This window comes from Onychomys torridus, chromosome X (assembly GCF_903995425.1).
Source record: "Onychomys torridus chromosome X, mOncTor1.1, whole genome shotgun sequence".
Taxonomy (NCBI): domain Eukaryota; kingdom Metazoa; phylum Chordata; class Mammalia; order Rodentia; family Cricetidae; genus Onychomys; species Onychomys torridus.
In genome coordinates this window covers 125926024-126070202 of record NC_050466.1, presented here as the reverse complement: position 1 = coordinate 126070202, position 144179 = coordinate 125926024, and the positions used below count along the sequence as shown (strand labels likewise).

Genomic DNA, 144179 nt, shown 5'->3' with positions numbered 1-144179 from the left:
TTTCAATAGAAATAAATAAATACATTGAAGAATCCTATTACTCCTTTCTCAGGTTGTTAATAAGCTACTAAAGTCAGTAGAAGCCGGGCAGTGGTGGCACACGACTTTAATCCCAGCTCTTGGGAGGCAGAGGCAGGCAGAGAACCCTGTGAGTTCAAGGCCAGCTTGGTCTATAGAATGAGATCCAGGACAGGCACCAAAACAACACAGAGAAATCCTATCTGGAAAAACCAAAAGAAAAAAAAAGTCAGTAGAACCAGAGAGGGTCAGTGAGATGACTCAGCAGATAAATGCTCTTGCTGTCAAGCTTGACCAAGTGTGCGCACTTCCCAAGACCCACATGGCACAAGGAGAGATCTGACTCTTTCAGGCTGTCCTATGACTGCCACACAGATGTCATGGCATGTCCATAACCAAAAACTTAGAAATCAGTGCGCGCGCGCGCGCACACACACACACACACACACACACACACACACACACACACACAATGAGAACTAGCATGCAAAGTTGTCCTCTGACATCCATGTACATGGGCCCATACTCTCAAAGACAAATACATCATACACATATATTATATGGAAATATACTACATTAACAAGACAGTTGTGTAGTTTGAACTGTTTAAGGGGTGTCTGGCAGTGGGACCAGGATCCATACCTGGTGCATTTGCTGTCTTTTTGGAGCCCACTACCTATGGTGGGACACCTCATACAGTCTTGATGCATGGGGAGTATGCATGGCTTGGACCTGCCTCTAGTGAATGTACCAGGCTCTGCTGACTCCACATGGGAGGCCTTATCTTGTTGGAGGAGGGAGTGAGGGGGGGAGTAGGTGAGGGGGGAGGGTGGGAGGAGGAAAGAGAGGGTGGTCTGTGGTTGGTATGTAAAGTGTATAAAATTTCTTAATAAAAAACAAAACAAAGACAAAAACAAACAAAAAAGTAGAGGGGGTTTAAAGATGGCTCAGAGGTTAAGAGGACTTGTTATTTTTGTAGAGGATCTAGCACCCACACAACAGTCCCCAACACCCACGTGACAGCTCACATTTGTTTGTAACTCCAGTTCCAGGGGATCTAATGCTCTCTTCTGACCTTTGAGGGTACCAGGCACATATACATGGTGCTCATACATACCATCAGGCAAAATACTCACACACCTAAAATCAATAAATAAATCTAAAAATAATTTTAAAAAAGATACAGATGAAGAAGAACATAGCACAAGGCCTGAAAATGTCTGAAATGCAGTAACTTTAATCTTCATTGAGTTGATATGTGCTTGCCAACTGGGAAACTCTGAATTCTGCCTCTCTCTCTCTCTCTCTCTCTCTCTCTCTCTCTCTCTCTCTCTCTCTCTGTAGACTATTGCACAGACACAATTGATTACACCATTGTCATTGATCAACTCAGCCTTCAGTTCTTTCCTCTTGGGAGACTGAAAGATGAGCTTATGTTTTAATCCTCTCATCATGTGGTTGGTTTCCCTGGCAACCAGGCCCTTTAACCATCAGTCATCTTGCTAACATACAAAAAGATACTTATCTCTTTGGAGATTCCAAGCATTTTTGGAGTTATATGCTAGGAGCCTGATACATACTTTTATTATTTCATAATTTCACATCTTTAAATCTTAAAGAAACATCTGTAATACTTGCATGAGTCATAATTTCTACAAAATAAACCACTGCAATCTTGCACAACAGATTTTGAGGATCAGAAACTTATTCAGAGCTTTGGTGAGTACTTAGTGATGGATAGGATGGTATGGAAAATTCAAGATGGTGTCATTACGTTCCCATGTCTGATGTCTTTGTGGAGATGGCTATAAGACTGGATTTAGCTGAGACTGTATTCTTAGAACAATTCAGTTTCTTACATAGAACTTGGCTTCCCTCACATGGATTGGATTATCTTAGAAGATGCAGGGTAGCTTTTTATAACCTAAAAACTGCCATATTTTGTTGGTTGAGTTAGTTACAAACTCACCATGATAGAAAGGGAAGGAATATTGACCTTGTTTCTGATTGCAATGAATGGTAACGAATTTGAGGCTATTTAATAAAAACTCTACGGTGTCTAATAGCTATATAATACTGTGGCAACCCTAGATTGAAACAACTATACTGCCAAAGATCTCTTTTTCCAATCTAGTTGGGAGTCTACACAAAATTACAAGCCCTCATGTTGTTGTAACCTTGGCCTTCCTAATTGTGTGTATGTTTAGTGTTACAAACAGTTTTGGGGTGGAGGATATTCAAGGATGCTCAGGGAATATGACGGACTGCTTTTACTCATTGACTTAGTTAGATAAACAAATCCACAAAATTGATTACGTTATACCACCCATCTCATTTTAGACATTCACTGTAAATAATTTGACAACTGCATTGCTTGGCTTATAAAGGATATTGCTATTTTTGCTATTTTTGAAAACCAAGAAATGAGGCTACATAAACATAACACACACACACCAAGGATAGTCTTTGTTTTTTGGTTTTTTTTTAAATACCATTTGTGAGACAAAACCTTGTGATATAGCCTAAACTGACCTTGAATGTCCTATCCCTCAGCCTCAGGCTCTAAGAGCATTACAAATGTCGGACACCACTTCCACCTGCACTTCCTAGCTTCCTTTGCCTTAAAGTGAAAAGGTGAGTGAGGACACGGAAAAAGGTGTGCATAATCTCTCTCCCTCTCTCCTGTCTCCCATCCTCTTCCTTTTGTAGAACACACACATGGGATATCTCCTTTCCCCGGGTTCTACTCAGATTTCCAAGACATGTGGAATGTTTATTACTGTACTAGCCCCACTTGGGATCAGAGAGGAAGGAAAGAATATACCACGCAGAAAAAGGAGATCCAAGAGAGCCAAGAGAAAGAATCTGTTTATTGGGTTGTCTTAGGAGTATATTTTCTATGATTCACCCCAGCAGAACGGTCTAATTGTGTGGCTCCACAGTGTCAAGGAATACATGAATCCCAGTCTGGACCTGAACTCACTATGTATAGGAGGATGATCTTGAACTTCCAACTGCCTTTATCTTCTGAAGTGCTGACATTATAGGTGTGTGCCTCCATGTCCAGTTTATGCAATTGTGTGGATCAAACCTAGTGCTTAACAGGCAATCACTCTAGCATCTGAGCTACCCCTCAATCCATTTCATTATCTTTTAAAAATGAAACTTCTCAAATTTTTACAAAACAATTTATTACAGTTTTTGATTTATGTTTTGGAGGAGGTGTATTTGTGTGCATCACAACATACATGTGGAGGCCAGAGGACAACTTTTGGAGTCAATTCTTAGGTTCCATCATGAACTCAGGTTGATGTGCACAAGATCATGTACTCTCTGAGCAGGTTGAGGGACTCTGATACTCTCTCCTTTATTTTGTGGGTCACCTGCTCTCACTGATTACTCACTCTGTACCAGGCATTGTACCAAGGATATTCTATACATGTTATTCTACTTAAGACTTGTAAGACCCCAGGACACTTGCCTTGCTTGAATGGGCAGAGATCAATTGTGAGCCTACGGGTGCTATAGCTTCACCCCAGGACACTTACCCTGTGTAGGCAGAAATCAGCCATGAACTGCCGGCACCAGACATTTGGGCACCATTATAATGAATGGGTATATGGTGGGGAAATGGAAGAGAGAGAGGTAGAAAGGTTCATATGCTGGGGAGAGAGGAGGATATGAAGAGTCAAAGGCAGTGAGGAACCAGCTGATGTGGATGGCCTGCTTGCCACTCAGGGCCGTAGTGATGTCAAGGCCTGGGCTGTTGCCAAGGGCCATGTCTGGGTCCATGGTCCTGATACAGCAATGGTGGTCTGTGTTGATGTCTGTGGCTCCTGTTACCACTGAGGATCCTGAAGATGCCCAGAGGCTGGGCCACCACCTGTGACCATGTCTGTGTCCGAGGGATGTGCTCCCAGAGGGGCCATGCTGATTTAAGAGGCCTGCACTGCCACCTGGGTCCATGGTGACATCTGGGCCTGGACTACTTTTGAGGGCCATGTCTGGCTCCATGGCCCTGCTGCAGCGGAGCTCTGTGTTGATGTCAGTGGCTCCTGTTGCTCCTGAAGGCTGTATAGATGCCCATAGTCTGATCTGACACCTGAAGCCATTTTGATATTTAAGGGTCATACTGCCACTGGGGCCATAGAGATCTGGATGGCCTATTCTGCCACCTATGGCTATGGTGACATCTGGATCTAAACTGTGGCCAAGCAGATGCCTGGGGGAGGGTGTATGTCCCTTGGGGACATGTTAACATTTGAATGCCATGCTACTACTGGGGCTATGCCAATCTGAGTGACCTGTGATGATGACATCCGGACCCAGGCTACAACCAGGGATCATGTCTGGGCCCATGGTCTTACTGCAGCCTGGGTCTGTGTTGATGTCCATGGCCCATGTTACCACCAAAGGCCACACAGATGCTCAGGATCTGGGCTACCTCCTGTGGCAGGGTTGGTACCTGAGAGTCATGCCATTGCTGGGGCCATACAGACCAAAGTGACATGCACTGCCAACCAGGGCCATGGCATCACAAGGACTAAGCTTCAGCAAGAGCCATGTTTGGGTCTGTGGCCCTGCTGCAACTGCAGTCTGTGTTGAAATCCATGGCTCTTATTAACACCAAAGGCAATGAGGATAGGGCTGCGGAGTTGCCCCCACCCCTCATTGGCTGCAGTACTAAGAAGAACTGGCTCTGCCTGCCCCCCACCAACTGCAGCACTTGGGAGAGTGGGTCCTGCACCTTGCCTAGGAAAAACAGAAGAGCTGGTCCTGGTGATGTGGGTGTGGATGAGCCAGCACGGAGAGGGAGATAGCTGGATAACTGGTCCACCTCTTTGCTGCCTCTTATAGTGGATGAGTGAGCAGAGGGAATGCTGGAGCACTCACCCTGATGGTGACAATGAGGGAAATTGGACAGGCTGACCACCCAGACCCAGAACCAGGACTATAAGTTGACCCCACCCAAACATCCACCTCATGTATGAACTGCTGCAGCATGTGAAGGGGCTGGACCTATAGATCTAAAGCCTCAAGATCTGTACGATACAAGGCCACAACAGGATATCTAAGAGGAGTTCCAATGAGGGTCCAGTATGAAGGCTGTAGCAGAGGCCAGAGGCCTCGAACCAGACCGATGACTCATTGCATGAACACTTAGACAATAATCATTATAAAGTTGTAAGGACAATGTATTTATCATTAGTAATACTGTTACTTAGGGGCTATGTATAAGTAACTGCTATAAATGGCCAATATCTGGCCAAAACCAGATTGGAGACTTATATGTAGCACGTAATTATAAAAATATTAGTTAGTGGATAGATCTGCCAGACTGAAACTTAACAGAGAAATAAGGGACCTAATAGAAATTATAACTCAAATGGACTTAATAGATATCTACAGAACATTCCACCCTAACACAAAAGAATAAACTTTCTCAGCACCCCATGAAACCTTCTCTAAAACTGACCACATGCTCAATCACAAAAAAAAAAAAACCTCAACAGATACAAAAAATTTGAATAACCTCCTCTATTTTATCTGGCCACCATGGCTTAAAGTTAGATTTCAACAACAACAAAAGTTACAGAAAGCCTATAGTCTCATGGTCAAATTAATCACCAATGGGTCAAGGAAGAAATAAAGACAGAAATTAAAGATTTCATAGAATTCATTGAAAATGAAAGTACAACATACTCCAACTTATGGGACACTATGAAAGCAGTGCTAAGAGGAAAATTCATAGAACTAAATGCCCACAAAAAGAAGATGGAAAAATCTCACACTAACGACTGAACAGCACACCTGAAAGCTCTAGAACAAGAAGAAGCAAAGTCACGCAGGAGGAATAGATGACAGGAAATAATCAAATTGAGAGCAGAAATCAATGAAATAGAAACAAAGAGAACAATACAAAGAATCAATGAAACTAAGAGTTAGTTTTTAGAAAAAAATCAACAAGACAGATAAGCCCTTATCCAAATTAATCAAAAGGCAAGGAGAGAGAGAGAGCATCCAAATTAACAAAATCAGAAATGAAAAGAGAGACATAAAAACAGACAATCATCAGGTCATACTTCAAAAACTTGTACTCCACAAAATTGGAAAATCTAAAAGAAATAGACAATTCTCTGGATAGGTACCACATACCTAAGTTAAATCAAGACCAGATAAACAATTTAAAAAGACCTATAACCACTAAGGAAATAGAAACAATCAATAAAATTCTCCCAACCAAAAACAAACAAACAAACAAACAAAAAAACCCAGGACCAGAAGGTTTCAGCAGAAGAGCTAATATCAATACTCTTCAAGTTGTTCCACACAATAGAAACAGAAGAAACATTTCCAAACTCCTTTTATGAGGCGACAATTACTCTCATACCCAAATCACACAAAGATGCAACAAAGAAAGAAAATTACAAAAGAAGATCAAGAGGATAAAAATTGGAAAGGAAGAAGTCGAACTTTCACTATTTGCAGATGTTACGGTAGTATACATAAGTGACCCCAAAAATTCTACCAGGTAACTCCTACAGCTGATAAACTCCTTCAGTAATGTGGCAGGATACAAGAGTAACTAAAAAAAAAATCAGTAGCCCTCCTATATACAAATGATAAACAGGCTGAGAAAGGAATCAGAGAAACACCACCCTTTATAATGAATGCCACAAATAATATAAAATACCTTGGGGGTAACTCTAACTAAGCAAGTGAAAGACCTGATAACAAGAACTTTAAGTCTCTGAAGAAATAATTTGAAGAAGATATCAGAAAATGGAAAGATCTACTATGCTCATGGATAGGTAGGATTAACATAGTAAAAATGGTGGTCTTACCAAAAGCAATCTACAGATTCAATGAAATCCCCATCAAAATCCCAGCACAATTCTTCACCCTCCTGGAAAGAATAATACTCAACTGGCTACTACAAAAAATGCTGCTATGAACATAGTTAAGCATGTGTCCTTGTGGTATGATTGAGCATTTCTTCGGTTATATGCCCAAGGGTGTTGTAGCTGGGTCTTGAGGAAGATTGATTCCCAATTCTCTGAGAAACAGCCATACTGATTTCCAAAGTGGCTGTACAAGTTTGCACTCCTGCCAACAGTGGGCCTTGCCTTGGTGGAGGTGGGAATGGGGGGGGTGGGTTGCAGGGGAAGGCTGAGGGGTGGGAGGAGGGAGGGGAGGGGAATCTGTGGTTGGTATGTAAAATGAATAGAAAATCTCTCAATAATAATAAAAAAAGAAAAAAAATAGGCTAAATGAAATACATCTCTAAGTAAAACTGAGCCAGCCTATGTGCTATTTTTGAACTCTAATTTAGATAATTCAACCAAAAGTTAATACTAAGATGTAGGAATTTCTATAGTATTGTAACTTGCTACCTTATAGATTTAAGACAAAGCTGTCTTAAATGCTTCACATAAAAATGCCTTCTATGTTGTTTCCAATAAAAATAATAATTCCTTTAAGCCACAGGTACATAATAAATACTTGATTAAAAGAAAAAATAGTAGTTAGCATTTCTAGTTTATAGTGTACCAAGAATTAATGCATCATCTTACATATATAGATTTATTAATTACTCACAACAACCTAGATAACAGGTAGTATTATGATCACAGTTTACATCTGAGGAAAATGAGGCATGCAGAACATAATTAAGATAGTCACAGCCAAGTAAACAGAGGAAGCTTAACTAGGAAATCCAGGTTAATGATCATTACACAGTAATGCCTCTTTAGACTGTATCAGTACCTTGAAGCTAAAATTAAAGACACTGTTAATTTTTTGAAAAGGTGAAGATACATAGATTACACTAGATAAGCAAATTGTTTCCTTTCTGGTCATCTTTGTTAATGAGGAAGCTCTATGCTATGCTATGCATTTTGGAAAGATATGAATACAGCAATCCTCAGAAGATCACATCATCTTATTGATTTTCTTTTTTAATAAATATATTTATTTTATATTATTTCTTGTATATCTATAGCGTTTCCTTCTTGACTTTAAAGATGATCTTTCTTTTTTATTATTTATTTATTATGTATACAGTGCTCTGTTTGCGTGTACCACTGCAGGCCAGCAGAGGGCACCAGATCTCATGATAGATGGTTGTGAGCCACCATGTGGTTGCTGGGAATTGAACTCAGCATCCAGTGCTCTTAACCTCTGAGTCATCTCTCCAGCCTGATATGATGATCTTTCTGTACTTGCTCCCTTAATCCTAGAGCTCTTAGATTATCATAAGTTAATGGGGAGACACAAAACACACATCTACTCACCTAAGATAGGGAGCCCACACCAGACCAAAGTAGGGATACCACCAAAGTCCAACTTGGTGAACCAATGAGCTTTATTAGGGTTACAGGAATATGGGTGAGGGGTTACTTACAGAAGCAGAAAAGACTCAAAGACAGCTTCATTGTTAATTCAAAGCAGAATATCATGTAAGATAAGAACATATCATTCACCAGGCGGTGGTGGTGCACGCCTTTAATCTCAGCACTGAGGAGGCAGAGGCAGGCGGATCTCTGTGAGTTCGAGGCCAGGCTACCAAGTGAGTTCTAGGAAAGGCACAAAGCTACACAAAGAAACCCTGTCTCAAAAAACCAAAAAACCAAAACCAAAAACATATCATTAGAGAAAGAGCCACAATAATTCTATAAAAGAACTGCTTCACAGGAAGGTATAGCATTTCCTAAATGTATATTAACCAACCCATGGAGCTAAAAAACACATAATGTAAAACAGACAAGTCTACAGACACCATCAATAGTATTCCCCCAAGAATTCTTAGAACAGTGAAACAGAAACTCAGACACACATAGAACTCAGAAACATCTACCAATCAAGAGGATAAAGTTGATATTTTTAAAGAATATTCAAGAGAAAAAGAAAACTAACCAAACAAAAACACTTAGGTATTATTGAAAATGCAAAATCCTCACAGTACAATTCATGCTAAATTAATACACCACACAAAAGGGAAGATCTTGAACAGAGAGTTATGGTCATGGCTACAAATTCTAGTACTCACAATGCTGTGGTTAGTCTAGACTATGTGCACACATACACACACACACACACACACACACAGAGAGAGAGAGAGAGAGAGAGAGAGAGAGAGAGAGAGAGAGAGAGAGAGAGAAGGATAAATCTACACCAAGAACATAAAATGAACCTAAAGCAAGCAGAAAGAAATAAAAATCAATGAAAGAAACAGCAACATCAACAAAAAAAATCAAAGAAATATGAACAACATCAGCAAATATCTAGCAAAAGTGAGGAAACAAGTGATTAACATCAAGAATTAAAGAAAATATCACTGATTATGATGATTCAGGCTAAGGTAAGCGGATCTTTGAGTTTGAAGCTAACCTGGGCTACATACACAGTGAGACTGCTTCAGAAAACCAAGCAAGTAAACAAGCAAAAACTAACAGCAGCAAACGCAAACAACAAAACAAAACAGCATCACCATAGGCTTTGCAGACATCAGAGGATAGTAAGGGAATACTCTAAAACCTCCATACATAGCAACTGATCATTTAGAACAAATGGACCACGTTCTTGAAAAACATCTTGGGGGGCTATGGTCTCCAAGTCCATTATGCACCTATGTTTCATGTATAATGAATATATACTGATTAAATATATATTATAAATAAAATACCAAAATTGACCTCTAAGGACAGAATTTTACACTATGACCAATGGGAGTTATTCAAGAATAAAAGTAAGTACATTGAAAAACATAAAAGTCAATAGTTTTGATTTTTTATTTTTCCCTTTAATCTCCTACTTTTTCCCTGTGTAATTTAAAATGTAACAATGAAGCAATGACTATACATTTTATTACACCACTATATATGAAATGATGCAAAACTGTGTTAAAATGACAAGTTAAGACTGTAGAGATGGCTCAGTTATTGAGAGTGCTTGCTGCTCTTACAGAGAGACCCATGTTCATTTTGCAGCATCCATGTTGGTCAGCCACCTGTAACTCCAGCTCCAGGGGACCCAATGTCTCTTTCTGATCTCCACTGGAGCAAGATGACTGATAGGATCTCTCTATTATTTTTATGACTCTAGGTAACTCCATAATAATCTCAAAATAACAATATAATTAGAAATCAGAACACACAGAAAAAGATCATATTTCTGAATGGCAGGGTAATATGTCTAGAATCGGATTATAGCTGGCTTTTATTTTTTCATCTGGGCTTGACAAGACTTTTAATTGTTCTAATATGAACTATGGCGTTAGTGTATTCATTTGTGTTCTGTGTGCAGATTAGTGTGGAAGCACAGATCTCTTTTTTCTCTTTCTGTCTGCTTTCCCACAAGCTTCTGAAGTTATTTAAACAGTCTCCTCTCACAAAGCTTTGACCTCATACCACTTCACTCCTATCTGCATTTAGATCTTACACTTACTCTGTAGAGCCTACCACCTGCATAGCAAGGATCAAAGACATACCTTAAGGCTAGGATCCGGGAATGGATTGCAGGTTTTAATCTGAGGAAAACACAGAAAGAATTTGGAACATTAGTGGTGGGGGCCACAGGAGCCTTAACTCTTTCACAAAATACACAATAGCAGAACACGGTAAATGAGAGCAGGGCTGGTGGGATTTGGTGGTGTTTTTATTTTGCGTCCACACATTCAGCTTTAAAAGAGAATCAGAAATAGACATCTGCATTCTTTTTCCTTTCTACAAATGCTGGGGAATTAGTATTCGTCTCACTCCTAAATGACATGGCAAATCTCTGTAGAACATTTTAAAGACACCAAGGTTTACCTTTGATTATTAAAAAGCTTTCACCTTGTTCTTCTTATCCGCTTGTGTTTTTTTTCTTCTATTCAGATCTTGAACAGTTTTATTTGTTTCTGTCAACTTCTTGTTTTTTCTTGGTTTTCTTGATATTCTTTAAGAGATTTATTAATTTCCTCTGATTTTTTGGTTGTTTTTTCCTCCATTTCTTTAAGGGATTTTTCCATTTCCTCTTTAAGGACTTCTATCATCTTTATAAAGTTATTTTAAGGTCATTCTCTTGTGCTTCAGCTGTGTTGGAATGTTCAAGTCTTGCTTTCATAGGATATCTGGGTCCTGGTGGTGCCATATTGCCCTTTCTTTTATTAATTGTGTTCTTACACTGGCATTTAGGCATCTGGATTTGGGATGGCTATAGGTCTAGGTATTGATTCCTGCATTTGTCTTTGTTGGGTGGGTATTTTGTTCCTTGGTTTCTGTTTCTCTTCTGATCTTCTAGCCTAAGTGGCCAGGGGTTCTGGTGACTGATGAGTCTTCAGGTCCAGCAGGGTGTCTCCACTGGTGTCATGGGGGCCTTGGGTCTCTTGATCCAGTCTGGCCTCCAGTAAAGCCTAAGTGTTCTTCTGGGGCATCTAGAACCAGCCTGGCCTCTGGTAGAGCTGCTGGGGCTATTTTTCGAATAGTGTGGACTGTACTATGGGCCTTTGGCAGCTGGCCTTCCAGCTGGTGTGAACTGTGCCTGGGTCTATGGCATATGCTGCAGTTCTGGCGTAGGGATGCTTGTTGACTGGTGAGGGTGGTTGTGGCTGGTGTAGTCTGAGCCTCAGTGGCAGATGGCCGCTGGGGTTGGGAGCAGCACCCAGCAGCAGCAGCAGGGACAGGGACAGGTTGGGGTGGTGTTGGCTTGGTGATTCTTGCCAGATTCTGAAGGCATGTGGTGTGTGTCAGTTTTAAGCAAGAGCTATTAACTTGGATTCTTGAGGGAGCTCCTTCTTCACTCTTTTTTTAGGTTACATTTTCTAGCATTTCATTGTGAAGTTAAGAAAAGTTGAAAATTTTACAATGCCATACAGACTTATCACACAGATTTTACAATTTGCATTTGATTGAATTTCCTTTATCATACTCTTATGCATTTATCCATTCATTTGATTTCTTTGCAGACATCAGTACACTTCCTTCTAACCACATTGCTCTGCATGATTGATTGTGGCTCTTTTAAATTTTGCATAAACAAATTTGCATACACAAATGTACAAATCTTATATCATAGACAAAGTTTTTTTTTTTATTTTAATGTGTGTGTGTGTGTGTGTGTGTGTGTGTGTGTGTGTGTGTGAGAGAGAGAGAGAGAGAGAGAGAGAGAGAGAGAGAGAGAGAGAGAGAGCGCCCAAGTACATGTGTGGCGGTGGAGGTCAGAGAATGACATTCAGAAGTTGGTTCCTTCTTCTAGCATGTGTTCTAGGATTTAACTTAAGTTGTTAGGTTTTCATAGCAAACAGCATTACCAGCTGAGCTATATTGCCAGTTTCTAATAAATTCTGATTGGTATCTACTTGCCATAGTTTGTTTCCATTATCAACTTAACACACCTCAATTGAAGAACTGCCCACACTGTGTTGGCATGGGGCATTTTCTTAATTGCTAATTGTTAAAGGAGGCCCCAAGGTACTGTGAGTGGTGCCACATCTCGTCAGGTGGGCCTGGGCCATGTAAGAATAAGCTAAACATGAGCCTAGAAGAAAGCCAGGAAGCAGCATTTCTCTAAGCTCTCTCCTTCAGTTCCTGCCTCCAGGTTCCTACCTTGAGCTCCTGCCCTGAATTCCCTCAGAAGACATGTAAGATGAAATAAATCCTTTCTTCCCACATGTTTGCTTTTGGACATGGTATTCATCACAACAGCACAAAATAAACTGGGATAATATTCATTGTATATATCCATAGGCTTTACACATTTTCATACAAGTATGTTGAGTACTTTACCAGACTGAGTGAGTATTTTAGGCTGGAAAGAACTGAGAATCTACAAAAGTTGAGAATACCTGTCTCTCCTCCCACACCCCTACCCGCCCCCGCCCCCCCCCCCACACACACACTTGGAGCAGATACTACGAAATCAAATTACCTTGTTCTTTCTTTTCTGAGTCCGGCCATGAACTCTGGGAAAGTTATTCGGAGTTTCTTCCTCCCTTGAAGATTCTCCTATGACAGAAACTCTGGGAAGACAAGAATGTCAGTAAGCCAACTTTGCCAAAGTTCTAGCTAGCTTTTTACCCTGCAACATAAACCCTTTTCTGTTCTGCCAGAGTTCGCCACAGCTATTCACTTCAGCAAACTTTACATAGAATACGCACTTTTCTTTGGTTCTTTGGGCTTTCATTGCTGAAGACTCCTAGGTAATATTAAATGTGTAACTAGAGGAAGTTGTGTGTTTTTCTCCTGTTATTCTGTCAAGGACCCCTACAGGTGATAAAGAAGCCTCCCTTGCATATAGCAGCAACACCACTAATTCTGGAGTGTTGAAGCTGATCTTTTAACTAGCTCTTGATATGAATACAAGTTACTTCATTAATCAATAGTGAGATTTTTTTCTGTTGTAGAGCAATATTCTATCAGAGGTAGCATGTTTCTTTCATCTATCACATATTGAAGGATATTTATATTTTTTTCTCATTTTAGGAGATTATGAATAATGTTATAAACACTCACAGAAGGATACCATTTAAAAGATTATAATGCATTTTGGTCATTTTCACTTCCATTTCCCTCTCATTCCCATTCCACTGAATTCTCCTTTCCCAACAAATGCCCAACTATTTCCTGCCTCTTTTTTGCTTGTTCTTTTTTTTTTTTTCTTTCTTTGGTTTTTCGAGACAAGGTTTCTCTGTGTAGCTTAATGCCTTTCTGCCTTTAATCCCAGCACTTGGGAGGCAGAGGCAGGCAGATCTTTGTGAGTTCGAGGCCAGTCTGGTCTACAGAGCGAGATCCAGGAAAGGCGCAAAGCTATATAGAGGAACCCTGTCTTGAAAAACAAAACAAAACAAACAAACAAACAAAAAAACCCCACAAAAAAGAATGTTCTTTTTGTTGGTGACTTCTTAAGTTTAATTAAGGTTGCCTATATGAGCATGGTTTGAGGGTTATTTACTGAAGTATGGGAAATTTAACAATGATTAGATCACTGAAGAAAATGATTCCCCATTCCCTAGCAACCCATAACTGCCAATAACTGCTCATGAAGCCCTTCCCCTGTACATGATGGGATGCTGATGGGTTCAATTTTGTGCAGGTAGCCACAGATGCTTTTGAGTTCATAAGTTTGTACAAAGGCAATTTCATGTCCAGAAGATATCATTTCATAGCACATCACCTAAATATATTTTATGTGTTATTTTCTGTCACCATCTTATTTTTTTGGCATTTTTTAATTATTATATTTGTGTTTTAATTTTATACACCAGCCATGGGTTCCCTTGTCCTCCCCACTCCCTCGCCCCCCCCCACCTTTTCCCCAGCCCCTCCCCTCTATTCCCATCTCCTCCAGGCCCAAGACTCCCCTGGAGATTCATTTAAACCTGGTAGATTCAGTACAGGCAGGTCCAGTCCCCTCCTTCCAGGCTGAGCAAAGTGTCCCTGTGTAAGCCCAAGGTTCCAAACAGCCAGCTCATGCACTAAGGACAGGTCCTGGTCCCACAGCCTGGATGCTTCCCAAACAGTTCAAGCTATTCAATTGTCTCACTTACCCAGAGGGCCTGATCCAGCTGGGGGCTCCATAGCCTTTGGTTCATAATTCATGTGCTTCCATTCGTTTGGCTATTTGTCCCTGTGCTTTTTCTAATCTTGGGCTCAAGAATTCACGCTCTTTCAGTCCCTCCTCTTTCTCAACAATTGGACACTTGGAGCTCCACCTGGGGCCTGGTTGAGGATCTCTGCATCCACTTCCATCAGTTATTGGATAAGAGTTCCAGCTTGACTGTTAGGGTGTTTGGTCATCTGATCACCAGAGTAGGTCAGATCAGGCTTTCTCTAGACCATTGCCAGCAGTCTACAGAGGATGTATCATTGTGGATTTCAGGGGACCTCTTCAGCACTCTGCCTATTCCTGTTCTCATGTGGTCATCATTTATCATGGTCTGTTATTCCTTGTTCTCCCTTTCTGTTCTTGATCCAGCTGGGATCTCCTGCTCCCCTAAGATCTCTTTCCCTCAAATCTTGCCCTTCATTACTCCCACAGTCATCCAGGTTGTTAATGTAGATCTCATCCATTTCCCTGTCATTGGGTGATTCCTGTGTCTTTCCTAGGGTCCCATTTTCTAGGTAGCCTCCCTGGAGTTGTGTAGCAGTCCAGTCATCTTTGTTTTACATCTAGTATCCTCCTATGAGTGAGTACATACCATGTTTGTCCTTCTGAGTCTGGGTTACCTCACTCAGGATGATTTTTTCTAGATCCATCCATTTGCTTGCAAACCTCATGATGTCATTGTTTTTCTCTGCTGAGTAGTACTCCATATGTGTATATGTACCATATTTTCTTTATCCATTCTTCAGTTGAAGGTCATCTAGGTTGTTTCCAGGTTCTGGCTATTACAAACAATGCTGATACGAAAATAGCTGAGCAAATGCCCTTTTGGTATGATTGAGCATTCCTTGGGTATATGCCCAAGAGTGCTACAGCTGGGTCTTGGGGGAGATGGATTCCCAATTTTCTAAGGAAGCACCATATTGATTTCCAAAGTGGCTGTACATGCTTGCATTCCCACCAGCAGTGGAGGAGAGTTCCCCTTGCTCCACATCCTCTCCAGCATAAGCTGTTTTCTGTGTTTTTGATCTTAGCCCACTCTGACAGGTGTAAGGTGGTATCTCAGTGTCATTTTGATTTGCATTTCCTGGATAATTAGGGATGTTGAGCAATTCCTTAAATGTCTTTCAGCCATTTGAACTTCCACTGTGGAGAATTCTCTGTTTAGTTCTATAGCCCATTTCTTAATTGGACTGTTGGGCATTTTGATGTCTAATTTCTTGAGTTCTTTATATATTCTGGATATCAGCCCTCTGTCAGATGTGGGGTTGGTGAAGACCTTTTCCCATTCTTTAGGCTGTCGCTTTGTCTTGTCGACCATGTCCTTTGTTCTACAAAAGCTTCTCAGTTTCAACAGGTCCCATTGATTGATTGTTTCTCTCAGTGTCTGTGCTACTGGTGTTATGTTTAGAAAGTGATCTCTGGCGCCAATGCGTTCAAGAGTACTTCCTACTTTCTCTTCTATCAGGTTCAGAGTAACTGGATTTATGTTGAGGTCTTTGATCCATTTGGACTTAAGTTTTGTGCATGGTGACAGATATGGATCTATTTGCAGCCTTCTACACATTAACATCCAGTTATGCCAGCACCATTTGTTGAAGATGCTTTCTTTTATCCATTGTACATTTTTGGCTTCTTTGTCAAAAATTATGTGTTCATAGTTGTGCGGGTTAATGTCAGGGTCTTCAGTTCGATTCCATTGGTCCACATGTCGATTTTTATGCCAGTACCAAGCTGTTTTTATTATGGTAGCTCTATAGTAGAGGTTGAGGTCAGGGATTGTGATGCCTCCAGAGGTTGTTTTATTGTACAGGATTCTTTTGGCTATCCTGGGTTTTTTGTTTTTCCATATGAAGTTGAGTATTATTCTTTCCAGATCTGTGAAGAATTGTGTTGGTAATTTGATGGGGATTGCGTTGAATCTGTAGATTGCTTTTGGTAAGATCACCATTTTTACTATGTTAATCCCGCCTATCCTTGAGCATGGGAGCTCTTTCCATTTTCTGACATCTTCTTCAATTTCATTTTTCAGGGGCTTAAAGTTCTTGTCATATAGGTCCTTCACATGCTTAGTTAGATTATCCCCAAGGTATTTTATATCATTTGTGGCTATTGTAAAGAGTGATTTATCTCTGATTTCCTTCTCAGCCTGTTTGTCTATTGTATATAGGAGGGCTACTGAATTTGGTTATGGTGATGTCCATTTCTTGAAAACTGTTCCATTAGGTTCAGTTTGATATGCTGCATCTACCATGAGTGACTTTATTTTGATCTCTTTGAGCTAGTTTAGGAGTTCTATCTTCCTTAAATCTTCCTTAACAAGTGGAATTACACAGATATATCATAGATATGTGTTTATCAATTTATTGTTCATTTACTTTAAAAGTCCATTGTATATGCTTCTATGTTACATAAAGATATTTTCATGCAAGTGTATATTATATGGTGAGCATATTCCTCCTGTAATTATTTTGAGACAGGGTCTTTCTGTATATTTTTGGCTGTCTTTTTTTGTGACTTTTTTGAGCCATAATTTTTATGACTCTTCTGTCTCAGTCTCTTATGTGCTGAAATGGGTGTGAGCCTCCATGTCCAGCTTTTAACTTTACAAGAAATTTCAAAACTGTTTTCCAGAGATATGCAATATATAGCATTGTACTCCCACCAGTAACAGTATCCACCACAATACTCCCACCAGTGAGTAGTTCTTATCATTCTATTTTTGTTATTATTATTACTCAAACTACTGGGGATCCAACAGAGGGCCTCATGTACATTTCACAAGTGCAGTTCTCAGAGCTTCAATTGTTCTCAGTGTTCAGCAGCAATTGGGGTTTCCTTCCTTCCTTCCTTCCTTCCTTCCTCCCTCCTTCCCTCCCTCCCTCCCTCCCTTCCTCCCTTCCTTCCTTTCTCCCTCCTCCCTCACTCCCTTTCTCTCTCTCCTTCTTTTCTTATTATTTTAGTCATTCTGATAAGTGTGTAGTGATATTGTTATTGTAGTTTACATTTCCCTAATTGAAAATAAGAGTAGATACACTCCCATGTGACTAATTGCTCTCCATATACTCTATTTAACGTACTCATTAAAGTTTTTTCTCCTTACAACTATTTAGTGGGTGTGTGTTTGTGCCACCATGTGCCTGTGAAGGTCAGAGGACAACCTTCATGAGTTAGCTCTATTGAACTCAGGTCGTCAGGATGGCATAGTAAATACTTTTGCTTATTGAACTCTCTTGCTATGCATCCCTCATTTTTTCAATTTTTTAAAACAATTAAAATATAGTCACATTGTTTCCCCTGTATTTGAAGTTTTCTCTGGTTCTGCCCAGCTCCACGGACCCCACAGCTGCTTATAAAATAATCACTGAGAAGCTTATATTAATTAATACTGCTCGGCCATTAGCTCAGGCCTATCACTGACTAGCTCTTACATTTAAACTCAGCCCATTTCTGTTAATCTATATGTTGCCATGTGTTCTGTGGCTTTAACTGTGTGCCATTACGTGCTGCTCCATGGACGGTGGGCTGGCATCTCCTGACTCAGCCTTCTTCTTCCCAGAATTACCCTTGTTTCTTATCCCACCTATTCTTCCTGCCTGACTACTGGCCAATCAGCATTTTATTTGTTAACCAATCAGAGCAACATATATTCACAGCATATGGAACATCCCACAGCATTTCCCCCATTCTCTTTCCTTCCTCTAACTCCTCCCATGACATTCCCTCAATCCTGCTCAAACTCCTGACCATTTCTTCCTTAATAGTTATTGTTACATACATACATACATGCACACACACACACACACACACACACACACACACACACACACACAAGAGAAAAAAGAGGGAGGGAGAGAGAGAGAGAAAGACCTGCTGAGTCCTTTCAATGCTGTATGTACATGATTTTAGGTTGACCACTTGGTACAGGATACTAATTAGGGGACTCCTCTATGAAGGATGACTACTTCTCCTGCTCTCAGATTACCTTGGCTGCTTGTGGTTCTTTGGATAAGGGTTGGGTCCTATGAATTTTCACCATTCTACCTTTGTATGTCAATTTCTGTTGTCCTTGTTCAGGTATTGTTTAGGCAGCCATATTGTTGAGGTATCATGAGTAAAGCTTTTCTACAAATTATAGGATACATAATAGTCTCACAGGAGATACCCTAGTCATATGGCCCTTACAGTCTTTCCATCTCTCAGCCTTAGATGTAGGAGTTGTATTATAAATGTGTCCATTGGGCACTCCATGATCAGTTCTTTGCATTTGAATCAGTTGTGGTTTTTCTGTAATGGTCTTTGTGTAAAGAGAAGCTTCTTTGGTGAGAATTTGGAGTTATACTTATCTACTGGTATAAGGATGATTATTTAGAATGCAGTTAGAAATTATAATGGTTCAGGAAATTGGTAGCAGTAGGCTCTCTTCTGAAATCTATGGCCTCACTAGCCTTACGTAGTTGGCTAAGTTTATAGTACCAGCATGATTTCCCCTCATGTTAAGTGAGCCTTGAGCCAATTAGACAATCTTTGGTTACAGCTAAGATGTAAGTGCCTATTGCATCCTTGGGACTATCTTGCTATATTTGTCATTGTTGTGATTCATAGGTGTCATAGCTGTGTGTGAGTCTTGATTGCTTCCTTCCTTTGGCATCCTTCCATTGCATATCACCTTCCAATACTATGAAAAGCTAGTCCTCAGGGATGAGGCTTTTGGATCAGTCCAACTCAAATCCTCCAAGGCCTATGTCCAAAGTATGTGGTGTCTTCAGCAAGAGGGACGTACTTTCAACTACTGGAAGGCAACCAAGAGCAATAGCAATAGGCTATATTGTTTGAGGGGTCTCGTGGACTCCCCTTAGCAACAACTTGAAAAGAAATTTCTCATGCCTGTACTGGAGTTTTTGTTAGATAGTCTGCAGTTCTCAGGGATGGTATTATCACTTCGAGTGGTGTAATCTCTTTTCAGCTATAGAACAATATAGAAGGAACGGGGAGAGCTGAGGAATAAAAAACACCAAAGGTACTTGAAAAAGACATAGGGAATAACTATTTTATATTTACCTAAAATTACATATAATAGTTATGAATGTATTCATATATATGCATACACATATATTAGTTCATTGCTTTCATTCCTAAATAATATTTCATTCTGTAAGTAAAAAATTGTTTATTTATTCCTTTATTGATAGACATCTGGGATGTTTTGAGTTTGAATTACTGTGAATAAATTTCTACAAATAATCATATACAAGCCTTTTCTAAACATGTATTATCATTTATCTTGAATAAAAACCCAGTGTTTGAATTGCTGGGTCATAAGATAGTTACAGGTGCAATGTTGTAAGTAAGTGTCACACTTTTCCAAAGTGTCAGAAAATACTCCTGTTGTCCAAGGTGCTTGAGGAATCTCTAACTCATGATTTCCCCAGGATTAGAAGTGCTCTTTAAGCCAGGCAGTGGTGGCACACACCTTTAATCCCAGCACTCGGGAGGCAGAACCAGGTAGATCTCTATGAGTTTGAGGCCAGCCTGGTCTACCAAGTGAGTTCCAGGAAGGGCACAAAGCCACACAAAGAAACCCTGTCTCAAAAAACAAAATAAAACAAAACAAACAAAACAAACAAACAAACAAACAAGAAGTGCTCTTTAGTCTGGAGATTGTGGAGGTGGCATGCTTTCCACCCCTTCCTGGATCTGAACTCATTTAGGAATGTTTGTGGCTCTCCTAGCAGCTCTGCTCTCACAGCTGTCAGCCCTGCTCAGAAGGAGGTGGGAGGTTTAATTACAATGCTTCTGACAGTTCTGAGCAGAGAACCCAGTGCCTACTGCAGCAACAGCTGAGCTCAGCCTGAAGCTGCCATGTGGAAGAACCACCTCACTGTTATTTGACTCCTCTCTTAGAAGCTTGCTTAATGGACCAAGAGTTTCATGTTTCCACATGCTCAGCCCTGTTCAAATGCAGGTGGCAGGCACACTCCAGCTTAAGAGGTCTTACATCACTTTCCTCCACTTACCATAGTGTTAGCTGCCAGTGCAAGATATATGCAGTGAGGCCACTGCAACGGGAGTTCCCAGAACAATGTGTATTTCAGATTTCCTTTCTTTTGGATATACAACTTCTGATTGCCCTTTGCCAAGGTTACTCTGTGATCCATTACTTCAAGAGAACAGGGCCTCTTCCTTCTCTCCGTCCATAAATTCTCTATGCTTCTTCTTATACCAATTGAGCTGTGTTTTTTTCTCCTTTTTTAATTTATTATATTTGTGTTTTAATTTTACACACCAGCCATGGGTTTCCCTGTCCTCCCCCCTCCCGCCCCCACCCCCACCTTCCCCCACCCCCTCCCCTCCATTCCCATCACCTCCAGGGCCAAGACTCCCCCGGGGAATTAAATTCAACCTGGTGGATTCAGTACAGGCAGGTCCAGTCCCCTCCTTCCAGGCTGAGCAAAGTGTCCCTGTGTAAGCCCAAGGTTCCAAATAGCCAGCTCATGCACTAAGGACAGATCCTGGTCCCACAGACTGGGTGCCTCCCAAACAGTTCAAGCTATTCAACTGTCTCACTTATCTGGAGGGCCTGGAATAACAGACCATGATAAATGATGACCACATGAGAACAGGAAGAGGCAGAGTGCTGGAGAGGTCCCCAAAAATCCACAGTGATACGTCCTCTGTAGACTGCTGGCAATGGTCGAGAGAAAGCCTGATCTGACCTAGTCTGATGATCAGATGGCCAAACACCCTAACGGTCATGCTGGAACTCTCATCCAATAACTGATGGAAGTGGATGCAGAGATCCTCAGCCAGGCCCCAGGTGGAGCTCCAGGAGTCCAATTGTTGAGAAAGAGGAGGGACTGTAAGAGTGTGAATTGTTGAGACCAAGACTGGAAAAGCACAGGGACAAATAGCCAAATGAATGGAAGCACATGAATTATGAGCTGTGGTTTTTTTTTAATGCTTTCTTTTTCTTTTATTATTTTCGGATGAATTCTGTATCCCAGGTTGGCCTTCTAGCTCAGACTGGTCTTGAACTTGTAGAGACTGTCGTGCTTCCACCTCCATAGCATTAGGATTGCAGTTGTACCCCACCACACCCACCTTCTTAGCTGTACCTGTTTTGTGGAAGTGGATATTTTCTACTCTGTATTATTGGCATCTGAAGTGGTTTACCTCATAAAGCATTTAAAATTATTTATAAGGACGAATCAGATGCAAAAGAATCCTGTAAATATCAAGTGAAATGGAAAAAAGACAAGGATAGGGATATACAGTGGATGTAGCAATGCTATTTTTGAACACTTACTATTAGTCCTCCTAATAATTAGTGACAGCCATAAGGGCAGAGCTATGTTGGCTTCATTTCCCTATTTCACACAAGATCAAAACCACTCTTTAAAAATAGATCTAATTAACATACTACTAAATTCACCCACTTAAGTATAAAGTTCAACAACAGAGTTGTACAATTAGCACCATAGAATATTTTTATTATCTGCCAAAGAACCCCAGTATCAATTAGTAATTACTCTCCATTTCTCCATGCACCCAACCCCTGAACACTGTGAATCTATATCCTACCCCTGTGGATGTGCCTATTCAGGATATTTCATAAAAATGGACTCATACAATATATGGTCATTCATATCTGGCTTCTTTCACTTAATATGTTTTGATCATTTATGTTAGGGCATGTGTCAGTACTGGATTTTCTTTGATTTGTGCATAAATAGTCCATTATATGGTTTTTTAAATCACATTTTGGTTATTCATTCATTTACTGATGGACAATTAGATTATTTACTTTTTATTCTATTATGAATAATGCAGTATGCATAGATATATAACTGATTTTTATATTTCTTTGGTATATACCTAACAGCAGAATTGCTGGATCATGTGGTAACTCTTTTTAGTTTCTCTAGTCTTGTCAATAATTTCATGAATTTTTTCCCTCAAATTTATTGTTTGAGTGTTTCATACATGTATGAAAATTATTTTGATCAAATCTGCCCCCACTACCGCTGGGACCCCTCTAACCCTTTTCTGTTCCAAACTCATGTCTTCTTTTTTTTATTATTACTACCATTACCACCCCAAATCAAATTAAAGCTGGCAATTGTGGTGATATTTTGTTTGTGCTTTCACAAACAAAGCTTGCCTGGAGATCAGAGTGCAGAGCTAGCCACTAGAGGCCAGGCACATACTTTTAATACCAGCACTTGGGAGGAAGAAACAGGAAGTGATATGGCTGGGTGGAGAGAGGAATTGATAAGGCAGAGTGGAGACAGGAGCTCCCTCCTTTCAGGCTGAAGATTCGGTAGAGGTAAGAAGTCTCTCTAGTGGCTGGCTGCTCTGCTTCTCTGATCTTTCAGCTTTCGTCGTGATAATCTGACTCTGGGTTTCTATTTTTAAGAACAGTTAGGATTCATGCTATGGGCAATATATGCACTGTATGGGACTATCCATTGGGGGCATAGGCAACCTACCAGTTGCCATCTACACAAAGTGACCCTCACTTCCTCAACAACTATTAACTATGAATAGCCTCCACTCTCAACGGGTTCGGCCTCATATACCACTCCCCAAATCCATGCCAAAATTTTGACTGGCTTGATCCTGTACAGCAGCACTTCTTAACCTGTGGCAGGACTCACATATCAGATATCTTACCTATCAGATATTTACATTACAATTCATAAAAGTAACAAATCACAGTTATGAAACAGCAATGAAATAATTTTATGATTAGAGGTCACCACAACATGAGGGACTATATTAGAGGGTTGCAGCATTCGGAAGGTTGAGAACCACTGCTGTGTAGGTTTTATGCAGGTAACCACAACTGTGGTGAGTTGACATGTGTATAAGCCACACCATGTCCAGAAGACAGATCTCCTTCCCATCCTTGGATCTTCCTCCTCTTCAGTGATGTTCCCTGATCCTTGACTGGGAGGTAATTGATAGATACATCCCATTTAGGGTTGTACTGACAATCACTTATCAGCACTTTGACAAGCTATGAATCTCTGAATTAACCATTACCCACTGTAAAAAGAAACTCTGACCAAGGCCAAGAGTATCACTGATCTATAGGTATAAACATAAATGCTAGAAGGCAATTTGATAGCATGAACATCTAGTGAAACACCACCAGCAGCTTTTCACTAGGACCCATGATCTCTCCAGTTATGGGCTTTTGATCAGGATGACAGTACCATACACAAAATCTCTCAGATGGATCAGGCCTCAAATCCAAGGAAAAGGTGATTGATTATGTCATAACCATCATACCACTATTGCATCAGCGGGCACAGTTTGCCTGGCATGTTATTATTGCAGTATGCAGGGTCCAGCACTGGATGAGGCCACTGTCTTTTCTCCCCCAGTAACCTACATAGCATGTTCCAATACTGTGGATATTAGCCTGTTGGGAGAGTTTACTGGTCAGTTGAGATTGATTTCTATGTCTTGAAATCAAAGTGGTGGTATAATCAATAATTTGATCTTGCCATCTAGTTTTGATGTGCAAAAAGGATCAATGGTGATATTTTTTGGGTACCCCTGGAACCTCCCTGACCAAACTACTCATAGGGAGGCATCCCATGCCTGGAAGTGAGATTAACGACCCATGTCTTCTGGGAACAGTATTGTCCACACATGAAAGGTGAAGAAGCTTTGTGCAAATCCACTAGTTTGTGATCTAATTAAAAGTAGAAAATATAAAAAAGAGTTTGAACACAGGAACCCCAACAGTACCTTTTATTATGTCTTTTTTGCTCTGTCTTCCTAGTGAGTATTAAATAGAATCACACATTGGTTTGAATTTCTATAAAGACTAGTTATACATTAAGTATCTTGTCATGTACTTATTAGCCACTTGTCTATGTCTTTGGAGAAATTTCCACTCAGAGCCTTTACTTACTTTAAAATTTAAGTTGATTCGTGTGTGTGTGTGTGTGTGTGTTGTATATGTGTGACTGTGGGTCCTTATGTGGAGACCAAGGGTTGATGTCAGGATGTCTTTCTCTTTCATACTCCATGTCATATATTTCACTTAGTTACACATGTGTATGTATGTATGTTAGTACTCATACCACAGTGATATGCATGCAGAGATCAGATAACCATTTATGGGAGCAGGTTCTCTCCTTATACCATGTGGGTCCTGGATATCAAAGTCAGCTCATTAGGATTGGCAACAAATGCCATTATTCACTGAGCCATCTTGCTGCCTTCTACCTTTTTATTTAGTTTTGAGGTTGTATTTTAAGCACAATATTTATCCCTCACCTTTCCTCTTTTAAAATCCTCTAATATACCCATGTCCACTCACCTTCAAATTTATGATCACTCTTTTCATCACTTGTTATTGTGTGCACATGTGTATTGTATGTACACATATATATTCCTAAATAGAACTTATTGAGTCCATACACTATTACTTGCATGTTTTCAGGTCTGATGGTTAGTCACTAGAACACTAATTAGTGTGCTTTTCTCTGGGAGGATCACCTCTCCTGCTCCCAGCTTTATTCAGTTACCTATAGTTCTGTGTATAGAGCTGAGGCCTTGTGGACTTTTCTCCATGCAGTCTGGTGTCATTCTTACTTTACTCACATTTGTGAGATATAATGAGTGTAGCTTCACGTATAACTTGGTGATAACCAGTGGCTCTATAATTGGATGCTCTCAGCAAGAGGGAATCCATGACTGGTCCTGGAAACTTAGCTAGCTACTCAGTGCTAGTGAAGCCACGGTTTTTGGAGGAGAATCTACAACCTCTAATTTACTAAGCCAGCTGTCTTAGTTACTGTTCTATTAGTATGAAACGACACCATGACCTAGACAACTCTTATTTAAAAAATAGCATTTAATTGGGAGCTTGCTTACAGTTTCAGAGGGCTAGTCTATGATTATCATGGCAGGAAGCATGGTAGTAGGCAGATAGACATGGGGCTGAGAGTTCTATATCCTGCCATAAATCAAACAGTGAAGCGGAAGATGAATAGGAATATCACTTACACAACTTAAGTAAAACATAGCTCTCTGAACAGATGAAGATAGGTCTCTTCTGTATCCCAGAATATAATCAATATTTATATGTATAATTCAACTATCATTTGGCTTAAAAGAGCTTATTGGGAAACGTTATCATTTATACTATTTTCTACAGAGAAAATATTTTACTGATTAAAATAACCCTGGACTTTTAAATTATAACCTGTTTTATGTTCAGGCTATCTGAGTATTATTTCTCCTGCAGTTGTACATAAAATGTTTTTACATTCAAAAAAAGGACAAATACTATAGAATTGTATTACAAGAAATATATAGAATATACAAATTCATAGACAGAAAGATTAGACGTTACCTCAAGACAGAGAAGAAAGGAATATAGAGCAATGATTTCCTAAGTACAGAATCTCTGTTTTGTGTGATGGAAAAACCCCACAAATGGACAGTAGTATCAGGACATAATATCATGAATGTAATAAATCAATACAATTAATGTAATTAATGAATATTATAAATATAATTATTGAATGAATACTGCAAATGTAATCAATGAATACCACAAATGTAATTAATATCATGAGTGTAATTAACAAATATCATGAGTGTAATTAAAAAATAAAAATAAAATATATAAAAAAATCACATAATATATACTTATTACGCTTCCCCTCTTCCTCTACTCCTCTCAGTTCCTCCCCATATCTCTTCCCATCTGGATCCACCTTGCTGCGGGCCGCAGGAATATATCATAAGAACTCAGCTGGTTATGGCAAAGTCACTACCTGGAGGGATCAAGAAATTCCTCCAGAGGAAGCCAAATTCCAAGGAGCTTTTCTTGTTACTTGGCTTGTTATATATCAGCTATCTTCTGTTATGAAAATCATGTGTGCCTTCATAGTTTTCCCAATTGATTTTTCCCTAAGAAGGGCTAACAGTGTGGACTGATCACTCTTTGGACATACACATTCAAGGTATTTGGAAAACAGCCTCAGGAAAAGCTTCCTCTGGAATCAGATATCTCCCTTAGCCACTTTCAAGGACTAACAGTAATAACAGTCCACATGCAAGTCTCCTGATTAAAGGTGAATTCCACAAGGAGACATTGCCTAGGTCAGGTGGATGTTAAGTAATAGCTTTACACAATTTAGCTTGGAGCCTCCTTTCTTACAGCCTTACTAACTTTATAGACCTCTAACTCCTTACCTAACCACTTGTAAGAATGTTTAGATAACCTTCTGCGCTGGCAGCTATGCTCAGCCAGAACCCCAGTTCAAGCCTCCCTATAATTATCGTCATTAGCAGCATCTGGCCAGGTCCATCCCCAGAGGAAAGTACCTTATCAGAGATACCTCTGTACTCTCTAATAACAGACCTAAGCGTCCAGATTACCCATTTGAGAAGGCCTGGTGGATGTGGCAATTAAGCTTAATGTCCTCCTATCCCAAATCTTACCTCTAGTTCCAGATCTCTCTTTAACTATCACCAGAGGCATCCACCTGTACACAGGTTGCCTAGCGACCGAGCACACCTTCCCCCACCCTGCAGAAAAACGGCAGATAGCTTGGACAGATAGGAGCCACAGGAAAAGAGAAGGCAGTTTTATTTTCTCCCAATTGACCTAGCAACTTATAGATTCTTAACATTTTCTACCAATCATGTTTAAGACTATAGTTGAGCACATAAGATCCCTCTTTTTAGATATTACCCAAATTTAGCCTTTAGTTAATTCATTTCCCCATCGGTCACTTCCCTTTGCGGTTGCAAATGATAATTAACTGTTATTGCCCCTCTGTGTGATTCTTATCACCCCTCCATTTGACCTTGGAAGCCTGGCTTTGCACTGCCAAGGGTTTACTGCTTGTAAGTGTACATGTACCGGGACTCTCAGGGCACGGGAGGACAGAGAGACAGAGAACTGGGAGGGATAAGGAGGATTTGAACCAGAGAGTATATGTGGACGAGATGGAAGATGAGGAAGAGTCAGATGGGAAGTCCTAGCTTGGTAAGAGCAAGGTGAAAAGGACGTAGATGAGGCAGAATTAAGATGAGAGAATTAAGATAGAACTTAGAGGGAGCAATAGATAAATATAGAGAGAAATCAGGCAAGAAAGGAGCTAGGCACGAGAACAGAACTGAAGCTGTGTAGATAGGGTGTTATGCCAGAGGAATTAAAGCAAGTGGACTATAGAGCTCAGTGTGCTGCGATTCTATTTCCCGAAAATAGTCCTCACCGTTAGTAGTTCTCTCTCCTGAGCCCCTGGGAAGTGTAATATTAAGGCTGGTCCCTCTAATATTATACAAGACCACTTTCTTTCTATCTCTCACTAGATAACAAAAAAGCTTCTAAGGTATAATAATATAATATAATATAATATAATATAATATAATATAATATAATATAATATAATATAAAGATAGAATAAAAGTTAATATATTGGAATAGAACAAAACAAACAGAAGGAAAAGAACATAAGAAAAGGCACATGCAGACCCACTTGTTTGCACACTCAGGAATCTCATAAAAACACAAAGACACTCTTTTTACCTCCTCTTCAGCAGGGTTCTCTGAGCCCTGAGGTGATGGATTTGATGGAGACATTCCACTTAGGGCTAAGTGTTCCAAGTCTCTCATTCTGTGCACAATGTCTGGCTGTGAATCTCTGTATTTGTTCCCATATATTGCTTCTCTGATAATGGCAAGGCACTGATCTATAAGTATAGCATAATGTCATTGGGAGCCATTTTATCGCTACATTTGTTAGTTCATTAATTAATTAATAGAGAGGTAGTATTTGGTTTTACCCTAGGCCCCTGGGCTATGTAGTCTCAGGTATTTGGTCACACAAGCAGTGTTGGTATGAGTTCTATCTCATTGAGCAGGCCTTAAGTTAAATCAGATATTAGTTGGTTGTTCCACAAGCTTTGTGGCACCATTGCCATCAGCATATGTTGCATGCAGGATACCATTGTAGATCAAAAGTCTATGCCTGGGTTGGTGTTTAAGTTTTTACTTTGGTAGCCTGTAGAGTACTTTCCTATACCAAAGACGCTAGCATGTAGGCTTGACGGGTCTATGTAGGCACCAGCTAGACTTCTCCATGTTCAATGAGTTGTGTAGGTGTTGTTTTTACCAACAGGGCCTTATCCTCTGTTTGTGGAGAGCAAACTAGTCTTGGCAACAGCCTGCGTTGTTTGGGGATTCCCATGCGACCCCTTTGGTCAGAAAGAAGACACAAGATTAAGTAATAAGTGGTCCAGTAAGGAGAACTGTGAAGGAATGTACTAGGACAATGGCTGTGTATCAGGTCTATAGACTATACAGTTAGAGTCTTTGGGAAGAATGCTCTTAGGTTTGGGAAATATGCCGAACTACTGCATATTTCCCAGAATATGACAAACAATGGTTTAACAAACAAAGGTTTTTTTTTTTCAAACACATACATACAAGAGTGATTCTTAAAATACCAGACTCTTGCTAACTGCAATAAAAGCTACTTGATAAATTAAAAAATATTTATATACTATATTAATGCTAAATATATACTAGAATAGTTGGATATGATGATCTGAAGAGTAATACTGTGAGCAAATAGAGACAGTGTGCTATTTATTTAAACAAAATTGATATTTTAAAAACTATAGATTAAAGCATGAACATAATTAGTCTTATCAATAAAAACCAGGGGTCAAATATCAGGGTAATAACCTGAAAGATCAGAGAAGCAGCCACCACTGACTTCTTACTTCTCTGGATACTCCATGGCTACTGCTCTGCTTCTCTGATCTTTCAGATTAATAAACCCCCCACCCTCAAAAGGTGGCTTCTTACCTCTCCAGATCCTCCAACCATAAAGGCAGAGATCCTGTCTCCTCCCTGCCTTATCACTTCCTGTCTCCACCTCCCAAGTGCTGGGATTAAAGGTGTGTGCCACCACTACCCAGCCTCTGTGGTTAACTAGTGGCTAGCTCCATCCTCTGGTCTCCAGGCAAGCTTTATTTGTCAGAACATAAACAAAATATCATATAATAATAGATGTTTATAGCTCTCTCTCTCTCTCTCTCTCTCTCTCTCTCTCTCTCTATATATATATATATATATATATATATATATATACATACATACATACATAGTTTGATTTTAAAATATTTAAGTGAAATTAGGAATACAGTGGCAATATTCTATTAAGTGCTGAAAATATATTTAAAAAACTTTTGGTAAAACTACTATCAATTCACTGTAAAGTTTATATAATTTTATTATTATATATTAATTACACATAATGTGTTCATTATGATATTTATAATGTACTTTGGTCATACTTACCCCCACTACCATCTCTGCTCTTTTTCCCACTCTTGTTGATCTACTTCCTCTGCACAATTAGTCCTTTTTCTTCTTTTGGGTTTCCATTTTGTGTGTGTGACTCACAAGTTTAATTAGAGTTGCTTTATAGGAGCATGGCCAAGGGGTACTTTACAGGCATATGGACAATCTACTAATGGCTATGCTACTGCAGAAAATGTTTCTCTCTTCCTTAACAAACATTAACTGTCTGTAGATTTTTCAAGGAAGAATAGAATCTCATGAGCTCCTCCTCCTTAGCATCTATAAGAAGCAGTTGAGCACCATAGGCCCCTCTCCCTCAACACTTGGTTAACTGTCTATAAGTCCTCAAGCAGCAGTGGAGCCTCACCTCCTAATATCTGTTAACAACTTATAGCTCTCCAGGGAGGGCCTCCTGAGTGCCATCCTCCAGTATCTATTAACCTCCTACAAACTGTCAGTAAGGGGTGGGGCCAAATAAGTCCCTCCCTTGATTTAAGTTTCTTAATTCTTATTTTAAATATTGTCTTTGTTTGGAACCCACAGAGCTCTTTTAATATGAAGACTGATGATTTTAATTTTGTTTTTTTTTCTATTCACTTTAAAAAATATTGTTTCCCAATAATTGTCTCTAGTTTGCATCAATGAAACTCATAAGCCATTTCAGGAGGGATGGGCTTGCTATATATCACAGGATGGCTTGCATTTGCCATCCTCCTGCTCCTGCCTCAGCTTTCCGAGTGCAGGCATTAAAAGCATGCATGGTATATCAGGGATATTTATTCATTTTTCTATTTAATGAATATTTATTCATTTATTCATTTTTGTGGGTTTTTCACAATTTATAGCAAGTATGAAATAAGTCATTTTCTTTATTTAGTCAAAATAATTCTTAAATTACTCAGATGAGTTTTTAAAAAGCAAGATGTGCCGGGCAATGGTGGCTCCTGTCTTTAATCCCAGCACTCGGGAGGCAGAGGCAGGCAGATCTCTGTGAGTTTGAGATCAGTCTGGTCTACAGAGTGAGTTCCAGGATAGCCAGGACTGTTTCACAGAGAAACTCTGTCTTGGGAAAAAAAACCCAGCAAGATGCAAGCAATCAGCTCTCCAGGAAAATAAAACAAGAAAATGTAGCAAACTTTAATAATTGTGTAAATTAAAAAATTGATCTATCAAGAAAGACTGGTATGATGGCTCAAAGTGTAAATAAAGCACTTGTCAATGCCTGAAACCCATGTAAAGGTAGAAGGAGAGAACTATCTGAAAAACTGTCCAAAGACTGCATGTCCTCCACACATGCACTGTGGCACAGCTGCCTCCCCATCTCAATCTCTCTCTCTCTCTCTCTCTCTCTCTCTCTCTCTCTCTCTCTCTCTCACACACACACACACACACACACACACATGCACAAGCCAATAACAAATGAATTAATTAAAAAAGTTTATTAGCTAATTAACAACAGTAGTAAACCAAAGAAGAAAATTAAATGATTACATCAATTGATACAAAAAAAGCATTTGGTAAAATTCATGACACATTCATTCATCTTAAAAGAAAACCATTGAAATAAAGGAGAGCTTACTCAACTTCATAGACAAACTGTATAATAAAATATTCTTAGAGCTAACATTATATCTAAGTGGTAAGGACTGAATATTTTCCAGTTAACATTGGAAACGAGTTAAGGATGATTCCAACCTGTGCTACTCAGTATTGTACTGGAGGTTTCAGCCAGTGAAATGATATAAGTAAGAGAAATAAAGGTGACTAAGATTGAAAATGAAGAAATAAAGGCATTTAAACATGCTATAATGATATATGTAGAAATGTCCATGGAAGTACAAAGCCTTCTGGAACTACTAAGTTAATTTATTAAGTTCTAATGTTTAGTTCAACATATACAAATCAAACACAATTTTAGATGTTAGCAATAGAAATGTGGAAAGTAACATTCAAAATACAATACTATTTACAATAATTAACATGACATATTGATGTGTAAATATAATAAAACTTGTACAAAGAATTATATGATAAAAATTACAAAACACTAAGGAAAGACATTAAAGATAATCTACATAAATGAAGGGACATACTGTCTTAATTCCTTTTCTTGTTGCTGTGATAAAGCACCTTACCAAAAGCAATTTCAAGAGAAAATATTTATTTAGCTTACAGTTCAGGGTGTAGTCCATCATCATGGGGAAGACAAGGCAGCAAGAGCATGCAACAGCTGGTCACATTGCATCTATAGCCAAAAAGCAAAGAGCAATGAATGAATTCTGCTGCTTAATTCTCTTTCTCCATTAAATCAATCCAGGACCCTAACCAGAGAATGGTGCCACCCCTAGTGGGACGTTCCTCCCATTACAATTAATGTGTGAAGATAATCCTCTCAGGCATAGCCATAGGCCCATCTCCCAGGTGATTCTCAGTTCTGTCAAGTTGACGACACTGACTACTGCATGTATGAGTAGGCATGGAAGACTCAGTAAATCTGTCATATAGGCTTAGTACAAGTCCTATAAAATGCAAGAATGTTTTATATAGACCAGAGCATTATAACATTTATATGCAAAATCAGAAGACCTATAACAGTGAAAATAATTTTGAAAATTAAAATGATTTCAAGATAGTAAATAAACATTATAATCAAAACCATTTGATAGTGGTGGAAGCATATATGCATAGATCAACAGAATATAGAGACCAGAAATAAACCTATACCAATACTCATGAATTGATACATAGTAATTGCATTTATTTATGAGATATATTATGAATGTTTAATCCATATGTAGTGCACATTGACCAAATCTGGATATTAGCAGACATTCATCAATTTTAGGGGGAGTTGGTTATCATAAAATTCTCTCTTCTAGTTATTTAGAGGTATATATGAACTTGTTGGGCCTGTGCAATGACTTGGTAGGTAAAACAGTAAATACTTTTGCTGCCAAACCAGAAGACCTGATGTTGATTCCTGGAATTCACTTGGTAGAAGGAATGAACCACTTCTTCTGACCTCTACATGCGTGACATGACACATTTATGAGCATTTACACACACACACACACACACACACACACACACACACACACACACACATCCCCCAAATAAATGAAAGCAATTTTTAAAGAAATAGGAGAAAAATTAAGAAAAAAACTTGGCTTATATGGATACATTTTAGAGATTGGAATAGCAGGTTTCTCTATAGAATTCTTACAAGTTAGGAGAGAATGGGATAATGCATTCAGAGTACTGAAGGGAAAGACTTGTTAGCCAAGAATACTGTACAAAGCAAAGCTATCCTTCAAAAATGAATCACAAGGTCTTGCTAAGACAAGGGAAAATTGACAGAATTTATTACTACTAGATAAGGCATACAATAAATGCTTAAGTGAGTCTTAAATTTGGAAACAAAGAAAAATAACTCATCATGAAATTGTATAGAAGTATAAAACTCACTGGTAGAGTACATGCACACACACAGAATATATATGCATGTGAGAAAAAGAAAACTTATTAATGCATAAAAGGAGCAAAGTACAAAAATTAACAATGAAGAGGAAGAAAGGAGTAAGAATATACAAAAATGTCAAGAAAACAAATGAAAAGACAGGAACAAGTTCTTATCTATTTATTAATAATAACCTTGAAAGAAAATAGATTAACTTTCCAAATTAAAAGACAGATACTGGTGGAATCTATTTGTTAAAATAATCATATGTATGCTGCTTATGAAAAACACATTTCACTGGTAAAGACACACAGGGCAAACGTTAAGAGATGGGAAAGACATTTCATACAGATGGACAACAAAAGTAAGAAGGAAGCACTTGCCAAAGTAAGTATCAAGTACTCACATCAGATAAAATAGACTAAGTCATGTACTGGAAAAAGAAAGAAAATACGTTATATGACAAAAGCAACAATTCAGCAAGAGGACATTACAAGCATACAGATATCATGTCCAAACCAGACCACCCAAGCACATAACACAAATATTGTAAGAGCCAAGGGAGAGATAGATTCCAGTGCAATAACAGCTCAGGACTTCCACACCACAATTCAATAACTAGGCTGCTTATCTAGCTAAAAATAATAGAAAACATATTATAGGCCAAATGGATTGAACAGACACTACTGAAGCCTACTAATAAGCATGAGAAATATTAGTTTGCATTATCTCTTGGGTAAACCATAAGTTGGGCCACAAGACAACTCTCAATAACTTCAAAACTTTCTAATTGCCTTATTCATTGTTCTATTGCTGTGAAGAGACACTTTGAAGCAGTAGCTGAAAGCTTTACATCCTCATACACAGGCAGCAGTCAGAGAAAGAGAGAGAGAGAGAGAGACAGACAGACACACAGAGAGAGACACACAGAGAGAGACAGAGGCAGAAACAGAGAGAGACAGAGAGAGACTGGGCCTGGTTTAAGCTTTTAAACTCCAAATCCCACCCCCAGTGACACACTTCTATAGTAGGAATCTTAACAAGTCTTATTAATAAGATCAAACCTGAGGCCAGTTATTGGGATGAATGCTGGAAGATCAGAGAAGCAGAACAAGCCACAGCCAGTTCCTCAGCTGGTCTTGTGTCCTCAGACTGGAAGCTTCTGAGTCCTCATCCTAATGTATCTCAGCTGAACTGTGCTGCACCAAAGCCTGAATGCTTAACCAGCCAAATGCTTAACTAGTTTCTGGTATTCACGCCTTATATACCTTTCTACTTTCTACCATCACTCCCTGGGATTAAAGGCTGGATTTCTGGGATTAATGGCGTGTGTCACCATGCCTGGCTGTTTCTAATGTGGCCTTGAACTCAGAGATTCAAAGGTATTTCTGTCTCTGAAATGCTAAGATTAAAGGCGTGTGCTACCACTGCCTATCCTCATGTTTAATATTGTGGCTGTCTTGTTTTCTGACCCCAGATAAGTTTATTAGCCTGCACAATATTTTTGGGAACACAATACCCCACACACTTCCTCGAAAAAGACCACACCCACTCCAGTAAGGCCACACCTCCTAATCCTTCCCAAACAGTTCCACTAATTGGGGACCAAGTGTTCAAACATGGACCTATGGGGGCTATCCTCCTTCAAACTGCTACACTAATCATGTTATGTTTCTTCTCTGAAAATCAATTATAACAGGGACTTTAGAAATAGAACAAACATAAGGAAATAACATGTAGAATGATCCATTGAGGCAGTAAGAAATAAAAAGGCAGATAAGAGAAATTTTGACAAATGAAAGTGTTAATGCAACATACTAAAACTTAGATATTATTTGGGTCTGTTCTCCAGGGATTCCTGTGGAAGTTTGTTCCACATGTGGGAAAAATGGGAAGAGGCAGAACTCTAAAGATGTGAAGGCAATTACAGGGTGGTTAGGTCACTGGTTATGCTACCTTAGAAAAGATTAACATTGGTCCTGGAATGAGTTAGTTCCCATGAGAGTGACTTATAAAAAGAGCAAGTCAGGCTCCTGAATCCCTCTCAGACTTCCTGTATTGTCATGTAATCCCCTTTCCTTCTACATACTTACTCCATGATGCCATGTACCAGGCTGTGCTTTAGCCAGATGTTTCACTAAGGCCAGATGCTCTTCTCTTATCAGAACTATGATCTGAATAAACTTCTTTCTTTGTAAGTACCAAGGGCCAGGTATTTTAATAATAGTAAAGTGACTGAATCTACCAGGTTGAGCTGAATCCCCAGGGAAGTCTTTGCCTGGGAGGAGATGGGAATGGGGGGTGGATTGGGGGAAATGTGGGGGCGGGAGGGGGCAGGACAGGGGAACCCATGACTGATATGTAAAATTAAATTAAATTATATAAAAAATAATAGCAAAGTGGACTAATGTAGTATGAGACAGAGCAGAAGCAGCACCAAGAAAGGAAATTAATTGCGATAAATTTCTCCATAAAATAGATTGCAAAAACAACCTAGCAACAATGTAAGGCCACAAAGTTAGCTGAAGGAAAGAAATAACAAAAACCAGAGCAAAAAGAAATGAAATTGAACCTAAAAGTACAAAATACCAGCAAAATAGTGAATTGGTTGTTTGCAATGATATAAAAAATTAAATCCTTAGACTAAGAAAACAAGAGAAAGATTCAAGTAAATAAAACAGGAGCTGAACAAAAAGATGGAGGACACTGTAAAATATAAAAGATTATTTTGAACAACTATCTGCCAGCAAATGGAAAACATAGAAGAAAGAATAACTCCTGGACCCATTCATCCCACAAAGATTGAATCATGAAGAAATAGAAAACTCAAACCCATAACAAATAATAAAACTGAGTCACTAAATAAAAGGTTTCCCAACAAAGGACAGCCCAAAATTGGATGTCTTCATGGCTGTGAAAGAATCATTACCAGTTCTCTATTTTGAACAAATAAAAGGAAGTAAATTCTTCCAAGTTTATTATTATAGATAGCCACCACTATTCAATTGCTAAAACTGGAAAAGAAGACACACACACACACACACACACACACACACACACACACACACACATGACAAGGTGGGGATTATAAATCTTTTTTTTTCTTTTTGCAAACACAGTCATATATTTCATTAATATACAGACTTGTTTTATTTAATAAATGGTAATAATATTTTAAAATTAATTCCTGTATGATGGATAATAAGTCCTTTTTTTGTTAATGAACACAGATACAAAAATTCTCAACAAATTATTAGCATATCAAAATCCATTGTATATGCGAAAGGTTTTATAGCACAAGAATGGAACTTATCTTGAGAGTGGAAAGGTATTACAGCACATCCAAATCAACAAGCATGGTACATCACATCAGCACAGTGAAGGACATAAACCACAAGAACACCTCAATAGTTATAGAAAAGCATTTTGTAAGATCAATACTTCTTTATGACAAAAACCTCACAAATTAAGTATAGAATGGGCATACCCACAGCCAGTAGGAGACTGAAGGAGAAAAAACAATTTCATCTAAGATCTAGAAAGAGAAAAGGTGTCACCTTCCATGACTTGTATTCAACATCAAGTGGGAAGCCCTGGCCATCCTAGCCATAGCAATTGGGTAGGAGAAAGAAATGGAAAAGGAGGAAGTTAAACTTGCCCTTTGTTTTCAGATGCCATAGCTTTTCTATAGAAAAACTTGAGTGCCACAAACATTAGAAATGTTAGACAAACAGTGAAGCTTCAGAATATAAAATCAGTACAACGACTTCATATTAGACTCTGTCGAAGAATAAGTGAGAAACAGTCCCATTTATCACAGCTTCAAAAATACGTGGGGAAAAATTTAACTAAGGCAGTGAAAGATCATCACAATTTGAAAAGTATAAATTTTTTGAGAAAAAAGTATAAAGGGTTAAGAAGTATACATGTACCTTGTTATACTCTGCTTAATGTTACAGTGTTTACAAAGTAAAGTTTTGTGACTACTCTGAAGTGAAAATTCTATTAGTGTCATTTGTCCAACAGCATGTGCTTCCTTTGTGTCTTTGAGTCACATTTAGGTGATTCTCCTAAGTTTTCAAACAATTTATTGTTATTATCACTTTATGGTGATCTGTGATGGGAATGTTGCTGTTTATATTCCAATTGTTCTGGAGAAATCACAAACTGTGCCTGTATAAGACAGTGACCTTAACTGTGTTGACTATGTTCTAATTGTCCGACCTGTTCACACATTTCTCTGACTTTATCAGGTCTTCCTATTCTCAAAGGCATAAGAACATGGACACTAGGCCAACTAATACTATACAATGGCCTCTAAGAAGTTCTTTTCTTTACCACAGTTTTAATCTGGTAAATTAGAACTACTAAGTACTAAAAAGTTTATTTTATTGCATGTATAGTCCTTTTTTATAATTGGGTAAGGCTGCAGGTGCATTTCATCTAGTTTCTCTGTACCACAGCCTGTATTGCTATGGTAACTTTGACCACCACTCTCTGTTGAGTCACAAAGCCTAAGTGGCAAGCTGGTTTGAAGGAGGTGGACCTGGTCAGTACTGCGCTTTCTCCCATGGGGTGTGAACTGAGGACCTTGGCAGAAAAGTGATGATAGCTTCCTAAGTAAGAAGGTAAGAATTTATTAAGGGATAAAGAAATATGATGTACTCATCTGTACAAATAATGACATCTTGTCATTTGTGGTAAAATTAGTGAGATGGGGCCAGAGGGTATTAGGTTAAATGAAATATTTCAGGCACAAAAGAATAGATACTGAATGGTGTCATTCATGTATGGCAATAACAAGTTCATTTCACAAAAGAAAGAGTAGTGCCTACCAAAAGCTCGGAGGGACGTGTGTGTTGAGGGTTGGGGAAGGCAGATGGGAATGGAGAGACTCTAGCAAATGGGTTCAAGTGTATACTTGGATATAGGAAATAACTTCTTTTTTCTTTATTATTATGTGTTTTAAATTTTGTACATCAGCCATGGGTTCCCCTGTCCTCCCCCCTCCCGCACCAACCCCCAAATTTCCCCCCATCCCCTCCCCTCTATTCCCATGTCCTCCAGGATCAAGGCACCCCTGGGGATTTATTTAAACCTGGTGGATACATTACAGGCAGGTCCTGTCACCTCTTTCCAGACTGAGCAAAGTGTCCCTGTGTAAGCCCAAGGTTTCAAACAGCCAGCTCATGCACTAAGGACACATCCTGGTCCCACAGACTGGGTGCCTCCCAAGCAGATCAAGCTATTCAATTGTCTCACTTACCCAGAGGGCCTGCTCCCGCTGGGGGCTCCACAGCCTTTGGTTCATAATTCATGTGCTTCCATTCCTTTGGCTATTTGTCCCTGTGTTTTTTGCAATCTTGGATTCAACAATTCACACTCTTGCAGACCCTCCTCTCTCTCTACAGTTGGACACCTGGAGCTCCACCTGGGGCCTGGCTGAGGATCTCTGCATCCACTTCCATCAGTTATTGGATGAGAGTTCCAAGACGACTGTTAGGGTGTTTGGTCATCTGATCACCAGAGTAGGTCAGATCGGGCTTTCTCTTGACCAATGCCAGCAGACTACAGAGGATATATCATTGTGGATTTCTGGGGACCTCTCGAGCACTCTGCCTATTCCTGTTCTCATGTGGTCTTCATTTATCATGGTCTGTTATCCCTCATTCTCCCTTTGTGTTCTTGATCCAGCTGGCATCTCCTGCTCCCTAAGCTTTCTTTCCCTCAAATCTTGCCCTTCATTACTCCCACTGTTGTCCAGGTTGTAAATGTAGATCTCATCCATTCCTCTGTCATTGGGTGATCCTTGCATCTTTCCTAGGGTCCCGTTTTCTAGGTAGCCTCCCTGGAGTTGTGTAGCAGTCTAGTCATCTTTGTTTTACATCTAGTATCCTCCTATGAGTGAGTACATACCATGTTTGTCCTTCTGAGTCTGGGTTACCTCACTCAGGATGATTTTTTTTCTAGATCCATCCATTTGACTGCAAACTTCATGATGTCATTGTTTTTCTCTGCTGAGTAGTACTCCATTATGTATATGTACCATATTTTCTTTATCCATTCTTCAGTTGAAGGTCATCTAGGTTGTTTCCAGGTTCTGGCTATTACAAACAATGCTGATACGAAAATAGCTGAGCAAATGCCCTCTTGGTATGATTGAGCATTCCTTGGGTATATGCTCAAGAGTGCTACAGCTGGGTCTTGGGGGAGATGGATTCCCAATTTTCTAAGGAAGCGCCATATTGATTTCCAAAGTGGCTGTACATGCTTGCATTCCCACCAGCAGTGGAGGAGAGTTCCCCTTGCTCCATATCCTCTCCATAATAAGCTGTCTTCTGTGCTTTTGATCTTAGCCATTCTGACAGGTGTAAGGTGGTATCTCAGTGTCGTTTTGATTTGCATTTCCCAGATAATTAGGGATGTTGAGCAATTCCTTAAATGTCTTTCAGCCATTTGAATTTCCTCTGTGGAGAATTCCCTGTTTAGTTCTATAGCCCATTTCTTAATTGGACTGTTGGGCATTTTGATGTCTAATTTCTTGAGTTCTTTATATATTCTGGATATCAGATGTGGGGTTGGTGAAGATCTTTTCCCATTCTGTAGGCTGTCGCTTTGTCTTGTTGACTGCGTCCTTTGCTCTACAAAGGCTTCTCAGTTTCAGCAGGTCCCATTGATTGAGTGTTTCTCTCAGTGTCTGTGCTACTGGTGTTATATTTAGAAAGTGATCTCTGGCGCCAATGCATTCAAGAGTACTTCCTACTTTCTCTTCTATCAGGTTCAGAGTAACTGGATTTATGTTGAGGTCTTTGATCCATTTGGACTTAAGTTTTGTGCATGGTGACAGATATGGATCTATTTGCAGCCTTCTACACATGGACATCCAGTTATGCCAGCACCATTTGGTGAAGATGCTTTCTTTTATCCATTGTACAGTTTTGGCTTCTTTGTCAAAAATTATATATTCATAGTTGTGCGGGTTAATGTCAGGGTCTTCAGTTCGATTCCATTAGTCCACATGTCGGTTTTTATGCCAGTACCAAGCTGTTTTTATTATGGTAGCTCTATACTAGAGCTTGATGTCGGGCATTGTGATGCCTCCAGAGGTTGTTTTATTGTACAGGATTCTTTTGGCTATCCTGGGTTTTTTGTTTTTCCATATGAAGTTGAGTATTATTCTTTCCAGATCTGTGAAGAATTGTGTTGGTAATTTGATGGGGATTGCGTTGAATCTGTAGATTGCTTTTGGTAAGATCGCCATTTTTACTATGTTAATCCTGCCTATCCATGAGCATGGGATCTCTCTCCATTTTCTGACATCTTCTTCAATTTCTTTTCTCAGGGACTTAAAGTTCTTGTCATATATGTCCTTCACATGCTTAGTTAGCATAACCCCAAGGTATTTTATATCATTTGTGGCTATTGTAAAGGGTGATTTATCTCTGATTTCCTTCTCAGCCTGTTTGCCTACTGTATATAGAAGGGCTACTGATTTTTTTGAGTTGATCTTGTATCCTGCAATGTTGCTGAAGGTTTTTTATTAGTTGTATCAGTTTCTTGGTTGAATTTTTGGGGTCACTCATGTATACTAACATGTCATCTGCAAATAGGGAGAGTTTGACTTCTTCCTTCCCAATTTGTATCCCCTTAATCTCTTTATGTTGTCTTATAGCTCTGGCTAGAACTTCAAGTACTATATTGCCTTGTTCCTGATTTTAGTGGTATTGCTTTGAGTTTCACTCCATTTAATTTGATGTTGGCTGTTGGTTTGCTATAGATAGCATTTATTATGTTTAGGTATGTTCCCTGTATTCCTGATCAATCCAAGACCTTTATCATGAAGGGGTGTTGGATTTTGTCAAATGCCTTTTCTGAATCTAGTGAGATGATCATGTGGTTTTTTTTCTTTGAGTTTGTTTATATGGTGTATTACATTGACGGACTTTTGTATGTTGAACCACTCATGCATCCCTGGGAGGAAGCCTACTTGATCATGGTGGATAATTGTTTTGATGTGTTCTTGGAGTCTGTTTGCCAGAATTTTATTGAGTATTTTTGCTTCAATGTTCATGAGGGAGATTGGTCTGTAGTTCTCTTTCTTTGTTGCATCTTTGTTTAGTTTAGGAATCAGGGTAATTGTAGCCTCATAGAAGGAGTTTGGCAATATACCTTCTGCTTCTATTGTGTGGAACAATTTAAAGAGTATTGGTATTAAGTCTTCTTTGAAGATCTGGTAGAATTCTGCAGCAAAACCATCAGGTCCAGGGCTTTTTTTGGTTGGGAGACTTTTAATGACTGATTCTATTTCCTTAGGGGTTATCAGACCATTTAAATGGTTTATCTGGTCTTGATTTAACTTAGGTATGTGGTACCTATCCAGAAAATTATCCATTTCTTTTAGCTTTTCCAGTTTTGTGGAGTAGAGGTTTTTGAAGTATGACCTGATGATTCTCTGGATTTCCTCATTGTCTGTTGTCATGTCCCCCTTTTCATTTGTGATTTTGTTAATTTGGATGCTCTCTCTCTGTCTTTTGGTTAGTTTGGATAAGGGCTTGTCTATCTTGTTGATCTTCTCAAAGAACCAACTCTTTGTTTCATTAATCCTTTGTATTGTTCTCTTTATTTCTATTTTATTGATTTCAGCTCTCAATTTGATAATTTCCTGGCATCTGTTCCTCCTGGGAGACTTTGCTTCTTCCTGTTCAAGGGCTTTCAGGTGTGCTGTCAAGTCACTAGCGTGGGATTTTTCCAGCTTCTTTATGTGGGCATTCAGTGCTATGAATTTCCCTCTTAGCACTGCTTTCATAGTATCCCATAAGTTTGGGTATGTGGTGTATTCATTTTTCATTGATCTCTAGGAAGTCTTAAATTTCTTTATTTCATCCTTAACCCATTGGTGATTCAGTTGACCATTATTCAGTTTCCATGAGATTGTAGGATTTCTGTAGTTTTTTCTGTTGTTGAAATCTAACTTTAAACCATGGTGGTCTGATAGAACACAGGAGGTTATTCCAATTGTTTTGTATCTGTTGAGATTTGCTTTGTGGCAAAGTGTGTGGGTGATTTTAGAGAAGGTTCCATGGGGTGCTGAGAAGAAAGTATATTCTTTTTTGTTTGGGTGGAATGTTCTGTAGATATCGATTAAGTCCATTTGAGCCATAACATCAGTTATGTCCATTATGTCTCTGTTAAGTTTCAATTTGGTCGATCTGTCCAGAGGTGAAAGTGGGGTGTTGAAGTCTCCCACTATTAATGTGTGGGGTTTTATATGTGATTTAAGCTTTAGTAATGTTTCTTTTACATATGTGGGTGCCGTTGTGTTTGGGGCATAAATGTTTAGAATTGAAACTTCATCTTGGTGGATCTTTCCTGCGATGAGTATGTAATGTCCTTCATCATCTCTTTTGATTGATTTTAGTTTGAAGTCTGTTTTGCTGGATATTAGGATGGCTACACCAGCTTGCTTCTTAAGACCATTTGATTGGAAAGTCTTTTCCCAGCCTTTTATTCTTAGGAGGTGCCTGTCTTTGAATTTGAGGTATGTTTCTTGTATACAGCAGAAAGATGGGTCCTGTTTTTGTATCCATTCTGTTAGTCTGTGTCTTTTTATAGGTGAATTAAGTCCATTGATATTAAGGATATTAATGACCAGTGATTGTTCGTTCTTGTTGTTATTTTTATTTTTTGGTGGTAGTGTGTGTACTTCTCTTCTTTGGGGTTTACTGCTGTGATGTTATCTATTGCCTGTGTTTTCATGGGTGTATCTGCCTTCCTTAGGTTGGAATTTTCCTTCTAGTGCTTTCTGTAGGGCTGGGTTTGTGGATAAGTATTGTTTAAATCTGGTTTTGTCTTGGAAGGTCTTGTTCACTCCATCTATGATGATTGAAAGTTTTGCTGGGTATATTAGTCTAGGCTGGCATCCATGGTCTCTTAGTATCTGCATTATATCTGTCCAGGTCCTTCTGGGTTTCAAAGTCTCCATCGAGAAATCGGGTGTTATTCTGATGGGTTTGCCTTTATAAGTCACTTGGCCTTTTTCCTTTGCTGCCCTTAATATTCATTCTTTATTTTGTAAGTTTAGTTGTTTAATTATTATGTGGCGAGGGGACTTTTTTGGGGGATCTAGTCTGTTTGGTGTTCTATAGGCTTCTTGTATCTTCATAGGCATTTCCTTCTTTAAGTTGGGAAAGTTTTCTTCTATGATCTTGTTAAATATCTTTTCTGTGCCTTTGAGTTGGTATTCTTCTCCTTCCTCTATCCCTATTAATCGTAGGTTTGGTCTGTTCATGGTGTCCCAAATTTCTTGGACATTTTGGGTCATGACTTTGTTGGTTTTAGTGTTTTCTTTGACTGATGAATCTATTTCTTCTACCGTATCCTCAACACCAGAGATTCTCTCTTCCATCTCTTGCATTCTGTTGATTATACTTGCCTCTGAAGTTCCTGTTCATTTACTCAGATTTTCTATTTCCAACATTCCTCCTGCTAGTGTCTTCTTCATTTTTTCTATTTCCCTCTTCAGGTCTTGGACTGTCTCCCTTGCTTTTTTATGATTTTCATTCAAGGATTTATTGTTTTCTTCTGCTTTAATTGTCCTTTCCTCTAGTTTTTTATAGCGTTCTTCCCATTTTTTGTTTGTCTGTTCCTCTACTTTATTTCTGATTTCTTCTATATAAGGCTCTAACCTCTTCATGATGTTACTTATAAGGTTGTTTCCTTCTTCTTCTTCTTCTTCTTCTTCTTCTTCTTCTTCTTCTTCTTCTTCTTCTTCTTCTTCTTCTTCCATTCTGTGATGTTCAGGTCTAGCTGTTGGAGAAGGGCTAGGTTCTGGTGATGCTATATTGCTCTTTATTCCGTTGTATGTACTTCTGCCTTGACTCCTGCCCATCTCCTCTTGTGTTCATTCTTGGTCTTATCAGTGTACTTGGTCCAGAGAGAGTTGACAGATTCAGGGAGCCCCTCTCTGTTCCAGATGGAAGCTCTGGGCCAGATGGGAGCGCTGGTCCAGATGAGAGTGCTGTCCAGATAGGAGCTGGGGGCTGGACTCTGAGTCTCGGGAAGTCCCTGGGGTCTCCTTATTTTGTCCAGATGGGAGCTCCTCTTGTCCAGATGGGAGTTCCTCTGGTCTCTGGACTAGATGGGAGTTCCAGGGCAGGATGGAAGCTGGTGGCTGGTCTCTGAGACTCAGGAAGTGGCTGGGGTCTCTGGCAAATGGGTGTGGGGGCAGGGTGTGGAGACTACAGTGTCTGCCTGCAGTCTTGGAGAAGGGGAGCCTTCCCACAGGGCCCGCCAATTGGCAGGAAACTGGGGCCAAGTTGGTCAGGTCCTCCTGGAGTGGCCTGTATCCAGTTGGTGGGACCCAAGGGCATTTGCCTCTCTGGATATAACCCTATGCACTCACCTCTGGTCCAGATGGGAGTTCCGGGGCGGATGGAAGCTGGGGGCTGGTCCAGGAAATAACTTCTAATGATAGTTAAAGTTGACAGAATTAATTACATACTTTCAAACAGCAAGTAGAATTTTGAATGCTCCCTACACAAAGCAGTGATAAATGTTTAAGGTAGTGAATATGCCCTTTACTGTGATCTGACACCCCCTCTCCCCTCCAAGTCTCTGCCCCACCCCTCACAATTTCCCCCTTTGCCTTCTGTACCTCTCTCCCCCTCACTCTCTTCTCTCCTCCCATTCTCCCCTCCTTCCCTTCATTCTTCTCTTGCTCTCCTCCTGCCCTCCCCTCACCTCTGTCCCTCTTTCCCTTCTCCCCTTCTTCCTTCTCCTCTCTATTCCCCTCTTCCCGCACTTCCTCCCTTCTTCCTTCCCCTTCACTCCTCATCTCCCTTCTTTCCCTCCCCTCCCTGTTTATTCCCCTCCTTCACTCTTAATATCTTTTTCTTCCTCCCCTCCCTTCCTTCCCGTCTTCCCTCTGACAGTTCGGTCATCCCCTCTTCCTCTCTTTCCTAGCTTCCTCCCTTCACCTCCCCCTTCCTCCTGCTCTCTTACCACCCACTTCCCGTTTCCACCTCCCTTTCTCCTCTTTCCTCCCCTACTTTCTTCACTTTTTACTCTCTTCCTTCCCTCCTGTCCTCTTCTTTCCCTCCTCTCCTCCTTCTCCTTTCCCCAGTCTTCACTCCTCCCTCTTCCTTCCCTTCTCCTATTCTCTTCTCTTCCTCTTCCCCCATCCTCCCTCCTCCTATTCCTCCCTTCTTCCCTTTCCCTCCACCTCTCTCCTCCTCCGTTCCTTTCCCATCCTTCTCCATTACTCTGCTCCTCCTCTCCACTTCCTCTACTCCTTTCCCCTTTCTCTCTTCCTCGACTGCTAATGTCCTCCACCCACCTGTTACATCCCCCTCTTTCCTTCCTTCCTCCCTACTGCTCCTTCCTTTTTCTTCTGCTCTCCACATGTCCTTCCCTTTCCCCTCCTCCTTCTATTCTCCTCTCCTCTCTTCTCTTCCTCTCCCTTCCTCCCCTCCTTTTTTCTCTACTGTCCTGCCTCCTCTCTTCCCTTATTCTACTCCCTCCTCTTTCCCAACTCCTTGACCCCGAACCATCCTCCCTGCCCTCCTTCCCTCCACTTTGATTCCCCTCCTTCTTTCTTCTTCCCTGTTCTTCTGTCCCCTCCTGTGCCCCTCTCCTCTTCCTCTTCCCTTCCCTCCCTCTGCCATTACTCTCCTCCTCCCTTTTTCCCTTCCCTTATTACTGTTCTTTCCCTGCCTCTGCTACTCACTTCATCCCTCCTCCCATTCCCTCCTTTTCTTCCCCTTTCCTCTTTCCTACCCTCTCTTTTCCTCTCCCCTTTACCTCCTCCCATTCCTTCTCCCTCTTCAACTTTCTTTCTTCTCTTTCCCTCTTCCCTGCTCCTCCCCCTCCCCTCCTTCCCTGTCTTTCTTACCTCCTTCTCTCCTCTACTACTCTTCTTCACTCCTCTCTCCTTCCCCCATCCCCTCCTCCCTTTTTTTTACTCCTCCCCTCCTTCCTATTGGAACTTGCAATCATCTGTACTGCAGCCTGGTTGCTATAGATACAGTGGTCACCATTGTTTTGTTAAGCCATAAAGTCCTAGTGACTAAGACAGGCTGAACCAGCCAGGTCCTGTCAGTACTGTGTCTGCTGTGGAGGTGTACATATCAAGGTCCCCTGGAAGAAGTTATAATCAAGATCCAGAGTTAATGTACTTCTGAAAAGAGACAGTAAGAATATGTTGGTGTTAGAAGGGTAGAGTTAGTATCCATAGTGAATGATATTAAATATTTGCTGTTTTCAGTAATTGAGTTAGAGAAAACACCAAGAGATGGTAATTTTGTGTCAGGTTCTACGATTTGTGTTTATTGTTGAAACAACAAGGAATACTTATTCACTGATGAGTGCTGGTGTCTACCCATTATAGGTCCAGAGGCATTAGGTTAGTAAAGGAGGTGATGAAAACAAGCTAATATCTAGTTATACAACATCTAGTTTGACAAACTTATTACCTGGTATTGTATCAAGGCAAGATCAACTTTATCAGATATAAAAAGCATATTCTTATAGAAAGAGAACAAAACTTAAATACTAAAAGAAATAATAAGGCTTTGTATGAGTATCTGGATAGAAAGCTAATTACTGTGTTAATGAATATATTCTAAGTAATAGTGGGTCATAATTTTAGGCTGTGCCAAACTTACCATATGTATCAGCTTACCATCTAATGTCCTAATATTCACATGCACTTTTATGTTTTGTTTTGTTTTTTAATTTTTAAAATTAGCCAACTAAGTAACAGGGTTTCTTTTCTTTTCTTGCTTTTTTTTTTTTTTTTTTTTTTTTTTGGTTTTTCGAGACAGGGTTTCTCTGTGAAGCTTTGTGCCTTTCCTGGAACTCACTTTGGAGCCCAGGCTGGCCTCGAACTCACAGAGATCTGCCTGCCTCTGCCTCCTGAGTGCTGGGATTAAAGGCGTGCGCCAACACTGGCCGGCTTAGCAGGGTTTCTTAAGAAATTTCCATGCATACCTTTTTTCCCTTTGGTCAACACCCAGCATTGTATCCCTGCTTCTGTTACTCACCCTCCCCTACTCCCACTCCCAGTATTCCTCTTCTCCCTTCCTCAATCCATTTTTGGCCTTCTTATGGCCTCCTTTGTATTTACACACACACACACACACACACACACACACACACACACACACACACACGTGCACACAATAAGCTAGGAGTCTCAGATGAAAGAAAACAAGTACCTTTTTCTCTCTCAGCCTAGGATACTTCACTCAGCAAAATATTAGTAATTCCACCCATTTTCTTATAAATCTCATAATTTTACTTTTTACCTGTGGATAAATAGAATTATGTATATGCACTACATTTTTATTATTAATTCAACAGTTGATTTGATTGACATGTGGAAAGAACATGAATAAAATGAATGTGCAAATATCTCTATGGTAAGGGTTGTAGTCTCCTTTAGGTATGTTCCCAGGAGTGGAATAGTTTGACTTTGTACTTTTCTGAGGAATAGCTGTATCAGGTTCTATAGAGGCTGCACCAGTTTTCACTTCCAACATCAGTATATGAGGATTCCCCTTTCCTTACATTATCACCAGTATTTGTCTGTTTACTTGATGATAATCATTCTAACAGGAATTATGATGAGACCTTAAAGTAGTTTTAATTTGCATTTCTCTGATGGCTATGGGTGTTTGAACATATAAGAACTATTTATTAGCCATATGTATTTCTTTGTTTGTAAAATGTTTATTCAGTTATTTAGTACAAGTATGGATTGGCCATTTTGTGGTGTTTGTTTCTAATAAAGTAGTCTAGAAATTAATCTTCCATGCACTAAAATATAGCTGGCAAAGGGTTTCTTCCATTTTGTAGGTTGTCTGTACACTCTGCAGATAGTTTCATAGAAACATTCGGAAGAGACTGAAATCCAACTTAGCCTGTAATTCAATCTCTCACAAAATAAGACTCTGAGTCTGACTTTAGGCTACTAACTCTATGACCAAAATCTTATAAGATTATTTCAGGCCAATTATAAAACCATGCAGAGAACTGAGAATTTGAAACCTTGACCTAGACATATTAACTCTCCTGAATAGTCAGAAACATCCTGTGGTCATTATCCTAGCATTAAACTGTGTTGAGACAACCACACATCATGTCCAGACTTTGCCTTCAAGTGCAAGGAGTCAGATGCCAAATCCCAGAGATCCATCGTTAGTGATCTGTCATAATCGCCTTTTGAGGTCAGGGTTGGAGGATCAGGAGTTAATGACAAGCCTCCAATATATAGAAAGATTAAGCACAGCCTAGGCTATATGAAAACCTATAGCAATAGTAGTAGTAGTGGTGGAGGGAGGAGAGGTAGAGAAGGAAGAAGAAGAAGATGAGGAAGAAGAATAAGAAATAGAAGAGGGAGAGAAGGAGCAGGGATTTAATTCAGATACTTATACAACTGGGGGAAGTGTTACAGGAGTGGACGCTGTTGTCCTTGGTAGCCTAAGAATTTGTGATCTTTATTACATTAAAGAAAAAACAAGTTAAGAGGCCACCACTGGAGCCAACAAGAGCAGTGATGTACTTCCTGAGATCAGATTCCCTACTGCTGTTACAGCCATGGCTTTTGATACTCAGAAAGCTGCTAATTGAATATAGTAATGCAACATCCTGGTCATCTTTGTTGCTAGGGCAAATAAACCAATCATTGGAGAGATAGCCTAAACTTTGCTTCCCCATTCTGCATCTCATGCAAATGTGAATAATGGGAGGAACCTAAGTTTCTTAACAAATACAGTTTTCATCTTTCAAACCTCTGCAATTCAAGAGGGTGCACCTTAAGTAGGCTGGAATGGGTGTTGAGAAGCAGTTTCACCATACTACAACTTACATGTAGCTCATCTTTAGTCTATTTTATTGTCTATACAGTCTCGTATTTGAAAGTCATCAGATTAGTGTACTACTAATAGGTATTTAGGTTGCTTTCAATTATTTCACTTTTTAAAAGGATATGATTGTAGCTGTTTTCAACATGTGTGAGGTTCTCTTGGACAGTTGCTTAGTCAGTCACTGCTACTATCACAAAATATAACAGAATGGGTAATTTAGATATCTCAGAAACTCATTTCAATGGTTCTAATGTGAAGGAAGCCCAAGATCAAGGAACCTATGGACTTGGTGGAAGGGTTAAAAAAATACTATGTTGTTCCCTTCAATATATTTTGTAAGAGCAATAATTCTGGGTAGGAGTGGTGGTTCAGGAAAAGCATCACATTTTTGTGGCCAGCCTAGACTATTCTAGTGAGTTCCAGGTCAGCCAGGGCTGCAGAATAAAATCCTATCTCAAAAAAGTGAAAGAAACGTGGGGCTTAATCTCATTCAGCAGGGGGATATTCAAGACATTATTGCATCACCAAAGGACTCACCTCTTAATAGTCTCACCCAAAGCCACCATCTAAAAATTAGTAGAATCAGAATTTGAACATATGCAGTCTGGCTCCAAAGTCCTTGCTCACACCATTACACTTTCCTGTACTAAGGTCCTATTGATGTTGACATCTGTTTGGTTTCAAAGATCTATCTTTCAAGCCAATGCTATAACTATGCTATGCTCATTTCCATAGCTTTATAACAAACTTGGTAGGTTAAATCTTGATTTATAATCAATCACTCTCTCATCTTAGCTATATTTAAAGCTTTATATTCCATCATGACAATGTTAACATCTTTTTGGGATTTCATAAAAATTCTTATTCAACTTTTTCTTGAAATGTATAAATGACTTTGGGGACAGATTGATATTCTTATCGTGTCTTATTGTGAGCATGGTGTGAGTCCTTTTTTCCCCAGCAACCATTAACTGCCAATAATTCAGGGAATGGCAGGTCTTGCTAAGCTCTTACCCCATCCGTAATGGAATGTTGAGGTCCTGATCTTGTACTGGTCTTCTTCAAGTAACAACAGCTACTGTGAATTCATGAATGCCATGGCCAGAAAAAAATCGTCAGCTTAGTCCTTAGCTCTTTCATCCCCCACTTCAATGATGTTTTCTGAACCTTGGAGGAGGATGATCAAAATGTCCCACCTAGAGCTGAGCACTCACAGTCATTTATTCTCAGCACATGGACCAGTTAGGAATCTCTGCATTAACTATTGACAACTGCAAACAGAAATTTTTCTGACCATGACTAAGAGCAGCCATAATCTTCAATTAATCTTTAATGTATTAGGTGGAAACACAAACATTTACAAAGTAGTTTGACACCATGTTCATGGAGCAAAACAACAGTAATTGGTTTCTCCCTAGGGCTTATGACCTCCACAGACATGGGCTTTTGGCCAGTTTTATAGCACCAAATGCATTCAAATTCTATGGAGTAGACCTCACTCCCCCTTCCTTAAAACTCACTGTCCTTCTTTTAGGCTCCTTTGTAGTTTCATGGCCTCTACCTACACTCACTCCCACAAACACACACATATGCGCACACACACACACACACACACACACACACACACACATGAATTACACGAAAGGAAACACATCTTTTTGTCTCTCTCAGCCTAGAATACCTCACATAGTGTAATATTTTCAATTCCACTCAATTTCTTGAAAATCTCATAGTTTTTATTTATACCTGTGGATGATTAAAATTGTGCACATATCTTGCATTTTCATTATCTACTTATCTGTTAACAGGCATCTGGACTGTTTCCATTTCTGGCTTTTATGAATAGAGCAGCAATAAACATGAATGTTTAAGTGTCTCTATGATAGGCTTTGGTATATGCCCAGGAGTGGAAAGGTGAAACATAAACCAACATTTTACATCAGCCTAAAATGTTTTTGGGAAGATGCTGGGCTTTGTGGCTTAAGTCCTAACAAATACTAGTTAGTACCCAGGAAACAGAACAAAGGAAGAAAAATTTCAGCAAGTTAGAGGCCAGCCTGGGCTACATGGTGAAGTCAGGTCCACTATGATTACAAAGCTGGATCCTGTCTCGATGAAACGACCGAATGAAAACTTGGAGGGGTGCCACTTTTCAACTCTGGCGTTCATGATTTCGTAACTATGTCTCCATGTATTGTCCATGTGCTATCCATGCTGACTTCATTTCCCATAGAACCAGCGTTGGATGAACTAGCTCAAACGTTAAAGAATTTACAGACTTTATTTTCTTTGAAGAAGGTAAATAGAAGGGAGTTGCAACTTCTAAGAAACTTGGTTTGGCTTGCTGATTCCAGCCACTAGGCAGATTAGGCTAAGGTTTTAGCCAAGTAAAATTGCCAATTTTCTAAGAGAAAGGGCTAGCACATTGCTCATTAGAGCATTCTGAGCTTGCCTGTGCAATCTTTTTTTTTCCCCTACCCTGCAATTTCCTGTGGGTTATAAATGAAACCTTTCTAGCTGTTAATGCAGGCTGTGAATTGAAGAAAAAAAAGCATGTAATTAATCATAGGAGGTTGGGGGGTGCTCACTAAGCTTGGGTTCCAGGGGAGAAGCCGGACAAGGCACTAGGACCTAGAAGGCAACTATCCACCCTGGCAGGAATTTCTTGCTTGGAGCTCAGACAACAAAGGCATAGAGAGATTGGTTTTCTTTCTCTCAGCATCTCCACCCAACCAGCAGCAAAGCGGTGAGTGGGGCTTTCGAGTGATTTTCAAGCAGAATGTGACAGATGTCAAACGGGAAAAGCTCTCTTCCTGTGTGTGTCTGTCTCTGTCTTTCTTCTTCGCTTTTATCTGCCGTGTTCTGTAGGATTGTTGTCCTCTAAGATTCTACCTGGGATTTTCCTCTGGAAAAGTGAGTTTGTTGTTCCTTTGTTTTCACTGTGATGCTAATTTAGAATAATAGCACTTGGAAAGCAGAGCTTTCTTTGCACAGCCCGCCTGGGGGAAATGCTTGCTATCCTTGTCTTGAGGAGGTGGGGTCTGACTACTGCAGGTTGTCTGACAGAGACAATGCTGAGCTCAGCACAGGTCATGGTGACACTGGAAAAAAAGGCAAAGACACCAGCTACCAGTCTCCCTTAACCTCCTGTCTCCCTGGTTCCTTGCAAATCTTGGTGTGGCAGTATGTAGCAGCTGAGCCCTCTCGCTTTGTGAGTCTTTTTCCCCCATCTGTGAGATGAATGTTAATAGTTTGGTTCCTTGGATGTCACATTACCTTTGTGAGCGTTCAGGGCTTCGGTTGTATTATTTGGTTGCATGTTTTCATTGTTTTTTTTTTTTTTTTCGAATGGGGGGGGGTTCAGTGGGGGTGGTGGGGGGGGGGATGGGGGTGAGATCAAAGCATGACAGATGACCTTTTTTCATTTTTGTTTTTTGCCTCCATCAATGAACCTAGGCAATAGACAAGTTTGAAGTGAATTGCCTGCTGTGAGGGCAAAATGTTCCTTCAGTCAGGAGAGAAGCCCAGAACAATGAAAGGTGTACTCGCTTGTAAAGGTCCCATATGCTATTCAGGGACCCATTTGGGAATCTTTCCACAATTAAATTATTCCATTAAGAGGTGTCACTGCATTGGTGGGAAAGGGATGAAACACCTGAAAGGAGAAAAAGGATTCTGTGACCAAATAGAAGCAAGAGGAAAGCAGAGCTAATAGCTTGTTAAAGAACTGTTTTTTTTTTTTTCCGACATCCTCCTCCCCCTTTTCAAACCCCAGCTTATTTCTTATGAATGCTGTATAGCGGCACCAGCTTGATGGGAGAGGGTTTGTTGAATAGCACAAAGACACTGGGTATTCCCTGGAGGCTGTCCCTTTAAAAGAGAATCCTAGTTTATTCTGGGGGAGGGGATACACATATTAGAGCAGGAAAAAAGGATTTGGAATAAAATTAAAATACCCCTCTTCCTAGTCATTGTACCGTGATGCAAAGACTGCTTCCTAAGCTGGAGATGCCAACCTTGGCTAGCTCCCTGTTTCTCTTCAAGGGCAATTTTGTCAGGCTAGGCATTCATTTACAACTGTTAGTCATGTGGCCATGTGTGAGGAAGCAGATGCCAGTTTTAATGTATTTTGCCCGAAGTTACAATTTGATAGGAGCCACTGACAGTAAGTTCCAAGATTTTAAGCTATTTCAATACCCCCTCCCAAATTTGGAACAGTGCCAAAAGTGCCACCCTTTCTATCTCTTGCTCCTACCCCCACTCCAGCATCCAGTCCTACTGCCCTGCCCCCTCCATCTTCTCTATTAAGATCAATATTCCTGTAGGTCAGGGACAAGCAGCAGATGGGTCACAGGCTTTTTTCAACCAGTTCTTTTCACAGGCAGCAGATTGCAGCTCTGGATCTGGCTAATATTTCAATTCCTTTTCTTTTTTTTCTCTTACCCCCACCCCTCCTTGTTTGCCTTTCCTTATCCCACCTCTTTCTTTAACAATCAGGTTGCTGCAGTTCAATCAAAATATGGAACTTGATTTTGGACATTTCGACGAAAGAGACAAAGCATCTAGGAATATGAGAGGGACACGGATGAATGGGCTTCCAAGTCCCACTCATAGTGCACACTGTAGCTTCTACAGAACCAGAACCTTGCAGGCACTAAGTAACGAGAAGAAGGCCAAGAAGGTACGTTTCTACCGCAATGGGGACCGCTACTTCAAGGGGATTGTGTACGCTGTTTCTTCTGACCGTTTTCGTAGTTTTGATGCATTGCTGGCTGACCTGACTCGATCCTTGTCCGACAACATCAACCTGCCTCAGGGAGTGCGTTATATTTACACCATCGATGGATCCAGGAAAATTGGAAGCATGGATGAACTGGAAGAAGGTAATTTAAGCAGTGGGTGGTGGCCCCTGGAAGGAAAGGATGTTCTTATGATTATATTTTTAGTCTTCCATGACAGAAACTAGGCTATTTGTTTGCCAAAACATCAGGTTGACTGATGCTCAGGCTTCTGATTCCAAAGTTACCAACAGGACCATTAACTGTCACTCTTCATGGGGTTCCATCTCTGCTGAGGTTGGAATGTACATGGTTTTGCTAATGCTAAATGTGCTTATCTGCCTGGGTATACAAAGGAAAATCTGAATTGTGACATTCACTCTAGATCTTGTTCATAACTAACTCTGTGTGGCACCATTAAGGCAGGCCATGAAATCATTAAGGGGAGGAAGAATGGTTGGTTGGTTTAACAGATAAAACAATTGTGCCCAGATTTCCTAAGAACTGCTGAGAAATTGTTTGGAAATTGCTGCTCATTAGAAATACACACCCCAATACAGGACTTCCTGGATATGCTCACAGAGGATTAGACTTTTAGGTAAGTGTTTGCTGCTCAGCTGTTGCTTCTAAAAAGCCCACTTCAGGGTGTGTCTGAGAGGCTGAGATCATTGGGAGAAATATGAAAGAAAGCTGTAGGTATGTCTGGTATTTTAATGAACACCATTTCTATTAGAGTAGGAATGAGTCACTCTACCTTAATCTTTTTGTATCATCTCTATATTTTGGAATTGCAACTGAATTTTGTGTTGACTGCTGAAAACCATGACAACCTGTGACCCACATGATAACAGAGAAAAATCCCAGATCTTCACAAAACTTATTCAACCATATTTTCTTTTTTATGGATATTTAGAAAACAGATACTGTGTCATATTGTTAATATTTTATATTGCCAGATAAATTATCATGATCATCTTGACCTATAGGTACTTTAAAGGATAGCCTCAAGGAATAGTGACAATGAAAATGTTCTTCTAGTCTCTCCTACATTATTCAGCCCTCCCTCATTCCCCCTCTGTCCTCAATCTCCCACAAAGGTGAATCAGTGCAAATAGATCTCTAGGGAATCCAGATTATAAAGAGCCAACAAAGAAAGAGAAACAGCACATTTGGTGACTAAGTAGGAATGGCCCAGCCTCACTGTGTTGAGGTTTCCTGTGTTTCTAGACAAAGGGGCATGAAGGTTTCCCTTGTATAAGGTCCTATTTCCATTGAGTAGTTGTGGTTTTCAAAGAAGTAATGTGAAGTGATTCAGGTAAGCAACTTAGAAGAGATAATATCCACATAGTGGTTCCATCTGAGAGAGTCTACACAGCTGACCTTGAAAATCCATGCAGAGGAGGATGATTAGATCATATACAGAGTGGGTAGGCAAACATCGATCGGAGACTTTCCTAATCATCAAAGGGTTAATCATTCTTGTGCATATCATAAAATAAAAGGAGGCCAGTTAGGGTCAACTCTAAATCTGGATACTCAGTCAAGGGAGCTGTCCAACAGAGTAATCAATAAGGGGTGTGTCTTCAGTTGCTGTAAAAATCTATATTTCAGTCGAAGTTGAGGGATTTCTCTGTAATATCTTTTACAAACAAAACACACTGGATCTCCCAGTTTGTCTTAATTTCCATCATCTGTGAACATTTAAATGCCATGATACATGCTAGGTAAGAATCTGAACCCGACATAGTATACTGAGTAAGAGTGAAAATATTTATTATCAGTGTTTCACACAGATTTCCCTCGATCAATTTTTTACAAATATTCCCCCACCCTCATTTATCTGCATATACGTGTGTGTATGTGTGTATTGAGGAAAAAGTTGAGGACAAATCATGTCAATTTAATCTGTGTAAGTGATCAGCATGAATTTGAAAAACAGACCACAGCTTTATTCTCACCTGTCTCCTCTTGGTTCCTGCTAAATTAGACCTATATACCATTTCTGGGTGCAGTGGTATTTCCTGATGTGCATATTTTATGATATGCACAAGAACAGTATAGAATCTGGACAGGGATCAATTAAATTTACTCATTTTGTCTTCTACAAGCCCAAGTGATAGTGAATGCCAGAGGTATTTCTGGGGGAGTATTGATCATTTTTCTCACTGCCATATAGCTAAGTGGGAAAGGGCACTGAGATGAGGAAGGATTTAAGGTTTTTTGTTTGTTCGTTTGTTTTTCATTTTGTCAGTTAGAGTTACTTATCTAGAAAAAAGGTCAGAAATCCCTTTGTTTATTTCTAGAAGAATATGGATGGAAGGTGAAAAATTATTAATGTACACTGTTTCCTGTTAAGATTTAAATTGAGGATGTTTGGAAAGATTATTGGTGAAGTATCAGGAATATTGGGTTCACATCTTGGAGCAGATTACAATGGAAAAAATGAAATATTGGGAATGAGATTTATTTCAAATTCAGATCTGTTAGCGTCTAGCCTGTAGAAACTTGAGGAAATCAGTAGAAACACCAGGCTTCAGTTTTTAAAATCTATACAATGAAAGCAACTGCTTTGAGAATCAATTAAGAAAGGATACGACGTGCTTTCTATTCTTCTTCATACACAGTGGCACTCATTTTTACCTGGTTAGCTACATGATTATGGGGCTATCTTCATCATCAACGATACTAATGTTCTCTTTCTTTCAAAAATAATGGCTTTAGTCTGGTGCAGTGGTTCACACTTTGTAGCCCAAGTATCAAGAGTCTGAGGCAGGAGGACAGTGAGCTTGAGGCCAGCCTAGACTACAGTGGTCTTGGAACACATTACAGATCAACAGACAGGACCTCAAAGTCTAGGGCCTCTAAACTCATTTTTACAATCTTTATTGAGAAATTCTTTTGAATATTAAAACTTGGAGAGTGTTAGATGAGTTGATTTTGATGAGTCCTTTCCATTAACAACAGTGGTGCAATGTTTCTAGTTATAGAAACCTCATTTCTGTTCCTTTTTGCTTTGTAGATCTGAAAGGAATGGATCACATAACATATGTTTCCAAATGATTAGAACATTAAATATTTAGCCTAAAATTAGATAAAATAAAAAGCAAATGCTAATCACTCTGACCTCATGGCACCTCTGGCACATCTTTTGTCTGGTGACTCTAGTCAACTGTCTGCTGCTAGATGTGGAAAGCATCAAGGGAAACATTTTGAGTCTAAACCTCATTTTTCATGTCAGCCTTTCCATAGCTTCTTGCATATAACAAGGGTCTTGGCAAAACCACAGAGGATGCGGCCCTCATGAAATTGTATCCCCAGCTGGTCAATGAAGGAGATTCATTAGTGGTATTTCCTTTTGTTTGCCTCTTCTTTATCTTTCACTAGAAAATTATTGTCCATTTCCATAATATCTAATCTTTTCTTCACCTACGTGTTTATATACACTTGTCAATTTTTGTGACTAGCTGGTTTTTGTGTATCAAGTCAAATCTGGACACTATTAATTATGCAGACCACTGGAAGAATACTTAAAAGTGGGATAGACTTGAATAATTTGAGCTATATAGTGACACTGTATTATCCAGCTCCTTTATCACAGTGCACTTGTTCTAATGAAATTAAACAACATTTTCACTAAGTCTCTTAATACTAAAGCAAGTGCATCACCCAAAGCAGGAATTTTAAGACGCTCAGAAGTGATGTTGCATGGACATGATAATACAAGAAGCCATTATTTAATATTTTAATGTAATAATGCAATAAAGTATCATTCAATATTTTCTTCCTTGAGTTAGGAATCCCCAGAAAAGAATAGAAAACACAGGGAAAAGCATTTTTACATTAATAGATTATAAATATACATGACTCTCTGGAAAATGGAGCCTTCCTAAAGGTGAAGAAGGGTAGGATCATTTTGAACCTAATACCTGTTCCCTTTATGCCCCTTTAGTTGTGTTTCCGCCATTTCATTTCCCTCACCCCTCATCCTAAAGTAGCTGAATTACAGCAAATTGTCATTTTGCTTAGCTGAGAAACAGCTTTCTTTCTAGGTTCCCAGAGGGTGGAAACTAACCCCTGGAGGCTGTGGCAGGGTAGAGACTCAGCTGTGGAAAGTTGCGATTGGCTTCACCCAGCTCCAAGTGCTAGGTAACAGTGTAGGAAGCACCAGGCTCTGAAAATAGACATGGGAAATGTTTGCAAGATGAGAACCAGGAAACCTTATCTATAACAAAGGAACACATCTAGGGCTTTCCAATAATAGAACTACAAGGTCCTTGGGGGTGGGCATCTAGGTTCTTGCATTTGATTACTGAAATAACTATTTCCTCAAGCCTGTTTGAGATTGAAAAGAGAAAGAAAATTCTTTCTTATACATCGTTAGGCCCATAAAGGACTCTGCTATCATCTAGTGAAATGCCTTCAGTTTGTAGATAACGAAGTCAAGACTTAGGGAGATTAAGTGACATGCCTGAGGTCATATGGCTCCTAAGTGCCCGGCTGGGATTTGAATTAAGATCTGTCTCCTTCATCCTCCAGACTGCTGAGATTTACAGGCATGGACCACCATGCTCTGCTACAAGGCGCTAGTGTTTTTGTTCTTTCTTTTAGTCTGCTGTAGCCCAAGCTAATGTCACACTTTCTATGAGGCTGAGGGTGACCTTGAATTCCTCCCCCCCCACCTCTCTTGAAAGTGCTGGGATTATAGATGCATAACCTCGCCTGGCTAAATCACTGTTCTTAATCATCATAAATGTCTTGCCCTAAGTGTGCCTCAGCAGTTGCTGCAGGCAGCAATGGCTTTGCTGTGTGTGAGCTATAAAGCTCCTGTGTTGGTAATTTGCAACTCCAAAAGTCTTCTTTTCTAGAAACATGAAATACTAATCAATCAATCCATCAATTAATTAATTAGTTAATTAATAGACAAAGTCTCACTAGGTAGGTTTGTTTTGGTCAGGAACTCACTATGTGAAGCAGGCTGCCTCCAGCTCACAGAGACCCTCTCGTTCCTGTTTCCTGAGCTTGGGGATTGCAGTAATATACCACCATGCCCCACCTATAGCAGGCAATCTTATTTTTGAAGCACCGGACTCCAGAAATGCTCACATCATACAGTCAGCGCAGCTCAGGTCATAGACAGCTGACCTTGATACGTTCTTTACTCTTCTTTAGCTTTGGTACCTCCTTGCCCTACATCCTCTCTCTCAGCATTTATTTCTTCCTCTTCCCCTTTCCTTTCCTCCTATTTATCTGTCCCTTTAGATGAGGAGCTCAATGATAATAATGAGAACTTATGAAGTGCTTACTATGTTCCAGTCTCTGAGCTCAGCACTTTTTATCCATTACTGGACTTGCACCCCACAGCAACCCTATAAGGTAGGGCTTATTATTAGAATCCCCCCCCACACCTTGCAGACAAGAGACTGCTGCCAAGGAAGTCAGGTAATTTGCCAAGGTCACACAACTAGAAAGTGTCAGGGATCACAATCTGACTGACATCATACCAGCTGTTCTTTTTCCACTGCTATGTGTTCAGGCCAAAAGTAGAGAGTGGAGTGATTAAAATGTACCCTCAGAAGGCGCTCAACATAGATTTGTCTGAGGGATGAGCCTTGTGGAAAGTTCTCGGGTGCCATATGATACTCTAATTATTTGCCATCCTGTTCATTTTCATCTGGGGGTAGTTAATCATACTTGTAGTTCAGAGGCTTAGAGGTTTAAGAGGGGGCAAAAACAAGAAGTCCAGAGCCCTAATAGGGCTACACAGCTGACTCTTCAGAGGAGCTTGTGGACAAGTTAAATCATAAATATAAAGCCCTGGATGTCTCCACTCCACCAGCTGTCTGACAGAGTGTATGGCAAGTAATGGAAAGCATCTGACTCCAAGGCAGTGACCTCTTGGAAGATGCCCATGATGATGATGAGGCTCAGAGGCAAGAGGCCATTTCTAGTGTATGTGATGGGGGAGGATGTTGGCTATGAATGTATAGAGTAATTGAAAGGGACCCTTTATCCTCCTGTCATACTTTATAGATCCTAACCTCTAAACACTGGTGTTGTGTTGGATTTGCATGCCACATGGCCAACAAAATCAGGGTCTCTTTTAGCTTGCAAACTCAACTCCCGTCCTGACTGAATACATGAGCATCAAGTAGGGCCAGTGCCTAAGATTGCTTATGATCCATCTCTTGGTTCCCCTATTAGAATAGACCATAAGTGAGATTAAGCATCCTTGTGTGCTAGTCACTCCCTACACACACATACTCATCCCCTTTTAAAGCTACCCTAGAGATTGTCACTGAATCTTAGTACTAACTGAGAAATTTATTAATTCACATGACTTGGTGCAATCAATATTTGCAAAGATAATTGTCATCCTGGTATTTCTGAATGTCTCTATGTAGTTCTCCTGCTGAGACCAAAGGAAGTAGAAAGAGCCATCCGACTTTAATTTTGTTTAATTTTTTTGCACTGGCTGAGGATTATATATTTGTCTGTGTATTTAGTTTTATTACTGATGACTTAAAGCCTGATAAAATCACTGTTTCTGCAGTTCAACCTCTGGATGAACTTCTGTATACCTCGAGGCTAATGTGCTTTACTCAGCAATTTCAGCTTTTTTTTTTTTTTTTCAATATGCTTCTCCCTCAGGCTGAGCCCAACTCTCTCTTAATTTTCTTCAGTTTCTAGTTCCAGGCGTCTAATGTCCTCCTCTTGCCTCTGGCCAGTACATTTCTTCCACTGTATTAGTCATTTCCCCCCAGCCCACAGTAAATGTAAAACTCACACTAGACCTTTTCAATTCAATCAGGCTGCATAATGCAGTCTCCCACTCATTACTGTGGCAGCCAAAAACAACGGATGGAGATGGCATCAAATGTAACGATATAATGTGCAGTATTTAGGAGGATGGAGAAAGATGGAAGGGGGTAGTAGAAATAGAAAAAAATAATTCCTAAGGAAGATCTAGACTTGCAAACACTAAGAATGCTGTGTGTGTGTGTGTGTGTGTGTGTGTGTGTGTGTGTGTGTGTGTGTAGCTTATTTAGACACTTTCTTCATTTTGAGAGGGATAAGCAATAGATGACACACTTATACACAAATTTAGATGTTAAACTCATGTGCAAACACACACACACATACACATAAACACACCCTTTACATTTCAATAATTCTACCATTTAACCCAATAGTCTGTACAAAGGATAGTTTTGCTTTTGACCAGGTATGTACTGAAGGCCTGATATGTAAGCTTGTTTGGTTCACTTCAATTTGAAATAACAATAAATTGACTTTGAAATTTTTCCTTGGCTCATAATAGAACAAAAGGATGAGACTATGAGTGCAAACGTAGCATGGGAACATCAGGACATAGAGACAAGTTAAACATGCTCTAGTGGTGCATGGAAGTTAATGAACATCAGAGAAACTGAAAAGCATCTACATTCCAATAGTACCATGCTGATGGGGGAATTCCACTTATTAAATCATACATAGAGGTGTTGCTGTTTTTTTTATCACCCTTAGAGTTACAAGGTTCTTCAACTAGCTATGCCATTCTATTGAAGAATGTTTTGCTGATTATTTTTGAATTTGAGTAAATCAAGTTGTCAGAGGGTCTGTTTAGGAACTGGATGTTGGTTGGTTATTATCTCAACATTTCACCAAAAGTCTTATTTCAATATGAGTGTATAATAGCTTGATTTGCATTTGCATATCTACTACTGAACTAATCAACTAACCATTTATTTCTTCCCTTAGGGGAAAGCTATGTCTGTTCCTCAGACAACTTCTTTAAAAAGGTTGAGTACACCAAGAATGTCAATCCCAACTGGTCTGTCAACGTAAAAACATCTGCCAACATGAAAGCTCCCCAGTCCTTGGCTAGCAGCAACAGTGCTCAAGCCAGAGAGAACAAGGACTTTGTGCGTCCCAAACTCGTGACCATCATCCGCAGTGGGGTCAAGCCTCGGAAGGCGGTGCGTGTGCTTCTCAACAAGAAAACAGCCCACTCTTTCGAGCAGGTTCTCACTGATATCACAGAAGCGATCAAACTGGAAACCGGAGTTGTCAAAAAACTCTATACCCTTGATGGAAAGCAGGTCAGTGCCTGTACAAAGTATTTTTCTTTTTCCCAACTCTGTAGGTCAATGGTTCTCAATCTGTGAGTCAGGACCCTTTCACAGGGTTCGCCTAATACCATTTGGAAACACAGATATTTACATTACTATTCATAAGAATAGCAAGATTACAGTTATAAAGTAGCAATGAAAATAATTTTCTGGTTGGGGGGCCCCACAACATGAGGAACTGTATTAAAGAAGCATTAGGAACTCTGAGAACCACTGTTTTAGATGCTCATTTTATATAAGTCATTATTCCTGGTTGAGGGTCTCTCCCTCCATATTCCTTCATCCTTAACTGATACTTTTTATCTCATTTTGGATATAAAGATCTTCTCAACAGACAAAGCAGTGAACCAGAATCTGGCTGCTTTTAAATTCATTTTATTTTTGATTTCTCAGGCATAGTGGACAGTTAGCTCCCAAATCTTTATTCACTAAGAAAAAAAAGTTTCAAAACTAGCATGAAACAAGCTTGATCATTTTATACATATAATTAAAAATTTGGTTTGTCCCACTCATTTTTAAGATACTCCCATGATGATGTTCTGTATCCTTTTGGATGAAAGGAAATTGAAGTGACCCTTGTGTTTATATGAAAGGAGATAAACAAGGGTAAAACAGTAAAACTTCTGTAGCATTGTCTTTGCCTTACACTAAGATATATGTTTCTCTCCCTTTTCCATGTGACATAGCTGTTTTAATTTGGTTCCATGGATGGGTTATGTGAGAAAGGAACTATTTCAGGATTCCAAAATTAGCCCAAGAAAGATGCTACCATCTGTTCCCCTCCAAATCAGGTTCTTTATGTCATTGGTTACACTACTGAAGTGCTACCTATATTAGTATCTGGGAAAGAATGCAGCCAGGCGTCTCCATAAGACAGATGCACCATTCTCTTGAGCATAGGGATCTGTAAATATGTAACAAAAATGTTCCAAGAGAATTGTAACAGTGGCTAGTTCTATTGGTTCAAATGGTCATTTTGGTGACCCATCTAGAAGACAAGTGCGGATTATCCATAATCCTACCTCTTAAAATATCTTTCATAATAGAAGAATTATTGTTTCTAAAATGTAGATTTCTATATATCAGAATGACTGACAGGTATTTAAATGCAGAAGTATGTCTTTCCTCATAATTACTAATACATATTGCATGCTACAGGATTTCAAGTTTCAGGAAAAGTCACTTATATGCTGTTCACATAGCAATTTTGATAAATTTGTGTTTTTCTACTTTTCATCTTTTTGTGCTCCAAGATGCCTAGAACCATGGGTTATAGTCGAGGTTCACTGAGGGACACTGTCTCAGGGGAATAAGCAGAGAGTGATAGAGCATGATACCCATTGTCTCCTTCTGTTCTCTACACAAACATGGGCACATGTTTCACACACATACACACACACTCACATACACACACACACTCACATATACACACACACATACACACTCCATGAGCATTCTTTCTCTCTTTATCTCATATCCCAAGCATAAACACACATACAAACACACACCACAAGCACTCACATACACCACAAGCATTCACATACATGCACATACTACAAATATTTCCACTTACATCACAAGCATTCACACACACACCACAAGCACATGCAGGCACTCACACAATTACTGCAGCATTAACATGCACCACAAGCACACTCACCATAAGCAATCACACATACACATACTATAAGCATTCACACACATACAAACACACACCCCAACAAACATTGAAACATACAAACACACACCACAAGCATTCATACACACCACAAACACTCACACACACACACACACAAGTATTCATAGACACACTCATACAAACACTATTAAAAACAAAGCTTAACCTTCCACATTTGCAGTCATCTCATTATCAAATAAATTTATTCATATATCTCTTAAAAAGCATTAGTGGTCTTCGTCTACTTTACTTTTGCTATTCTAGTATTGTGTGAAGATGGATCATTCCTTGGCATTCTTGACTGCTCCTGATAACATGTTAAAGGTAATGTACAGATCTTAAGTAAGCAAGCATCTGTCCGATGAGAGTGGGTTTTCACCGCCAAAGGCTACACATAATTGAAAGTCTTCTAGAATGTCTTCAAGCATCAGTTTCAATTTCTTTGGGGAAGATGCTACAATATCATAGCCTGCTATGATAATGGTGTGTAAGTACAGAAACAAAAATGACACTTAAATGACAGTGATATAGACAGGAATTGGTTAATTCAATCAAAAGATTTGGATTGGTATTCTAATCTTTCACAATGACAATCACTTTCTGACATTCATCAACTGGAGAAAGAAGCCTAGATGGAATTCAAAGACTCTAATTCCAGCTTTTCACTTTGTAGTCACTAACTATGTGCTGTGGGGCCAATCATGTCACGTTTTCTGAGCCTCAGGTTTCGGTTTTGGTTTGTTTGTTTCATTTTTTTTTTTTGAGACAGGGTCTCTCTATGTAGTCCTGGAGTTTGAGCTGGCCTTGAACTTTCAGAACTCTCAGAAATCCTCCTGCCTCTGCCTCCTGAGTGCACCACCTTTAATCTACTATTTTATAGGACAGTCTCTAAATGGTACGTGCCAATCTTATACTAAAATCGTTCTTGTTACCTAAAGTGCCATGATAAAAGGAGATTTTCTAATTTGTAATTTTTGTCTTCATTTTCTCCTCAATGTGGATGATGTAAGGGGTAGAGAGCAGAAGATTTGAAAACAAGAGCAAGAAAACAGGCAGGCTATTAGAACTGTGGTAGCTCCACAGCACCACAGTGCTGGATAAGAATGATTGATTCTTGTGGGTAATTAGAATCCCATTCAGTATGACTATTTTATTTTTAAACATTCATTGGTGTTATTCATTTCACAATGTGTTTCATAATGACATTTATGTGCCTCTATGACTTTGCAATTTGATCACATCCATCCCCCATTATCTCACCCTCTTCTTTCCACAAATATCTGATTTTTTTAGTACCATTTGTTGATAAGAAAAAGAAGAATTTCTACATCTATCTCCACCAAGGAGATTAGCTTACAGTTTTCTTTTTGTTGTATCTTTATCTGGTTTGGATAGAAACATAATACTGGCTTTATAAAAAGAATTGTGCCATTTCTTCATTTTCTAATGTATGTAACAGTTTCTGAAGCTTTGGTGTTCATTTTTTTAAAGGTCTAGTATACCAAGGTCTGGGTCTGGAATTGTTTTCTAACTTTGGAGATTTTTTATTGCTGCTTCACTCTTGTTGCTTGCTATAGATCTGTTAAAATTGTGCATCTCATCTTGGTCTAATTTTAGTAGGTTCATGCAGGTAGAAAACCATCCATTTCTGTTATTTTTTTTAAAGATATGACCTAATGACTTTCTAGATTTCTTTGTTATCTACATTCATTTGTGATTTTATTAATTTGTTTCTTCCCTCTTTTTCTCTTTATTGCTTCACCTGAGGGTTTGTCCTGTACTTTATTTCACTGACCCTTATTATTTTTATATTTTATTTCATTAATTCATGCTGATATTATTTCTCCTTTGATTAATGCAATGTCAACTAATTAGTAACCTTAATAACACCATAAAATGTTTTGTCATGTAACACAAAATGATGACATTTCACTATAACAATAATTTGAGGAAAGGAAATTATGCAAAGGTAAGCATCATTGAGATGATCATTCTTAGAATTCTATTTATCATAAGTGAAAGAGAAAGACAATTCAAGTGATTCTGAGGTTTATGCCTAAGGTGTATGGGGAGAGTGGTGGGGCCATTTAAAGAGATTAAGCAGATCTAGTGCAATAAAGTGGACTTTAGATATACTGAGTTCTGGGGCTTGACTGCATCTAGTAAGGAGTCCAGAAGAGCTACAAATGGGTGTGGATCTCAGGACACAGGGTCTGGGCTGGGGATACAAATTTAAAAGTAACCTGTAAACAATTGTAGCTAAAATCAGGCAAAGTAGATGAGTTCAGCAAGGATGTATGTGACAGATTGCCCCAAACTAGGAAGATTCTCTGTTGGATTTGAGTGGAAGGAATGGGTGAAAGGTGGGACACAATATATTACAGAGAACCCTAAGAAATAATGTGAAGGTGTGCCCAGAGAGGCCAAGAGAACAGTTTTTAGTCAGGATTGGGTAGTTATGTCAATGTGGCAGTGTTTTTTTTCTGAAATACAATAAGAATTGTAAATTAATAAAATTCAGGTGATTGGAATGGTCATTATTGTCACTAAGGAAGCAAAACTCCCCTGTTGAGCAGATGGCTCAGTGAGAACCTTGAAGGCAACTTGGAAGATAGAGTCACAATTATGTGAGACTGTAAGAAACTTGGTTTCCTGGCAACACATTATGCTGGATCCATCAAAACTTGCCTGTCTATTGATCTGTAGTTTCTTTTCCTTTTTTTTTCTGTTATATGGAGTTGGCTGAATACCATTCCTGTACACCTCACTCCATATATTCACTTTGACATGCAAAGCAAGCCCTTAGTCCCACAGTGTTCTTCTGTATTATCAGTTAATGCCTTACCTCTAGATGTATCAGACTGTTCCTTGGTTTGATTTTCTCAGGACCTTGATTTCAGCACATAGATTTAGTTGGTAAGGCTCTAACAATTTAATTTTCAACACAAGATCAGCAATAATCAATTTAGAGCATGTTTCCTAAATTATAACTACATTAGTTGAATAGATAGCATTGCACAGTATAATGTTTTATTCTATAAAGATTCAAAGAAGACATTGTCAAAGTAACCTGCTAGATTTTGTTTATGCCAGTATCCCTCAAACTATTTTGAACAACAAAGCTTTAAAAAAAAAAATAGGTGGTCATATGGTCAAAGCGCATGAGGAATGACTGGCCTCTGCTTTAGGTATTTAATTAGAGCATCTTGAAAAAGAAAAACCTTAAAGGCCCAGAGAAATGATTACATGGAAAGAAAACAGGTGCCACTGCATTTGGACAGGGCTTCAGATCTGGAACAAGACTTTTTTTTTTTTAAATCTAGAACATTGCTAATCACAAAGGTAACACCTACCCTCCCACAGGCCAGACAAGCTTGAGAGCGCCCATCACTGACACAACCTCTAGAATCAGAGAGATATAAATGGGGGTGGTTTTTCTAAATGAAATATTTGAAGCCCCCAGAGTCAAAAGACATTAGGAAAATCCTTTAGTCCTGGGCTTCAAAGTTTGCTTCTCTAAGCACAGTGATAAAGAGACAGCAACATCAATTTGCTAGGTTTTGAACTGGCACATTAGATTTAGTCCTGTATAGACCAGCACCCCTTCCATAAGCCCATGCTGCAGAGTCTGTGGGAAAGTCAATTAGGGTTACTAGTCAGTGCTAACTTCCATAGGTGGTACTAATTAACTAGACTGTACAATTTCTATTGCCCAAAGTCCAGATTTCTACAGATGGCAACAATTCGGCAAACCCTAAAAGGCTGAACAGTTTGCCCAGTAAGGTAACAGTCTTTATACAAGGTTTGGGGCCCGAGACCAGTACCTTCTGAACTCAGTCTGTATCTACATACACACACACACACACACACACACACACACACACACACACACACACACACACACCACACATGCCTCTGTTTCTTGTAAGTATTGGCTGCCTCATTTCATGAACTCAAATATAAACATTTGTATGTCTGGACAGTTCTGTTCCTATTCACCTACAGCCTTGCTAGAAATCTAAAATATTTGCCTAAAGTTTGTGCACTATGGCAGTTGACTGGTGAGCTTCCTCTTGCTTTTCTCAAAGAGGATGCATCTTTGCTTAATGTTTCAAGTGTTTGACTTGTCACCTGCTTGGAACTAATGCTTGTATTTTCCCACATTGTTACCTAGTGGGCAATCTACCCTTTAGATTGGGTCTTTTGGAATAGTTGATATACTTTGGAATGCACTGCAGTTCTTCTTGGCCCTAAGCACTTTTGTTTCTATGAATTCTCTTCTGCATTAAAAACTTACTAATGCATTTCATATAAAAGGGAATATATTAATATTATGTATTTAAACATTTTCTTCAATCTGAGTTCAGTTATGTTTCTTTTATGTTTTGTTTTTGAAATGTGCAGGCCATGTCTCATCCTAGAATAACACTGAACTTACTAGATAGCTGAGGATGACCTTGAACTTATGAACCTTCTGCCTCTACTTTCTAAGTGCTAAGATTGCTGGCATGTGCCATTATACTCAGGTTTTGTATGGTGCTAGGAATAAAACCCAAGGCTTCATATATGCTAGACAAGCACTCTACCAACTAAACTATCTCCTCAGTCAGTCCTCACGTGTTTCTGTTCTGAAGAGAAATCAGATACATTTTACTGGCCCATAAAAGTATTGTGAATCCCAGCCAGGTACCATGCCTATTGTTCCTAATGGCTAACCAGCCCTGAACTAGCTGAAGCCTAGATTCACATTGTGACTTCACTTGCAGTAAGTAGTGAATGAGAATTCCAGTCTGAAAAATCAATCCAAAATTGTAGGAGCTTTTTGGATCTACCAGTTGATGATTGAGAATTACCAAGAAAGACAGTTCTCTTTCTCCAGTTTTAATATATTTGGCTCAGCGTCCAAACCTGGGTTAAATGTCATTGCTAGTAGGCATTTTCTATGGCGTGGTAGACTCAAGATAGAAAATAGAGAACTGCTTCCTCAGCAGCTTCCATAAGCTACTCCTGAGACTGATGGATGGCTCCATCATTTCCAGGCTGGAATTGCTTCTGTCCTTTAGCCTGCAGCTCTGGAGAAGACAGCTCTGAAGGTGTAATGAAAGTTGATTAGCAATAAGATGGATTGTTGCAGTTTATCCAGAGAGAAGAGGATGCTTTATTTTTATCCTGTGTCTGTATTTAGTGGCAATTAATATAGATACTTTTATCTCAATTCCGACCATAAATCTCCTTAGCAGCAGTCACCCAGCCTGGCACGAGGTTCTGAATGCTATTTTGCTGTTATATTGGCCGATAAGGAATTTGTTGGCTAAAAGATTACCCATAAACTCCATCTGGAAGCCGGTGGAAGTTGCAATTGTGGATGAACTAATATGGAAAATAAGAATTTATGAGATTCTCTGATGGGAATTTACTTTACATAGCCATACTTGATTTAAAATTTTTCTTAAGGAGGACTCTGGAGGCAATTGCTATAACCTAGCAGGAAAAAAATTCACACAGCCACCTTCAACCAGTTTAACAGCCCTGGATCTGGTTCAGTTCAATGAGTAGTATCGACTTAGGCTATTCTACAGGGACCATACTGGAGACCTTGAGGTCAGACAGCAATCCTCCTCCTCCCTTCTTGTAGAGTAAAAAATCTGTTTAAATCAATACGCTCCTATTCCCCAGCTGAATGTGGCTTTCAAGAATGACAGCATCTGTTCCATATTGCCCTTGCCCTTGTCAAACCCCAGCGTGAAATAGAACAGGGTGGTATGGAGTAGCTAGGTTTGTGTATGTAATACATATAGCATCAATGTAAAAGATACGGGCCCTGGAAGTCTTCACACAAAAGGCAGAGCTAGTGGGAATATAAAATCAGAGTAATCAGACTGAATACAATTAGAAAGAATTAAGTTTGATCAGGGTTTGCAGTCCCAAGGAAATGTCACTTTGGAATATATAGAAGAATTTGATTTTCCATTATTCAAAATATAGAAGATTAGAGGTCATTAAATGCTATGTTTTAAAAGAAAGTGATAAAAATGTGACAGAGACCATACACCACCACAAATCCAAAATTTTTTATTGATTCATTATTGCCTATATTTATGGTATAAAACATATTTTGATATATGTGTACATTTTGCAGTGATCAAAACATTTTGATATATGTGTATATTGTGCAGTGATCAAATTGTGGGTAATTAGTATTCCTATGCACAGAAACATTTCTGGTTTCTTTGTGCTGAGTTTACTCAAAGTCCTCTGTGGTAGTTTGGAAGTTGTTACAATGCATTGTTTTTAGCTACAGAGCTGCAGAACTTAGTCTTCCTCTCCAATATGTTTATTATATTAACTATGTGTTGATCAGAGTTCTATAGACGAGTAGAACTCAAAGGATAGATCAATATACAGAGATTTTATTTTATGGAGTTGGGTCATGTGATTAGGGAGACTAATAAAGTTGAAATACATAGAGCAAGCAAGCAGGCTAGAGACCCAGAGAAGGGTTTTCACTTTGGAGTCCAAAGCCATTGATAGTACTTGGCAGATAACATGTGGCAAGCCTTGAATTCAATAAGAAATAGTGCAAAGGGCTCTAGACAAGGAACCCAGAGATATTTGCTATTAAAGAGCTGGACTATTGTAGATCCAACTGCTGCCACTCCTTAATCTTCATCTGTTTCTGTCCATAAAAGAGACTCGCCAAAACTTCCTTCCACCATGAAACAATTCTACACATTCAATCCCCGTACACTTAACGTTCTATGATCCCAAAACTCACATTTGGAAGAACAGCAAATAGTCCAGTTTAATTCACCTCCTGGCAATGTCTAGAAGTAACTCCATACTCATAACAATTCTGACAGTCAATCAATTTTAATTATCTTTAACTAAAGAATAAGCAAAATGCCTTATTTTTCCAATTTGTTCACATCATTCTCAATAGTAGAGTTCATTAATGAGAACTATGTCTGGCGGCTCTTCATGATTGCTAGGCACAGCACTGGTCTGCACTGTTCTACTCTAGATAGGAAGCAGAAGGAAAAAATACTCAGCCTTGAGGTGTTCATACTTAAGTAAATGGAGTCAATGGCAAGACTAGAAAAAGTATTTAATATTTCAGGTGAACACACATACAACAATTGCAGACATAGGCATTTCCCTTACTCATGAATGTTTCCTTAAAACCTTGAGCACTGTTTAGAAACTGCGATATGTTCAACGTGTATTGCATGTTGAATGGGTGAAGGAATGACCTGAAGGAGAGTTGTGAGTAGTATGGACTGAAGGAATATTGGAGCCATAAAGACCAATCTTAGATCATAAAATTTTAGAGATACAATGGAACTTCAGCATCAAAATATCCATGAAAAGTGGTCTGAGTAGCATGATGTCCATTTGTAAGGTATCATCACAGCAACAGAATCAGAAAATATTAATTAGCAATTAAAGTATTTCTAAGTCACTAAATGAAATTAAAGAACTGTGGACCAAGTCTTATTTTTATCCTGTTTTCCTGGTCCCTCTAAATTAGCAATAAATGTACTACTTCAATTACTAGAATATGCATCATTGGATTGAATTCCCAGTAAAAGAAGACAACATACATTATCCTAAAAATTCACATTTTTCACAGGAAAAACAAAACAGAGGATGACACAGATCCATAGCAGAGGACATTATTTAGACAGTTTTAGCATATTTGTAGTATGATTGTCTATCTGGAGCATAATCATGATTGGAAGCAGAGTGACACTTAGAAATTTTAGCCTAGTATGAGACACCATTTCCTGGGTGAGAGGGAACTTCCCTTGCCCCTGGTTCATGTCAGCTTGCACTGAGTTAGTTTCTAGGCACCACACTCCAAACCATGGAAAGCCAAAGTAATTACTACTGAAGATGCTTCCCAATTTCCACATATTCTGTATTTAATTAGATCCACCCTTTGTCTCTCATACTTCTGTACGAAAGTGAGAAGTTCAGTGTTAAGTGGATTTTCTGCTGTCCTTATTTAGTTTCATGGTGCTGAGATATATTTATCACTGTCTAAGAGATCATTTTTGTTGTGAAAATTTCTAAGAGCAAAATGGACAAGATGAAGCTTGATGCATGCTCACCTCATTTTGTGATTCACAAACCTTGTTTTAGTATCAATTATATTGAGAATATCAGAGAGCTTATCAGACCTTTGTTATGTTATTTCTGAGTATTTTGAGTCTGTCTTCCCAGCATACCTACCTGCCTTTGGTTTCCCATTTATAAAGTGCAGAGAGGAAATAGAATACACTGATGTAACAAACATGTATTCTGCCTGACATTTCACTAGGTGCTGGGAATATATTAAGATGTGTGAGCTGCATTCTCATTTTCTGCCTTTGAGAAAGCCACTGCTGCCATGCCAAGTGAAGAAGAGTACTGGGGATATTATATAAGATGTGTGTGTAAAAATGCTCTGTGAGGTGGAAGGCGTGTTACAAATGTGGGGTAGGATTTGGATTAAGCAAACTTGTCCCCTCCTCTGACATCAGCTGTGCATAGTGGTTCCCCATAGTGCGTGAGTCTTGGCAAACATTCCACTGATAACAGCTGGAAGAAGGAGACTGAACAGTGATAACAGATCGCTGCTCATCTTATCCTTCATACTTTTATTGTCTGTCAGTTGTCACAATATCACAAACGAGGCTGACTAAACAGTTCTTTCCATTTGCCAGACACAGAATCTGATATTCCATGACATGACCTCAGAACTGACCCACAGCAGAGCCCGAACTAGAAGTCAGATTTCTTGGCCCCCGAGGTCAGTGTTCTTTCCCCATAGCAAGCTTACTGATAAAGCAAAATACATTCCCAGAGTTCACCACGTGCTAATTAGGTTCCTACAAACACAGATGTGAAGCAAGCTGTAATCTTTCTGAAACATCTTAAACCTGTCCAACTTTTCTTCATCTCCTTGAGTTAAAGCACACAGCAGTTATCAGACAGGCATAGCTGCATTCCTCTCTTTTGAATTTCTATGTATCAGAAACCTTATCAACTCCTGGCAGGCAGTTGGATTACATGTACATTTCAAGAATCAAAGGTTTGCATTAGATAGCTACATTAGGAAATTGGAATAATATTTTTGCATCATCCAAAAGCTCTTTAGAGTGGATTAGAAATAAGAACCTGTATCTTTCAATGCAGGCTGAAACTGGAGGCCTCCTGTGTTCTGTTGGATTTCGTTTTTTTGACATATAGCCTAATTTTCAGAGCAAGTAGATGCTGAGGAATTTCAACTTTGGACAAGCGCAGTTACTAGGACTTATGGCTTATTATAGACATTTTCCATTTGCAAGTAACCATCCGAGAATGACATATTCTCCTTGAACATACAAAATACGATTTTTTTTTTAAAAAGAGGATTTCCTTTTTTAAAAAAAAATCTATTCTGGATGGGGCCATCTTCTTCATAAAATAGACAGAATGATTAGCTAGATACCTGCCCGAGTCTTGAGGGCTATGTTGCTTTATTCCATGCCAGTCTCTCCAATCCATCCTACAAAAATCTTACATTGATACTAGTACACACAGGTAATTTTCTATCACCCCAAATTCAAAGTTCTTCCAGGAGATACATGTGCCTCTGAGGGTTTCTATGCTATGGATCATTCCCCAGTATTGTCATTTGACATTATACCCTGCCCAAGGAAACAAATGCTACACAAATATTTGACAATTTCAGCTAAAATAAAATAGTGCTAAAACTATCAGGATATCAAATAGGCTCAGTCAAACTTACTATTAAATGGGTTTGGAACATATAAAAGAGGTAAAAAGTAGCTATATTCCAAACACAAAACTAACAATTTTTTTCAAGAACACCTTTTCCATAAATATTGTACCAGTGCATTGTGGTACATACCTGTAATTCTGATATCAGTTAGGTGAAGGCAATATGAAAATGAGTTTGATGTCTGCTTGAGCCATGTAGTAAGTACAAGGCCAGCCCAGGGTACCTAGCAAGACCCTGTTTTAAAACTCAAACCTAAACTAAAGCAAGCCAATACACATAACAAAACACCCACTTTTCAGGAACAAAGAGAAGATGAGCTGTGGAAAAGGCCTTTGACTGTGATTGAGAACACTAGGGCTTCCAGTGTAGTCCATTTATTATGTTTCTGTTCAACTAATTAGGCAGCCATTTAATCTCTTAGATAGTGAGTTTTCACATCAATGGCAAGAGATAAACAAGCTAGCTTTAGCTAAATCACAAATAATTAGAGTTATTTTTCAAAAAGGATAAAATCTTAACCCATATATATGCATATATAATATGTAATATACACATACACACACACATATATATACATATATATGTATATGTATGTATACATACATATATACACACTGACAATCGAGGAGAAAACTAAAGAGGCATTAGAAGAAGCTCCAGTATGGATCTACAATACAGCTAAGGTGACAATACTCCTCAAATTGATCTATTGATTCAATGATCCAAGTCAAAATACTAACTGGTTTCTTTGCAGAAATTGATAAGCTAATCTTAAAACTCAAAATAGAAGAACAAAGCAAACAAAACAAGACACAACCTGGGTACAATAGGAAATGGGATGTTAGATCTTTTCAAGTTAACTGGTGACTTGAAAAAGATACTTGGCTGTATTAAGAAAATCTGTTAAGAAAAATTATAAGCCAATATTTGGCCACTGTTGTACTTAGGCCATAAATATTAGGATCCCTATGGAAATCTTATTGAAAATGTTAGTTAAAAATAGATTCTAGGCCTGGTGTGGTGGCACATATCTTTAATTCCAGCACTTAGGAAGCAGAGGCCGGCAGGTCTCTATGAGTTCAGGGCTAGCTAGTCTATGTAAAATATTCCAGGCCAGTCTAGAACATAGTGAAAGCCTATGTAAAAAAAACAAAACAAAACAAAACAAGATTTTATCCCAGACCTGCTAAATCAGATTTGTTTGATGCATCCTCTCAAGGCTTGGGTTCTGGAACCCTAACTAGAGGTGATAAGGCAATAAACAGCAGACACACTTACAGACAAGCTGGGGTCAGGTGCTCTGGGCTTTCAGATAGAGAAGCCACAGCACCCTGGAAGCTCTGTGTGTTTACCATATACAGTTGAAGAGGAAGGCAGGGTTATTATATACAGATAGCAAGGAGGGAGAGTTAGTATATACAGCTGAACATGGAGGCAAGGACAGCTAATCACAGTAGGAGCAGGCTCTGCAGGGGAGCAGTCATAAACATCTGGGGGAAGAAAGCAAAGGTGAACATTTTCTGCATGCTGTCAACATTCTCCTAGATCAGAGAAAGGCTTTGCCATCTCCTTGAGCCACACCTAGGAAGACTGCATTTCCATGAGGCTGGGGCTACATCCTTCACATGGGCATGCTCATGTCAACAACACACATTCACTCAGGACTAGCTCCTTACAGGGTGGGACTCAGGAATCTACATTTTAATCAAATGAATTCATGTAAGTGTTAATGTATGAAATCCAGTGAGTTAACCTTTTGATTTCAGCATTTAGAGATTCTAAACAAATGGGTATATGTTCTACAAAACAGATGGTTGAAATGTACAGATTATGGTGTTGGGCACAGTAGTACATACATACTGGGATTATAGAATCTCAGTACAGGAGACTCTCATGAGAGTTTAAGGACAGCTGGGGATACATAGCAAAACCCATCATACACACACACACACACACACACACACACACACACACACACACACAAATGAGATGATGAGCTCTTTCTGAGATCACTTAAATTAGACCTTATGTAGACCCACTATCTTTTTGGTTTATAGGTTCATTGATTCCTTGATCCTTGTCTGAACTGCATTCTACTGTGTAGACTCAATTACTGATCTCATAGGCTCTCCCTGGGTTAGCACAGCTACGATACATGGCCTCGACCTTTCACCTTGTGCCTTAGTCTCACAACCCCTCCTCTTTTCTGCTGCTCAAACCTTAATGTAATGTCAAAGTAGGGTGAGATTTCAAGTTGTTCAGAGTACTCTTAGGTCTTTCGGTGTTCATTTCTGTAGTTCTTTTATGCAGAAAAGTGGAGAAAGAGGTATAGAAGAAAGGGGAAGGAAGAGGAAAGGAAAAAGAGGCAAAGATGAGATGAGAGGAGAGGAGAGGAGAGGAGAGGAGAGGAGGGGAGGGGAGGGGAGGGGAGGGGAGGGGAGAGGAGGGGAGGGGAGAGGAGAGGAGAGGAGAGGAAGAGAGGAGAGGAGAGGAGAAGAGAGGAAGAGAGGAGAGGAGAAGAGAGGAGAGGAGAGGAGAGGAGAGGAGAAGAGAGGAGAGGAGAGGAGAGGAGAGGAGAAGAGAAGGGAGGAGAGGAGAGGAGAGGAGAGGAGAGGAGAGGAGAGGAGAAGGGAGGAGAGGAGAGGAGAGGAGAAGGGAGGAGAGGAGAGGAGAGGAGAGGAGAGGAGAGGAGAGGAGAGGAGAGGAGAAGGGAGGAGAGGAGAGGAGAGGAGAGGAGAGGAGAGGAGAGGAGAGGAGAGGAGAGGAGAGGAGAGAAGAGGAGAGGAGAGAAGAGGAGAGGAGAGGAGAGGAGAAGGGAGGAGAGGAGAGGAGAGGAGAGGAGAGGAGAGGAGAGGAGAGGAGAGGAGAGGAGAGGAGAGGGAGAGAAAGAGGAGAGGAGAGGAGAGGAGGGGAGAGGAGAGGAGAGGAGAGCAGAGGAGAGGAGAGGAGGGGAGGGGAGAGGAGAGGAGAGCAGAGGAGAGCAGAGCAGAGGAGAGGAGAGGAGGGGAGAGGAGGGGAGAGGAGAGGAGAGGAGAGGAGGGGAGAGGAGAAGAAGGGAGGGGAGAGGAGAGGAGAGGAGAGGAGAGGAGAGAAGAGAGGAGAGGAGAGGAGAGGAGAGGAGAGGAGAGGAGAGGAGGGGAGGGGAGGGGAGGGGAGACAAGTTCAATCATCAAATATGGAAGATATGCATCATTGTTATAGAATAAAAGCCATGTACACCACATAGTGTACTTGATATTACTGGGAAACATCTGCACTCCCACCCACCCTTCCTTAACCCTCTCATTTTCACACCTAGCAGTGATTGCTAGAGCAGGTGGAGGTGACAGAAAGCTGAACCCAAGCAGCCTGATTTGGCATTAGTTCATGACAGGAAGGGGCTTCAGTTCCTGCTTATCTTCTCCCACTCTAGCATAGTATTAGACCCCAAGACAAAGCTCAGATTGATGCAAGCCCCACCCCACCCTTCTTCTCCTGGCTTTCTTTCTATAAGTCATGCTTTCAGTGTTTGGAGTCTGGCAGCTGCGAGGCCTGGTTGCTAGGAAACAATTTCTCAGCACAAAGAACCCTCAGCTGGGAAGGTCAGGGCTGTCAGTATGAAACAGCTGTACTGAATTTTTATTTGTCTTCCTCTTGTTTTGGTTAATCACAGGGCATGCAACCAGAATCAAACTTTTCATAGAAATAAAAACTGCTCGAGAGTACCAGTTCAGCTGCTGCTGCTACTTTGGTTTTTTTTCTTTTTCTTTTTCTTTTTCTTTTTCTTTTTGCTGATATTCAAATCACAGCCTTTCTACTCTAGCTCTGCACAGCCCCAACAAGCTGAGCAGACTAGAAGTAAAGGCTGGAGGTCAGGTGTTCTTTACCCTTTGACCGCCTGCCTGGGGCAGCAAAGGCACAGCTGAACTGTGAGCTGAACTAACCCCCTTCTCAGGACCTGACCATTTCTTTAGGATTCGAGCTGCAATGTTAAATAATGCAGGGTGCCTTTAGATTTGTAGATTCAAGCTGTGTGTGCTGGTATACTACACCTATAATGGCAGGTCTTGGCAAAGGCATTACTGAGTTGGAGACCTGTTTGTGCCTGTTAGTGAGATCCTATCTCAGAAGTTAGCTTTATAAAAAACAATGAGACAGTCAAGTGAATCGGCAGCTTGAATTTTTATCTGACAAATATATCAACCCTAACCTGTATGAAATAAATTTGGTATGAAGTTTATATGGAATTGATACAAAAATAATACACATGAAGAAATGGATGATTCTAGGGTTGTTTTGACTAGTGTGGTAGAAGCAGAAGCCAAGAGTTGGAGCTGTAGCTTACTGATAGATTGCTTGCACAGCATGTGAGAGTCCCTGTGCAGGATCTGGTGCTGCTGAACACTGTAGGCTGAAGCCAGACAGAGGTTTTTAGAAAGCCACATAAAGAAAAGGCAAAATCCACTTTTAGCGCTTTGTTTTCTTTCTAGTTATTCATCATATGATAGTATAGTGATTAAACTTAAATGTGGTACACTGTGAGAATCACGAGATTACAAATCAGGGAGCATGAATTATAGAACTGGATGGATGGGCTCAATCAGTTGAGTGACATTGGGCAGAATTATTGCTCTTTTAGCACTCAGTTACCTTTCCCAATCCATAAGACAGTGGTTTCTCAGATGTGTTTCCTGTTCCCTCAATAGCATGAGCAAAGCTTGGGTTTTGTTATAAATGTGGAATATCAGGCTACAAGTTAGATCTTTGGAATGAGAAACTGGGTGTTAGGACACACAATCTATTTTTTCACTACCATCCTGGTGACTTAAAGCAAACACATTTGAGAACCACTGAGTGAGAGAACTGTGCAGACCACTTCAGCTCCCACCTTCATTGGCTCTGCATGATGATGTCAAGCTCCAGTGTTTGGTTGCTTATTTAAAAATGTCCTTGTCTTCTTATTCCCTTTCTCAGGGTTTTGTTTTAAATTAGTTTGGGAGGTAAGCTTTATGTTACAGCATAGAAATTTTTATTATATTTATAATTTCATTTGTCCTTACAGCTTCTCTTATTTTCTGATATCCCTTGTTCTCCTTAGGTAGTTTTGCCAAGGTATTCTAAGACCCATAAAGGTTTCAGTAAGGTTCAGCAAGTCTTCTGAACTTATGTGCATGCTTCATATTGCCACTAGACAAACGTTGGTGTTTAATGAGGGTGCTTGCATATAGGAAGAATTGGCTAAGGACACATCTCATCTGCATAAGTTGATTTGATCTATAGCTGACTTCAGTTGTTTTTTCCTTTAAAAACCTCATGTTTCCAAAAGTACTTTCTCTTTCTCATTTTGATTCTTCTTACAGTGTTAATAAAACATCATCCCACTGTGTTTATAAGTATCTTATTACTAAAGGAAGGGAAGCTGATTCAAGAGGGGCAACTCATGGAGCTAATGATCACCCCCAGCCTGCTTACCATGGTAGCTGGCACCTAGTGTGTTGTCCATGGTGCTGAATATGGTTTATGGTAAACACAAGAATCTTTGTGGGAAATATAGATAGGCAAAGAAAGAGATGCTGGATTGCCATAGTAGTCTGTCCTTTTCCTGTTTCATTTCCCAAAGGAGACAATCTAATGAATTTGGCAATCAAATCATGCCACTTTGCCAAGATGACCAGAGTAATTATACTTTTTATAGACTACTGCCTTCCTTTGGAGCTTTTCTATTGGAGTAGCAGGGAAACAGTATCATAGCTTGAGTAACTGTATTTTATTCTAAGAAAGAGGATTTGACGTAAAGTGTATATTTACTTAAGAGCAAAGGATCATCTTCCAAGTACCTCACTGTCAATGTGAGCAAATATGAAAGGAATGTTTCAAAAGAAAGCAAGCAAAACCACAAGTCTAGTGCAATATTCACAAATTGTCTTATCAAGCATTGTAAGGTATGAGGATACACAAGCATCTTGCAGTACTTATAGAAAACTTCAGCTTTATTTTTTAAAATCCTTTTATTATGAAATAATGAGAGATTTGTGAAGAGTTGCAAAAATAGTACAGAAAGGGTACTATTCTTAACAGTAATCCTATGCATAGGTACATACAGAAGTGTGCACCATCAGAACTACGCCATTGACACTGGTACAGTTCACAGGTCTTATTCAGAGACTACTAGTTATATACATTCATTTGTATTTGAATGTGTAAATACATATTTCTTTAAAAGATGCAGTCTTGCTATCCCAGAATGATCTGGAACTCATTACATAATCTTGTATGGCCTCATACTCATGGCAATCCTCTCCTTTCTCAGCCTCCCAAGCACTGGGATTCTAAGCATACACAATAATGGTTTGTTTAAATAATTGTAAAATTAGGAGAAACAAAAGGCTAGTGTCACCAGATTTCAGGGCCAGAGTCATTTGCTAGAAATTGGATTCATTGCCGCTCTTCTGTAGAAACTGGTCTTCTGTAAGAAATGTGGCCACCAGAGGGGATGCTATCTAAAATGGCAGTAAGGAAGGTCACTGGTTCATAGATCACTTGACTTTTCTTCCTCTTACCATCAATTCTCCATCTGTATTTTTCCATTGAGTGATTACAATTGGAAGTGAAGTACCATGGGCACCAAAATAGGTGGTCAGAAATAATTTCTTTCTTCAAAATAGAGCATGTTTTGGAAAAATGAAGAGTGAATTTGAGTGTATTTAGGTTCAAAATCTGCAAAGCAGCATTTTAGAATGTTGAATTTTATAAAATAAAACATCGTTTACAAGGAAATTGTATTCATGTATATCCATATAAACAATGTAAAAGAATCCATGGGTCCATATGTTCTCCAATGCCTGGTTTCTCTGTGAATATGTTATCACAACATTTCTAAAAGCTACTCCAGGCTATGGTCAAATAAACAGATGGATTCAGAGTGCTAATAGGTAATAGCCCAACCTTAACATGTCCTCCAGTGCTGAACACTGGGCACTGGCTCTTTTCACCTACTTTAAGATTCTCAACATGGAGTTGACTCTATTTAATAACATTCAGAGTAAAGTTTTATATGTTCTTAGTACACTGTGTTGTTATTACACACATGGGCACATACTTTCAGATAATGGTATACTTTAATAGACTTTAAATTTGCTGTGTACTAGGAAAAGGACAAACAGGAAACCCATACCTATTCTTCTAAAGAGCTTGGCTTGAATTTGACAGAACAAGGTAGAAGGAATCCACTGCCAAATCAGCTTAGAGTGTTATATGTAGGCATGTATTGTGAACTTAAATAAGTTACTAAGTCTTAACATCTGCAAAATAGGCACAGTAATACTGAATGGGTACTGTTTATTTAGTAGTTATTACATGCCAGCAATGATTCCTAATTCCCAGAGTGTGATTGGAAGTTTTCCTGTGTCCTGCTCAGTCCCACAATCTCTCTGTCCCAAGTAAACACACAGAGGCTTATATTAATTACAAACTTTATGGACTGTGGCTCAGGCTTCTTGCTAGCTAGCTCTTTTATCTTAAATTAACTCATTTCTATTAATCTATATGTTTCCACATGGCCAGTCTGCTGGCATCTTGTTGCTCCTTGGGCAGCAGGGCTGGTGACCCTTGACTCCACCCTGACTCTGTCTTCAGTTTGAATGTACCGCCTAACCCTATTCTGCCTCTCCACTGGCCAAACAGCTTTATCAACCAATGAGAGCAACATATATTCATAGCACACAGAAAGATATCCCATAGCACCAGGGTTCCTGTGATAATGATATAGTACTGCTGTAAAATACCTAGAGTATATCAGATACTCAAAAAATGGAATCTGTTATCACTCTTATTGGCAAATACTTCACTTCTAAAGAGACCTGAATTCATCTGGGCTATGCATGGTAAATCAGGATCTCTTCTTGGCCAGAAGCTGATTCTGCCTAATGTTAGTTCTTAGCATGTCTAGCAAATACGTCTCAGAAACACACAATTATTCCTGGAGAAAAGAGTAATAGAACTAATTATTGAATCAGCAAGCATGATTTTTATGTACCAATAACTATGAATGAAGACCAAAGCCATCCCTAAACCATGTGATTGTATAGCTGGAAACACAAAGTATACAAACAGACAAATGTCATAAAAGTCTAGACTGCTTATTTTATTTTATTTTTGGATTTTTAAGACAGGGTTTCCCTGTGTAGCTTTGTGCCTTTCTTGGAACTCACTTGGTAGCCCAGGCTGGCCTCAAACTCACAGCGATCTGCATGCCTCTGCCTCCAGAGTGCTGGGATTAAAGGCATGTGCCACCACGCCCGGCCTAGACTGCTCATTTTTGATAAATATTTATGTAAATAGCCTTTACCTCTTCTGTGGAATCACAAACCAGGGAAGGGATTTCTTGTGACTTAATCTCAATCCCTCTCGTATTCAGCTTTATATCTAGATAGAGTGACCAACTCCTTTACTAGGGATAATGATGGGAAGGTCCGTTTTACTGTGTTTTGACCACAAGTCCAGTAGCTAAAAATATGAAGTCATGACAGTGATTTTACCTGGGGATATTAACTCCATGGGTCCTGTGACAATGAAATATTGACTTCCCTAAGAAAACTACATTTTATTGCATTGGATTATCAGCTTTCCTTTATTGAAAAGCATCTTTTGATTGCTGACTCCATCATAATGACCCCAGGCACTCAGTTTGCTAATTGTCATTCATTTCCCTTCCTGGATAGAAGGCTATGTATTAATCCTTTCCATGATTGAAAGAAGCCTGAAAATCCCGAGTAGCTGCTGAGCTCAAAGGCTAGGAGCTCCTATTTATATGGTTGCTCCACTTGTGTTGCTTGCTTACTGAGGTGAGAGTCCAAAGCTATGAAACTGATTTACAGCCATTGCTAGGTGGCTAATGGTGACAAAAGTTCTGATATTTTTTCCAGCTGTCACCATGCTTCCTTTTTATTTCTTAGCTATAGGGGTTTCTACTAGATATTCACCCACTGCTCTTGCCAGAGCACGTCATTCTCTTCCCCATGCCAACCAAGTAACATCATTCAACCTGTGAGGTCAGACTGATAGACTGAACGAGCCATTAGGGGACACTGAGTGATAAGATGCTTCCATGGGAAGCTGCCTTTCTTAGCAAGAAATGGCCCCTGATGTGCATAAACAGCCACCTCAAACAGAGTATGGATAATTGTCCGACTTAATGGGATATTCATTAAGCAGACTGGTAGCATAATGTAGCCTGAGTGAGTCCCAGCCCTGCTCATTCTTTGGTGCTGTGGAGATGTTAATCACGCTGCTCCTGGCAAGTCTGCTAGCACTGAAGCTGATGATGTAACCAATTTTGCAGCAAGTCCTTTGTCTGAGTGACTGCAGCACAGCTGCGGGAACAGAGCATCAGGGAGCTGAACGTGTTATTGGCGAAAGGTGCTTTTTCCACTCCTTCCTTCCAGGATGATGTTGTCCTTGAGTGCTTTGTGTGTCACTTGGCACAACCCTATTGGTGAATGTATCAGTGGATAATCAAAGTGATGGTGAGATGGACATTATTGAGAATACAATAATTCTAAAAGCTCAAATGGTACACTTATAATTTTTGCACTTCTCTCTGTGTAAACGTTATCTAGCAAAAGGAACTCCAAACAAATATTGAATTCTAATTAATGATAGACCCACAGAAGTTTTAAAGGATAAAGTGTACTTATTAGGATAATATATTTCAATGTAGCAAAAATAAGACAGATTGATAAAGAGGTAGCTAAATCAAATAGACCAAATGTTAAATAAGTGGAACATATTTCACTATATGTTTAAGAATTTTTATAAGGTGTTCAAAGAAGAAATTAGAATCACCTTGAATGAGTGTAGCATGAATTGTTAGAGGGTCTTATTAATAAAAACAAACGCAGAGCTAGGTATTAGGGTGAACGCTGAAAGATCAGAGAAGCAGAACAAGCCACAGCCACCTCGCCTCACTAGTTCCTCAGCTGATCCTGTTTCCTCAGACTGGAAGCCTCTGAGTCCTTATCCAAATGGATCTCAGCTGAACTGCTGCTAAAAGCCTAAAAGCTTAACCAGTTATATTTCCTCATCCTCATGCCTTAAATACCTTTCTGCCTCTTGCCATTACTTCCTGGGATGAAAGGCATGAGTCACCATGCCTGACTGTTTCCAGCATGGCCTTGAACTCACAGAGAACCAAGTGGATCTCTGCCTCTGGAATGCTAGGATTAAAGGCGTGTGCTACCGCTGCCTAACCTCTATGTTTAAGTTTGTGGCTATTCTGTTCTCTGACCCCAGATAAGTTTATTAGAGTGCACAATATTTTGGGGAACACAATACCACCACAAATGAGTTTTGCTTTTTCATTTTGTTTTGTTTTAATGTTAGTGCCTGGGGATCCCTCCAAATTTTGGAGTATGACACAGCTGTAAGGGTTGTTTGTTTTTTCCTTTGCTTGTTTTTTGAAGCTCTCCTAGTGCCTCTAACACATATTGAAGGTTGAAAACAATTACTATGGTAAATCCCATTTTGGTGTGTAGGATTGCTAATAAATAATGAACTTGAGGCCTTTGCAATGAATTCTGAGCTCCTCCTAATAAGTACCTCTGGGCTTCAAACAGGGGACTGGCAAAAAGAGTACTGTTAGAACAAATAGCTTTGTAACTCTGATGAGTAATATGTATACAGAAGCTCCATTCTATACCCTAAATAATTGTCCTTTTTAAAATGTCAGTAGCCAAAATTGAGAAATACTGCTGTAGACCTCAATTTCTCATACTGAAAAGTACATAAGTGCCACACTGAAGTTTTGTTAAAATAGGCATTTAATTCAGGAAATGTGAGGTGAAGTCTAAGAGTTTGTCTCTTCCTGACAAGCTACTAAGTGATGCCCATGTTGTCAGTCTACAGATCTACACATTGAGGATCCAGGACCTATAGCTATCTTCTTTTGTTTCTTTTGTTTGTTTGTTTGTTTTTTGTTTTTTTGAGACAGGGTTTCTCTGTGTAGCTTTGTGCCTTTCCTGGATCTCATTTGGTAGCCCAGGCTGGCCTCGAACTCAGAGAGATCCACGTGGCTCTGCCTCACGAGTGCTGGGATTAAAGGCGGGCACCACCACCTTCTTTATATTTCTAACAAATTGTGCCTATCTGAAATTCCCATTCTCTCTTGGATATACTCTAGGACTGACTACTTTGAGAAGCAAGGGGGTTAGTCAATTGGATGGATATAGATTCATGTGTTTCTTGTTATTAGTTGGGCCATTAAAGTCTGAAAAAAAAGAGAAAAGAAAAAAAAGTCTGAAACCAAATGCTAATGTCAATGAGAATTTCAGGATTGATCTTAACTAGCTAGAGAGATATTTTGTTCTGCTGTATGTTCTGTGGGACTATAGCAACATTTTAAAGCAGAGTTTTCCACAAAGGCTAGATGTGCTCAGACTGGATTAATGTAAGCAGTCTTATATAGTTTAATATCCCTGGTTCCCAGCACAATGCCTGGGTCATAATAGATGCTTGAAACCTTGTTCATGAACCAATAACAAAAAGGATGCTACAAGAGTAAACACAGACATCCAGGAGAGCAAGGCACTGTTATGGATGTGGGAAATCAAGGCAAGAACGCACTTCAGCAACTCCCCACTTGAAACAATGAAATGGATGCATCCTTGGAAACTTACCTTTCCTCAACCCTTGGATGGGAGAAGTAACTATTAAAATAATTGTGTGTTTTTCTTCTTCCATGATGTAAGTTAGAGAAATACACAGCAGGATGAGTTGAGGGTGAGGGACACTTAATTTGTTCTCTTTCTTTTGGGAATAGGACAGAAGATCCAGACTTTGGGAGAAGGAAATGGGCTGGTGAAGAGAGGTATCATCTAGTAGTGCTAGCTTCTTTTCCCTGCTGTCAGCACCTTTTGCCCCCATACTTTCCACTGTTGGAAATAAATGCTAGTAGATACAATTTGCTGTGTAGCAGCTAGAGCAGCATCTTTTTTTTTTTTTGTCACATTAGCCATGTAATATGTCTGCCATGGTACCTGAAAGCTGTTGTTAGTTGGTCTTTGGTTTTTTGGGTGGCTACCGCACAGCTCCTAAATAAATCACATGGAGGCTTATTCTTACTTATAAATAACAGCCTTATGTTGGCTTGTTGCTAGCCAGATTTTCTTAACTTTAATTATCCCATCTATCTTTTGCCTCTGGGCTTTTCCTGTTCTCTTACTTCTGTAAATCTTTCTCTTACTCCATGGCTTGCTGTGTAGCTGGGTAACTGGCCCCTGTAGTCCTCCTCCTTCTCTGGATACTTCTCTTTCCTCTCCCAGATTTCTCCTTCTATATATTCTCTCGTCTTGCCAGCCTTACCTATCCTTTCTCCTGCCTTGCTATTGGCTGTTCAGCTCTTTCTTAGACCATCAGATGTTTTAGACAGGCACAGTAACACAGCTTCACAGAGTTAAACAAATGCAACATAAACAAAAGTAACACATCTTAAAATAATATTCTACAACAGAAAGTAACTTCTTTGGTACCATTTTCCCAAATAATGTGGGTTTTCTACTAAAATAGGCAAGTTTCAGGCTGAAGTTGTGGTGTAATAGTATAGCACATACTTAGCATGTTTTAGACTGTGTGTTTAATACCCAGAAATAGAATTAGCTCATTAATTAAATATATAAGTTACCCTGGAAAGAGAAAGTTAATTGATTGTCTTTTGGGTTGAGAGGATAAAGGGAAAGGGAAAAGAGATTTCTTTTTGTAGCAATAAGCTCATCCTAAAATAGATTGTTGTGATAGTTGCACAAATCTATGGGCATATTATAACTGACTGAGTTGTACACTTTAAGTGAACTGCATAGTAAATGAAATATATTCAATAAAACTGTTGTAATGAATATATGGGTTAAACTAGAGGATACAGATTAATTGAATAGATAACTGCAAGAATTCTGAAGTTTCACATGGTAGGGGAGAAGAGATGATTCTACAAACAGGAAGGTAAGCACTGATATAAGTGAGGTATATATACTTAACTTTTCAACCTTCAGTAATCCACTTCTGTTCTTTCAAATCTAATTAACAATAGTCCCAATTGCTTTCAAATTATTCAACATTATTCAACATTGAATTTTTGCTTGGAAAAATAGCCAGGAAATGCTTGAATACAGTGGACAAAGAAAGCCATATATTCTATAATAAAAAGTAGCACCATTAATAAAAAGTATAATTAGACACTATCATAGGGTTCTGGAAGCTCTTTAAATTAGATCAGGACACTGAAATCACTATTGTTTTATACAAAGACCTACAGCACGTGAATTGTATCCTGTCACTTTGGTCTCATGTGTAAAGACTTCAAAGCCACAGTGAGACCCTCTGTCCATATGTAGCTTCCCATGAAGCTGCAACTTTGCACAGTTAGCATGGCACAATATGAGCACAGACAGCATGTTCGATTCAATAAGGTATTTAATATAGAATCTAGGACCAAGAGCTCACATTTCTAGTCCTGAGCTAATGCTAGTTGATATAGTAGTATGATTTCTACAATGACCAAAAGTATTTTTTTTACTCCATTTTGTAATTATAATGCTTTGGAAGGAAAATAGTAACATATTTAGCTACCATTAGCATTTGTATCTTGTGATGAATAAAGGCTTCAAAGAGTAAGTTATGGTGGTTTGGCTAACTTGCATAAAAAAAGACATGGCACTAAGGGAATTAAGATGGGAAAAATAATACATTAGGGGACAAGAAAATAAACATATTCTAGTTGATTTTGCTGTAGGCTTTCCTTATGTGCACAGCCAGTGATTTCTGAATATAAAAATACAAATTGAGACATGGCTTTCACAGAGATTCACAATTATGACATGAACACCAAAGAACTATGATGTAGCACATTGTCCAAAATTTGTCACTTCTTTAGTTTTTCCCTAATGCCAGAGACATGCAGGACAAAGGAGAACTGCAGAAGACAAAGAGAGTGGGCATGTGGCAAGGTTATTACAAACTGTGTGTGCTTCACAACAAAGCATTATCTCCACTGAGCGCATCTGGAAATGGTCCAGCATTTGGCCAGAGACTGACCCTAGGTACAAGAAAATTACCAATTTCAAGAAAGTATTGTGGAAGCTTCACTGTTTGAACTCGTCTTGCTTTTCAGAGGAGCATGGGTTTACAAGGCCTAATGATATTCTGCAATACTCCCTTTTCTGCTAGGAAGAGATTTTATCAACTCTCTAGATTTTCACACCAGGGTCAGTCTCATTTGGCTCAATTTCATTATGTCTGTAGACTTCAAATAACCAGGGAACATCTTGTCAGGGAAAGGCCAGATGGGCAGACAGGGAAGCGATCCAGCCCCTGAGGAAATTAAGTGCTCAACCTGTCCTTGCTCTCCCACGGTGCGGGTACATGAGCCAGACAGAAAGACAGACAGGCAGACGTATAGACAGACATTCAACCTACCTCAGAGCTGGGGAATCCAGGGCAGGGGCAAACTGGGGGAGTTTGGGAAGCCTGAAATACAAATTCCCATGTTGTAAGCTCACACAGTGAAATCTGATAACCACTCTCCCTTTGCTCTCAAAATGAACTCAGCCCCCTCCTTGAACTGGAAGTCTGAGCCATGGAACCCGACAGTACAATTATCCCTCTCTACATCTTGTGGGAGCGAGAGGCAAAGTGAAACACTGAGGACAGATTCACAGTAAAGGAGCATGGTTTATTTCAGCATTCTGAATAAGTGCTATTGCTATTGTCACTGCTGTTACAGTTTATGTTTTTGAACAATTTCTCCGGATGTTATGCTATAAATAGATTTTAGACTGTAAAATTCAGAGTCACCTTTGCATCCCCAATACCTAGGACAGCATTGATATGTGGTGGCATTGAACATTTCCTTAAAGAACGGATCTCACATTCGGTAGCAGGCTCCCCAGCCCTTATTGGATTTCTTGATTACTACCATTACTCTTGGATCCCTGATCGATACATTAGTCCACAGATGTCAAGAGAAGATGCTTGGGGCTTGCTGTTCAATTGCTTTGGTGGTGAGGAGTCAGAGTGCACTACTAGATTGTGAAATCCCAAACCAACTGATTTAGAAAAGGAACTGTTAGGAAGAAGTTGTTAAATTTAGGCTGAATATATAGAGATGAGGACCTGAGGGCAAATGAGAGATACCATATTGGCATTATGTTTGAAAACATGGGCTAGATTGTGAAGATTCATACCATGACATTATGCTAATTATACTTTGAATCAATAATCCTCTAGCAGGAATTATTTTGTCCAGCCAATGAAATATAACAATGTCTTCAGACGTTATTGCGTATCCGGACTTTGGAGGTACTATTGGCATGTACCAGGTAGAGGCCTGGGATGCTGGTCAACATCCTACTATGGTTTGGACAGCTGCCCACAGCACAAAATTAGCTGAGCCATAATGTCCACAATTGTTATGGTTGAGAAGACTTGCAGTAAGAAAGAAGCGAGATCAAATTATAGATAACAATTATAAAAAAATACAGAGATGAAAACAAGACTAGAAAAATAATACACTGTAGCAACAGCAGTGGATATGTCTAGATGGCACAATTATTAATCTTTTTTATCCTTTCTCTTATAAAGTTTCTAATATAACTAGGTTGCCTTGAAATTGAAAACAGTCACATAAGTAGTATGTGAATGTGTATCCTGCTTATTAAGTGTTACACATAAGATTGAAGGTTGTTTTCACTTATGTTCCCTTCCCAGAGGTACCAGAATTATGGTTTTGGCCTCTAGGAGCTTAATCCATATGTTTACACATATATTATGTGCAGCTATGTAGAAAATATGTAGAATTTTTGCCAATCTTTAACAGCTGCATTGTACGTGCCTTGTTGAATGTACTTGCAAAGGCATTTTAAAGTGGGCATGGGGATGTAAAATTGCTGGGCCATAGAAAAGGCGCATTTAAGATTTTGTTGGCTAATTGCCTTCTAAATCACCCACAGATTTAATTTCTTGATAGCCTCACCAACACTAGATGCTTATCTACTTTGTATACAATTTGCCAATCAGTTAGATAAAAATAGCATCTTGTTTTGATTTTAGTTTGCATTTTTCTTGTCACTAACAGAGCTGAGATCCTCCTCATGCATTTATTAAACCTGTCACATAGTCTCTCATATCACTAGTGGTATTCACTTGTTTTGCTTACATTTGTATTGTAGTCACTTTTTCAATCTTTAAGAAGTAAGTAAGTAAGGAGCAGGTTTGCAAAGAAAATACAGAAGTTAGCCTACCCAGTGTCTTTCCTAATCTCACTAGGTAGACCCTGAGTCTGTCTCAGACCAAAGTGACTCTTGCCATTAATAAGAGCCCAAACCAAAGCAGCTACATTATGTACCAAAATCCTTAAGTCCATTCCTGCCACTTTTGCCTGCTTCTCTGGACTGAGGCAGTATCTGGACACTGAGCAGCCAGCAGTTACTGCCTGTCAGATTCGCTCCAGCCACATACAAATGTGTTATGTGGTAAAGCATAAAAGACCATGAAAGGCAGCGTGTGAACTGGATGGTATCTGTGGCCCGTGCAAATGGCAATTAGGACCATTAAATTTCACTTAATCTTCATTAAGAACATCTGTTGTCTAGCATGCATGAGAAAGCCAAAGATGGGGTTGGGTGAACATGACCCCTACAAATAGTTTTATACACTAGTTTTCCACCATTTCAGCATTAGCTGAAAGAGATGTGAATATAAAATATATAGTATATAATAAATATTAGACAAAGAATAAAACTAGAGAAAAGGCTTCTAGGCTAGCTAGCATGAACCAGTTGTGCATGACGGCATGTGATAGAACTTGAGAAGTAGGAGTATCAGGAATGCAAAGTCATCTTTGGCTATATAATAAGTACTAGGCAAAGTGGGACATATGAGATACTGACTCTACATAGATAGACTGATAGACAGACAGACAGACAGATGGATAGAGAGACTGATAGATAGATATTATGCTAATATCTGTCTTGTAAGGCTTGTAGGTTGTGCCCCTGCATGGGAAAACTCCAAAGGGTCAACCAAAATATGTCTTTGAGATTGGGTATTCCAGAATTGGGCCATATCAAATCTAGCTTTTCTAGTCACCTCCATCCTTTTGGTTTATCCTATCCCACACATCCTCCTAGTCAATACCCTTGAAACTGTAGATTTTAATCATTTCAGATCTCTCCAAACTTGCTAGCTATCTGATCCCCGCTTTTAAGACTTATTTATTTACTATGTAAACATTATTCTGCCTGCACGACAGACTAGGACACCAGATCTTATTATAGATGGTTGTGAACCACCATGTGTTTGCTGGGAACTGAACTCTGAACTTCTGGAAGAGAAGCCAGTGCTTTTAACCTCTGAACCATCTCACCAGTCCTTGATCCCCCCTTTTTTCTACCTGCTTACGTACTCCATTTTGCTTGTATTCTGTTGTGGCGGTCAGAAATGTCTATACTAGGTCCAGAAGGGATGCTAGAGAGGGGCAGTTCTTCCTGCACTTTAGCTGGAGCATATACAGGTTAGGCTTTTCCTGACCATGCACATATATGCTGATGCTTTGCCTTTCTAATTGAGCAAGGATTTTGTTGGGGGAGGTAGATGAGTAGCCAAGTGGTTCTTTTGTGATATGTACTGAACACCTCACCTTTATAACCTTACTCGTTTTACCTTTACATTTATTTGATTGACTGGACACAATCGGTTTTCAACACCAGTCTGTAAACATGAGAGCAGGAACCACATCTTTTTTGTTTCTCAGTAAATCCCCATCACTTACCACAAATGTCTGTCACTTGCTAATAGCTAACTAGCATTTGGTCAATAAATAATTTAAGTAAGTTCTAAGGACAGAGGAAAGCCAGACACTCAGGCAAGGGAATTGGGGAAATGCATTTTTGAGGAGCAAAGTGATAGAACTCACGATCTCTATTCTTACCACAAAGAACACATCTCATTCTGTGACTCCACAGTCCAGCTGTGAGCGAGACTGTCCCAAGGCACAAACATCCCTCAACACTGACAGTAGTACCATTACCTAGGATGTTTGGGAATGACTGAAGGGGAAGGCTTCCTTTGACAGTTCACTGTGTCCCTATTATTCAAATCCACTGTCTTCTCTAGGACAGGTATTCGTTAGCAGGCTCAAATCAATCTTGCTACTTGGAGCCTAAGGAAACTTTACAAGCAAGTTGTGAAGCTGGAATGGTAGGGGACCTGAATGACTTGGGAACTACATTTCTATTACATTTGAAACTTAGACATACTAGTACATTTATTGGGTCATAATTGCTCTGAGAATCTGCCAAGGTTCTGACTCTCAAGGAAAATGACATGAGAGTTGGGAGAGAGCAAGGACTCTGTGAAGAAGCTAGAAAAGGAAAAAAGTTAGTGTTCAGAAGGAACTTGACTGAAGCATTGGTTTAAGAAAACAGAAGCTGGCATGATGACGTTTTCCACTTTTCAAATCCCTTTTCACTTATTTTTCAAACCTTGATTTCCACCCCCACCACAGTTCTATTGGTTCCTTAATTATTTTCCTGAATTTTTCAAGGCCTTATCACTGTGGTTAACAGCATAAATGGGATTCTAACTAGTTGTGTAGCCGTTCACACATGGCTCAAGTTCTGATGTACAGGAACAAGAGCCAAAACCTCGAATGCTTTAACCATATCAGCTCCACAGTTGCCACTAATCAGAATAGTGCTTATTCCCAGGGCCAGCAATTTCCAGTGAGACCATGCTAATCTCATAAACTCAGGAGCTGGATAAAGCAGTTGGTTTGAGTATCACTAATTTCATTTTCATGCTTATGTTTGCCATCATTCATTGAGTGGCAAGAACAAGTCAGCTAAGATAAGGGCAAACTCTGCCTTTGCATTGTGCTTTGTAGCAGTAAATTTTACCATAAATTAAATGCACCGACAATTTAAAGCCAGTTATAAAGGAAGCAAGAAGCTACAAATGAGCCTGTGATGGAAGATAACTTGGTTATTTGCTTAGTTGTGTATTTGGATTGGTTTATTTTTCACAGTTTACAAGGAGATAGTTCCCCCACAGGCCTGCATATGGGATTTATAATACCAGTTTAGGAGTTTAATGCAGTTTGATTTCATCAACCTTCAAATGTACTGAAGGAGAGTGATGGTTTTTTTTTTATAGAAGCATGAAATATTTTAGGGTACAAGAGCAAATTTTATGGGCCCATCTAGTTTCATCTACCATGTAAAACAAAAACTTAACAAATTGTGACCATCTCTAAGGGCAGAAAGCTATTATTCTTTATTGCCTTTAAGACACACACACACACACACACACACACACACACACACACACACACACTAATATCCAGTTTGGGAAACTCTAATTTACACATAAAGTGATGCATAAATATATCTTCTTAAATAGAGTCATGTAACCCATTATTCTTACATTGACTTAAAATCTGTTTCATTGTTAGACTAAAATGCTTCAAACAGTTATCCATTGCAATAGAGTGCTTTACAAAGGAGATCTTAGCCAGAATCCTAGGTCTTAAAGTGACTAAGAGTAAGATTTCCCTCATGTAAATCAAAAGAGGATGAGAAATTATATTATCTTCATTTTAGCTTCCTTCTTGTCCTACAAAGTAGCCTAAAAGGAATCTTAGGGTCTGGAGAGCACAGCTTGTAAAATACAAATGGAGTTCAACTTCTTCCGAGATTGTCCCCATACACAGGCCACACTGTTACTAATTAGAATAGGTGGAACTACAGTTTGGTTTCCTCACTCCCATTTCAGAGTCCTTCACTGGTACGTGCATATACCCTTACCTTAAGTCTCCTCTCACCGCTAACCTCCCATTTGATGATTCCTATTAACCAGAAGGTAGGCTAGCTCCCAAGAGCTTCTGTTTTTGTTCATCTTATGCAACTGAATTTTCAAAGTGTAAACCTGCACATTTATACTTATTAAATGCATCCAGTATAGTGCCTCCCAGAATTGAAAGAGATAGTAAACATCTTTTACTTTGCTCCATCTCTCCTGCCTTTGTAAAACTTTTAAAATCTTGATTTTGTTATCTAACATCAGTCATTTGATTGATTTTGTTTCTTTTGGCAGGGTTGTTCAATTACAGTTAATTCATTGTACTGAAATGACTTACTTTGCCAACAAATATATAATCAAGATAAGATTTTTCAGAAACTTTGGTCTCATTTTTCATGGCATTTCTTTATCTGGTGAATGCTTCCTCCACTTCCTCTGTTTCTAATGTCACTTAATTGGTGAAGTATATCTAAGCTACCAGTTTCCATTCTTGAAACAGAGCAAACAGATCCTATTTCTATACTAGAACAGAAGCATAGCACCTAAGAAGACTTCCTCTACTATATTGTAAATTATTTAAGTGTCTTCTCCATTCACTGTACTCCCAGGCCCTAAGCTGGTGAAGCAAATAGACTGTTCAGAAAAAGACTATGACATAGGGTAGGAACTTAGTGCGAAAGAATGAACTTAGGAGCATGATCAGTAATTAAAATGTATCTCTCAATGGACTTTCCCCCCACAACCAGATGTTATTTTATCAAAAGAAAAGTTTGCTAGGTATACATTGCATCAATCCTTGCTTGTTTCTAATTTCTAAGGATTGCTGAAAAATTATACTATAATGATAACTGTCTATCCTTTTTGGTATAGAAAGTTAAGTATTGCTTTATATTTTCTAAGATATACTTCTTCTATTTTGCAAAAATTCAGACAATATTTCCTTGTCTCTAGCTTTTTGGCTTCTCTTCCATTTTCCAAGAACTTTCCAGGTGGTGCTGAGTCATTTGGAGCAAATGGCCTCTTTCACTTGGACCTTTCAACAGCATTGTTTGTAATGGTCAGGGGCCATGACTAGGAGAGCTGTTTCTTGGAAAAAGTGTATTTGAATTGGGCAAATCAGAGGCTGAAAGTCAGGATGGCCAATAAATGTGTTATTGACAGAGGCCTGGCTTTAAAAGAGAGCCAAGTGTAGGAAGGCAGTTTTCTCCGAACCGTAGCCCAACAAGCATTTCTGATGGCCCTCCTGTCTCTCTTCCCCTCCCACTATTTTGGCTCTATGTTCTTCTCATTGCTGTACTTTCTCTCAGCTGAACTTGGATGGCTAGACCATCAGCACAAAAGGAAGAAGAAAAATGCACAGCTGCCTTAGAGTTTCCTGTTAGGTGGTCGGTCAGGGAACTGCGTATGACCAAGATAATAAGCAAAACAGGAAATAATTTCAAGAAAGTAATCAAGTGTATTAATAATTATTATATTTTAGAACACACACATATGTCCCAAATATCTATAGACAAAAAATACCTTGAAGTACTAATTCACTGCAATCCTAAATATAAGATATTTCTTTGAGAACTGTCCTGTATTAGATATTAAGAGGGTACAGAGGCATAATATGAAACATGTTGCAACACTTAAAATATTTCTACCTTAGTAAAAGAATGATGGGTTATTTTCAAAAGCATTTTCTTTAACAACATTTGAAACCAAAATCCAAGGGAATACTTTAAAAGGTGACTAAATCCATCCAAACTCTGTTGCAACTATGTGTTAGTTAAATGACCCTTGATCTACTGTAAATGTGAGGAAAACGTTTGTCCCCTGACCCAATGCAATAGGCCTGATTGTTATCGAGACTGCAAACTCATATCATGCACATTCAGTCTAAGATTTTGGCCCTTCAACATAGACCTTACCACTTATTTGGGTAAGTCCTGCAGTGAGGAGCAGGCTGTGCTCCTCTAAGAGGCTGATCTGCTGCTATAAGCCTGAAAGCTGGACTCCTGATCCCAGCTGCCCATTTGAAGGGGCAAATGCAAACAACACTCCTTTGCTCAAAGTGGAAAGGTTTGAGTTGAGTGCCTTCCAAGCGATCACACTGGTGGCCATTTTATGAAGTCTATTTCTGTCTTGTACACATCCCTCAATTTGCATTCCTGCTGAAACTTGCCACTAGGTCTGCTCCTCTGTGTGGGAGGTAGAATGGATTTAGAGTGTAGAAAAGAAAGGTCCCTTTGTGAGGCAGGGGCAGAATACAGAACATTCACTTAGCATCACTCTTAGGTGTCTTCAGCCAAGCATTTAGTCCCCTTGCCTCTTTGAAAGTTGTTGGAGAAACTCTTTTACTATAGACATTAGTCTTAGTTCCTCAAGAATTTGATGTTTTTTTCTGAGCTGAAATGAATTTGGCTCATTAGACTGAAAGAACATGAAGATGTTCTAACAGAAGTGGAAATTGTTCTAAAAATGGTTTACATGCAAAGGGGGGGGTTTGAAGGCCAGTCATTGCTCCTTGATATCTTTTACCAGATTTTAGGGGACATGAGATGTGTGCCATTATAATTTTATTACATCAGCTTCAGTTCTGGTCCTCCCTGTGGTCTGCATCCTGCTCAGTGTTGTGAGATTACCTAAGGAGGACTAAGACTGACCACTCCAGCATGGATGAGCTGATCAGAATTCTGCAGCCAACTTGCCTGTTCCCATTAGCCAGTCCTCGGTCACTGCCAATGAGTTGGGCCTAGATGCCTCCCCACCCTTGATGAGGATGAATTTAATTGTATGTGTACACAATCTTAAAAGGCTCAAAAAGCAACTGGTTTGAGTCAAAACTTGGAATAACCAAGCAATTTGGTGATTGTATAAACAGTGTCCAAACTTTAATTTTAGGAAGATTAAATGTAGATTGTACACAAGAAGAGAATTAAATTGTAAAAGGAGCAAGTCAGATGAAAACAATGGACCAGAAACATGTGCTCTTTAGAGGACAGGAATCACAACTTTCTTTATTCTCTCCTAATGGTTGCCAGAGTGAGTGAAGCATCATGAGCACTAAACGAAATTTATTCAATAAGTGCACAAATTGAGAGTAAATTTTTGATTATAGGATTACTTCTGAAGTATGTTAGTAATTCAGAGAAAACCTTATCTGTAGATGTTTTATAAAATAATAGTTTTTAAAAGTACTACTGCCAGGCGGTGGTGGCGTACGCCTTTAATCCCAGCACTAGGGAGGCAGAGGCAGGCGGATCTCTGTGAGTTCGAGGCTAGCCTGGTCTACAAAGTGAGTTCCAGGAAAAGCACAAAGGTACACAGAGAAACCCTGTCTCAAAAAACAAAAAACAAAAAAAAGTACTACTAAGTAGGGAAGTCAGGAGCTCCATAGGGATGAGAGATAAAGTCGATCTTTCTTGTTCAGTTCATTCCTTACTTCCTTCCCCCCTCCCCCGCTCCTCTAAAATAGGATTTACTTCATCTGCTTCATTTGATGGCTGTGATTCCATGCATGTGTTTTGCAAAGTAGCTATAATAATTTGTCATGTAATACTGATGACTTTCAAGGTACAGCCATAGGTAATATCTCTTCATGTTCTAATCTGAAAAACAAAAATAAAAAATCCATGGGTAGTCAAAGTGCATGTGCATCACTTATCAAATAAAGATCTGAGATGTCTCCTTTAAGTAATTGTCCCTGATCACAGTGTGGTGTGTGACTAAATCTCCCATGTCTCACAATTCCAGAATAGCAGGTTGTTAGGGAAATAGCAGCCAGTCCTAGTACCTTCATAGTAATTCTTTTTGTAATTGTTTGAAGTCCCTTTAGCATTCCACTTTTTAGGCATATGAGACTGGAACAAGAAAATGGCTGATCTAGACAGTGTCTCAACATCTACTCTCAGCTTTCTTCAAATGGCTGAACTGGCTCTACAGTGCCATCGTGTAGCATACCTCTCTGTCTCTGCTCATGTCAACTGCCATGGAAGCTTTTGAAATGTGATGTGTCAGGATGTCTCCCTTCACCCCGTCCATCTGTCTGTCTTGTACTAGTGATAGTTCATTGACTTGTTTCTTTCCTACAACTATCACCTTCTTCACAGAGATTCCAGATGAACTAGGTTCAGTGCGATTACCAACCCCAACCCTATTGGCCTCTCAGAAAAGAATGGGTAAAGCAGGATTGTAGTGAAACCAGGGACTTTAGAAGAATGCCAAGACTAGAACTTCCAAAAACCAGAGGTCTGGGCAGGCTGAGTCATTAATCAGTAAGGCAGTTGGAAAGTAGGAAATAAGCTTTTATTAGGTTTGAAGAAAGGCCAAGGTTCTAAAAGCACCTAGCAACAGACAATAGGAATACCTGGAAGGAGATGCCCTATGAAGGGAAGTATGGTGCATTTAGTGGCCCATACAGCTTTCGCACACTAAATGTCAAATAGCACACTCCCAAGTTATTCCAAGAAAAATGGTCTCCAAATACTGCACAGTGTCACTGCTCTAGAAGCTTTAAATTTTAAGAGATTATCGGTCTGGAAGCTTTTAGGATTCACCATTTTCAAAGTCATTCTCCAAGCAGTGATCATAGAATAATGAGTATAGTTGACTGCATCTCGTTCTTCCACATTTGACTCATTACTTCCGTTAAGGTTAATGGTACTGGCAGAGCTGCCTCATCTGCCAACTAAGTACAAATGCAATGTCCTTCTGCTCCTCATTTTCTGTTTTGAACACTGTATGGGTTACGTTTTGATGGCAGACAATTGTGAACACGCCTTTGCTTTTGAGAACTGTGTTCTAAAACACGGGCATGCACTCGGCTCTTGCTGCTTCTCTGTTTCTTCATTTCCCTTTCTTGCCCTGCTTTCCTTTGACCACCTCTTTTATATTGGAAGTAAACAGTAGATGAAATGATGTATGCAAAGGCCAGGGAAGAAGAAGAGGGAAGGAAACTAGCTGCGGTTGAAAAAAGAAAGGAAGGAATTGTCATAGCCTGAAATATAGGAGAGGTGAGACTAGCATGTTTAAAATAGTGTTAGTATTGCTTAAGTGCTCATCACATCTAGTCAGTGTTTCAGGATACAAGAAGTCCTTCCTCTTTTCTATAATAGTACACTCCGAGTTATCCCCTGCAGGCACACTCTACACTCTTCTTCACTGCTATATGACTTTGTCAGCTGGCCATAGTGAGTGGGCTCCCTTGTCTTTTTTATTACTATGGTGCTCAGTTGGGAGGAGAGAAGTGAGTGAAATTAGGCTGTCTATTGCCTGGACCCCAGCCTAAGAAATCACTAGCTTTCTATACTAAAGGTCACGACTCCTGTCAGGGAGTCTGCTTCATAAAACTCTCATTCTCTCCTCTCTGAGTTCTGGCAGCTGCTCCTTTTCCTTTAGGCCTAAGGCTAGCAATGGATGCCCCTTGTCAATGTACCTGTGATACCACAATAGCTCCTCTGATTTCTTTGTACTCTTCCTCCACTTCTGCAATCTGTCCTCTTTGCTAAACTCTACTTAGTGTATCCACTCTGTTTCCTGTGTTTTCTACAGAAATCCTGGCAGAAAAGCCTATCAAACTCCTTGATTGCTTTCTCCCTTGACATGTTTTAGGGCAAGGAGAGAGAGTGAAATACAAAGTTGCAAAGAAGAAGGTAATGTGTGAGGAAATGTTGCAGGTTTATTGCAGTTGTTACGCTGTCTGGTCACGTTGAGACAAAACGTTCCTAAGAGAAATCTCAGAGCATTGATGATGGTGCTGTGTCCCCTTTAGCAACTGAACAGTTGTGCTTTCAGTCTTATCTGCAATCAGCCATGAGAAACAGTTAGAGGCCATGACTCCCATGCCTGCTCCCTCCCTGGCAACCTGGGAGGCAATGGCCTGAGGCACATTCAGGCCACTGCTTTGCTGTAAATCAGTTTGCACTCCTTTGCTTCCCTTGGACTCAGTTTGCAGGGAATGAGCTTATATCCTTTGGCTTCCCTTGGAATAGTCTCAGGAAGCCTGGGAAGGGGGGTACAGTTAAGCCTCTGGGATTCCACAACAGCTGCCAGCATTCTGGCTAGAGTGTATCTGCTCATTAACTGTGTCCAACCTGGAATGTTTCATACTGTCAGAGCTCGAAGCGTCCTCGGAAATCAACCAGTCCAAAGACTCTCAGAATCTCTAGATGGCCTTCAGGGAAATTCCTGACAACCCCTTCCCCCCAACATCCCCACTTACATTAAAATTTAACTATACAGGTACACATTTTTTTTTCTGGAGAGAAGATATAGCTTTTGTTGAGTTCTCCAATGGACTCATGACACAAAGACAGCATAAACCTTGAAGGAACAGCATCATTACTTTACAACAGAGGAAGCTGGGCCTGAGAGAAAGCAGTGACGCACTGGCGAATTTTAACTGTAGAGAGACAGTAGCTTTCTTTTTTATAAGCATAGATTTTTTTCTTTTACTCTATCAGAATTGACAACTATGCCTTTACCCTGGTTTGAACATAGCAGGCACCAGATAACAGTTCCATGTAATAGATATCTGCAATAGGTCCTATAAATACACTCTCACATTTTTAATTCACCTTACTAAGCTGAACCTGGAATTGTGTGGGGCCCAGGGCCAATCTTCGAGTTTAATGGTGCCAAGGGATCAGGCAGGGTTTTTCCACCCCAGTTCTCTCTGATGAATGGAGTTCTGTCTCGTCCCTGGTTCTCTGAGCCAACTTGTCCCCAGGGCCCTGTGGAAAGGCAGGTGTCAGTCCTGGGCATGGACTCAGCAGCCTAACTCTAGCACCTCTGCAGCTGCTCTCATGCTGGAGAGGTCCCCAATGGGGGCTGATAGAGAAAACTAAGGACAAAACACCCCTCAGTACTGAGGGCTTACCAGGCTTCCAAGGAACTAGCATCACCTAAGACCAGGTTATTAAATCATAAACGAGCTCCTGACAAAATACTGTAGAATGTCTTGGTTCTTCCTGTTTCCTCTTTGTATTCCTCTTTCTTAAAGCATCTCCTACTGCCTTTCCTTACCAAGGGCTTCCCTGTCTGGTATATAGAGAGCTTTGCTGTAAGCCTTAGGTACTCTGGGTGTCAGAGTGGAGTAACTCATATCGAGTTCTGGTATAAGCTGTGTTGCCAACTAGAAATGTGACCTGTAAAAATCACTTAACCTTGACGGCCCTTTTTGCTTTATTAATTAAAAAGGAGGCTGATGAGCCAAATGAGATCATAGAAGGGAAAGAACTTGACAGATGTAAATCAGCAAAGGCTACATAGAGTGGCTGTGACCTTTCACCATGCAAAAACAACTAGTTTAGACTGAAACTAGGATAAATTCAAGTGTCAATATCTCAATTGAATTCTGACTTTCTAGATTTCAGTCTTGAGGAAATTCAAGAATGGGATAAACAGAGTCACTGTTGGATTTTTGGCCAGTTAAACACATGTTCCTAAAGTTTCTCATGGTATTTTACTGCCTGAGTACGTGTGAAAAGTTGTTTTTTGGGAACTAGTCATTCTTCATCAGTTGAAGTTCTAATTGGGTGCGATCTAATATGCTATTATATTATATGTGTTGGAGGATCACAGTGAGTTAGCTCAGAATCACTTGCCATAGGAATAAGTAAATCCACCACAGAGGGGTTGGGAATTCCCAGAGAATGACACAAACAGCGGGAAAGGGTGTCACTTTCCACCTCCACAATCAGCCATCGAGATTGTTTCCTGGGGCCATGGGATGGGTCACAAAGTCAACCCTACTACTACTGTAAATAAGAGATATGGACAATGTTCTCCAGATATGGTGGACAGATGGACAAAGGGAAACAATACATGGAAGGTGTGATGCACTTAAAGAACAAGTCTTCAGTTGAGAGAAGATCCTATCTTTCTAAGCAAATGGCTGGAAAACTGATCTGGAACTTGAATAATAAAATTCCAATCTTTGTGTCATACAACTTTCTCCAAACTAGGCCCCCTCAGCATTCCAAATAATTTTGTTCAACCAGATATGCACTCACAATAACATATACTAAACACATAAAGAAACAAATCACTATAATAAAAGAGAGGAATAGCATAGTTAGACTCTACATGTTTTAGACATTACAACTGTCAGAGACACAGCATAAATGGCTTTATTATGAATTGGCTAAAGAAATAAAACATTCAGGTGGAATAAGGAAAAGAGACTATCAGCTATGTAGTATTCCAGAAGCTACAAAGGGGAAGTATTGAGGGAAGACTTGTTCATCTGATGACCATTGTTGCTAGGTGTTAAATGAAGCTAGAAAGCGAAATTGGATTAAACAACATTCAAGTTGTTGTTGATGTTGGCAAGAGCAGCCTTGCTAGAGTGGAATCCTGATTACATTAGATTGGGAGAAGGATTGGAAGAGAATATAACATAGGAAAAATGCTGAAAGGTTTTCAATGTACTTTTTATTAGCATAAGCCATGGTGCAAAATGAGGAGTTCCATTATAATATTTTCATGTGTGTGCTTAATGTTCAACCACTGTGACCATCTTTTGTCCCCTCTCTCAACAGTTCTTCACTGAACACTTTCCTTTTCCAAACAGTCTCCCTCCTAGAAAGGTTTCAAAAACAGTAAAAAAAATATTGTAGAAATACAAGTATCATTGTTTTTATTTCCTCAAAGACTTTAGGGAAATGCAAATATTGAATAAAGAGTTCTGTGCCCCAAAAAGGGCACCACAGAATTAAGAAGCTGCTTGCCTCAGGCAAAAAAAAAAAAGTTACGAAAAATCCACAAGCAAAACTTCAAGATAACCCTAAGAAAAGGTTTGATAAGAAAATCAGGGTCACCCCAAAATTTTGCACAGCTTGAGAAGCAAAGTCGGTGTCGGCCTTTGACTGGAACCAATCCAGAGCTGGCAGGCAGGGAATGTTGCAGAATGAAAGTGGCAGTAACTTCTAGAAAGCCTTGCTGGGTAATGTTTACTGAATCTTTCATTAACTAACTTCGCAAATCTTGCCAGCCACTCTTAATGGCCAGGGCACATTAAGTGCGGAATCAATGTGGTTTGTTTGCCTTGCCACAGGGATTCCCTCTTCATAGACACTCTTAGCCCTGCCCTTCACCCTGAATTCTACCAGGAAGCTACTCATTGGATGGTTTGTCTGTGCAACAGGTTAGCATACGGATTTGGGCGATTGTGCTTGGCAGAGTTTTGGGAGGGGTAAAACCAGTTTTATAGCCAATAGGATGTAGCTCGGTTTCTCTAAGGCTGTTAAGAATATGGCATGCTCCTGCCTCTCAGCCTTTCTTCACACAGCTGTCTCTGCCTAGATTCCCTCCCATTTCCATTAACCTATATCCCAGCTATGTTTTCATACCCACTTTGTGAACAGTCTTCCTTGCGAAGTCTTCCTCAGTTCTCAGGAGAAAATATTTTTATTGGCATATATCCATTGATGGGTTTCATAAACACATTTAATTCAAGCATGTATTTTGAGCATATTTCTCTTCACCATCCCTCCACTAGCCCCATTCTTTGTTCCAGATCGTCTCATTTTTACTTGCATGGCATATATATATAAATGACTGTGTGAGGCCGTGGTGCCCTTGGTTTTCATTGTTTGCTTTGTCTTCCAAGCTGCCTCGTGCTCTTTGTGCCGCCACAGCAGTGCTGACAACAGCCTGTGTTCTATTCTCATTATCTGTGTAGTTCACACGTGCTTACTACATTGTCAGGCGTGAAGGCAGGGGCCTTTTATTCTTTGCTTTTATATCTCTCACATAGGTTTTATTTTTTTTCCTTTGGCTTAGAAAGTGTTTAATGATCAATATGCGGGGGAGTTGAGCTTTCACTAAAAATATTACACATTTCAAAAGTGAGTGTCATAGATTTATAAATATTCCCAAAGAACATTTCTTTCTAAAGAATTAGGTAAATGAATTCTAGGATATAGAAGCAGCAGGCACATGCAAAAATGGCCACTATCTGGAATATGTGGATGGAGAATCTAATTAAATCACAGTGAATTTTCCATTTGCAATTAACTGACTCAAACTGCTTGCACACAGTGAGTGATCTGTTGCCCCCATTTATCCACTTGTCCTTTGACATTTAAGACATTGGACCATCCAAATAGCATATTGTTCATGCTAATGTACAACCATCCTGGCATCCCTCTCCCTACACATGTTTTCTTTTAAAAAACCAAAAACAAAAACAAGAGCATTGAGGTAATATTTCAGTGTTAATGTGAGTTGATTTTTATTGATTTTGTGCTGGTAGTTGATTAATGATAAAGATGAGTGTCATGCCTATGTGTTCTCTGCCTTACTCAAGTATGACTCATAATTGAGCTGATGTCAGCAAGATCTTTATTCTTTGAGGATGCTGTGATATTGCAATGGGTAGTCTGTTACCACATTTGTTATCATTTTATTCTAAAAGGATTGCTTTAGAGAGCTAATTAGAAAACCATGCATTTGAAGTGTAAGCCAAGGTAGACCTTGTATCACGCACATTGTTACCATAAAAAAATTTTAAAGAGCAGGCATCAATTATTTCATCTGAGATTTGTTTCTTATAGTCCATTATTATTGTCCTTTTTTGTTTTTGTTTATTCTTTCCTTCTTTCTCTTCTTCTTACAATTCCTCCTTCCTCCTTGTCCTATTTTTCCCCATGTACTCAGTGTTCACTAAAGGGAAAAGTTTTTCTTGTCCATGGATTAAAAATATCGTTAACAATGAAACTTCATTTTTCAAAATGACAGTCTAATGTAAATTGGACTTTCTAGTCTCCTGTGAGACTAGAGAGTCTCCTGTCTAGAGTTAAAGGGAGACATGTTCTCTCAGCCAATTGAATTATTTTGTTCTGAATTGAAGCAGGATGCCTGAGTGCTAGTCCCAACTCTTTCATGGGCCAACTATGAATCCTTGGGAAGCTTTGATTCTTTGTGCCTTGAGATCCTCATTTTTTAAGATAGAAAACATTTTATTTTCTCATCATGTAACAAAGATGAGGGTTGCTGTGTCTCAGCATCAAAAGCATTTCAAAAAGCTGGGTATCCACATACACAAGATGTGCTTGTCTACATTTTGAAGCCAGTAAAATAGGGAGCAGGATCACATAAGAAACCTGATGCTTAGCAGCTGCATTGCAACATGAACGTGTTTGAAGCCAGAACACCATTGTGAGTTTGTCAAAAGCATAGGAAACATTGCCATTCTTATAAGATTCCCAAGGGAGGACTAGCCAAAAGCTTTCTTTTTTTTTTGCTAAGCCTGAGAGGAGGAGGAGAGACTTAGGCTTGGCAGAGGATGGGTAGTTGTAACTGCAAGTACTCTAACAATCTGTATTGCATTCTTATCCTAGAATAAGATATAATGGCATGTGACTGAGATAAAAAAAATCATCCATTAAATACTAAGTTTTTAAACAATTAAGATATCTCTGTGAAAACAAACGTCTGAATCTATAGACCATTCTTTCTTGTTCTCAAATTTGTGCTTTAGTTACTTTTCAAAGTTTCTGAATACTGATGTCTGTTCCCATCCACAACTTATTTCTTCTTTTCTTTTTATATCCATTAGAAATCTCCTGAATATTTCTCCTTTCTTTCTTCTTGGTATTCAGTCTAAACTGATATGACCTAGGCTAAATTCTTATTAGGCCATAGACTCTTCATCAGGATTTACAATGAAATTCAGAGGGAGGGATGAACCTGTGGTCCAGTGGGCAGGAGTAGGTAAGTGTTCATGAAAGCACAACTGGGTCTTGAAAGAAAGTACTAATTCCTAGAGATAACAAGGGAAGTTCAAGGGTAAGGCATTCCTCACTCATGAACAAAAATGAAGTCAGGTCAAGAGCAGCCTCAATCAAGAAAGCAATGCAGACCCACATAGTGTTTAACTTTAAAAGCTCCAGGATGCATTGATTCAGTGTCCAAGACACTGACAAAGATACAGAGTAGAGCTCAAAGCATGTAACTAAGCTCTTTTATTGGAACTTAGTTCCAGACCACATGCAGAATGCCCCTTGAATGAACCTTGTCAACCAGAGACTGGGGTCACTTGGGTATGATTGTTAATCAATAGCTTCCATGACACCTATAGGTTCTCTTGTCCTTGAAACTAAGTTGAAATGTGCTCTGTTTCAATGTTTCATATCAGACTGTGAACTCCGTGATTTATGTAAGTGTTCATTTTACTGGATGGTGAAAGGCACTTTAGGTTAGATGTTTGCTTATATTTTTTATTTATTTTTTAAAAAACTTGGTAGTTTACTTATTTCTGACATTCAAACTTCTCATCTCTAAAATAGTGAATACAATAGCATTTTCTGAGTCTGAAATGAGATGATAGATTTGGAAGTACTCAGGCCAGTCTAGGTCCTATCTCAGAGTACGGATTCAATCAGTAGAAGCTCTGATGGTCATTACATATTTGTGTAGTAAATCAATGAAGGGTAGACCAGCCGGCTGAAAAAGGGCATGGGTTCATTTGATGAGGTTGATGCTCAGTACTAGGAAGAAGCTTAATAGGAGTGACCCTGGCAGTCCTCCAAGTCTCCCTTCCTCCCCTTGGCATCTCATGGATGATTGGGAGGCTTAGACAATAAGGGGTAATCTTTAAACATCTCTTTCTTTGTGTAAGGCTTGCAATAATCATCTTGGCTGGGGAAACAGATTGAATAGATCTCGGGTGGGGCATGATGTTATTAATATAAACATTTTTTTTTCAAATGTAACATACTGCTTTCTGCACACAGCAAGCTGTTGTTAGTTTGTGAGGTCTGTGCCTTTAGAAAGTCATTGCTGGCAGCTTGAATGAGATTCTTAGAACAATTAGAGGCTTTGAACACTTACAAGCCAGAAAGTTGGATAAGCATGTTTTTGACTCCATGGTTCCTCCTGGGGTTTGCCTGATGTGCTGGACTAATTATCAGATATAATTAGGAAAACTGAGAAGTGGGAAGACTACAGGGATCAGGCTGCTTTCCCAGGGACCCTCATTTCTTTGTTGAGAAGGGAGCTGGGAGACTGTCTCCACTGTAAAGAAGTAGCAATTCATATCACACTCAAGGGCAAGAAGGATCCTGGGAACACACCCGGCTTTATTGGACCCATTGCCCATGATGGGGTCAAAGTGATCAGAGTAGATTTCCTCTGTAGCTTTTCAGTGTGGATTGAAACTCTGACTCATTACTGTACTGAGTATTTGTTAAAAACCAAAACTCCAGTCTTTGTTCATCCAAAGACATTTTAAAATGGTCTACCATTAGAACTTGTGACTATGAAGAGAGGAATTCCCAACTTTGGGTCTGCTACAGGTCTATACATCAGAAGCTACAGATAATCTCTCTCCCTTGCCTTGGCCTAGACTTAAAGTTTGCTTAGACCATGAGTACTTTGCCTCTGAAGTGAGTGAAGATGTAATATTTTTTGGGACCTGTGATAGCTGGCTTTTCTTCAGAGGGAATATTTCCATTTGTGCATCATCTCAATCTTAGTCTTGATGATATGGAGATAAGAGGAGCATACATAAAACATGGAATGACAATTATACATTTATGTTCATTCACTAAGGATCGTAGTGCAGACTATGAATTTGGTAGGTATTTTGTAAAAGAGAGAGAGAGGAGAGAAAGAAAGAGAGAGACAGAGAGATCTCTGATAGTCATGATGGCCTAGATGTGAAGTTGTGTACCTTGTTAACACTATGTGAAGTTATTGTTATAAGAACATCAAATACTAACCCAGTATTTCTGTTTTCTCCATAGGTTACCTGTCTCCATGATTTCTTTGGTGATGATGATGTGTTCATTGCTTGTGGTCCTGAAAAGTTCCGCTATGCTCAAGATGATTTTTCATTGGATGAGAATGGTAAACATTATCATTGGGCTTGTTTTGCTTTTGTTCTGTTTTTTTTTTTAATCCCTTAGGATTTTCATGAGCTTATGTGGCCAGAATATTCAAAAAAGGTAATTCAAGGGTTGATATTGCTAGTATTTCTCCTGTGTTTTTGAGAACGTGACACACTAAGTGAAAGGTCACCTAGATCTCACAGAAGCCTTCATGCTACATGAAACTTGACATCTGCCCCAATAATGACCACATTTCTTGAACCATATACTGTATCATATGAGCTAACCTGCTCCATCAAGAAAGAACTTTTGCAGTAAGAACTATACATATATTTCACATACACATCTTTCCCTAGTCATTCTGCTTTGGCTTTCTTGGTATGTGGTAATGATGCCAGTTTTAGAAAGTTTTTCCCCCACTCTATTCTTAGTGTCAAGTCCTATTCCCACCCTTGTCTTTGCTACCACATTCTCTCTGCATTGTGATTCAGGATTCTGAATGATTGCTTACCTCAAGATAGACCTAAACATCTATTAATTTAAGCTCCAGGTGTAAGTTATAAGTGAGTTAGACCACACAACAGAATTAGGATGGGATACTGATAGAAAGACACATTAAAAATACATTTTCCACTCAGGAGTAAAATGTGAGAAAACAAAGAGAGTTTCACTAAGAGGCAACCCACAAGCAACTCAAGGCAGGGTCCTTTTAAAAAGTGGCAATTCTACAGTTTTTCTTTTAGAGAAAACAAACGACCATGAAATAGCTAACCAAATGCAGGCCATATCAAATTTCCTATTCTCTCTGCATCTGCGGCTCTTGATAGTGATCCCTAAAGTTCATCAACTCAAATAAAAGTAAAGCAAACAAAAATGAGCTGTCTCCCCAATTCAGTTTCCTAAAATGTTCAATTGACCAAATTAGCCCACCTGTCTTTTTAGTGTATCTTTATGCAGAGTCGACAAGGAGGTCTCTAAACAAAAATCTGCCCTCTACCATTTTGCTTGATTCTACTTCTCATATCATAGAACAAAATTAATAAACTGCACAGGTAATGAGCTAGAGAGATGGGTCAGCAGTTAAGAGCACTTGCAAAAGACCTAGGTTTGTTTCCCAGCATCTACACGGTGGTTCACAACCATTCATAAACCCAGGTCCAGAGGATCCAGTACATTCTTGTGACCTCTACAGGCACATTCAATACACATACATACATACATACATACATACATACATACATACAGAAACTGAGAGGAGTGGAAGGAAGGGAGTCTGGGGTCAAGATGTATTGTATGAGAGAAGAATAGATAAAAAGAAAAAGAGTACAACTAAAAAAAATCTGCAGGAAGTAGATGGGAACTCAGGAGGCATAGCTACTGGACTTTGGATTGCAACTTTCTTGCTTTGTGGCCCTAAGCAAGAAGCATAAGTTTGTAGTACTCCCATTTTTTAAAAAAGGAGCATAATGATTTTCTTAATAAAGTACCTCTCAGTGACTCAAATTACTCCTAGTTCAGGATGCTGAGTGATCTTCACAGAGTGTTCCAAATACATAAGACCACAACTCAGACAAGTGCAGAAACATTTAACTTATTCTCTCCTACAGACCCATAAGTATTCTAGAGCAATGAACACCAGAGTCATTATTGACCCATTTGTTTATTAAACCACCATAAAGGATTACAAAGTATACTGAAAATAAAAAAGGCTCTATCAATACCGTGTAGCCATAGTAATGGTGCTTTTTAAATGAAATGACATGATATTATTAATATACTCACCACAGTGTGTAGCAGGTAATAAACAATGAGTAGGAGCTTACTCAGGGACTCTGCATCTAAGCAGCCATGACATCTGAGGTATGTCAACCTGTACTCTAATAAATGCAAAGCCTCCACAGATAATTAAGCTGAAATGTGATATAAATGACTTGCTTATAATATCTATCCTTGCTCTAGAATGGAGAAACTTCAATACATAGCTTATCCTATGGGAATTTTGGAAGTTTCCCCATACTTCCCTCACTGTAGCCATGGTTTCTACAAAAAAAAAAAAAAAGAGGAACATCTTGTAATCTTGAGCCACTTAGGTACTTTGGCCTGTGGTGATCATTCGGTTTTGAGATGCCGGGAATGTGCTAAGAGTCTCAGTTCTACCTTCACAGAAGTTGCTTGTGTTCTTTTGCCCCCAGAATGCAGAGTCATGAAAGGGAATCCATCTGCCACAGCTGGCCCAAAAGCTTCCCCAACACCTCAAAAGACATCAGCTAAGAGTCCAGGCCCAATGCGTCGCAGCAAGTCTCCAGCTGACTCAGGTAACGACCAAGACGGTGAGTGTTATTTTCCTATTGTTCATGTTGACTTCATTTATAGAATCCGATACCCTGTGCATAAGATAAATGGCTTCCTCAAGGTCACCAATGTCCCCAGGAAGACCAGTTCTATCATTTCAGAGATATAAAAACAAATTTGTTTGGCGACAAACACATATGTTCCTCAGGAGCTGCCCACATTGTTTTTTTTTTATTATTATTTTTTATTTTTATTTTTTGGTTTTTCGAGACAGGTTTCTCTGTGTAGCTTTGCGCCTTTCCTGGAACTCACTTTGGAGACAGGCTGGCCTCGAACTCACAGAGATCCACCTGCCTCTGCCTCCCCAGTGCTAGGATTAAAGGCATGCGCCACCACTGCCCCGCCCACCTTGTTTTTTGAGATAGGTCACTCACTGAGAGTTGGAGCTTGCTGATTAGGCTGGATGTCTAGCATGTGCCAGGAAACATTTGTGTATGCCTCTCCAGTGCTAATATTACAGGCAAATGCACCACCACACTGGCGTTTTAATATGTAACTATCTCCTTAGCCCTTGGGCCAAGGGACATTATACAACAAGATTCTATGAAAGGATTATAATTTGTGGACTGTCCTTTGTTAGACCTAAGCAGCTTTTCCTGAGTGTTTTGACCTTCCTGAGAGGCTAATTCTGTTTAGTAGAACTAACATGGATCATAATGCAAGCTTTCTATGTTGCATGCTTTTTGAAAGTGGTATTATTAATCACACAAAATAATGAGTTTCATATGACATCATCACATGCATATTGATTAATTTAAATATTTAATGTTACATTTAAAAATTAAAAAAACAATTAATATAGATAAATTTTATTTACTAATCCATTCAAAGATAATCATTTCAGCATTTGATCAATATAAGAAACTATTGAGATGCTTACCTTCTTTGAAACCGCTCTGCATTTTATACTTAATAAGCACATCTGATGTCTGAAATATGATTAGCCACATTTTAACGTGACTAGTGACTATTTACTGTATTAAGCAACATAAGAATCCATTATTTTGCCAAAACAGTTTCATCATCTCTGTTGTTCATCATAATAACACTATGAATTAAGTTACAAAAGGATAACTATTTAGGTTGTTTTTTTTTTAACATTGGAAACCTGAGGGGCAGTTCAGATTATCAAGATCTTCCCAATGTCACATAACTATTCAGTATTCAAGGACCAGAACTCAAGATTACTCTCAGCAGGCATTGGAGGCAGGGTGTGGGATTCCCAGTGTGTTGAATACAAAGATTTCTTTTGGATGATACTTGCTTCTCAGTGTCTGTCTCCCTGGCCCCACCTCCAGTTGAAAGGTGTGGGAAGGTCAAGGGATGTTGTGGCGCTTTCTGGGTCATTATTTTATGTTGAATTGAACACAAAGGTAAGTTGGTACCTTTGTTTCTAATGACCTGCTCTGAACAGAGTCCATTAATCCCTCTAATGTCACTCCAAGGTAGCTGATAGAGTTGGCAGGGCTTCAGGAAGATAAAAACTCGCCCAAGTTTTCACCTTCTGGAGGAAAACTCATTTGTTTAAAAATATTGCAGTATTGACTACAGTTCTATTTCAGTGGTAGGCACTTGCCTAGTATAAATGAAGCCATAGTTTCCACCCACATATCTTGCAAGGTTGGGTAAATAAATGTGTTTTCCAACAGGGAAGACTCTTCTCCATTTTATTTACAGAATTCACAACAGTGTAATTTCTAAAACATGGTAGGAAACAGATTTCCAATTCACATTTCATCTTGTAAATCTACAGTATCTCACAATCTATGATTGTATTTGGCTTGAGAAACAGTCCAATGAACAAATCCCTGAAGAACTGTTTCTGGGCTCTCAGTTCTTGCTTCCTTGATGGATGAGTCTGGGAAGAGGAACAAAAGCATTTCTATTTAGCAGAAACAATTAACCAAAGCAATCCAGACACTGCAGCCAAGGGCACTTTGGAATGGATGTGTGACAACCATAGGTCTGTCTTTTGGCTTTGTTCTGAAGTGAGTCTTAGCTGCTCTGGCTCCACTTGGATAGCCTTCCAGAAAAAGTCTCTATGCAAATATAGAGGAAATGGAACATTTGACCAGAAAGAAAGAAATCTTAGAGCATCTCAATATAAGAGACTGAACTGTGGGTTGAGATCTCCCTCTGTAAGGCATTAAGGAGATAAAAAATATAAGACTGATAATAAATCACACAAGGCTCACAATGGGAGATTATGAAATGGATTTTGTGAACAGATCATGAAGCCATAAAGGTGGGGAAGAGTAACATTCTCTAAACACAGCAAATCTTAATCTTTGTATCTTTGTTAATTAAAGAGATACTAGTAATCAGGAGAATCATGTGAGATCACATTATAAAATGTTTTTAAAATAACCATAGAACAACTACTGTTAATGGGGGTGGGCTCTGGAGTTTTTGGATTCTTTTGGTAGGCTGAGATTACTTTGAGTATATCAGAACAAACATCGTATCAAAACCAACAGGCTTGATTTTGAGTGTGTCCCAGTATTAGTATTCAATGGTTGAGCAGGTCAGGATGGAATGAATGAGCATTAAAGTCAGTTTGGTATCTATTCATCAATGGTTAGAAGCAAAGCACATGCCAAGAGACCCTTCCTTTTCTGCACCATTCTGGTCAAGTGAACTTGAACTAAGAAAGTGTAATACTACTTGAGTTACTCACTACCTAGACACCTCTTTCATCACTATACTTTGGACCACTTAGACACATCTTATGTGCAGCTACATACATCTTAGTCATCAGGAATATGTGTATCCTCTAGACAAGGGAACATAAAACCTGGAAACTCAGCATCAACTCAGCATGTCTGATGACACTGTTTCCTGTTTCTCTGACTATGCATACTTGAAAGTGGACTCTTACTGTTCTTTGAAAACTAGATAGGTCAACCTACTAACTTGACCAGCCATAGTGTTGGCTCATGCCCTATTCCATTTAGACAGGAAATACTGATGGGACCACGGAAATAAGATGAGTTCAAAAGCAAGGACAGATCTAACTAACTACCCCCAACATCCTGTGAGACAAGACCATGTGGGGGTTGAGCTTGGCAGTTGTGCCACAGAGCTGAAGAGTACCAACTAAGGGAGTTGACAGACAGAGCATAGATATCATTTTCTCTGAAAGTTCTGTGACATGGGGGGAGCTATACCATGCTGGCCCCCCCCGTGTTGTATTGTTTTTTGGTATTGTGTAGGTGCCCAGCTGGTTTGCTTAATTGAAAAACAAACAAACAAACAAAAAACCAAACTCTAGTTAACTGCTTTCTGACTTGAACCCGATCAGACAGGTTAGTTGTTTTCTTGAAGATGTGCCCCAGCTCTGGCAGCTGCTTCTACAGTCTTCTTGGCCCTTTCTTTTTTCTCTGCCACCACTTTCCCTATTTCCTGTAACTCCTGTGAAAAAAAAATGTTAGAGGAAGAAATCCCAGGAGCATTTGTTTAAAAAAGGGAAGGCCTATATCACAAAAGTTGAAAACAGAGAAGAGGCTTTGGAATCAGAAATCTGTACACCCAAATCTTGGCTCTGCTTTCTTTACATGGAGTAAATGTGTATGGGTCAGGGAGAGGGTTGATGGTTCTGTGGTTAACTCATCATAGACACCTAGTAAACGAATAACCTTATTTTTGAAAATATTGGTAAGGTAGCCAAAGAGGTTGAAATGAATATGACACACCTCATTGCAAAAGGGAAAAAAGGAATTCTACTAAAAGAAGAAATGAAAGGATTTGGTCTATGTATAAAGCTGAGAGCAGTGAGACAGTTTTGTGATTCTGAAGAGGAATAGGAAAGACAAGAGTCAGTGAGGGAGAAGAATCCTTTCCAAGGTGTTCCTCGATCACTAGAGAGCTAAGGAAGATAGTAAGGGAAAAGGAAGGTTATCAATCAGTAGTGCAACTCCCATTCACTCTCAAGAAAGGCAACATGATGCTCTTTCTATAACAGTGCTTCTCAACCTTCCTAATGCTGAGACCCTTTAATACGGTTCCTCATGTTCTAGTGACCCGCAAGCACAAAATCATTTCATTGCTATTTCATAACTGTCATTCTGCTACTGTTGTGACCCAAAATGGTCACCACCCACATATTGAGAACCTCTGTTCTTTAAGGATTTGCCAGTCCAAAAGCACACACCAAGTTCACCAGACCTTATCTACACTACATCCTGCTTCTTCTTTTATTTGATATTTGTAAGAATTTGCTCTAGGATCCATACCAAATGGTATCATTTCAAAGTTTTTCTCATAGTCTGAAGACAAAATGTGTATGTAAATCCAGTTTTGATCCGTTCTTTAAGTACTGGGGTTCCTTCAGTTTGCCAGTTCACATCTACAAGTTTCTCATTCCTGTGTTCATTTTCAAATTTTATCCCATCAACATATTCTGAGACAATATGGGAGACTATTTTCAGTTCTTCAACAATGTAGGACATGGTAGTTAAATTATGAGAAACTGATGTCCATGCTTGTAGAAGGTCAATGGTAAGGGATTTTATTTACAAATATCTTAAGATGGGTCCAGTATGGTAGGGATATGAAAACAGTATATAACTCCTGTATAAAAGCATTTAAGCCCCATATGCAGAGAATACACAGAAAAGCACGTATGTAGTGTATATTTGTGTACTACCTCTGAATTTGTTGGTTGAAAAGAGTTTCTGAAGAACCTGAATACTCAGCTCTGTAGTCAGTCAATGAAAACTGAGTTCATTGCCAGATAAACATGAAAATAGAAGAGGACAATTTTAATGTCGGGGTAGAGCAGCCACCCTTCATAGGTGGGGGACTAATGAATGTGAGAAAAGGGGAATGTGTAGATTATATAGCAGCCATATGGAATAAATGCCCAAATGTAATCCAGGAATGTCTTCATACATCTTATTAGTGCTCAGATCTCAAGCTAGAGCATTTTGGGGGAGACCCTACTATGTCAGTTTACATAGATCTCTAGGATTGCTCCTTATTCTGGAAGCTTTTGCCAGGTTCTTCTGGGAAAGCCTTTGGGCAATGTAGACAGTCCATTAATTCTTTTAACTATTAACTCCTTCATTTCCTTCCTATAGAGAATAAGTGACTTGTTGCAGAACCTCAGACTCTTAACTTTCTTGGAATATGTCATTTAATTGCCAAAAAGCAAAGTCTTGTACTTAAGCACTGAATTTTGGCACAAGTAACATCCTTTATTTGGAGGATGACTTACAGGAGAAGTGAACACAATGCTCTATACTGCCATCTAAAACTCTACACAATAATCCCCTTTTCCCTTCCTATTCCCTTAGTTGGAGCTATAGGCACTAATTGCCTACTGCTGTATCTTTTATGTTATGTCTGCTTCTGCTCTGAACCCATTTCAGAGACTGGAACAAGTTTTTAAATTTAAACTTGTTTGTATACATTTCAGTTTAAAATGCTCGTGAGACTTTCCTTTAGCAATCAAACCCAAACTTTTATTTTATGGACTGGAAAATAAGCCTGGGACTACTGAGTTACTTCTCCAGACCTTAAATTGCTGAAAAAAAAAATCCTGAGATTCTGCTAAGTTGCTCACATTGGCCTTAAACTTGTAATCTTCCTGCCTCAGACTCTCAAGTGCTGAGACTACAGGCCTATTCCACTGCTCTAGAGCCACCCTAAATGTCTTAGTGGGTCACACGAAAGACCAACCAAAATCTTGCTCACATCCTTAGTCTTCAGCTGTACTTGTTTGAACATCCCTTCTGTGACCCTACTCTTGAGCCATTGTGAGCTACTTGCATGTTGGAAACACACTGTATTCTTTCACACCTTCTTGTCTTCTGGTGCAATTGTAATGCCTAGAGTATGCTTTCTCCCCCTCTGTACTTAGCTAGTTTCTATTTATTTTCTTAAACATAGCTTTATTGATATGAACAAATTTAAAACACACTATGGATTATAGTTAGTTATAGAGTTTGCCACAGTTATCATGACTTAATGCAGACTTAATGTGACTCAAAAACAAAGCTCCCAACCATTAGCAAAAACATCCAACTTCCTTCCACCTCTCCCCTCTTCTAGGCTCCAATAGCGACAAGTCCACCTTCAGTCTCCCGACATTTACCTCATCTAGATTCAGTTTTCAAAATGCTCACTGTTGCTTCCTGTTTGCTTCCAAATCCTCTTACTTCAAATTCTGTCCTTTGGGCTCTAATAATATCCTGGCACGCCTTTATCCACATGTGTACTTTACTTAATCCTTGCTTTCCTCCCCCCAGGAAGTAATGTATTTATTTCTCAAGTCCAAATATCTAATCTTTGCCTCTCTTATAGGTGATGTTCCATGGCTATTGTCTAATGGTATGAATGACAGATAGGAAAGCTTCTCAAGGAGAAGTCAGTGGGATCACAAGTGGTCATTGTTCACCTCATTTGAGCATGAATAATCTCAGCAACCTCTATAATGGTGCAGCTTCTGTGCTTCTGTGTCTTCCATGGATGGGATGCTTTCAAAACTAGGGAAATGTTATCATAAATGGTGGAGAGGAGGTATATACTCAGGGAATATCCATGATATAGAAGTTTAAGCCATATCTGTGGGACTAACTCCAATATTCTTAGACTATCTTTTGACTCTCTCCCTATGTTTCACTCCACTATACACCTCTGAGATACTTCTCCCTGTTTTAATAGAATACTTCAGAATAACTTTCTAGCAATACAGGTCCTATGATTAAAAAATATTTCAGCATGAGAAAGCAGAACATGTCATGGAAAACCATTTAATTATCACATTTTGATGTGACACCTTTCCTTTTTTCATATTAAAAGTGCTCATTAGCAGGAGGATAGAAAACAGCTTGAAATTGCAGTGGAACACCGAGATGTTAAAAACTCAATCATCTCATTTCTATCATCTTCTTGACTGGAGACAGATTGGGGTTGTACGTTGATGTTGTTCACAATTACCTAGAATTAATTTCTGTGTCTCTATGCATTTTGCTCTGTCCTCAGTTTTTAAACCTTTTATCTTTCTTGTCCACTATTTTTAATTCTCTCTTCTGCTCCATTTTTGGCCATTCGAGGTTTTCTTTCAAATTGACTTTCTTCTGCTCCTCTAATTTATTTCCTTCTTCTTTCCGACAGTTTCCTTCCTTCTGTTCTTTCCTGATTTCTGTTTCTTTCCTGCTGTTCTTTTCACCAGGACATGGTAGTAAAGGAAGAGGAAGTGAATAAGAAATGGTGGAGATTGATAGTGGGTCTGTTGTACATCAGTCTCATTCAACTGACTCCAAAGCAGATATATCCTAGCCCAAAGTGCTCATATTTCTTCCCCTTAATGGAAGGCACATGCGTTCTCTGTATCTTATCTTTCTTACTGCAAAAATTAAAGTCAAATAATGCTTTCTCAAACAGCCTCCCAGAGATGTAAGGATCAAACCTGGTGATTAAAATGAAAAAGTTTTGAAAAGAAATAGATCCCTGTTACTGAGAAGCACTGGGCAGGGTGAGGGTTATGGATACCTTGCCCTGTGCTGGACCACATTAACTGAGGATGGCAGTTCCTAGGGCATTTGAAGAATGTGTTTCTTTTCACTTTGGTTTAAGTCTATCAAATAATTTGCTTGACTTTGTAGATTGTTTGAATGCTCGTAGTGTCTTAGGAGGAGAAAGAAGCTGTTCTTTATATGCTATTGGTTTTCATTCTTTCCCTTTCTCTTGCCTTGGGTTAGCAAATGGAACTTCCAGCAGTCAGCTGTCAACACCCAAATCGAAGCAGTCTCCTATCTCTACACCCACAAGTCCAGGAAGTCTGCGGAAGCACAAGGTATTATGTCTCTTATACCTTACTAAACCCCTTTGCACTCAGAGTTTTTTAAAAGGCTGCATAGAGATTTGCTCATCCACTGTACTTCAACAGCATATTTTGAAGTCAGAACTCACTTTTGTTGACTTCATTAAGTTGAAGTCCCAAGAATTCCTGCAGAGAACAAGCCTGGAGTCAGTTTTATTGATTTCTCTAACCCTCAATTTTGACATTTTTTCAGTTACGTTTCAGCATTTCATCCAAAGTGGTACTAAGACCTAAAATATTTATTCTGAAGTAATGATAGAAAAGAAACCACAGGCACTTGCCCCACCAATTCCAACATCTAGCAAAGGGGGTGCTGAGGGTACCTTATGTCATTAGGCACCAGCCAATGGATATAATATAAATATAGTAGTTAAAAGTTGCACTGAGTTGGGGCTGGGGAGATGGCTCAGTAGTTAAGAGTATGTACTGCTATTCTAGAGGACTAGGTTCAGTTCCCAGCACCCATACCATGTGGTTCACAATAATTCTAGTTCTGGGGGATCTGATGCCCTCTTCTAACCTGCATAAGTACTGCACACATGTGATGGACATGCTTATGCTCAGACACAAACATACATTACCATTTTTTAAAGGTTGTGGTGAGTTACTCTCTTCAGATATGCAGGACATCAATGAACAAATGGAGGCTAGTTTTACTGTGTGCATTCTTCATTACTAGGAAGATTCATGTGCAGTGTATGCAGAAAGCAAACAAATATTTTACCAATGGCCTTGGGGACCATTTTTACCTCTGAACTCTATGTGTGTTCTGTGGTACAGGAAAGTACACACACACACACACACACACACACACACACACACACACACACACACATGCACACAGTGTAACTTTTAAAAAATTTCATAGCATAACACTATCTGATAGGTCTTGTCATTATCTTTCTTTACAGCATGCTTTTAGTTTCCTGTTTAATTTGCATGCCCTTTTGCATGCCCTGTTTTTGATAATGCCCATTCCTTCCCTCTAATGACCACTTTTTTTTCTTATATTGATTCTGACAAGAACCTTTGGATAATCCTTCTTGACCTACTGGATTTCAGAATATGCTCAACTGTCTCTGTAGTCTGTGTTACAAGGAGATTGTAAGATGGATGAAAACCACTTTACAGTCAGTTTTTGGTTATTTGCTAAGTAGCTAAATTTGTTAATATATACATTACAAGATAGAAACAACCTGTCTCCACTGTTTCAGTGTCATGAAGATCCTTCTAAAACTACATTGCTTCTTATTATACTTTCACCCTATGCCTTTCTGCAACTACCTTTCTGGGAAGTGTGCTTTCCACCAGCACTTTCCATTGACCTTTCCAGATGCAGTTTGGGCATTTTCTCTGCACACTTGTAACCCAGTTCATTAGGTTGAGGACTCATTATTTGTAAATCCTTCAGGTGAGTTTTGGCATTATCAAATTTGTTTCTCCTGGTTGGACTTGTAGACACTTGTGACTTTTTTATTGTTTCACACAGTCTGTAAACAACTTTAGTCACTGAACAACTAGACAAAGCTCATGAGTAGCAGCATTGTCAGATCTGGTACTGTTATTTTCTCTGTAGAATTCTCAGTGTATTGTATTCTTAAGATTAATTTTTCTTAAGACAAAAAACAAACACAGGTTAATAAATTATACCATATTTTTCTACTTAAACTTTCAAATTAAATATACATTTAGATTCTGATATAATATTACTTTAAAAACATTTTCTACCTCATCAAACTTAAAGATGAATTGTAATAATAAAGTCCCTGTATTCTTTTTATGCACATTTATCAGTAATTTCTGTTTTGTTCAAATTACCTTGTTTCCTGTGCTCTCTTTTTATTTCTGTTCATGTATAAGAACACATATAACCTTTACTTTTTGCCATTTTTTCTGAGTCATTTGAGATTAAGTTGCAAGTACTTGCCCTATTACTCTGAAAAAATCCAATGTATTTCCTTAGGACAACAATGGTTTATAACCATGGCACAATTTTCAACATCATGAAATTTAATCAAAAAAGACATAAAACTGTTATAGTTTGTATTCAAATTTTATCAATTGCCTCAGTGACATATTTTTCTGCTCCAGAATCTTATCTAGGATCAAATATTACATTTATCTGGCTGTATTTTTTTTTGATCTGGAAAGGTTCCTGAGATTTTATCTTTCAGTACAGTACATTCTAGAAATGAAGATGTACATCCCTTTCTGTGAATCTTATCAGGAAACAATGACTTCACATTTACATGGTCAAAGATGGAGATTGAGCTGATTTTTTTGGAATAAGCTAAAAGTTGGTTGTGACCTTGATTTAGTCCGTCCAAATCTTAGGTCCGAGCTTTGCATCTGTCCTTTCACTCTGCTTGCTACCTGAGCCTTAGAATCACCAATCTCCCTGGGCAGTGGCCAGAGCAGATCTCATGTGAACTTCTGTCCAAGTGGACCTGAAAAGTGTGAGTCATGGTGGAGACAGGAAGCAGGTGGCCAAGGCAATCTCTTTCCTCCTATGCAATTGGAAACAATCTTGAAGTCTTAGCATCCCCTTGGTAACTTTTGATTGCTGTGCTGGGGCTCTAAGCTGTAATCAGATGCTTGGCTTCTCTTAGGCAGCTCATAGAGAATCCTCTTTAATGCAGCTGCAATGGGGTTAGCCAAAGTCCGCATACTCAAGTGCTGCAGTATGGACACACAGTACATCTTAAGGTAGTTAATGAGAACAACATTTCATTTTATATTTCTATACTGCTTTAACCTTTCACAAGCCATGTTCCTGCTTATCCTTGAAATATCCCTGTGAAAGAGAAAGGACAGATAGATAAGCCTTCCCATTTTACAGATGAGGGCAAAAGTTAAGAGATTAATGACAGCCTCAGTATGATGTAACAAATATTTATTGAAGACTGCTTTTGGAGGTAATAACTGGTAAAAGATGTTTAAAAATACAGAAACAAATAAAAACTCCTTGATTTAATTAAAATGATTTTCAGATTAGTGATTTCACCCACAGTACTAAACTTGAAGAATTTTCTGCAAAATGGCAATGAAAATATATCTGACATAGTACCTGAACATATAACTAACACCATTTAAATATACACTTACTTCTATCTGCACATTTCTTTTTCCATCCTAGCAGTGGTCAGAAAGACAGTTTGATGAACAAAGTAGGGGCCTGATCCTGATATCACAGGCACAATTAACTTAAATATATGTGGCTTTAGATAATAGAAGGGAAACACAAAACAGGGTGGGAAGGACATTTGGTGGGGACCCAAGGAAGGTGGGAACTGGCAAAGACTTCAGACAGGTGATGGTTAACTGGGATCTTGGAGGCTAGATAAGCTTTGAAAGGGCTGATGAGGCAGCACACAAGCTTTCAAAGATCAGTAAGAGCAATGCTATCCCATCAAGAAAGCACAGGGTGTGTTGGAAAAATAGTAGGCTTAACTAGAAGCTAGGTTTCCCCAAAGTCCATCCTGATTTCTTTTGGACTATAAGCTCCTTGGACCAAAGACCAACTTTTTGTTTTCTCTAATGCGCTAGTATTGCCAGCACAGCTGTATTTGTTACAAACATTTTGTTCTGTAGATCTCCAAGGGACTAGGCAAATGAATTTCAGGTGCAAATTATTTGTATTGTTAAACAATATGTGTGTTTCTGTATTTCTACATATCAATCAACAAACACAGAATGCTGAGGTAATTACTTTTCCTGAACATTGTTCTTCCCTTACAACCCCCCCCCCCAGGCTTTGAATATCAAATGAATTAATAGAGGTATGGAAGCAGTTCATACCTAGTTTATTCCTATGGATTCTCTCCATGGCCTAAATCTTTACTCTTTCTAAGTCACAGCAATTGCAAGTAGAGTTTTCACAGTTCTACCCCTTAGCCTCTCCTCATTTCTTTGGAGGTAAAGTCTGCAACAATAATCTAGTATAATTATTTCCACCAACCAAGCAAACGATTATAATTAGATAACACTTACATATAAAAGATAAAGCTAGCTAAAACCAATCAACAATGTCAGACAATATGCATTTAACACAAAACCGAGAACTGAATACTGAGCAAAAGAGACAAGACAGAAAGGAGTGAGATACCTGATATAATTCCTATTTACCAGTAATTACTTTAAATATTAGTAGATTAAATAGTAATAGATCAATCACGGGCTCAAATTAAAAACCTGTGATTTCCAGAATAGTTTTTTTGAAGGCATGACCCATCTTTATGCTGTCTGAAACAGAAGCAATATAGATGGGAAGTTATAAATATGCTGTGAGTAGAAACACAGGAAAAAGCTATGAAGGAAATAGGAAGACATAGATCAAAACATGTAAAGTAGCAGATAAATTGGGTGAATAACATACAGATCTAACATACAAAGTATACTGTAACTAAAAGCTATGGTGGCAATCTAAATATTAGAAAACTATTAAACTTAAAGCAAATTTGTTATTAGGGGAAAATAAAATTTCTGATGGTGAAAGGAAGGGCCAATGCTTCCAGAAATTGTATTTATAAATACATGTAGTCCCCTTAAGAACATTACACCAGTATATGTGAAACAGAATCTGATGAAATTAAGATAGGTAACCCAACTGAACATTTCAATAGCTCAAATTGAATAATGAATATAATCATGAGATCGAAGGCCAATAAGTAAGTCCTTAGGGTCTTGGGAAGGACTACAAGATCTTTCTTTGTCCTAGTTCTAAAATCTTATGAACTATGAGCTCAGTAACTGCATTTTGTTTTCTTCAATTGTGTTAAAAGGCAAGACATGAGATGAATACTGAAAGGCAGAGATATTTCTAAGGAAATACATAAAGCCTGTGAATAATTTAAAGGCCATTGGATACTTTTACCCCATCGAAGCCCTGGGCTTCAGCATTCAGCTCAACATTCAATTGTTTAATTGCTATCTTAATACAATCTAGATTAATACCAGCTTTATTTAAATTCTGTCTAAAATTTTTGCCACAGGGTAGCACCATTTCTTTCCCCCCTCTTTTGGCCTCTTATAAACATACAAATTATGTCTTTATACACAAAATGTCCATCAACACATTTTTGTAATTACCAGATCGTACAGTTGTCATTTGAAATAAACCAGACACAGAAAGAAAACTATTGCATGATCTCACTTATGTGTGGAATTTTTTTAAAGAAAAAAAATCAAACACCTAGAGATGGAGAATAGAACAGAGATTACCAGAAGGACTAGATGGGTGGAGAAAATGGGACGTACAAATCATCAGATATAACATAATAGACAAGCTATATGAACAAATATACAAATCTAATCTACAAAGTGGCTGAATTTAATAAAACTACTATGAAGGAAGTTTATTTAGTTACCCTTCTTATACAAGAAAAGAACTATATGATTCCATAGATATTTGCTTCTCTAGTTTAACTACTTTTATTATTTATATGTATCCCATAACCTTATGTTGTAAAAGTCAAATATATATGATAAAATATAAATACATTTTCAATCAACATTAAAAGAAAAGAATTATAAAATCTTGTGTACACAGTCTCTGGAATGTATTTTCAAAGTTGCCCTATTGATTTTTTTATTAATGTGGGTCTGAATTATTATTATAGCCCCTTGAGTGACTCTCTTTAATATTTGTTGTAGGACAAGTATGCCAGTGGTGAACTCTGTATTCATGTTTGGTTGGGGATGTCTGTATTTATTTCTTATAGTAAAAATTTGGATTCGATAGGATTTTCTAAAATGTTTAGATCCAGTAAGATTTTGTTGCTGATGGTCTGTGTGAATGCTGGGTCATGATTTCAACAATCTATCAGGTGCTTGATGACTGTACTAAAGCCTTTACTTGCTGCTTGAAAGGGGCTTCAGAGTCATCTGGGGCTGACAGATTAGGACCATCCTGGGTTTTTACTGAGCATGCACTCAGTCACCAACATGTAGCTGGCCACTTGAATTCCCAGGAATATATGTTAGAGAGTTTCAAAGTTCTCCATGGACTGCTAATTTTTACAGCTTTTTCTCATAGGGTTTTTAGACATTTTATTTACCCCAATTTTTACCCCTGGACACATGCACACTTTATGGAAAGCCATTATTTTTGAGACAGGGTGTCACAATGTTGCCCTGGCTACCTGGCATCTGCTGTAAAGATCAGGCAGCTCCCAAACTCAGGAATATCTGCCTACCTCTGTCTCTCAAGTGCTGGGGTTAAAGGCATGCAACATGACACCAAGCCTCGCTCTGAAATAATTTTTAAACAATTGTATCGATTAATGCTTCTTGAAAATGCTGACTGCAGCAAGTGTTCTATCTGAATCAAATGAAATAAAGGAGAACTCTGTGAGAAGGATTTTCCAGAAGGCTCCTACTCAGGTCAAGATGACAATTCTTTGGAAATAAGACATTGCTGATTCTCTCAACACAACTGTGTTACTCAGTGGCTCTTAGGTTGCAGTTCTGATGAATAGTGGAGGTTGCTAGTTTTCAAAGATACTGTGGAGTTTGGCAGAGGGAAAATGAAAACAGAGCAAGCCAGGAAACCAAAAATCTTAGTAGTCTTATTTAAACTCAGCCATTTTTCTTGAATAAATGCTTCTTGTTTTGTTATAAGCCTTTCATTCATTTCCAGAGTTCTGAAAATGTTGTTTTTGAGAGTGTTATAATATTTATGAAGGATCAAGATTTCAGAGCCCCACGACACACTTGTGTGAGTCTGCATCTCAAAGATGCTTTTGTCTGTGAGCAATTTTCACCGTAGGCATGGGCTTGAGAACTAAATCCAGTTAGAGATTCAGTTCTACTGTCCATTACTTTGCTTCAGTCCAATTTTATAAGGGGTTTTTGTACTTCTGTTGCTTCCTCCACATTGTAATTCTTACACACACACACACACACACACACACACACACACATCCATAATCAAATGAGAACATACCAACCTGCAAGGACATTAACTTTTAGAGGAAGTTGAGTAAGGAACATATTGATGTAACACAGGGCTACCTCTTCCTACACTTTTAAAGCTCCTTGTAGATGTATTAATCATTTTAAAGTAAAAACTAGAAAATACTATTTCAAACAACTAAAACCACTTCAAATCTCAAGGTACTGAGTACAGGAGAGTTAACTTTGTGTCTTCTCTTCTTACAGGACTTGTACCTGCCGCTGTCATTGGATGACTCTGATTCACTTGGCGATTCCATGTGAAAGATGATAGGCTATAAAAAAACCTATCACTAAAGCAGAATGCTTTCGCTCAAGTGACCAACAAGGCTATTGGTGCTTAAACATTTTTGTTGTTGTTGTTGTTGTTGTTGTTATTTTTCAAAACACTCTGTAGTACATAGGGTTTATTTTCTTGTGACTTCTCCTCTGGGCCACTAATTCACAATTACCAATTATGAGAAATAGATTGATAACCATCCTTTTGAGTGACTTTCCAGAACTGCCAAATGTGCTAGTCCATGACCTTTCTACTGAATGCTTAGGGGCCTTTGTATTTTCCCCACTCAATTTGTTCAGATAGTAGTCTTTCTTACGTGGAAGGCTGTTTACATACATATCACTTAAAATGTTTGTGTGTGGGGGAAACATTCATATGCAGATCTGGATGTGAAAAACCTAAGTGTCCCTTGCCTCTGTATCTTCAAAATGCTGGAGGATGTCAGGAGGGTGGCAAGTCAGATCCTTGGCTTGGCTCTCTGCTCTTAATTGAGCCTCCAGTGTATTGTCTAGCACTAATCCTGTCTGTCAAGGAGGAGAAACACCAGCTACTTATAATGTGACACCATGTACTTAGGGCTATTGTATAGGGCTAGCTGAAGGAGATGAGGCAGAATTGGGTGGAAAACTGCCCACATTTCAGTAGGATTTATAAAGCACAGTGGATTCCTGGTCAACTCCTCTATTGGGGACATTTGGAATCAATTGATGAGTTTGGGCAAGTGATGTCACATATATGGTTCCTCCAGGAGGCTTTCCAACAAAGTTAGTACATGAATAGTATGGTATCCATCTAGCTCTGTTCTATTGAATGCCTTGTAAACAACCAACCCTACAAACACTGTGAGATTTTGTTTTCAGGTCTGACACCTTTTGGTCGCTTTTTATAGCAAGAAACCATATCCTTTTTATAAAAACTCAAGTCTGTATTTCAGGAGCAAAACTCTTCAGGCTCCTTTTTTATAAACTGGTGATTTTTTCCTTTGTCTAAAAAACACAAGCAGAAAATTTACCAAAAAAATGCAGAAGAATACTGTAGTTTAGAAACCACGCTCTCACTGCCAAACAGAAAACTCCAGGAGAAAACACAATGACTAGAGGCCAATTCAATAGAATCAGTCTTTTGATACCTTTTTAACAGTTACACTTACAGTAATAATTTCAACGTGGACCAGACATCCTAATTATATTTTAAATGAAATGTTATGGCATATTTTAAGTAACTCTTTTTTATCGATAATCCTAATATTTCATACTGAAGATACAGAGACGTTTCACGTGTCTTTAACATTAGAAAGGATTTCTCTTTATTAAGGATTAATCACTTGAAATAACTCTCAGTCTTTGAGGTTTATAACACTGATTTTTGTCTGTAATCATAGCCCATAATAGCCAAGACAACTAAATTTAGGTGAAAGCCATGCATGCCAAGTCTGTGTTTGATTTTAATAGATAGGGAGATTTCCTTTATTTCTTTGTAATTGTTTGTTCAGGTAGTTTGAAAGATGCATCGTTCAAAGCCACGATGTTTGGCTTCTGAATGATATGCAGTAGTCCCTCCATTCTAAATAGAATGAGTGTGAGGTTCGTGTGTGTGTGTGTGTGTGTGTGTGTGTGTGTGTGTGTGTGTGTGTGTCTAGGCTGCTTCATAATTAAGAAATACTGCAGGACAACTCAACATGGATTGATGGTGACTCGGTGGCATTGCTGATGTGCAGGGGAAAATAGGATGGAAGGGTAGTTAGAGAGCCCCTTGATAATCTTCAGATGTCCTTCATTACAAGATTACAAGAAACATTGTTTTTTTGTTGGTTCAGGAGAATTGAGATGATGGGAGTTCTGGTTTCTGGTTAAACTGGCCATTGAAGAACCAAAAATGATGAGGTTCTGCTCTTGCCCTTTCTTTATTTGTATACCCACATGAAATGATTAAGAAGCCCATTTGACTTAGCCCCCATTTCATTCTAGAAGCTCAGTGTGTTCTTAGTGCCTCCCAGAACATTTGAGTTAATTAGGGCAAATTCATTATTGGGGATGGATAGAAATTATGGTGGGAGGTCTATTTTTAATCTCTGGGCCAGGTCCTCCAACACACTCTATGTCGGTCTTTCAGCAAATCGCTTCTAGTGCCCTGTCTGTATTTAAGATGAGAACATGAATATCCAGACAGCTTAATGACCTACTAGCAGAGAAAATTCAAAGTTCCTCATGCCCAGTCTTCTCAGTAGTTCTCTATGTATTTTCTTACTTGTGGCATATACGCTACTAGAAAATACTATGGACATATTTTCTTTAGAATGTTCTTGGAACAGACATTCTTCTATAACAATAGTGCCCTTTCTGTCCATCTTTGAACTAACTACGAGGAAACCTTTTACAAATATTTTTCATTTATAGGCAGGCACATATACATGTAAGAACACATTTTGTTTTTACAGCTACTTCATGTGGCAGGGCTTGGTATAGTTCAAAGCTCAAATCTCCAATAACTTCATTTAAAATTGGCTCATATTCAAGTAAATTTTTTTTTCAGAACTGACTGGGCTCATATATCTCCCTTACTTCATGTCCAGTTTTATCACTTTAGACCCATTGTGTTGAGTATGCACGGTCAGCAAGCATTTGCCACTACTTTCCATAATGTCTCCCTTTTTATTACACACACACACACACACACACACACACACACACACACACTCCATGTTGCTTGTTCCTACCTCCTGACTTTTCTTCCCTGCAGAAATAGAAATCGGGGCAAAAAGGGAAATGTGTATATAGGGGCTGGGTTGACAACTAACTTCATAAGTAGTGGTAATTAGAATTAGTGAGAGAAAAGCTTTTTTTCTCATAACTGTTTTGGAAAGGATAGCCATTAGCATGACTGCTGTGTGTCCTTATGGACTTAGTATTAGCCTAGAATGAATCATAGCATTTTCTAGCTGGAAGGAAGCTGAAGATCACATCATCTGCTCCAAACTCTTCATTTTCTTAAGGCCAAGAAGCAGAAAAAGAAGTAATTTCACCCCAAGGTCGCACAGTTGCCTGTTGGCAGTGTTGGGATTAGAACCTACACCTCTTGGCTCTTATTCCAGGGTCTTTTCCAACTAGCCAGTATTGTCTTCTGTGAGGCTCCTGAAAATTCTTTCCCAGGGTCGTGTTGCCTCCTGGATCCATATGCTACTTTGTTGATCTCAGCAAAAAAGCCACTCAGCAACCTAATCTGGTCCTTTCTCTTCACATTTTTATTGTTTCATCCTCATGGGTTGCAGGTAGCCCCAAAGAGAGGGAGGCATTGAGGACCAGAGGGTTGATGCCCCACCTTCCAAATTACCCCCCCATCTCCTGCTCTGTCCAAGTAGAATGGAAAATGACTACTTTTTTTCCTTATCAGTTTCCTTCAATGTCATTTCACACTCATTATTTCTCCCAGGATAAGGGAGTTGTTTCTTGTTTCCAAAACAGAGAAAATAAGAAATGTAGAGCAATAGCTTTGTTTATTCTGATTTTCTGAGATGACTTTTTTTTTCATTTTAAAAACTAGCCCCACTAGCATTTCTACTAACAACGATTTCTTTAAAATATGATAATTGTAATTGTCCTCAGTCTCAATGTCCCCATAGCCATGCTGCTCTGATGAAAACAATATTCAAGTATAAACAAGTAGTTTTGTCACTAAATTGTCCCCTGAATACCACTAAATATTGGTTCTTTGTACTTGTACCAAAATAGCACACAGTAATCTTATACATTATATTATATTCTAGCTCTTTGTGTAGCCTATTTATGTGGTTTTCCACAACAGAAATTAGGACAACATGATCTGTACGTGTGGGTTTCTTTACAGCAAGGCTCTTTGGGAAGTAATTAAAATTAATTGAGCTCTAAAAGACTTCTTAACTGGATTTACCCAAGTTCAGGAACTCTTTTCTCCTCCTCTCCAGTTGGGAGTGACCAAGGAATCCTAAAGTGGGTGTATAGCTTCTATGTCCTGGATACTTCTTAGAATCATCCAGCCCAAGTTTTAGGCAAGTAACACAGTGCTTGTTTTGTATAAAATTGTGTGTGCATCCCCAGTCTCTTCAATATTCTAGGTAGAGGTTTCACCATTCCCTTTCACATTTGCTTCCACATGGGTTTCCCTTTTAGAAAACAAAGAAGTAATACAAACCTTTTGGATGGGAGAAGTAGCATGCCCATGTGTCCTTAATGAGCTTCTGCAATGATGAGAATATTTCAAGAGACTAGGCTGCCTAAGGAACAACTGTGTTAAGAGACTTTTCTAGCAGAAGCTCCATGACAACGTAGCTTCACTGACTTTCTTCACTATGGAAATAAAAGGTACTGGCTATTTCTCTTTTCTTTCTTTTTTTAAACTGGTGACTGGAGCTTGTTCTTGTCAACAGAAGTCACTTGGATCTTTATCTAGGCCTCTTTTATATATCGCCTTCACTATATTAAGAGGTTTAGCTTCTAGGTTCAAACTGGTTTCCTGTGAGGGTCGTGGTTGGGATTTGAGAGATGGCTAAGCATTTTAGAGCACTGGCTACTCTTCCAGAGGACCCAGGTTAAATTCCCAGCACCCACATGGCAGCTCACAACTGTCTATAACTCCAGTTCCAGGGGATCAGACATGCATGCATGCAGGAAGAACACCAATGCACATAGAACATTTTTTTTTAAAGTCAGGGTGTCTTGGAGCTCATATAGGGGTGTAGGAGAGTCCATAGTCCTATGGTTTAGATTTCAAGCCATGAGAGAATAAAGGCTGAGTATTGACCTGGTTATTTAAAATATGTCAGAGGTCACCTAAGACCTCATTTGTAACAACAGAAAATGCTAAGGCTCCTGGATTTCTTTCCTAGTCTGGAATTTAGAAGCTGCCATGTTTCTGCATCTGCCCTACTGAAAACACACATGTAGTACCACTCACTGTTCTGGGAATCATGCAGATTTCCTCTTCTTTAAAAGTATGGCCACCTGGAGCAAGGAGAGGTCACTGACTTTTCGTGCTTCCTTTTTGGTTAGCGAGGCATCTCCCTTGGGGACAAAATGGAGTTTCCTTAGCCATCACACCAAAGGCTTTATTTATTCTTTCCATCTAGCCTCTTAGTATTGCTTTGCGTATGTCCTCTTTAAGGATCGATGCAGAGATCACACTTTGGCCAAGCTGCTGTGAGATTGGCTATCGAAGTGTTTCTTGGTTTACTGCTGTCAAAATCTTCTGGAATTAGAGATGGTTTTTCCCCCATCTTGGGTATTTGGAGCTAGGGTAGTAGAGAATTCTCATGGAAAAGTAAGGCACTGTCCTGCTTTGGGTTAGAAGGGCTGGTGAGTTGGAAAAGGTCAAATAGAACACAGAAGTCAGAAAAGAAAATCTCATAAACGAAAGCAAAGACCTGAAAGCATTGGAGTTTCTCATTTCTGGACAATAACTTAAGGAAATAAGTGGCTTTTTGTCATTCTATTTGCTATTTCCTTTCCCCATCTAGCTGCCTCAGTTTAAACTCTGCTATCAATCTCTCATTCCATAGTGAAAAAACACCTATTCATTGACTTACACAGTCTTTCCCCTTTTGGAATCCTTTGCTTCTTCCCTGCCTCACCACTGGGTATATGCCTCTTCTTAACTTGTAAGTTTTGCCTTGGGATTGAAGAGAAATTGTTTTCAGTCTCAAACATTTCAGGTCCTACCCTATTAAGCCACAAGTAGGTTGGTGGAAATCAATATGATTCTGGCCCTTTCTTCTTTTCTGTTTTAGTCTCAGCAGATCTTTTTGAGCATCATTCTTACAGCTCATGGATGTTAGGTCCTTACCTTCTAAGCAAGCATTGTACAGAACACTTTGTGCTTCTTTTTTAGTCTGCCATTTCGTGCAACAGTGTAGTGTGCTCAGATAAATAAAGCTGAACAGGAAAAAAATCCACCCATCCATTCAAATTGGCTAGATAGTCTTAGTTGATTTCATTTAATTTGCTCATAGTTTTAAATAGCTGCAAAATAATATCACGAGAGACCACAGGTTCCTGTCGTTTGGTTAGGTTGAATGGGGAGGGGAAGCAGGAACAATTTGTTCAAACTTTTACCACTACTCATTAAGCTCTCTGTTATAACATTATAATCTGTTTCTGCTTGTTGAATTGTTTAAACTAAACTGGTAGGCAATTGAGTTTAATTTAAGTCAAAAGAGTATTTAACAAATCCAGACTACAGAAGAAACTACTTAGTTGAAATGCATATGTCCTTCTGATGCTAGATTTACCTAAACATTTTCCTTTTAACACCAACTGTTCATGATCCATCACAGGCTTTCCTTGTGTGAGTAATTAGTGGGCTTAAGAAGCCTGCTAATTAATTCAACAGAGTGCACAACCCCTGGGACTGTCACTGCTTGGCAATAACATATTCATTGCCCAATTTTCAGTGACTTTTCTTTATAAATTCTCTTAAAGAGGTTTGAGAAAGTAAGAGGTTACAATAAAATACATGCAGTGTTTGGTAGTGTATTATATTGCAGCATTAAGCCAACAACCCCTTATGACTTGTACACATCTAATGCATGGTTTGAGACTGGAGTTTGCATTTTTCATGTGCAGTAAATTATTTTAAAAATGTTTTTGGTCACCTTTTTGTGCCATTAAACTTGTACAGAAAATGCTTTTATGGCCATTTTCAAAGGGAGAAAGTTTAAATGGAAAGAGCGCACCCTTTCTGCCCTATAGCTGTAGTTAGACTTGAGTAACCGTAGCAGAACGGCTGTAATTGGTGGTTGTAGTGTTAGAGGTGTTAGCTTGCTAGTGACTACCTTTGCAGATTAAATGCATGGTCTTGTACATCCCATTTCTTAAATAACTCATTTTAACCTCTGAAAAGAATATATTATCCTATGTGGCCCTCTTCCCTCTCTCCATCCCCTGCTCCCAGGTATCTTACAATTCACTGTAAATAACTGATTTAGGGGCCAAGGATTCTTGCCAAGTAAACTCAGCAAAGAGCAAATAAACCAAGATGGGGGGAAAGGGTTGACAAGAATTTTACAACAATTTATCAGAAGTTATTGACCATTTCTCAAGGAATGGCATGGTGATCAAAGACTCACATCTCTTTTACATAAAAATCAGGAAAATTGGGAGTGTCTTTGACTGCCAGATTACATTACAGAATTGAATTAATTCTTGGAATCACACAACCCACAGATGTCCCTGATACCTGCGTTAGTTTTGAAGTATCTGGAGACATCAGACCAATAATTATTGGGGAAGAAGAAAAGCAAAACAGAGACATAAAACAGATATATAGGGGTTTCAGCTATCCCTCAGTCAGCAAAGGCAAGGACATGATGTGTTTAGATGTATTGCTATCTTTTTCCCTGGTAACACAGCACACTCTTGGACTGTGGTGATGCAAAGGCAGTGTTTCAAGAAGACACTCTCTTTTTGGTTTACTGGTCTCTCTTGGACTGGCATTGTTAGGCAAGGCCCATGTAAGCTGGTTAGAGCAGACCCTTTATATCTCCTGTGACTGTTAATCTCCCCCACCATAATTTGATGAGGGCTCTTTGGTTTGAGGACTTCAAGGTTGCCTAGGGAAGTTCCCCATGTGTGTGAGGTGTTGTGAACTGTGAACACTGTGCATATGCAGTGTTCAATGCTGGGCAGCCAAAGAGCTGTTCTTGCAATCTTTTTTGGCTCTCAAGCTCTGTTCTCCATCACATTCTCATTTCTGTGTACATTTGCAAGATGTGTGTAATGTCATTTTCCAAAAATAAAATTTGATTTCAATATTTCTGGCTGACATTCTCTTTTTTCAATCATCGAACCAATGATCATGTAACCACAAAATGTCCGAGCTGGAAGGAAAGTTAGACATTAGATTGTTCAACCCCTTAATTTTATAGATGAGGAAGCTGAGAATCAATGTATGATGGAAATACCATAATTAACAGCACAGCATATAAGGTCTTGGATCTCTCTAGTTGAGCAGGAATCAAATCTCTTTTGGTATATAAAATATTTTGGCTAAGGTATGTCTGTGTCACCAAATAAGAGGCAATTTCTCTTACTGTGCTTTCAGACGGTGCAGAAAGACTTCACAGTTTTTGAGAATACCTTTACTGTTCACCAGAAGGTTACTGGCACAGCCACTCTGGGGGAAGGAACACATAGATGTTGAATTCATAAATATTGGATTCATCCTTGGGCATAAATTATGAACTTCTTACACCAGATCTTAACTAGGCTTGGGAAGAAGTTGATGATAAGTGTGAGAAAATAGCACACAGAGAATAGGCTGAGATCTCAGGATCACTTTGATCAACACAATTCTGCAGCTAACCATAAATTGTCTGCCTAGTCTTTGTGGAAGAAACTTCCCTAGGCACTCTCTAGGACTGAGAGGATTAGGAATTCCTCCTCAAGTAGTATTTAATGAGTGCCATGAATAGCAATCTGGTGGAGACAAAGTAGAGCAAGATGGAACTTTTTAGTATTCCTTATTCAAATAAAAGGTGTAGACTTACTATGTCTCTTTAAATAAAAATTTCTTTAGAAGTGCATTTGTCTCTGGTGGAAAGAGAAAAATCAGTTAAGTACTGTGTTTCAGAGAAGCAATGTACTCAATTTAAAGGACTATATTTAGTTTTGAAACCATATCCTTTTCATATTTTAAGTACTGAAAATGTCCTTTTTGCAAAACGTGGGTAGGGAAGTAAATAGGTATTTGTTTTCAATATCCCAATCAAATAAAATTTAAGGGCTTCAAGTCAAGTCTCTTTTCTTTTTAATTCTAGTCTGTGGAAAATACTGCTTTAGCCTAAAAGAATGGAGAATTGTAGAAATGGGTGTGGTTGAGTTCTAAAAGTCAGGTATTTGGTATCTAAAGGGAGTTTTTTCTAAGGCCACCCAATCTCATCCCATCTGCGCCCTCATTTTTCATCATCTCCTCTGCCTCATACTGAGGAGCTGCTCACCAGCACTACCTAAGAGGCGTGAGGGTGATGCTCAGCCTTAGGCCCCTCTCTACAGAGACTGAATCAGGAGCTCTGAGAACAGAACCCAGTGATTCTGGGTGAACTAGTCCTACAAGACCTCCCTCATTTGGCACCCCCTGCTCTGGTGAATTCCACTTCCTCTTCTCTAAGATGTAGCTAGAATGTATGATCCCATGAGCCATTTGGGTTGAATGTTGGCATCTCTACCTAAAAATCAGATGAAAGAGACTTATTTCTCAGAAAATTTCTATAGTCATAGTTTTTTAAAGAGAAATATGGTTTGTAAAATTCAAGATAAAACTTACATAAATAAAGAATAGTTCTTCTAGCTGTTGCAAGGAGTCAAGATGGGGACCTGAGCTGAAGACCAGAGCTGTGGTAGGCTAGTGGTGATTAGAGAACTGTGGATGTAGAAGTGTCAGAAATTGGTGAGCCAATTGGAATGTGGAAGAAATGGGAAACAGAGAGGAAAAAGCGAAAGCCTAGGCTTGATCAATTCATCCTGAATCCTCCCTTTTCGCTGAGTCTCCTCTGTTCTGGACAGCTCAGTAGTCTCTCACATACCTCCTCCCCTGACTTCAGCCCTGGCGCTTCAATGCTCATTCACACTCCACTCTTGCTGACACAGTCTGTCCTTCTTTCCTTGCCTAGAAAAATCCCCTCTGAATGCCCTTCCACATTTCTCCACCTGTCTAAATGTCACACGTAGCCAAAACCTACCAGCAACGGAACTTAAGGCATATTTATAAGAAAAACAAACCCAAACATGGAGAATAACTGCCAAAATTCTATCCTGAACTTTCCAGGGCAGGCCTGTTCTTATGTAATTTTCCTCCTTTTCCAAATAAAGGTGATTTGTTAAACATATAACTAAATGTGATTTTGTTTTTATACATTTCTAAAAAAGAATTTCCATAAATACACTCGCAAATTGGAAAACATCCTTGTCAGGCCACACATGTGCACTGAGAGCTTGCAAAGCAGTATTCCTTTAGGGGAGAGGTTTCCTTGTCAAGTGTCTATATTCCTCCATCTCTGTGATGTACACTATGACACTAAGAAAGTCTTTCAGGTGATTTGATTATATCAAACCCGACCGCTGGAAGGAGACAGCCTTGAGTAAGAAAGTGATTTCTCCTTGAAACATATAGGCTGTTGACTTTCTTCAGTCAAGAAGAGTTGGCTTAAATTGTTGTAATCCTTTCTTTTAACTGCCTGGGTACCCCTGAATAGTTCTAAGAATCCTCTGATGGACCGAGAGAAGGGTGAGTCCTACATTTCTGAATTAAGGGCCATGACCTCCCCTATTCTGAAATGAACCAATGTGTATAGAATTGCATACTGTCAAAGGTGGACAGGGCTTTATAAACCATTTGTCCAATGTTTTCTTAAGTTTCTTGGGGGAAAATTACACGGAGAAGTTATTACAAAGACCAGTTCCAGGATCCCGTCTCAATCCAACTTCATTAGATTATCCAGAAGGCTGGGAAGCTGTAGAGTGCACAAGAGCTTCAGTGGATATTTCAGCTATGAATTGTATGGCAAGGACTTCCTAAACTTTGCTGTGGATAGTATTACCTGAACATCTTGTGAAAATGTAAAGCCTGATTTAGATATTATGGGGAAATCGGGTTCTGCAATTCTCATGAGCTACTCATTAATTTTCTAAGCTTCTAGTCCATAGACTGCACTTTCAGTAGCAAAATACTAAGATCAAGACACATTTTGTTTAGAAAAGGAATAAATGGAGGCCTAAGGAATAAAAATAATATATTCATGTTCAAACACAGAGGCAGAGATGTCCAGCACTGAGGACTCCTGACTCCTGAACCAGTGCTCTTTCCTTATGACCAGGCTGCCCATCATCAACAGGCCTGAAAAGCAGCCTGGCTGAAATGGCACTGTTTCCAATCAAAGGCTAATTGGGAAAATGATGTTTCCTGAAAGAGAAGCAGCCCTGGCTTGTCTCAGTAATGAGTGGGTACACTGGCAGGAAAAAGACAAAGGGGAAGGACAGAATTTATGGCTCACTTTAATTGAAGAAATGAGCCCAAGTCTCCTTACAAGGAGCTGGGGGTGGGGGACAGGGAGGAATTATGGTTATACAATGTCCTCCTACATCATCTAGGGGAGGGAGAAACACACACACACACACACACACACACACACATCCCAAAGCCTTGTGGAAGTTCTGTGATGGAGGTGCTTCAAGAAGCTGAGAGGCCCCAGAAGAGGGTGACGAAGGCTGGTAGATATAAGCTTTAGTATAATGAAACATTAATGATGAAAAATGAGCTAAGAATTACTCTGACTAGAATAAATCTTTACTTTAATGGTTCCCTTCAAACACAGGCTTCACTCAGGAGGTGAAACTTGAGCTGAGGCTTAAATAAGTTGAAGTGTGTTAGGAAAAGGGTGAGGTGGAACATGTCTGACAGAAACACTCTTATGGGCACAGACACAGAGGTCTGATCGATTTCTAACATGTTTGGAGATCAGAAAGTGGGGTCAGCCAGGCTGAGATACGCAGTGCAGGAGGGGGTGAGTAGTTGGAAACCATGTTGGAAAGGTCAACTGGGAAATCATTCCCATGAAAAATATGCAGAAAAAAAATGCCAGCCCTAATGTTAGGCTCTAGAGGGTATAAAAACATGGTCATGCACAGCATAGAATTCCAAATATTTCTAAACAGACATTAACCGTGGTACATTGGGTCAAGTGCTGTGATACAATGAATCACAACATGGCAGATGAGTCACATAGGATACCTGATCTACCTGGTTAGGACTAGGAGAGCCTTTTCAAAAAAAAAAAAAAAAAAACAGCTAACCAACCAACCAAACAAAACAACCAAAAACTGTGTGAGGCCTGTAAGCCAAATTAAAAAGTTTGGATTTATCCATTGAAAAGCACTCCGGGAGTCATTAAAGAATTCTAAGTAGGAGAATGAGATGAACAGATAAAAGTGTAGTTCAAAATCACTCCTGCTGCTGCCATTTGGAGACTGGGCCTGGGGGACATGGAAACATGAGGCAAGAAGAAGTTAATTGGGGGCTGATGTCATGATTTGAATGATACATTATTGCAGCTTAGACAAGAGTAGTAGTATAGACCAAAAGGAGGTGAAGCAGAGGTTTTGAGGAGGAAGCAAGCATCAACAAAATTTGGGAGAGGACTAGGGAGGAAAATTTTACATTCTGATTAGAGGACGTGGATCATGACGGGAGGAACTCTGAGCCATGCAGAGCTGAAAGACTTGGACATTTGGGGGGCTTCCTGCTGGCCAGAGGCAGGTTTTCACAGAATACAGTCTGTGGGCACTCCAGGAACAGAGATGGGGGCTGGTGCTGGGCTCTGTCAAAGTGAAACCCAATCTCAGCTGCTCCTGCTGTATTACAGCTATGCTGGACAAGTGGGCAGGGCTACCAATTTCGTGTGTGTGTGTGTGTGTGTGTGTGTGTGTGTGTGTGTGTGTGTGTGTGTGTCCTTTTCTGCTCAGCCAGTGCAGTGACTCACATCTCTCATGCCCTATCCAGAACAAAACAAGCTTCATCAAAACTCAGCAACATAGGTGAGATTTTTCTCATGCTTACACATGGGAAACAGGCTCAGAGAAGTGGAGTGGTCTGTTTGATAGTCACATAGCCAAGGAAATGACAATTGAATGACCTTTCCATTAGATTGTGATCATCTTGGATAATGTTAATGATAAACCACATCTGCAATAAATCATAGCCTATGATTGCCATTAAATCAGAGTTTAGAATCTTCTCTAACTGGAATGACAAAGAGGTTACAAGTTGATTTGAGGCTGCCATCTCCATTATGCGTTGTCACCAGCAAGGTAGACAGCATGGGAAAAACAACAACAACAACAACAAAAGATGTGGGTGTTACAGGACAATGATACTAAACAGGAGGCCTCTTCTCTCAAGAAACCTAAAACTAATAGGAAAAGACAAAGAAATGCTCCCAAAAGCTTACCACAAGGTTCATCTCTAAGATGGCTGGAACACAAACATATTGAGCTAAAAGGAGTTTGAAGAAATCATTTAATTAGACCTTTGGCTTGTGAGTCTCATACTTGCTGGGTTAATTTTCCATTTTAACACATTTTCTTTGTCTTAAAAATATCTGCTGGGAGGATGCTGAAGAGATAGCTTTATGGTTTTGGGTACTTGCTCTTTTTCCAGAAGACCTGGGACTAGTTCCTAACCACCATGGTGGCACACAACTGCCTGTAACTCCAGCTTCTGGGGATATGATACCCATTTCTGACATCTGCCAGCACCCACACACATGTGTACACAGTACAAACACACAGACATACACATAAATAAAAATAAGAATCTTTTATAAGAAAATTTAAAATGTCAGTTGGTGTTCTTAGCACAAAAAGATAATTATTATGTAAGGAAATTAATATTTAGTTTGATTTTGCCACTTCATATTATATATATATTTTAAAACATCATTTTGTACATCACACACATACACACACAACTCAAAGAAAAGATTCCAATTTTCATTGTATGTGCATTTTCTCTCCAGAAACCTCAGCTCCTCTCTATCCTAAAATTTCTTCATTGTTCCTTCTAAGTCTCCTCCAAAATCTTCTTCAGGCTATAGGAAGGATGGAGAAGACTCTGCAATCAGCCTTCTTCATATCGCCCTGTCTGCTTAGGCTACAGAGTCTCGTCTCCCTTGATTATGCCCAGTGGTTATTCTTAGTCTATTTTGTGTGTGTTCATGGAATGAGCTTGTTCAGACATACTAGATGAATGCTGTCAATGAACAGGGGAAAGGTGTGGACAGCTTGTTCCAGCTCTGTAAGTTATAAGGAGCTCTGTGCTTGTCCAGCAATAGCATAACTTTGTAGACTTGAGGCAAGCCTGTGCTTCCTCTGAAATGTTCTTTCACTGCAGGCACAAAAACACAGTAAACCGCGATCCAAAAAAAAAAAAAACCTGTCCATCCGTGAATGGAGCTTTGTAAGCAGGTTAATGTATAACACTTTAGAAAGCTGGGGAGAGAGTATGTTTACTTTTCCAACAGGAACCACATCAGGGGTGTCAGATGCCAATAATCCCAGGATTCTGTGGTCATATGCTTTGAATCTGCAGCCAAACTTTGGCATCCAGAGGAGAGGCTAGTGATTTCCAGCCTCTTCACCACCAAGGATCTTTTTATTATTTTTCCCCTGTGAGCCCCACATTTGGAAAGATTTGTATCTGGTAAAGCTACACTTATTATGGAATAATTCATTTTCCCAACGTTTTACTCCCTCAGCTTCTAATCCATATGAGATAACCACACAGAGCTAATACAATTTCAGTCAAAAGCAAAGAAACACGATATCTTACTTAGCCCTTCGTGGCTTTGTCTTGGCTGAGTATATGATTCCTATTAGATTTCCTTAACACTGAGAAACAGCTCGAGGGTAGTACTTACTACATTCAGAGATCCCAGATTGAGGGCTGACAGCACAAAGTGACAGCAAATTAAAAGGATGACTATCAGCTTACAAAACCCCAAAGCTCATAAACTACATGGACAACTGACTCAGTTGAGATCGCCCTGCTTCATTTCCCTAATGTTTCAGTATCTTGACTTCTTTTTCCTATGTGAACAACATGGTGTCAAAGAGAACGCCCCAAGGAAAAATACCACGGGTTGATCAGGCATATATGAAACTGGTTCCTACTGCTACAGGAAGAGCCTCATAGGTGAGGATCTGCCTCACGCCCAGACTGGACCCTCCCCAGATCTTAGACATCTACCCTCTAGATCAAGGAAAAGTCAGAAGTTGTCTAGAAGATCATCTAAGACTAACATCTTCTACCACACCAAATACAAAAGAGCACACATCTGTTTCTGCCTATGCTGCAATCATTAGCAGCTTCTTGAGGCCAGGGACCTTGTCTGAGTTTTCTCTGTATCTGTATACAACCAATGAGGACAGTGCCGTGTTTGGTATCAACACAATCTAGTGGAATGAACCACAGTGACTTCTAGGCAAGATGAATAACTCAGTTACTAGGAATAGAAGCTAGATTGTGAACTTTGTAAAAAAAAAGAATGTCTTATCCATTTCTGTTTTTCCAGGCTTTGACACACAGTGACCACTCAATAAACCCTTGAATGAATGAATGAATGAATGAATGAATGAATGAATGAATGAATGGTGCAGTCCATTACTGAAGAGCTGGAGAACAGTTATTGTAGGAACATAGGTTAAGAATGACAGAGAGGAGATCTTTTTCACCATTTCTTTTTATCAGTTGTCACCCAGTCCTGCTCTGTTCATAGCTACTAACTAGTCACCACATCCTCTTCTGTGAGACTCAACAGAACTCCTTTTTTTTGCCCTCGACTTCATCACTCCCCCACATTACCATTGTTTGCCTACATAAACCCACAGGCACTAGCTTGATAACAATAACATGGCTCTAAATGTTGGCATGACATTGTGGAAAGGTTGTTGATCCTTGCTCTAAAAGCAGCTCAGAAAGGACTGAAAATGAAGGCAGCCTAGACATGTCTCTCTCTCTGTGGTGTCACTGGGTGTAATTTAAGCAGAGACATTCTTGCAGTTGTTACACCCAGGCAAGTGTGGGGAATGAAACAGTTGTCTGTGACTGATTTAAACTGTGGTTTTTGACAACTGTGCCCCTGATTGAAGTGTCCCATCTGTTAATTTTAGTGTCCAAGGGAGTTGTGAAATGATCTCCAGCAGCAGCAGGATCAGTTCTGTGGGGTCTTTGACAGCACGGAAAGATTTTCTTTTCCCAAATCAAATTGGGCATTTTCTCTACATAGAAGTGCCAATTGATCAAGATAGTTCTTTCTGGCAGGATCCCTGAATGAGGGGACCAGGTGGGCAAAATATGGAGTGGTGGTAAAGGGAGTAGAGTAGGGGAGAAACCTTTTCAAATTGTTCATGGATAAGGAAGGCTATCCTTATGTGAAGGTCACCAAAAGGTCCCCCTTCTCAGATTTCCACCCCTACCCTCATGCTCTCCGTGTCCTCACCACCCCCACCTCTAAACCTCAAGTCTCCTGTCAGCTCCCGCTTCCAGCAAAGATGTCACATGCTCCCATTTCAGATTTCAGTGTTATTATGACATGAGCAACCATTACCATTTACTGAGGCTTCGTCTCTTGCTTGGGATTGGTAAAGTGAGAAAAAAAGATGATGTCGTTTGGGTAGAAGAAGGAAAGGGACAAGTGCTGGGAGGAAAAGGTGCTTCCTACAGAAGGTTATTTTGAAGAAATATCTGGCCAGTGACAAGAAGTAAGGGCTCTGTGTATAGAAGGGCAGAATGGAGCTAGAGAATTAAGAAGAGGTGAGGGCAATAAGTAGAGATGAAGGAATCCAAGGTACAAATTTTGCCTTGGGTGGATCTTGCTTACTATGTCTATTCCAGAGTAACTTATCAGAAACATTTAGATTCTATGATCCCCCCACCCCCACCAAGTGGCAGGATTTCCAGATGTCCAGACAACAAATCTATGGCTGTCTTTACAGTTATATTTGGCCAAACAGGCTCCTGTCTCCACATACCAACTTGCAGAACTCATATAATAAACTCAATCCACATTTAGGTTCTCCTGTTGGATCTCCCATTGCTTGCCAGCATGGACTCTGAAACCCACCCCAAACAATATCACATTTCCTCATGAATTCAATCCTTAAGCTGTACAGATCTCCTCTCCATGTGCCTCATGTGCCTTATTTTTCTCAAAGGCCCGATCATTCTTCCAGTTCCAGCTCAAGACTCAAAAAAAGGGGAATTTCAGGCCTGTTGATGATGGGCAGCCTGGTCATAAGGAAAGTAAGGAAGCTTTAGGTAAAGGATCACACTAATCTCAGAAGCACTTATCCTAGGGGTGTTTATGCTCCAATGGATGGGATGTCTCAGGAATTAGAGCTTCTAGAGAGATACACATAGAATGTGTGAAAGAAGGAGAAAGTTTGCTTTGAAGGCCTAGATATCCCAAAGTTGGCCCAGATAACAGTAGTAGCATGACAGAAGTAACTAGGCCCTGCCATGAGAAAAACCGAGTTCGAAGTCTAGTTCTGCCTCTAGGAGATCTAGCTTATTGAGGGGACAACTAAGCTAGACAACACTGAAGAGACCCATTGTCTGTGATAGATGTGCAATTTCAGTAAGCTTAATCAAAACTGCTAAGGGAGAGTTTGCTTCCTATGTTTGGAGTATCAGATCAGTTGGCAGAGGGTGCTGCCGTTTTCCCAGTGGTTCTCAGTAGTCTAAAGATACCATCACATTTGTACTCTTTCATCTTTGTTTCACCTTAAGGAAGTCAAGTTGAGCTAGAGCTCAGAGTGGGAGCTGGAACACAGTGTATACTGCAAAACAGATAGCAAGTCTGCACCCTCTAGGCTCTGGTTTATTCATTATGTGCTAAGTGTCCTGTGTTTTACTATCTTCTCCAACTCTCATCCTCTGCCTGCTTTCCCTCCAGCTGTGTGCTACTGTTCTTTTTTAATTTAGCCTAAACACTTAATTCTACTAGGAAGTGAGTTGTGAAAGAATGAGAATATTACATTTCTGTTTGGTTTTTTTTTTTCATTGCTCCCAAGCAAAACAGACACAATCTGGGAGCTAAGAATGATCATCCCATTTCTGTTTTCTATGTCTTCTTGGGGATCAGGAAGAAATTTCATGTGTGTTAGGATTATTCCTCCAATCTTAAGCAGTGAAGCTACAAAGATGAATGCGACATAGTCACTGCCTTCCAATGAAGGCAAAAATCTAAAAAAGTTCTGGAATGAGTGCTACACCTTTGAGGCAGTTGACCAGTTGATCAGGGTAGAGAAGGAGCACATGGGAAACTCACAGCAAAGTAAAAGGCATACTTAAATGCTGAGGTAATTCAGTGCACATAATAGGCCTGTACAAAGAAATAAAATTCTACCCTATATGTTAGTAATGATGAGTTGAAAATTTCTATCTTTACTCTGGGTGGTGATGGTGCACACCTTTAATCCCAGCACTCAGGAGGCAGAGCCAGGCAGATCTCTGTGAGTTCGAGGTCAGCCTGGTCTACAGAGTGAGATCCAGGACAACCACCAAAACTACACAGAGAAACCTTGTCATGAAAAAAAAATAAAAGAAAAATTCTGTCTTTAAAGAATACTGTTGGGGTGGTGAGATGACTCAGTAGGTAAGGAAACTTCCCATCAATCTTGAAGACCTGAGTTTAATCCCTGGGACTTACATGGTAGAAGAAGAGAATTGATCTCTACACATAAGTTGTCCTTTGTTTTTGCGTGTCTTGTCATGACACTATGCCTCACCAAATAAATAAATAAAATTAAAAAAAATTAAGCCTAAATGGAGCTCAGTGGTTAAGGATGATCACTACTCTTGCAACAGATCTGAGTAGTTTCCAGCAAACATGTCTAATGATTTGCAACCACCTGTAGCTCTAATTCCAGAGGATCCAACATCCCCTTCTGAACTCCTCAGGAACTGAACTCACATATACATACCCTGACACAGACACATACATATTCATTTAATTAAAAAATAATAAAAACAAACCATTAGAAATAAAAAAGGAATGTTTTTGATTCTTGAAGACAGGAACTGTGCCTGTATCTCCAAGATCCAGAAGGTTCTTAGATCATGAATGTTTGAAAGGGCGACTAAAGTACTGTCCTAGAAAACATGGATGTCTGAACAGATTTGTCTTTAGTTCATGACTTCTATGACTCCTAGTTATGAGAAGTTTAATTTTGGTTTATATTGGCGTGGATTTCTCTTCTTTTCTTTTTTCTCTTCTTTTCTTTTCTATCATGTTTTGTGATTTTTAGTAATATGGGGTAAATGTAGGAGCTTGTCTCTACATTTGAATATTTCTTTCCATTTGGTGGATTTTTGGGGAGGATTGGAAGATATGACCACGATGGAAGAAGTATGTCATTTCAAAAGAATTTTGAACACAGTCTTTCTGCTTCCTATTTGTGGTTAAAATGTGAGCTCTTACTGCTACTCTAGGCACCTATCACCCACTACCTCCACACACTATGGACTCTAACTGCCTCTCAATTTGTTTATTTGGTGTGTTGGCTTAGTCATTGTGTTTAGTTATAGCAATAGAAAGGTAACTAATATACAAGCCTAGTACCTTGTGCACACCAGACTCACAATCTAGTGCTAAGCTACTGCCCCACTCTCTCCTTAGGTTTATTCTGTTTGCAGTTCAGTTAGCTCCTTGAAATTATAAATAAATATATATTATAATATATTATAAATTTAAGTTTTGAAAACTTGAAAAATATATAATTATTTCTTCACATATATTTTGAGCCCAATTCTTTTTACCTTTTCCTTCTAAAATCCCTGCTGTTCAAATTCTAGCACCTTTATTATTTATTATTTATATATCCCAGAGTCCCAAATCTATGTTCCCACTGTGTAGTGTTCTCTCTCTCTCTCTCTCTCTCTCTCTCTCTCTCTCTCTCTCTGTTTTTTTTTTTTTTTTTTTTTTACAGAGATTCA

General features: G+C 39.3%; 1 protein-coding gene across 5 annotated transcripts; it reads left to right on the top strand.

Moving 5' to 3' along the window:
- Positions 1-51887: 51887 nt before the first annotated feature.
- Dcx (doublecortin) lies at positions 51888-129245 on the top strand. 5 transcript variants are annotated; one of them, XM_036174896.1, is made up of 7 exons: positions 51888-52013; positions 53765-54150; positions 61804-62144; positions 107173-107275; positions 109449-109571; positions 117312-117406; positions 124592-129245. In XM_036174896.1, the coding sequence occupies exons 2-7, from the start codon at positions 53787-53789 to the stop codon at positions 124646-124648; spliced, it is 1083 nt and encodes a 360-aa protein (XP_036030789.1). In that variant the 5' UTR covers positions 51888-52013; positions 53765-53786; the 3' UTR covers positions 124649-129245. The 5 variants fall into 5 exon arrangements, with proteins under 5 accessions (XP_036030789.1, XP_036030788.1, XP_036030787.1 ...); XM_036174895.1 differs by having other exon boundaries at positions 51889-52013; positions 109449-109586; positions 117312-117409; XM_036174894.1 differs by having other exon boundaries at positions 51968-52013; positions 117312-117409.
- The last annotated feature ends 14934 nt before the right edge of the window (positions 129246-144179 follow it).

What these genes read in the sequence shown, in the direction of transcription:
- Dcx (XM_036174895.1), top strand. Translation starts at nt 53,787, where the DNA reads ATGGAACTTGATTTTGGACATTTCGACGAAAGAGACAAAGCATCTAGG. An exon ending in ATACCCTTGATGGAAAGCAG is followed by an intron (nt 62,145 to 107,172) that starts GTCAGTGCCTGT and finishes TTTTCTCCATAG; the next exon opens with GTTACCTGTCTCCATGATTT. An exon ending in CTCAGGTAACGACCAAGACG is followed by an intron (nt 109,587 to 117,311) that starts GTGAGTGTTATT and finishes GCCTTGGGTTAG; the next exon opens with CAAATGGAACTTCCAGCAGT.